The sequence below is a fragment of the Oncorhynchus kisutch genome, linkage group LG27, assembly GCF_002021735.2.
Source record: "Oncorhynchus kisutch isolate 150728-3 linkage group LG27, Okis_V2, whole genome shotgun sequence".
NCBI lineage: Eukaryota > Metazoa > Chordata > Actinopteri > Salmoniformes > Salmonidae > Oncorhynchus > Oncorhynchus kisutch.
In genome coordinates this window covers 11,902,653-12,035,219 of record NC_034200.2, presented here as the reverse complement: position 1 = coordinate 12,035,219, position 132,567 = coordinate 11,902,653, and the positions used below count along the sequence as shown (strand labels likewise).

The 132,567-nt window shown below is 41.9% G+C and overlaps 6 protein-coding genes across 14 annotated transcripts; 1 reads left to right on the top strand and 5 right to left on the bottom strand.

Annotated features, from left to right (window-relative positions):
• The first annotated feature begins 18,494 nt into the window (after positions 1 to 18,494).
• On the top strand, positions 18,495 to 25,912 carry LOC109871776 (peroxiredoxin-1-like). Its single transcript, XM_020462768.1, has 6 exons — positions 18,495 to 18,549; positions 19,303 to 19,419; positions 19,635 to 19,788; positions 23,267 to 23,389; positions 23,623 to 23,753; positions 24,761 to 25,912. The coding sequence occupies exons 2-6, from the start codon at positions 19,314 to 19,316 to the stop codon at positions 24,844 to 24,846; spliced, it is 600 nt and encodes a 199-aa protein (XP_020318357.1). The 5' UTR covers positions 18,495 to 18,549; positions 19,303 to 19,313; the 3' UTR covers positions 24,847 to 25,912.
• A 2,342-nt stretch (positions 25,913 to 28,254) lies between these two features.
• Positions 28,255 to 33,984, bottom strand: LOC109871966 (zinc finger protein 160-like). The gene is made up of 2 exons (XM_020463020.2): positions 33,565 to 33,984; positions 28,255 to 29,682 (listed from the first exon to the last, which is right to left on the bottom strand). The coding sequence occupies exons 1-2, from the start codon at positions 33,839 to 33,841 to the stop codon at positions 28,634 to 28,636; spliced, it is 1,326 nt and encodes a 441-aa protein (XP_020318609.1). The 5' UTR covers positions 33,842 to 33,984; the 3' UTR covers positions 28,255 to 28,633.
• A 170-nt stretch (positions 33,985 to 34,154) lies between these two features.
• On the bottom strand, positions 34,155 to 43,942 carry LOC109871960 (rho GTPase-activating protein 30-like). 5 transcript variants are annotated; one of them, XM_020463009.2, is made up of 14 exons: positions 43,316 to 43,942; positions 42,415 to 42,788; positions 42,194 to 42,296; positions 41,922 to 42,066; positions 41,434 to 41,516; positions 40,575 to 40,682; positions 40,351 to 40,469; positions 39,160 to 39,319; positions 38,850 to 38,947; positions 38,651 to 38,722; positions 37,740 to 38,465; positions 37,363 to 37,547; positions 36,573 to 37,291; positions 34,155 to 36,456 (listed from the first exon to the last, which is right to left on the bottom strand). In XM_020463009.2, exons 2-14 carry the CDS (start codon positions 42,500 to 42,502, stop codon positions 34,866 to 34,868), a joined length of 4,197 nt encoding a protein of 1,398 aa, XP_020318598.1. In that variant the 5' UTR covers positions 42,503 to 42,788; positions 43,316 to 43,942; the 3' UTR covers positions 34,155 to 34,865. The 5 variants fall into 5 exon arrangements, with proteins under 5 accessions (XP_020318598.1, XP_031662336.1, XP_031662335.1 ...); XM_031806476.1 differs by having other exon boundaries at positions 37,363 to 37,538; XM_031806475.1 differs by lacking the exon at positions 43,316 to 43,942 and having other exon boundaries at positions 42,415 to 43,272.
• A 1,505-nt stretch (positions 43,943 to 45,447) lies between these two features.
• On the bottom strand, positions 45,448 to 84,167 carry LOC109871510 (zinc finger protein 263-like). 3 transcript variants are annotated; one of them, XM_031806470.1, is made up of 5 exons: positions 83,793 to 84,154; positions 74,614 to 74,735; positions 74,353 to 74,467; positions 73,374 to 74,151; positions 45,454 to 46,379 (listed from the first exon to the last, which is right to left on the bottom strand). In XM_031806470.1, exons 1-5 carry the CDS (start codon positions 83,986 to 83,988, stop codon positions 46,022 to 46,024), a joined length of 1,569 nt encoding a protein of 522 aa, XP_031662330.1. In that variant the 5' UTR covers positions 83,989 to 84,154; the 3' UTR covers positions 45,454 to 46,021. The 3 variants fall into 3 exon arrangements, with proteins under 3 accessions (XP_031662331.1, XP_031662330.1, XP_020318607.1); XM_031806471.1 differs by lacking the exons at positions 73,374 to 74,151; positions 74,353 to 74,467; positions 74,614 to 74,735; positions 83,793 to 84,154 and adding exons at positions 49,081 to 49,195; positions 49,354 to 49,454; positions 49,540 to 49,888 and having other exon boundaries at positions 45,448 to 47,154; XM_020463018.2 differs by lacking the exon at positions 45,454 to 46,379 and having other exon boundaries at positions 71,435 to 74,151; positions 83,793 to 84,167.
• A 7,589-nt stretch (positions 84,168 to 91,756) lies between these two features.
• On the bottom strand, positions 91,757 to 116,456 carry LOC109871963 (zinc finger protein 782-like). Of its 3 annotated transcripts, XM_020463017.2 has the most exons (5): positions 116,118 to 116,455; positions 115,901 to 116,022; positions 111,295 to 111,409; positions 110,299 to 111,085; positions 91,757 to 92,492 (listed from the first exon to the last, which is right to left on the bottom strand). In XM_020463017.2, the coding sequence occupies exons 1-5, from the start codon at positions 116,329 to 116,331 to the stop codon at positions 92,144 to 92,146; spliced, it is 1,587 nt and encodes a 528-aa protein (XP_020318606.2). In that variant the 5' UTR covers positions 116,332 to 116,455; the 3' UTR covers positions 91,757 to 92,143. The 3 variants fall into 3 exon arrangements, with proteins under 3 accessions (XP_020318606.2, XP_020318605.2, XP_031662324.1); XM_020463016.2 differs by lacking the exons at positions 110,299 to 111,085; positions 111,295 to 111,409; positions 115,901 to 116,022; positions 116,118 to 116,455 and adding exons at positions 94,426 to 94,540; positions 96,673 to 96,773; positions 96,882 to 97,194 and having other exon boundaries at positions 91,864 to 93,270; XM_031806464.1 differs by lacking the exons at positions 110,299 to 111,085; positions 111,295 to 111,409; positions 115,901 to 116,022 and adding exons at positions 94,426 to 94,540; positions 96,673 to 96,773 and having other exon boundaries at positions 91,871 to 93,270; positions 116,118 to 116,456.
• Positions 116,457 to 126,374: 9,918 nt separating this feature from the next.
• LOC116357780 (zinc finger protein 436-like) lies at positions 126,375 to 129,912 on the bottom strand. The gene is made up of 4 exons (XM_031806473.1): positions 129,231 to 129,912; positions 129,019 to 129,140; positions 128,747 to 128,861; positions 126,375 to 128,559 (listed from the first exon to the last, which is right to left on the bottom strand). Exons 1-4 carry the CDS (start codon positions 129,436 to 129,438, stop codon positions 127,496 to 127,498), a joined length of 1,509 nt encoding a protein of 502 aa, XP_031662333.1. The 5' UTR covers positions 129,439 to 129,912; the 3' UTR covers positions 126,375 to 127,495.
• Positions 129,913 to 132,567: the final 2,655 nt, after the last annotated feature.

The window sequence follows — 132,567 nt, the reverse complement described above, 5'->3', positions numbered from 1 at the left end:
GTAACACAGATTTTTTTTCCTACATGATCCGCCTCTGTTCCCTCTCAGCAAAGTGTTTCTCACCAGCCCAGTCATCTGATAATGAGTTAATTCAACTGGGCTGGCCACTGAGCAAGGATATCTATTCCCATAGTAAGTAAGTAACCTTGGCTTGTGCGAATCAGAACGGCTCATATGAGCAGGAGCCTTTCTCCTGCTTCTGTAGCGTGAGGCAGCTCGATGTACAAGTACACCCCCCTGGACAGGACGCTAAGTCTTATTGCAGGGCCTTACCTACAATCTATCTCCTTAATGCTGAGTGCCAAGAGAAGATGCATGTAATTTATAGCCATACATCTATTCCATAGGTATACAAAATTCAATGTGTTCACAGTACACCACTGATCACTGCGAGGAGGAACTGAGGCATTCGTTTAAACTGTTTCAAGAGGTAGATATCTTCCTACCAAATTCCCATTTTACGTTTCTTTACATATTCAAACAGAGATGATTCGTTGATCAATTAGGTACTCTTTATTAATACTAAATATTACAAATATGAAAAACAAAGCACAACCAGGTACACCATAGGAACATGACATATTTACAACTTGATCTGCATTAGAAGGATGTGATGGCATCAGGCAGTCACCAGGGCTTCACTGGCTGCAGGGAGGGAGCATGAGAAAATAATCACAACACTGAATTCACCTCTCACAAAGAGGTACATGCTATTGAATGTGGTGATCTATTTAGTTGCATTTCAAATTGGTCTAGTAGTAGTACATGTAGGTATTCCATGGTATTTACTGGCACTACCTGTGCAGTGGAAAATACAATCAATATATACCTTTCAACCTCCATTTTGTTAACATGAGTCTCCTGTTTCGCCTTTTTAAAGTCACTCCTTTACTGAGCTGTCTTCTGGTTCCCGCTGTTAAACGGTACAAATAGGTGTGTGTGTGTGTGTGTGTGGATGCTAGGAGGAGGACTAGAGGTGTTATCTGGGATATGTTCACGTCACTGACCTTTTTTTCAGACCAGGTGTGAGATGTCGGAGACTGAGGGGCCGTTTCTGTAGGTGGACCTGACTTGAATCTGAGTGAGGCGGTAGGACGCATAGTCATAGAATATGTTGTTTTAAAACACAAACCAACCAATAAACCTGCCTAAAATCCCAAATTTTAGGCTTACCATAGGTGCAAACGTCCCACCGTTTTGAGAACTTCCACTCGGAGCTGGAAACGCTGAACCACCTGCCTGAATAAACAACCAATGAAAGGTGAAATCAAACTTCATGCTAGCCGTATTGCATAAGCTCAAACCTAATTAAGAGAGCCTAAAAAGGTAAGGGGGCTAGAACTAGGTTAATCAATCTGGTTAGATCCCTCACCAGTGTCTCCTGCATCACAGCCTCTGCTGCAGCAGAGGCAGCCATCTTCTGTCCCACTGTGGCGTCTTCCACCTTCTCCTGGATCTCTGTCAGTAGATCCTTCAGCTCCACCGTTTCCTCCCTCTCTTCAACAGCCGCATCGGGCCCCTCTGCTTTTAACACCCCCTGATGCTTGGTTGGGAGACAAACAATGAAAGAGTGTTTGTTACAAGGAAGAAAACTACAATTTTCCAAGAATTGAACCATCTAAACAATTCCTTTTCATTCAAAATGAGAATCACTCATCACATTCACCTCCTCTGCTAGTTTGCTCTTGATGACCCTGGCAGAGTTGTTGAGGTGTTTGATGGCCTGGCTGTACTGGCAGTCAGAGCAGGGGGTGAGACCCAGCTGGCAGTGCATCTCGGCCTGGGCTCCCAGCAGCTGGTCCTCCTTACACTCTTTCCTTCAATAAAACACAAACTCAGTCTCTCAAACTGTCAAGTTGGTTTCGTAAACATCTATCTAACGGGTCAAGGTTATTATAGTAAACTAAAAACTGAAACAAACTAAATCTAATCATGAATAAACAATTTAGTAAACTAATAACATTAAGAAACCTGTTTGAAAACCTACAACTATACTGAAACTATTATATTTGACTAGTAAAGTAAAATCAAATCAAACCATCATGAATTATCTTCAGTTGTATATTTTGGGGGGCATAATTCGAATGTGTGGGGTTCAAGCTTTTTTTCAAAGAGGATATTCAAGCTTCTGAATCTGGCAGGTCACAGGTCATTCAAAGAATATCATGGACACATTACTGACAGTTGTGGCTTCTTTGCGTGAGGTATTGTTGTCTACCTTCTAGACCTTTGTGCTGTTGTCTGTGCCCAATAATGTTTGTACCATGTTTTGTGCTGCTACAATGTTGTGTTGCTCCATGTTTTTATGTTGTGTTGCTACCATGCTGTGTTGTCATGTGTTGCTGCCTTGTTATGTTGTTGTCTTAGGTCTCTCTTTATGTAGTGTTTTGTTGTCTCTCTTGTCGTGATGTGTGTGTTTGGTCCTATATTTATATATATTATTTTTTTATCCCAGCCCCCGTCCCCGCAGGAGGCCTTTTGTCAGGCCGTCATTGTCAATAAGAATTTGTTCTTAACTGACTTGCCGAGATAAAAAATAAAAAATAAAATACAAAAATTGAGATTGACTTTCATCCAGCAGGACCGTAGATATACCGTAGATTGTAGACAGAAAGCCGAGGAGTGAAGTCAAGGGAGTTGCATCTGCAATAGCCAAAAGTCGGACACTAATATGGTTTTCCAACAGCAAGGCTTAGATCAACATGGCAGTATTGCCATTTGTTCATAAAACCTTTTCTTCATAATGTTGAAATAAACATGTATCGTTCCTCCATAAGCACACACTAACAAACTGAAATAAACATGTATCGTTCCTCCATAAGCACACACTAACAAACTGAAATAAACATGTATCGTTCCTCCATAAGCACACACTAACAAACTGAAATAAACATGTATCGTTCCTCCATAATCACACACTAACAAACTGAAATAAACATGTATCGTTCCTCCATAATCACACACTAACAAACTGAAATAAACAGTTGTGTATATTGTACAATCAATTAGTTATAGAGACTCAAATATTTATTTGTATCTATCTACTATATACATAAATTGCAGCAAATTGGTTTCAGTCATGTCTTGGTCGCATTCATTTGGGTCAAACAAAAACACCCTAATGATTGGTTGACAATAGAGCCTCCCACAATGCAGGCCATGGCAGCAGGATGAAGTTTAACCATAACTGCAGAAACTTGCAGTTCACTTGGGCACAAGTCAGACAATCTACCTACCTCATCCCCATACTGTATTTATTTATTTATTTATTTATCTTGCTCTTTTGCACCCCAGTATCTCTACTTGCACATTCATCTTCTGCACATCTACCATTCCAGTGTTTAATTGCTATATTGTAATTACTTCGCCACCATGGCCTATTTATTGCCTTAACTCCCTTATCTTACCTCATTTGCACTCACTGTATATAGATGTTTTGTTTTGTTTTACTGTATTATTGACTATGTTTTGTTTATTCCATGTGTAACTCTGTGTCGTTGTATGTGTCGAACTGCTATACTTTATCTTGGCCAGGTCACAGTTGCAAATGAGAACTTGTTCTCAACTAGCCTACCTGTTTAAATAAAGGTGAAATATACAAATAAATAAAAAAGCTGCTACAACTGGTACCTACAGGACCAAAACAATTGAGAAGTTTAGCCTCATGCTTCAAAGCTTCAGGGGCCTCATTTATCAATCATGCTTAGGTACAAATCGGTACATAAAGCATGCAATGGATCATTTCCACGCAAAGTGTGAAATTTGTCAATAAGAACATTTGCTTGTGAGTGTGCATAAATTTACACACAGCCATGACCATGCGCAGTGCTGTCATTAGGCCAAGCTTGTTTTTGATCCAGTCCCAATCTCTAATATTTTTTTTTATTTTTTTTTACATTTCAGTCTGATATAAGTTTCCATAACCACACATCACTTGCACTATAAAGTATTTAAAAAAGTGTTTAACTAACACATTTTTATGAAAAAAATGAACAATACAAGCCCACCTGCAGAGATTCAAAATTTTATAAAAATATAGGACAAAGCACATCACGACAAGAGAGACACCACACCACTACATAAAGAGAGACCTAAAGACAACAACATAGCATGGTAGCAACACAACATGACAACATCATGATAGCAACACAACATGGAAGCAGCACAACATGGTAGCAGCACAAAACATGGTATGAACATTATTGGGCACAGACAACAGCACAAAGGGCAAGAAGGTAAATACAACAATACATCACGCGAAGCAACCACAACTGTCAGTAAGTATGTCCACGATTGAGTCTTTGAATGAAGAGATGGAGATAAAACTGTCCAGTTTAAGTGTTTGTTGCAGCTCGTTCCAATCGCTAGCTTGCAGCAAACTGAAAAGAGGAGCAACCCAGGGATGTGTGTGCTTTGGGGACTTTTAACAGAATGTGACTGGCAGAATGGGTGTTGTATGTGGAGGATGAAGGCTGCAGTAGGTATCTCAGATAGGGGGGAGTGAGGCCTAAGAGGGTTTTATAAATAAGCAGAGATGACCAATTTACAGAGTAGTATAGAGTGCAATGATGTGTCCTATAAGGAGCATTGGTGGCAAATCTGATGACCGAATGGTAAAGAACATCTAGCCGCTCGAGAGCACCCTCTCCTGCCGATCTATAAATTACATCTCTGTAATCTAACATGGGTAGGATGGTCATCTGAATCAGGGTTAGTTTGGCAGCTGGGATGAAAGAGGAGTGATTACAATAGAGGAAATCAAGTCTTTTCTTCCTACCAAACCACATTAACTTTGATTTGGAAGTGTTCAGAACAAGGTTAAGGGCAGAGAAAGCTTGTTGGACACTAAGAAAGCTTTGTTGTAGAGTGTTTAACATAAAATCTGGGGACTAGATGAGGATAAGACTATCTTCTGCATATAATGGATGAGAGAGCTTCCTACTGCTTGAGCATGTTGATAAGGAACATTTTGAAGAGTGTGGGGCCTAGGATCGAGCCTTGGGGTGCTCCCTTGGTGACAGGCAGTGGCTGCGACAGCAGATGTTCTGACTTTATATACTGCACTCTTTGAGAGAGGTAGTTAGCAAACCAGGCCAAAGACTCCTCGGAGACACCAATACTCCTTAGCCGGCCCACAAGAATGGAATGGTCTACCGTATCAAAAGCTTTGGACAAGTCAATAAAAATAGCAGCATAACATTGCTTAGAGTCAAGTGCAATAGTGACATCATTTAGGACCTTTAAGGTTGCAGTGACACATCCATAACCTGAGCGGAAACTAGATTACATACCCGAGAGAATACTATAGACATCAAGAAAGTCAGTCAGTTGATTATTGACAGGTTTTTCAAACACTTTTGATAAACAGGCCAAAATAAAAATTGGTTATGATCAGCTTGATCTCCCCCTTTAAATAAAGGACGCACAGTGGCTGCCTTCCAAGCAATGGGAACCGCCTCAGAGAGGAGAGACAGGTTACAAAAGTCAGAGATAGGATTGGCGATGATACGGGCTGCAACCTTAAAGAAGAAAGGGTCTAAACAATCTGACCCAGATGTTTTTTGGGGGTCAAGTTTAAGGAGCTCCTTGGACTCAGTGACCGCCTGTAGAGAGAAACTTTGTAGCGGGGCAGGGGAAAAGAGGGAGGAGCATTGGGGATAGACGCATTAGAAGGGGTGGGAGATGATGAAATGTTGGACGGGCAAGGAGGCAGAGTCAAATAGGAATCCTGACTTAATGAAGTGGTGATTAAAGAGCTCAGCCATGTGCTCCTTGTAATGTTTTTTTCTCTGTCTTGGGAGCCTTTTGTGTTTATAGGTTCGGATCATGCTTCCTCAATTCAACTTCTAATTGTTTTTTGTTTTTTGCCATATTGAATAATTAAAACATGTTCCTTGTGGAAAACTGAACCGTTTCAGGAAATGTACAGTGTGACCACATCATCAACATTAAGGGACATCGGGCAGCTGTGAGGAGGAGGGTTTATTCTCCAGGTCTTTAACTGTCTTCCAGAACTTCTTGGGGTTATACCCATAGAGAGAACTTCTCCTTAAAGTAACTAACTATGGCCTTCTGAATAGCCTGAGTGCACTTATTTCTCATTTGCCTGAACAAGAGTCAGTCGGCCTGAGTATGCGTGTGCCAAGCGATTTGCCTAATGGAATTATTGAGGTGGAGTACCTCTGCCAAATAAAATAAAATAAAATGTTGTTGGTCACATGCATATGGTTAGCAGATGTTACTGTGAGTGTAGCGAAATGCTTATGCTTCTACATACGACAGTGCAGCAGTATCTAACAGGTAATATCTCACAATTCCACAACAAAACTGAATATCTGACATAATCCACAACAAAACCGAATACACACAATTTATTTTTATATTTTTTATTTTACCTTTATTTAACTAGGCAAGTCAGTTAAGAACAAATTATTTTTTTCAATGACGGCCTAGGAACAGTGGGTTAACTTCTTGGTGACAGGGGGGCAGTATTGAGTAGCTTGGATGAATAAGATGCCCAGAGTACACTGCCTGCTACTCTGTCCCAGATGCTAATATATGCATATTTTTAGTAGTATTGGATAGAAAACACTCTGAAGTTTCTAAAACTGTTTGAAGGATCTACAGCATAAGCTTCATTATCAGAGAGATAAGCACAACCACTAGGCCAAATTGTATAATTAGGCAAGCGCCAACTACTTGTGTAGTTTAACAATTCAGAATGCTTACCATCATTGTCTGTGCTTTTGATGTTGGTGTCTTTGGGCTTCTCTTCCTCCTCCTCATCTTCTTCAGGAACCCTCATCAGAGCATTCCCCAAGATGCCGTTCTCCATCCTGCTTCACATAGACAAAATTGCATATTCAAAGTCTTAGCTACAACTGTAATGGAGGTGGTTTGATGAGACCCGAAGATGTAATTTATAATAATCATTTATATCACTTAAAATACTGCGAAAGACAATGAAAACCTACCTGGCCAGCTCCAGGAGAGGTTTACTACACATGAAGAAAGCCTCTCCTCACTCATCTGCTGCTGTCACCATACTTTTTGGCTTCCTGGCTGGCTGGCTGGCTGGCTGGCTAACGTTAGCTAGCTAGTTTACATTAAACATTGGCAAACAATATTCAGCTGTCAAAAGTAACATGAAATCCATTGACAATAGTTTATTCACTATGCGGTGCAAAACTGCTAGCTTCTCAATCTCAGTAGTGCATTTTCGTGAGCACTGTTCAGGGATCTTGACCATCACAAATTAAACTAAATTAATGGTAAACATTTACATAATAGTGAATGCACGTATAATAGTTGATCAGAGACAGGCACATCACTCTTGCCAATCTTGCGATCAAGATCAATTCCGGTCAACTTCAGCTTGGGGAAACCGCAGGAGAAAAATGAAAGGTGCTGTGACACATTTTTACATCTGTCGAATGATGGCAAATAATGATGCCATATTCATATTTTCTTGACAATATCACAACAAATAATGGAGGAATAGCTCAACAAAGATTATGGTCAGATGATTAGCAACATGTAAAATAGCACGTATTTTAAAACATACTTGGGAGAAAGTGTGGCAACAAGAGTAGTAGCACAGGAAAATAGTTAGGGTGACAGGTAGCCTAGGTGGTTAGAGTGTTGGGCCACTAACCGAAAGGTTGCTGGATTGAATCCCTGAGCTGACACGGTCAAAATATGTTGCTCTGAACAAGGCAGTTAACCCACTGTTCCCCGGTAGGCTGTCATTGTAACTAATAATTTGTTCTTAACTGACTTGCCTAGATAAATATAACATTAGTGTAATAAGGAAATATGCACTATTTTGCCTACAGGTGGGTCTTTAGAAATCTATCCAGCTCACACCCGTCCCTATCAAAAGAACACTCATTGAGACGGAGCTCTTTGAGCCCTTCGCTATGGCACCTGCCATGCAATCATTTGATTGAACTCCAGTATGCATGAGATGCAAGCCTTTAGTCTACAGGTAAGCTATCTATCGGGAAGGAGACATCAGAGAGGATGAGAGTTGAAAACAACTCAGAGGGGTTCTGTTACCACACACCACACATATCTCTCAAGAGGCTTTTTGTCAGGACTGCCGTTAATACTAATTTGCCTAAGCCCAAAGGGAACCAATAACATTAAATTGAATTAAATCAGAGACATTAGCTCTGTCGGGCCTGTATGCTGCTAGCCAAGATCCATCCAGAGAGAACAGAAAGACAGGTGCAAAGGAGGAACCTGTTGTTCTTGTTCTGTCCAGGGAGCTGAGAGAGCGAGCAGCCCTGCTGTCAGTGCCTTCTGTGAGGGGGGCTCTAAGCACCAACCCCCCCTGAAGAACCCCCGCTGCCTCCCCTGTTTACAGCCCTGTCAGGGCAGGCCTGGACCTGACAACCAATCACAGGGCAGGCCTGGTCATGACAGACCCAATCAGGCTCATACTGAGACCCTTCACACCAATTTGGTCTACATGTTTTCACCAACACAATACATCTATTCTAACACCCTGTGTCCTATGAATTGTATTATGTCAATGTGTATTGTGAATTGTAAAGGTAATTTAAATGTGAGTTGTGTGTGTAGTATGTAAAGTAGGTCTTAGAATGGTGACAATTTTGCTCTATTATGGTGAATGGTAAAAAAGCATCATAACCATCTTCATTCACTAGAGGGGCTGTCGTTGTGAGGAAAATGGTCAGCTGATGGCCTCAATTATATAGGTCTGGATGGCATAGTGCGTAATATCCTGTCTACATGTACACAGTCAGTTTATAAGGAGCTTCGTACTTTCCATAATATAACATACAGTGCATTCGGTAAGTATTCAGACCCCTTCCCCTTTTCCACAATTTGTCATGTTACAGCCTTATTCTAAAATGTATTAAATAATTTTTTCTCTCATCAATCTACACACAATACCCCATAATGATGAAGCGGAAACAGGTTTTTAGAAAATGTTTGTGTTTTTTTAACAACTGAAATACCTTAATTACATAAGTATTCAGTCCCTTTGCTATGAGACTCGAAATTGAGCTCAGGTGTCTCCTGTTTCCAATGATCATCCTTGAGATGTTTCTACAACTTGATTGTAGTCCACCTGTGGTAAATTCGATTTATTGGACATGATTGGGAAAGGCACACACTTGTCTCTACAAGGTCCCACAGTTGACAGTGCATGCCAGAGCAAAAACCAAGCCATGAAGTAAAAGGAATTGTCTGTAGATGTCCGAGACAGGATTGTGGCGAAACACAGATCTGGAGAAGGTTACCAAAACATTTCTGCAGCACTGAAGGTCCCCAAAAACACAGAGGCCTCCGTCATTCTTAAAGGGAAGAAGTTTGGAACCACCAAGACTCTTCCTCGAGCTGGTCGGGCCAGCCAGAGCAATCGTTGGGGTAGGGCCTTGGTCAGAGAGGTGACCAAGAACCCGTTGGTCACTCTGACAGTGCTCTAGGCCACTCCTCAGTAAAAGACACACGACAGCCCGCTTGAAGTTTGCTAAAAGGCACCTAAAGACTCTCAGTCCATGAGAAATAAGATTAAGATTACCGTGTCTGATGAAACCAAGATTGAACTCTTTGGCCATCACGTCTGGAGGAAACCTAGCACCATCCCTATGGTGAAGCATGGTGGTGGTAGCATCATGCTGTTTTTCAGCAGTAGGGACTGAGAGACTAGTCAGGATCAAGGGAAAGATGAATGGAGTAAAGTACAGAGAGATCCTTGATGAAAACCTGCTCCCGAGCACTCAGGACCTCAGACTGGGGCAAAGGTTCACCTTCCAACAGGACAACGACCCTAAGCTCACCACCAAGACAACGCAGGAGTGGCTTTGAGACAAGTCTCTGAATGTCCTTGAGTGGCCCAGCCAGATCCCGGACTTGGACCCGATCGAAAATCTCTGGAGAGACCTGAAAATAGCTGTGCAGCGACGCTCCCCATCCAACTTGACAGAGCTTGAGAAGATCTGCAGAGAAGATTGAGATAAACTCCCCAAATACAGGTGTGTCAAGATTGTAGCAACATACCCAAGAAGAGTAAAGGGTCTGAATACTTACAGTTGTAGTCGGAAGTTTACATACACCTTAGCCAAATACATTTAAACTCAGTTTTTCACAATTCCTGACATTTAATCCTTGTAATAGTTCCCTGTCAGTTAGGATCACCACGTTATTTTAAGAATGTGAAATGTCAGAATAATAGTAGAGAGATTGATTTATTTCAGGCTTTTATTTCTTTCATCACATTTCCAGTGGGTCAGAAGTTTACATACACTTAATTAGTATTTGGTAGCATTGCCTTTGAAATGTTTAACTTGGGTCAAATGTTTCGGGTAGCCTTCCACAAGCTTCCCACAATAAGTTGGGTGAATTTTGGACCATTTCTCCTGACAGAGCTGGTGTAACTGAGTCAGGTTTGTAGGCCTCCTTGCTCACACACGCTTTTTCAGTTCTGCCCACAAATTTTCTATAGGATTGAGGCCGTGACTTTGTTGTCCTTAAGCCATTTTGCCACAACTTTGGAAGTATGTCAATGTCCATTTGGAAGACCCATTTGCGACCAAGCTTTAACTTCCTGACGGATATCTTGAGATGTTGCTTCAATATATCCACATAATTTTCCTTTCTCATGATGCCATCTATTTTGTGAAGTGCACCAGTCCCTCCTGTAGAAAAGCACCACCACAACATAATGTTGCCACCCCGTGCTTCATGGTTGGGATGGTGTTCCTCGGCTTGTAAACCTCCCCCTTTTTCCTCCAAACATAACAATGGTCATTATGGTCAAACAGTTTTATTTTTGTTTCATCAGACCTGAGGACATTTCTACAAAAAGTACAATCTTTTTTCCCATGTGCAGTTGCTAACCGTAGTCTGGCTTTTTTATGGCGGTTTTGGAGCAGTGGCTTCTTCCTTGCTGAGTGGCCTTTCAGGTTATGTCGATATAGGACTCGTTTTACTGTGGATATAGATACTTTTGTACCTGTTTCCTCCAGCATCTTCACAAGGTCCTTTGCTGTGGTTCTGGGATTGATTTGCACTTTTCACACCCAAGTACGTTCATCTCTAGGAGATAGAACGCGTCTCCTTCCTGAGCGGTATGATGACTGCATGGTCCCATGGTGTTTATACTTGCGTACTATTGTTTGTACAGATGAATGTGGTACCTTCAGGTGTTTGGAAATTGCTCCCAAGGATGTACCAGAGTTGCAGATGTCTACCATTTTTTTCTAAGGTTTTGGCTGATTTCTTTAGATTTTCCCATGATGTCAAGCAAAGAGGCACTGAGTTTGAAGGTAGGCCTTGAAATACATCCACAGGGAGACCTCCAATTGACTCAAATTATGTAAATTCGCCAATCAGAAGCTTCTAAAGCCATGACATCATTTTCTGGAAGTGTCCAAGCTGTTTAAAGGCACAGTCAACTTAGTGTAAGTAAACTTCTGACCCACTGGAATTGTGATACAGTGAATTATAAGTGAAATAATCTGTCTGGAAACAATTGTTGGAACAATTACTTGTGTCATGCACAAAGTAGATGTCCTGACCGACTTGCCGAAACTAGTTTTATTGACTCCAACCTAAGGTATGTAATCTTCCGACTTCAATTGTATGTACATGTGATATTTAATTCATTTATTTTTATAAAAATATTTAACAACATTTCTAAGAACCTGTTTTAGCTTTGTCATTATGGGGTATTGTGTGTAGATTGATGAGGGGGGGGAAACGATTTAATCATTTTTAGAATAAGCCTGTAACGTAACAAAATGTGTAAAAAGTCAAGGGATCTGAATACTTTCCCAATGCAATGTAGGTCCTTAGAAACAGGAGAAGGAACACATTTGCATTTCCAGTCGGTATATGAAAACAGAGAGGACGGTCTAGTGCTCTTCAAACAGCAAATTACTCTATAATTAGTGTTTTTGTGATTATTTAGGTATTATTTATGTCCATTTTATTGTGTTTTTGAAAGCTGAACATTGGGCTGTAGGCCTCTGTTTGATCTGTATCCCACCACACGCTGCCTGCGAGTTTCATAAGGGTTTATTGTGTCGGTCCCCTCTTATCTGGCCCTTCATGTGGTGTCCATGGCAACAACATGCAAAGACATCACCCCAGTTACAGCAGCAGCAGGATGAGGTGGAGGAGAGATGAGGAGAGGCACTGGGCCCTTCAGTGTGCACCCAACAATCTCTGTAGCATATATTCATCTGAGGGCAGAAAATGACTAGCCTGGTCCCATTGGCATGACAATGGCCTTAGGAGCTGGAAGCACAAGCATATCTGGGACCAGGCTACATGACCACTGTGCACCGTAAACCCCAATGTGCTGTCATTACTCAAAACTTTTGAGGAAATCCGTTGAACTTCATATGTCTGAGCACTGTTACTTAAAGTGATTTCGTAGTCATTACTCAAACCAATATAGTCACTGTGACCCTGTAGGAGTCCAGATTCGATTAGTATCATCTTAAACATTTTAAGGGACTCCTCCACTATGCCTCCAATATAATTTCCCAGTGTGCCTTGCCTTTTCGAGTGAATTGTAGAGTTACCACCCATGACTGTTTTTGTTAGTGGCAGAGACATACAAGAAGACTTGAGGCTGTAATCGCTGCCACAGGTGCTTCAACAAAGTACTGAGTAAAGAATCTGAATAGTTATGTAAATGGTATTGTTCAGATTTTTATTTCATTTTATACGTTTGCAAAAATATCTAAAAACCTGTTTTTGCTTTGCTATTATGGATTATTGTGTGTAGATTGATTTAAAACAATTTAATCAATTTTAGAATAAGACTGTTACGTAGCAAAATGTGGAAAACTTAAGGGTTCTGAATACTTTCCGAATGCACTGTACAGTATATTTAAGCAGGGGGTGTGGTATATGGCCAATATACCACGGCTAAGTGCTGTTCTTATGTGCGACCCAATGCGGAGGGCCTGGATATAGCCCTTAGCTGTGGTATCTTGGCCATATACCACAAACCCCCGAGGTACCTTATTACTATTATAAACTGGTTACCAAAGTAATTAGAGCAGTAAAAATACATGTTTTGTCATACCCGTGGTATACAGTCTGATATACCCCGGCTGTCAGCCAATCAGCATTCAGGGCTCGAACCACCCAGTTGATAATATTATATAAGCCAGATTCACCAGAGCAAATCGAGTTCTATTCTAGTTACCACTGGAATTCTCAGAGTAAATATTACAGGCATTCTCAGATTAAGTATGCTAAGGGCGCGGCAGGGTAGCCTAGTGGTTAGAGCGTTGGACTAGTAACCGAAAGGTTGCAAGTTCGAATCCCCGAGCTGACAAGGTACAAATCTGTCATTCTGCCCCTGAACAGGCAGTTAACCCACTGTTCCTAGGCCGTCATTGAAAATAAGAATTTGTTCTTCACTGACTTGCCTAGTAAAATAAAAATGTAATGGTCTTACGCTATCACATTTAAAGCTTTGTTAGGGTGATCCGTAGTAGTACAGTGCCTTGCGAAAGTATTCGGCCCCCTTGAACTTTGCGACCTTTTGCCACATTTCAGGCTTCAAACATAAAGATATAAAACTGTATATTTTTGTGAAGAATCAACAACAAGTGGGACACAATCATGAAATGGAACGACATTTATTGGATATTTCAAACTTTTTTAACAAATCAAAAAACGAAAAATTGGGCGTGCAAAATTATTCAGCCCCCTTAAGTTAATACTTTGTAGCGCCACCTTTTGCTGCGATTACAGCTGTAAGTCGCTTGGGGTATGTCTCTATCAGTTTTGCACATCAAGAGACTGACATTTTTTCCCATTCATCCTTGCAAAACAGCTCGAGCTCAGTGAGGTTGGATGGAGAGCATTTGTGAACAGCAGTTTTCAGTTCTTTCACACATTCTCGATTGGATTCAGGTCTGGACTTTGACTTGGCCATTCTAACACCTGGATATGTTTATTTTTGAACCATTCCATTGTAGATTTTGCTTTATGTTTTGGATCATTGTCTTGTTGGAAGACAAATCTCTGTCCCAGTCTCAGGTCTTTTGCAGACTCCATCAGGTTTTCTTCCAGAATGGTCCTGTATTTGGCTCCATCCATCTTCCCATCAATTTTAACCATCTTCCCTGTCCCTGCTGAAGAAAAGCAGGCCCAAACCATGATGCTGCCACCACCATGTTTGACAGTGGGGATGGTGTGTTCAGGGTGATGAGCTGTGTTGCTTTTACGCCAAATATAACGTTTTGCATTGTTGCCAAAAAGTTCAATTTTGGTTTCATCTGACCAGAGCACCTTCTTCCACATGTTTGGTGTGTCTCTCAGGTGGCTTGCGGCAAACTTTAAACAACACTTTTTATGGATATCTTTAAGAAATGGCTTTCTTCTTGCCACTCTTCCATAAAGGCCAGATTTGTGCAATATACGACTGATTGTTGTCCTATGGACAGAGTCTCCCACCTCAGCTGTAGATCTCTGCAGTTCATCCAGAGTGATCATGGGCCTCTTGGCTGCATCTCTAATCAGTCTTCTCCTTGTATGAGCTGAAAGTTTAGAGGGACGGCCAGGTCTTGGTAGATTTGCAGTGGTCTGATACTCCTTCCATTTCAATATTATCGCTTGCACAGTGCTCCTTGGGATGTTTAAAGCTTGGGAAATCTTTTTGTATCCAAATCCGGCTTTAAACTTCTTCACAACAGTATCTCGGACCTGCCTGGTGTGTTCCTTGTTCTTCATGATGCTCTCTGCGCTTTTAATGGACCTCTGAGACTATCACAGTGCAGGTGCATTTATACGGAGACTTGATTACACACAGGTGGATTGTATTTATTATCATTAGTCATTTAGGTCAACATTGGATCATTCAGAGATCCTCACTGAACTTCTGGAGAGAGTTTGCTGCACTGAAAGTAAAGGGGCTGAATAATTTTGCACGCCCAATTTTTCAGTTTTTGATTTGTTAAAAAAGTTTGAAATATCCAATAAATGTCGTTCCACTTCATGATTGTGTCCCACTTGTTGTTGATTCTTCACAAAAAAATACAGTTTTATATCTTTATGTTTGAAGCCTGAAATGTGGCAAAAGGTCGCAAAGTTCAAGGGGGCCGAATACTTTCGCAAGGCACTGTAGGTCAATAGACTAAACAATCAGAGATGGGAAAGGAGTGGATAAAGTGGATGTCGTAAAATGTCATTTCAACGAGGGGTAATAAAGTTGTGTAATAGTTGGAAATCCTCTGCTGTAAAATGTAGATGATATGGTGTCTGTGTTACATGATGGGAGCTTCATGATTGTGTGACCCCAGCATGGCTGTTGACTTGGATTAGAAGAGGCGGGCTCATAGGAGGGGGCTTCTGTGGGCTTTTGCTGCACTCCCTGAAAATATATCTTTAAAGATGACAAAATGAAGTGTTTTGATTGATTGTAAGACTGTCGATATTTTATGCAATAACTGTCACATACGTTATCTAGGCTTACGTCTATAGTTCTGCATGTTGAGAAGAGAATAAAAGAGAAGTGAATGATTAGATGATAAGAGAAGACAAGGGTGGGGGACATGACTACTGTCTTTTCCTTACTCATCTTTACGCATAGGAGTTTTCCACCGCAGGTTATTTGACATGGAATGAGGATGAAATTTGCGTAGTCATGGTGCTGTGAGGCAGTCAAATGTGGTCAGTGCTATCCTGGATCTTTGGGACGTCCCAACCCTAAAACCCTAATCTTAACCCTTACCTTATTAACCATTTTAAATGTTCACTTCAGCGGTATGGACGTCCCAAGGATTCCGGATAGCACCGACTGTAGTCAAACAACTCATGTAGATTAAATGAATTGGCTGTGGCAAGCTAAATCAATGGCCTCAGAGGGTCTTATCTTTAAAAGGAAGAATCTTAATAACCAAGGCTGAAGGTATCTCTAGGCTAATATATGGTGTTCTATCTTTATATCTTGACAGTAAAATAAGCAAGGAGATAGACCAGACGCTTTTCAACTTTCTGTGGAGAAACCGTACCCACTACATTAAGAAAACTGATGTAATGAACACTTATGAGTATGGTGGGCTGAATTTTCTGGACTTTATGGCCTTAAATAATACGTTTAAAGATCAATTGGATAAAAAATGTATATCCTATTGGTGAGCCAACTTGTACAGTTGAAGTCGAAAGTTTACATACACTTAGGTTGGAACAATTAAAAGCGTTTTTTAACCACTCCACAAATTTCTTGTTAACAAACTATAGTTTGACAAGTCGGTTAGGACATCTACTTTGTGCATGACACAAGTCATTGTTCCAACAATTGTTTACAGACAGATTATTTCACTTATGGTTCACTGTATCACAATTCCAGTGGGTCAGAAATGTACACACAATAAGTTAACTGTGCCTTTAAACAGCTTGGAAAATTCCAGAAAATGATTGGATGTATTTCAAGGCCTACCTTCAAACTCAGTGCCTCTTTGCTTGACGTATTGGGAAAATCAAAAGAAATCAGCCAAGACCTCAGAAATAAATTGTAGACCTCCAAAAGTCTGGTTCATCCTTGGGAGCATTTTCCAAACGCCTGAAGGTACCACGTTTATCTGTACAGACAATAGTACGCAAGTATAAACACCATGGGACAACGCAGCCGTCATACCGCTCAGGAAGGAGACGCGTTTTGTCTCCTTTTGTCTAGAGATGAACGTACTTGGGTGTGAAAAGTGCAAATCAATCCCAGAACAACTGCAAAGGACCTTGTGAGATGCTGGAGGAAATGGGTACAAAAGTATCTAATGTATATCCACAGTAAAACGAGTCCTATATCGACATAACCTGAAAGGCCACTCAGCAAGGAAGAAGCCACGGCTCCAAAACCGCCATAAAAAGAGCCAGACTATGGTTTGCAACTGCACATGGGGACAAAGATCGTACTTTTTGTAGAAATGTCCTCTGGTCTGATGAAACAAATATATAACTCTTTGGCCATAATGACCATCGTTATGTTTGGAGGAAAAAGGGGGAGGCTTGCAAGCCAAAGAACACCATCCCAACCATGAAGCACGGGGGTGGCAGCATCATGTTGTGGGGGTGCCTTGACCTCAATCCTATAGAACATTTGTGGGCAGAACTGAAAAAGCGTGTGCGAGCAAGGAGGCCTACAAACCTGACTCAAGTTACACCAGCTCTGTCAGGAGGAAAGGGCCAAAATTCACCCAACTTATTGTGGGAAGCTTGTGGAAGGCTACTCGAAACGTTTGACCCAAGTTAAACAATTCAAAGGCAATGCTACCAAATACTAATTGAGTGTATGTAAACTTCTGACCCACTGGGAATGTGATGAAAGAAATAAAAGCTGAAATAAATCACTCTCTACTATTATTCTGACATTTCACATTCTTAAAATAAAGTGGTGATCTTAACTGACCTAAGACAGGGTGTTTTTACTAGGATTAAATGTCAGGAATTGTGAAAAACTGTGTTTAATGTATTTGGCTAAGGTGTATGTAAACTTCTGACTTCAACTGTAAATGCAGAGTTTTTTAAACTTAGTTATAAGGAATTATTATCTCTTTACAAGATCCGTGTAACACCTAAAGAGTTTGCAATAGTTTTAAATGCCATTCCCTCAGGTGTTGCTTTATTACTCAGGAACGTGTCAAGACCTGACCCTCAGAGCCTACCTTCCATTAACCCTGTTGACTCATAAGTAGGAAGGATTTGTTTCTCTTTTGGTCCATTCAACAACAGAGCGATTACGAACCTTGTTTCAGCAGGATGTTGTATCTATCTATACCTTCGGCAACGCCTTATTGGAAAGTTTTTATTGATAATATTTATTGGAAAAAAGTTTGGGTGTTGCCACACACATACCTACTTGTTCACTAAATTAAGGAAGTTTCCTTTAAAAAATGTCATAAATAATATTCTGCCAACCACTATGTGAAGAAGTTTAAGGAAAACAAACTCAAATGACCACCCAGAAACAGTGTTGCGTCTTTTTTGGCATTGTATTCGTAAGGAAACTGTGGCAAGACATCAGTAGATTTATAATTGAACACATTTATGAAGATTTTACACTATTGTGGAGAAATGTACTGCTTGGATATTTTACCTACAATAGAAATAATTTTGAACAATTTCATGTAATTAATTGTATTATTCTTTTGGCCAAATGTTATATTCACAAATGCAAATTTACAAACAAAACACACATGTTCTTACCTTACAAAAATACATTTAACTATATTTTAAGACCATTAAATTCTCTGCTAACAAAAAACATGTTACACTTATAATTCTTTGTATGTCCCTTAAGGTCCTTGTGTAATGTGATATTGTAACCCCTAGCCCAATTGTCCTTTGTATATTATTTATATATACTTGTGTTCCCACATGTACTTCCTGTATTGAATTGTTGTTAATGAATAAATAAATAAATAAAGAATGGGCTGTGGCCATTGGCAGTGTTCTAACATCGCGAGAATTGAGCTGCTGTATATAGTTCCATGCGATGAATCTCACTCTTCGCACTCCGCATCTCAAGCTGCTGCTGTCAGGATCAAGACAGAGGTATGTGTTTTGTAGGGCTACACTTTCAACATATCATGAAATATATAGGCTAAAGCATGTTTTCGGTCATTCCAAAAAATAAATAAAGTGAAAACTTAGCCATACTATGACTGATAGTTTCTGACCTTTATTACCTTATCATTTCATTTGTGTGCAATCTTACCGGCATTCAACTTGTAGCCTACATTTCCATTGATGACAGAATAAATGCGTTTGTTTATCTTTACAATAGTTTTTTTGGGGGGGGGATGATGTCCAAGTGGCCTACATAATTAATTTGTTCAATGGAATATTGGAATAAAAAAATCAGGTGAGGGGGAAAAATCTATGTCGAGAAAAAAAACGAATGTAGGTTTTACGAAATAGGAATGACTGCGTGTGCAATATAGTAAAAGGTTTTAACACTTGCCAGGCAAGAACAGCCTGTTGAACTGTGATTAATGCTTAAAATAAAGACAGAAATGGCCATTTAGGAAACACCTGTGGATTAGGTGTTGCTCATGAAAGAAGTGAAATCTTCCATAGAATTAGAATTTCCTATTCCTGCCTGTATTGTTTTCAGTTCTTTTCACATCATAGCTTCAATGCTGAAAATGTATAGAAAGAGGATGGAGAGAGCATCCCAGTTCATCTTTTATGTCCAGTTATCTTAGTGCTTTTTGTGTACTACCATGAGTGGTGCATACTGTACATTGACAGCATACATAAAACAGTAAAGGCCTATTTGTTCAATTTATCTTCCTCCCCCTCCAGTGAAACTGAAGATGGCTGCAGGTAAAGCGCGCATCGGGCATCTGGCCCCTGACTTCAAGGCCACAGCAGTCATGCCAGATGGACAGTTTAAAGACCTCAGCATTTCCAACTACAGAGGTAGACCTACTGTTACGCTTCATAGTATTTGGCACTGTCCTTTGTTCTGTATCTGTGTGGTCGGATTTGTGACCGGTTCAGGATTTTAAAGTTCGATAATACAGTAATGACCTATAAGCCTGTCGGATTAAGATTTGAGTTACATTGAATATGTGCTTCCAGGCTCCGCAACTTGCTAGGTTTGTCTAATGGTGTCTTGTGCTGCTTGCCTGCAGGGAAGTATGTGGTGTTCTTCTTCTACCCACTGGACTTCACCTTTGTGTGCCCTACTGAGATCATCGCCTTCAGTGACGCTGCCGAGGAGTTCAGGAAGATCGGCTGTGAGGTCATTGGTGCCTCTGTTGACTCCCACTTCTGCCATCTTGCCTGGTACGAGTCTTTTGCACAATTATTTTGCCTTATGAAGATTTCATCCTAGGTGATGCAAGATAAGTGCACAAGATAAGCTTGTGCAGTGATCTTTTCATTTCATTTTTCAAATGTATTTTTATTCAAGTTTTACAAAATGTACATCAATGTAAGTACAAAGATTTGACCATATCCCAAACAGCCTTCCTTCCTTCCTTCCTCCACATAACACATTCAGAAGAGCGGAGTAGGGCAGGAAGAGAAGCAGAAATACAAGAATGTGCCTCTAGGTATTACCATGGTGTATCTGGAGCATGTAACCAGAATGGCAATTCTGTTGGCTGCCCAGTAATAGTATAATAGTATACAGTAAAATGTTGGCTGCCCAGTAATAGTATAATAGTATACAGTAAAATGTTGGCTGCCCAGTAATAGTATAATAGTATACAGTAACAAGTTGGCTGCCCAGTAAGAGTATACAAAGTTGGATAGTGCATGACCTCCACTAAACCTGCATCTCTGAAGTTAAGATGTACTGACTCTGGGTACCTTTCCTCCCCAGATAAATGTGGTAACAGCCTGATTGATTGACTTTAAAAAATATATATTTTTAAAACATTGGTAAAAACAATGGGATAGATTGAAATGGATAGTTATCTGGGTGAACTGTTCATTTTTACAGCATTAATCCTTCCTATAAGTGATAGTGGTAAGCTACCCCCATCTCTGAAAATCAGATTTCATTTGCGTAAGGAAGGGAGCAAAGTTTGCAGAAAAAAAGAGCATGTAATGAACAAGTTACGTTCAACTCCAAGGTATTTGGAACTGTAGCGCTGCTGGATTGAGTGGGAAGCACTCGCTTCTCTGGAGTTTCAGTTTCAGCTTGTAACCAAGAGAAGGAGCCAAAGTTCTCCAGAATAGAAAGGATAGAAGGTAAACGGGTTACAGGGTTAGTTACATAGAGTAACAAATCATCTGCATATAATGATAACCTATGTTCAACTCCTTCCTGTGTTACACCTTGGAAAGAGGAGGATGCCCGTGAAGCTACTGAAAGTGGCTCAATGGAGACGGCAAATAACACAGGGGACATTGGGGCAGCCTGTCCCACGTTCCAGGACAAAATAGTCAGAACGGTTGACATTGGTACAGACACTGGCCTGGGGAGATGTATACAAGAGATGGATCCATGAGCTAAATTTGTCCCCAAGTCAACAAAAAAAATGTAACAGTAGCCAATAGGTACTCCCATTCAATTATGTCGAATGCCTTTTCTGCATCTAGGGAGATTACCACCTCAGGGGAGTTGGAAAATTGTTTAGAATAAATCATGTTAAACCGCTTCTGAATATTTTTTTAAATTCTGTCCTTTTATAAAGCTGGTTTGTTACTGTGATATGAGTCCTGGTAAGACTACTTCCAGACACCTTGCTATCACCTTCGCCAGCACCTTTACATCCACATTAAGGAGACTTAGGGCCCTAAATGAAGAACAGGAAGTGGGGTCTTTCCCCTTCTTAAGGTGAAGCGCTATTGAAGCCTGTGTTAGGGTAGGTGGCAGCGAGCCACGTTCAAGTGATTCATTATACATAGATACAAGTAAAGGGGCTAACTTGGTATGGAATTTCTTAAAGAACTCAGTTGGAAACCCATCGGGCCCTGGAGGTTTTCTGCTCTGCATTGACTTGATAGACTGAATAACTTTTTCAAGGCTGAGAGGAGAATCAAGGTAATCTACAGTTTCAGCCTCAACTGTGGGAGTCTCCAGTTCACCCGAAAATATTGGCAGTATCTGATGGAAATTCAGACGTATACAGGGAGGAATAGAAGGATTTGAAGGTATCATTGATCCCCGTAGGGTCAGAAATCAAGCTATGAGAGGAATCTTTCATTTGGGGAATCAGACGGCTAGCAGCGCTGCGTTTTAATTGGTGTGCGAGCAGACGACTTGAGTGAGTTAGTGAGTTCTTCTATTTTAGTTTTCCGAGTTTTTTTTAAATGAGAAAAATAAGAAAAGGCCTGAAGTGATTCCCATAAGAGAGAATGAGAGGTTGAGCTTGTCTGATTTGAAAATAATTTATTATCAATAGAAGTGGAGATAACGTTACAGACGTCTGCAACAGACAGGAGAAGATAATTGAATCTCCAACAGAGAGGAGTACGAGTTTGTCCTGATAGGATGTCGAGGGCTAAAGGTCCATGGTCAGAAATGACAATGGGTAAATATTCAGAAGAGGTGACATTTGGAAGTAACTTATGATCAATAAAGAAATAATCAATATGAGAAAAAGAATGGTGTACATGTGAGAAAAAATAGAACACTGCCTGGGGATTCTGACATCTCCAGGGATCTGTACACCCATTCTGAATCATAAAACCTGAGAAGGACTTTGACATAGCAGGAGACATAGTTCTGGGGTTGGAGTGGTCTAAAGCCGGGCTAATAACACAATTCAGATCCACGCCAAATATCAAAAGATGGGTGTTCAGAGAAGGGATTTTCCCTAGCAACCAATTTGGCAAATTCATCATCATCAAAATTGGGAGCATATACATTGACCAATTCTACAGGTGTGTGCCAAATGCTGCCAGTTATGATTAAATATCTCTCGTTACTGTCTGAAATAACATTAGTAGTAGAGAAATATATTATTTTACTAACCAAAATTGCAACCTCTCTGGCTTTGGAGTTAAAGTCTGAATGGGAAAACCTGACTGAACTTGGAGTTTTGTAGCCTTGAGTGATCTTTAATACGTGAATCAGCATTTAGCTTTTCAAAAGGGAGAAGATCCTAGACCTCTTGACAGGATTATTCATTGTTTTAGTATTCCAAGATAAAAACTTTATAGGATTAGGCCTACCTATTACAATTATTAGCTTTGTTAGCCATCTAAAATATTGAAAGGAAAAAGGTGTGAAAACAGACAAGCATTTGCAAAGACAGAGAAATCTGATGAAAAAAGCGAGGAAAAATCAATACATTTGAACAAAAAAGGTCACCCCTCTTTCTCTCCCACCAAAACCCAAAGTCTCCTTCCCCAGCAAATGGAGACAGCAGGTTGACGTTAGCGCAGCTTCGGTGCATATAAACGGACGGAGAACCTTCCTATCCTAACTCAGAGGCTCCATAGCACGAGTAGTGAAATCCATTTGAAAAGGCATGGACCGTTTACACGGTCCAAAGATGCTGAAAGAAATAAATCAGATTTCTCCACTCCTATTTCTGATACTAAATTATCATTTGGTGTATCATTTTACTGCAATACTATTATATTAGGCTACATGTGAGAGTTATAGGCCTACAGTCAGTGTACATATTTCAGTTACTAGAGTAGGCTAAAACTTCAGTGTCCAAATATATATGTTTTTTATTCAGAGGACCGGCATACATAAACCTGTTTACAACTATCCGCGTCAGTCTGTATACCACAGCTGGCAGGGACGCTTGCTCTCAGACACACAAAAAAATACTAAATTCCGTCTCGTGTGTTCTTACAGGACCAACACACCTCGTAAGCAGGGCGGTCTGGGTCCAATGAAGATCCCTCTGGTAGCCGACACACTGCGTTCCATCTCCACGGACTACGGGGTGCTGAAGGAGGACGAGGGCATTGCCTACAGGTGGGTTCACACCAGACAAGTTCAAGGGTCAAAGTTCAGTGTTTCTATGACCGACTGGGCCAAAAGAAGCACAAGCATTTCGCTACACTCGCATTATCTGCTAACCATGTGTATGTGACAAATAACATTTGATTTGATTTGAACCTCGGTAATGTGCCCAACATAAGACTACATGCAAAACAAGACTAACACAAGCATAAATGACTCAATCTATAACCTACTTGTTTTTTCAGGGGCCTATTCATTATTGACGCCAAGGGCCTCTTGAGGCAGATCACCATCAACGACCTTCCAGTGGGACGCTCCATCGACGAGACCCTGCGTCTGGTGCAGGCCTTTCAGTTCACTGACAAACACGGAGAGGGTATATAACTAACCCTGTTTTCTTTTTGTTTTCTAAAAGACGATGCCTCCTTATCCTACACAGAATCAGGCTAACCTTTTGCAGTGCCATATTTTACCATGTACCGTCAGAAGACATACACTATGTCAGGGATCATCAACTAGATTCAGTCACGGGCCAATTTTATTTCTTGAGCAGATGGTCCGGGGACTGGAACATAATTATAAATCATTTGTACGCAAGAAGCCCAAACAGATACTGTATTTGACAAAAACATAATAATGTCAAACCTTGATTACATTGGTACACAATCACATATGTCTCTCTATTTCCATTTAATAATGGAAATTGATGTAAAAATATATCACTAGCCACTTTAAACAATGCTAATTAATATAATGTTTACATACCCTACATTACTCATCTCATATGTATATACTGTACTCTATACCATCTACTCCATCTTGCCTATGCCGTTCTGTACCATCACTCATTCGTATATCTTTATGTACATATTCTTTATCCCTTTACACGTGTGTATAAGGTACTCGTTTTGGAATTGTTAGGTTAGATTACTCGTTGGTTATTTATTACTGCATTGTTGGAACTAGAAGCACAAGCATTTCGCTACACTCGCATTAACATCTGCTAACCATGTGTATGTGACAAATACATTTGATTTGATTTTGATTTGAAATGTTTAGTTATAGATTTCCTAAATTAAAATCATTTTGAGGTGAATTCCTATTGATTTTAGTCTTACATGTCCAAAAAGATTTTTGGGGCTCAGAAAATTTTGGGAGGCCAAGGGCTGCCAGTTAATGATACCTGCACTATGTGAACAGTATTTAGAGCACTATTACCACTCTCTCTCTTTTAAGGTAACATTCTATGTTTGTAACAGCGGAGAATGTTAGGCTGATAGTAGATGTCAGAATGTGTAAAAATGTCAAGCTCAGGTTCAAAGTGTTTTGTTTATCCTACTGCACTGTCCTGACACTCACACTTCTTCTCTGGTGTTTCCTCAGTCTGTCCCGCCGGCTGGAAACCAGGAAGTGACACCATCAAGCCCGATATCCAGAAGAGCAAAGACTTCTTCTCCAAGCAGCACTAAGACGATGAGTGTCTGCAGCCTGTTGTAGGACAACTAGAATTACAGTACATTTCAATAGAATAGGCTACTGCTCTTCACTATCTATGTGCCTGGGAACTGTAGAACAATGTCATCAGCATCCCAGTATCTGTCATGTGTTTAGATAGAAATTATGACCAAAGAATCTAGATTAGATTGTGTTGGAGAGGTTTTAGTGTTATTAACCAGGTTCCATCCAACCTTTTTTTATGCGAGTAAAGTACATGTCGGTTGAAAAATGTCACGACAAATCTGATGGAAACTGTGAATTTGTCGGTAAACTTTCCAAATGACGACAAAACAAAATACGCTAGACAAGGTGGTATCGTTTTTGTTTGTAAAATGTATAATGAGAGAAATGGCAGTGGAAAGGCTTTTATGCGCAAATTTCAATATAATATATATATTTTAATTATTGTCACCATCCTATCAAAGTAAACTTGGGAGTCATGTGATGACATGTGTGGTCCTTCCACCACGACTTGGGGAAGCATGCAGTTTATTAGGCTACAGATTAAATAAGTTATGAACTTCACAGGCTGGTGAATATGCCAGTTGGTGAGCTTGATGCTCCTTTCCAATAAATATTGAGGGTCTTCTTCTGGTGACATGATGATCGATGTTTTGGCTGCCGTTTGACAAATTTAAATAATCTCGCTATTTTGTCCATAATAACCTCATGTGTATGCTATACCAGCACTGTATCTGCAAGCTGTTGGCTGTAGCGCACTGTAGGGCACATTTGCTACATAAGGCAACATTCTTTGTTACAAAACCATCAGTAGAGTTGGAAATGCGATGGAAACACATTTAACTTGTATTTTTTATTTGGTACATGGGAATAGAATTGCTAAAGTAAATTTTATGTGCACTATGTCATCTTGCACAGATTTTTATCCGCGACAAGTCAATGTGATGGAAACACATCTCTGGTGAGAAAAGGTGCATATTTTATTCATGCAGATTTTAGAATATTCACATGAAAATCTGTCGCCAGTTAGATGGAAGCCTAGCTAATGATGTCGCCCTATTGTATTCTGTTGTATCATTTTGGTAACATAGTTTTTGTCTTTAGGCCACAGTCTGAAATGAGGAAAAGCAGCTTTACAGGAAAAAAGTGAGGAGAAAACGTTGTTTTTTTTTTACAGTGAAAAACAAACTACTCAAATGTCCTTTCATCTTCTAAATAAAAACTTACAGAGCAAACTGTTTTTTTTCCTTGACAGATTATCAGAAAAACAAACTTAACATGTTTGTTTATGACTTTTTGTATGACTTACAATGAAATTGAAATCTGGGTTAAATTACCAATTTAGTTTGCAATTCTGTTTTGTTTTATGGTGAATTTAGCTACAATGCAGCTAGACATGATACACTGCATGACCAAAAGTATGTGGACAACTGCTCGTCAAACATCTCATTCCAAAATCATGGGCATTAATATGTAGTTGGTCCACCCTTTGCTTCTATAACAGCCTCCACTCCTATGGGAAGGGTTTCCACTAGATGTTGGAATATTGCTGTGGGGACTTGCTTCCATTCAGCCACGAGCATTAGTGAAGTCGGGCACTGATGTTGGGCGATTATGCCTGGCTCACAGTCAGCGTTCCAATTCATCCCAAAGGTGATTGATGGGGTTGAGGTCAGGTCTCTATGCAGGCCAGTCAAGTTCTTCCACACCAATCTCAACAAACCATTTCTGCACGGACCTCGCTTTGTGCACGAGGGCATTTGTCATGCTGAAACAGGCAAGAGCCTTCCCCAAACGGTTGCCACAGTTGGAAGCACAGAATCTTCTAGAATGCCATTGTATGCTGTAGTGTTAAAGATTTCTCTGCACTGGAACTAAGGGGCCTATCCTGAACCATGAATAACAGCCCAAGACCATTATTCCTCCTCCAAACTTTACAGCTGGCACTATGCATTCGGGCAGGTAGCGTTCTTCTGGCATCCGCAAACCCAGTTTTGTTCGTTGGACTGCCAGATGGTGAAGCTTGATTCATCACTCCAGAGAATTTGTTCCAGAGTCCAATGGCGGCGAGCTTTACACCACTCCAGCCGACGCTCGCGGCTTTGCAGCTGAGCCGTTGTTGCTCCTAGACATTTCCACTTCACAATAATAGCACTTACAGTTGCCCGGGGCAGCTCTAGCAGGGCAGCAATTTGATACACTGACTTGTTGGGAAGGTGGCATCCAATGACGGTGCCATGTTGAAAGTCACTGAGCTCTTCAGTAAGGCCATTCTACTGCCAATGTTTGTCTATGGAGACACATTTTCATTTTTATACACGCAGCAACAGGTGTGGCTGAAAGACAAATCGACTAATTTGAAGAGGTGTCCACATACTTCTGAATATACAGTATATGTAGCTAGGACTTAAACAAACTGGATCATTGAGTGAGGCTGGCCTATCACTCCAAAACTGGTTGACCAATAGAATAGCATCATCTTAGGCTCCCTCTTAAACCAGCTTAAATTAAACGAATGTGCCAAAACTTTGCAACTGCAAAAAAAAGGCAGCAAAAGCAAAGGACAAGGTAACATAACCAAAAATTGCAGGCAAAGATGGAAGCATTTCATCGCAATCACGCGATCATTGAAAACATGTTTCACAAAAAAAAATTGGGGGGCATTCATATATATTTTTTTTGCATACATTTACAATTAATTTGTTCTTGCCTTTCAATATTATTTATTCTGCTCTCAATACTATTGAGTTAATGTTTTGCTTTCAATATCATCATTTTTCGTGTAACACTAACTAATTTGTTCTCGAATTCAAAAGGTTTGCTTGAAATTAAAGGCACAAAAGTAATTCCAAAGAACCCTCTCGCTTTGCCTCTTCTTCTTTGTTTTTTTTCTTCAACAAAATCAATTGATGTGCATTTCTTATGGCCTGCAGAGTATCGCCAGCTACTGTTCAATTGTTGATTAATGAGCGAGGTTAATTGACTGCAGATGGTTGTTATCATATAGTCTACCCCACAAGAGGTTGGTGGCACCTTAATTGGGCAGGACGGGCTTGTGGTAATGGCTGGAGCGGAATGGTGTCAAATGAAGCAAACACATGGTTTGATGACATTCCATTTGCGCCGTTCCAGCCATTATTATGAGCCGTCCTCCCTCAGCAGCCTCCACTGGTCTACCCATATTGGACGCAAAGTCAATATATTCCTTGCAGAAGAGACCAAGTGCTACTGATCTAATTCCACGCACGCAGGTAAAGTCACAGCGCTGACGTCCTGTTCACGGTTTGGGCACATGTAATCCTGGTGCAACTCCTAATTGTCAGCAAATTGATTGACTGAATTAACCTGGTGTATTTTACTATTCTTACTCTCAATAGTAACTAAGTTGAGACCACGACAGTCCCCCCACAACCTGAAAATCCATTCAATTCAATGTAATTTAATATTCATGGTATGACACACAAAATGACAATTATTTGTTCAAATTTGACATCCCCATTTAACAATGCTTACCTTCCTATAAAGCCCTTGAATCATATCAAGTGATTTATGTCATATTGTTGAAATTAGTAAATATTCCAGGCAAATTGCCATTCTAATATGGCATCCCTTTTTTGAGCTCTGTAATTTCCTAAATAAACATCAAGATGAAAAAAAACAAAACAATTGGAAGTTCTTACTTGAGTTGTTAGTAGTAGGGTGAAAAGATTGGGTGAAATAATGGTTAAACATGTTTTTCAAGAAGACACAGTTAGGCTTAACTGTACAACGCCGAGGAAAACACTGAACAACATGTTCTTACATTCTTACATTGGCAAATTTACATTGATGTTTTTGATGTATTTTGAGGTTACCGAGAACCGTGAAACTTTTACCACACTGCACACAACTAAATGGCTTTTGTCCACTGTGAAATCGCTCATGTCTTTGGCAGTTGTCCTGCCTTGCAAACATCTTGCCACAGAGTCTGCAACTGAAAGGTCTCTCACCCGTGTGAACACTCTGATGGGACTTAAGTCTGGTTTTCTGCGTAAAACTTTTCCCACACTCAAGACATCTATATGGTTTGACTCCAGCATGAGAGTGCTGGTGTGCTTCAAGTTGACAGTGGCGGTGGAAGCTCTTTCCACACAATGAGCATATGAACACTTTTTGGTTTGGTACAGCTCTCCAAACGTTGACCATTCTTTTTGTTTTCAATCTGTTCTTATTAAGAATATGCTCATTGCTGTGTGAGTTTGACTCAGATGTGTTCTCAGTTGCTCTCATGAGCCCTTGTGAAGAAGGTCCTGGCTGCTGCAGTCTAGGCTGTAAAATCAAGCCCTCCATCACAACAGGGTGCAGAGTATCTCTGTACTGCCCCTGGTCAGCTTGAAAGCACTCAGACATGGCATCGCCATGATAAAGAGGATGCCACTCGGGCTCCACTTTCACTGGGACAGTGCTGAAAATGTCATTAAGTGGTTTCTCTGCAGAAGACAAAGAGTTGCAGGAAGCAGGATGGGATGGGATGGGAACGGGATATTGATCTGCCTGAGAGGAAAACATCTGTAAGCATCTCTCTGTAGTGTAAGACCCATCTGGGTGAGTGGAATCATTCCCACTTAGTCCTTGTGTAACAGAGAACCACAGCTGACTATCTCTCTCATCCATTCTAAAGTCCAAACTGCCTGTGATTCCTGGGTCCTGTACAGTTCCCTGGGCTACATGTTTCTCCACCTGCTCTGCTTTCACCAGCAACTCCAGTCCACCCCTCGCCTCCACAAGGTGTCCGGAGCTCTGCAGCTCATTGAACTTCTCCGGGTCCTCTACAGGCGTGGCTTTGGATTTCTGGTCCTCTTCATTACCTGGAAGTAGAGTAGACGGTTTATGTAATTGTTAGAAATTTTTCAAATAAGCGATAAAGCAAAACCCTGTACAGTGCAATTAACCTGACTTGAGGGCAGGGCCGTAACTACATATGAGGACACCGGGGTCTGGACTTTGGTAATTTTTTCTAATTTGAAAAATAATAAAAGTATATAAACTCAGCAAAAACAGAAACGTCCTCTCACTGTCAACTGATTATTTTCAGCAAACTTAACATGTGTAAGTATTTGCATGAACATAACAGGATTCAACAACTGAGACATAAACTGAACAAGTACCACAGACGTGACTAACAGGCTGACCACACCACTCGCGTCGTAAAATAAATGTTGAAATCTATGTTATTCAATTATTGCACCCACTGCTCACGCGCGCCAACAAGCATCTGCGTTGCCAAGGGCTAAAATAGAAGTCATCCCTATTTCTGACACAGATCGAGCTGCAAGTCCTGCCTCTCTCATCACCTCATTGGTTTATAGAAGCAGATACCCACGTGCCATTGGTTATACCCACGTGGGTGACTGAAAGACGAACGAGGTCAGTGGCAGTAATGCACATAATTTATGAAAGTTGCCAATCGCAAAATAAAGTCATAAAAGAAAAAGCCTGGAAGGAAGAGAGATGGACTAGAACCGATTCGGTTGACCGTTTTATGTGTGGATTAATTGGCGGAGTAGAGGACCTTGTGCATTTGAGGTAAAATAACTCAATGTTAATATCCCAGGACAAATTAGCTAGCAACAGCAAGCTAGCTAAATAGGACAAATTAGCTAGTAAGTGCAAGCTAACTAGCTAAACCGCCATAAATGTTTAATGCTTTTCGACCTCTCCCCAAATTAATATAATTGGTTCAGAGTTTGTTTGGATATTTTAACCTGTGTGTCGTGATCGCTTTTGGTGTGGGGGGACAAAATACATTTATGCATGATGGTGCACGAGCGCAGCTGGTTTGGGTTCCGTGTAAAATAAATGGAATAATGTGTCCCTGAACAAAGGGGGGGAGGGTCAAAATCAAAAGTAACAGTATCTGGTGTGGCCACCAGCTGCATTAAGTACTGCAGTGCATCTCCTCCTCATATACTGCACCAGATTTGCCAGTTCTTGCTGTTACCCCACTCTTCCACCAAGACACCTGCAGGTTCCCAGACATTTCTGGGGGGAATGGCCCTAGCCCCAAACCTCCGATCCAACAAGTCCCAGACGTGCTCAATGGGATTGAGATCCGGGCTTTTCGCTGGCCATGGCAGAACACTGACATTCCTGTCTTACAGGAAATCATGCACAGAACGAGCAGTATGGCTGGTGGTATTGTCATGCTGGATGGTCATGTCAGGATGAGCCTGCAGGAAGGGTACCACATGAGGGAGGAGCATGACTTCCCTGTAACGCACAGCTTTGAGATTGCCTGCAATGACAACAAGCTCAGTCCGATGATGCTGTGACACACCGCCCCAGACCATTACGGACCCTCCACCTCCAAATCGATCCAGCTCCAGAGTACAGGCCTCGGTGTAACGCTCATTCCTTCAACGATACACGCGAATCTGACCATCACCCTTGGTGAGACAAAAACGCGACTCGTCAGTGAAGAGCACTTTTTGCCCGTCCTGTCTGGTCCAGCGACAATGGGTTTGTGCCCATAGGCAACGTTGTTGCCGGTGATGTCTGGTGAGGACCTGCCTTACAACAGGCCTACAAGCCCTCAGTTCAGCCTCTCTCAGCCTATTGCGGACAGTCTGAGCACTGATGGAGGGATTGTGCATTCATGGTGTAACTCGGGCAGTTGTTGTTGCCATCCTGCACCTGTTCCGCAGGTGTGATGTTCGGATGTACTGTTGGAGTTACACGTGGTCTGCCACGGCGAGGATGATCAGCTGTCCATCCTGTCTCCCCTGTAGCGCTGTCTTAGGCGTCTCACAGTATGGACATTACAATTTATTGCCCTGGCCACATCTGCATTCCTCATGCCTCCTTGCAGCATGCCTAAGGCACGTTCACGCAGATGAACAGGGACCCGTGGCATCTTTCTTTTGGTGTTTTTCAGAGTCAGTAGAAAGGCCTCTTTAGTGTCCTAAGTTTTTATAACTGTGACCTTAATTGCCTACCGTCTGTAAGCTGTTAGTGTCTTAACGACCATTCCACAGGTGCATGTTCATTAAATGTTTATGGTTCATTGAACAAGCATGGGAAACAGTGTTTAAACCCTTTACAATGAAGATCTGTGAAGTTATTTTGATTTTTCGAATTATCTTTGAAAGTCAGGATCCTGAAAAAGGGACCTTTCTTTTTTTGCAGAGTTTATTTTGAACATAATAAAGTAAATCAATTATGGGTCAACATCTAAATATTGCTCCCAGTGTTGACCAAAGCTCTGTGCGCTTATATTCTTGATCTAATTGAGTTCTAATCGCTCCAGCCTCTTTGCGAATGAACAGTGGTTTGTTTATGTTTACCTGCATCCCCCAGATTTGCCTTTTTAGCAGCAACCACTCTCTCAAAGGGCTAACCCTGCTTTCTCTTTCTCGCGGCACATGCCCGAGGGCCTGAGACGTAAAACGACATGGCAGGAGTCACTTTTACTTTCTTCTCCAACACTTTGTTTTTGCATTATTTAAACCAAATTGAACATTTCATTATTTATTTGAGACTAAATTGATTTTATTTATGCATTATATTAAGTTAAAATAAAAGTGTTCATTCAGTATTGTTGTAATTGTCATTATTACAAATATATATATATATATAAAAATCGGCATGGGCTTTTTTTGGGCCTGCAATAATCGGTATCGGCGTTGAAAAATCATAATCGGTCGACCTCTAGTTGTTAGTCTCATCTCGATCGCCCACTGGCGTTTATAGTTACCCATTACCCACCTTTTTCTTACCCCTACATCACTTACCCACCTTTTTCTTACCCCTACATCACTGATATTAATACAGAATCGTAAGTAATATTCTAATAATTCATGTGAATGTGATAGTACAATCATCTGTCTGCTTCATTGATGTCTGTTTATGCGGAGCTTGACTGTTAGTCATTCCAGATAAAAGTGTTTGCTAAATGGCATATATTAGCAGGGGTAAAAGTAAGGTGGTACGATGTCCCGGACCAAAAATTGTAGGAGTATGCTTTACCGATAAAACATTAGCCTATCACAATAATTAAAACAAATGATGACTGGTTGTGTTTATGCCACAATAAAAGGTAATACATTTTAAAAGTTAAATTACAAATCTTAATGGCTAGGCCCACAGAGATCCTAATGAATTAATAGGGATAGATCTATGATTAGGCCCATAAAACATTTGAGCTCCTGCACCATGAAGAAATAAATTCTACTTTCACTCCTGTATATTAGTAATGCCTAGGACTACAAATGCAAAAGCTATGTAATTTGAGAAAAGAGATATCCATGTAAATAACTGATGATTTTATGCAATTCATCATTACAACTGACAGAACAATAACGTTACCTGATGCTACATGTTAGTGTGAATCAGTTCTCATATTTCCCCCCTTTTATGGGTATAACATTACAATTCTATAGCTAATAGTCTGTGTTTGCAGATGACTGAGGTGAATGAACCTACAGCAGCAACGGTGATAATGACCGGGGTCATTTTTGCTGTTCTCCAAATAGCATTTTAATAGCGGTCGGGCGCCTTCCGGTTCTCATTTACAACTCAAATCCTGGTTACACAACTGAAGTACATTGCCCGAGGTATAAGAAGCTAAGTTAATCGTTAGAACCATAGGTATATGATACGATAGACCCATATGATCCTAACGATGAACGTAGCCTTAAAATGCTTTAAACCGGGCCCTGTTTGACAGCACTAAACTAAGGGTGAGCTCTCACCTTTTTGTGAGGTCCCACTCCCAAGCTGAATTCCTTCAGCATGTTGCCTGTCATTTGTCCCTCGTGCTGCTGCTTCCCTTTGAGCTTTCCTCAGTTCTCTTTCCATCAGCTGTAAACTATTTTTAAGGCCTTCTATCTCATTTTCTTTCCGACACATTTCCAGCCGTAGAACGACAGTACCCTCGTCTACAAATTTGGTTATTTCTGCAACAGCTGCCTTTGCTAGCACATCCATGATTGCACCTATTTGTGTACTAAAAGAAACGGTGTTAGACATTGCTCATCAAATAAAATCACTGTTGTTACACAGAAACAAATATGCAGATATGCAAATGTTTATAACATAATCGTTTCTTCTATTGTACAGCTTCTCGAAGCTAGCAAACAGCAACGTTTATGGAAGGGGGAAAAAAAACTTCCGGAAAGATGGATAACGGAAATGACGACAGAAAGTAGCAAACGCTTTCAAATAAATGCACTTATATGGGATATTTATTTGAAATCAGTAATAAACGCCTAGCTACCTGTTTTTATTGTCTGCTAGCTACTAGTGAAATTATTTTTGAAAATACAAATACGCCAGACACTTATCTTTGCAGAAGAAGTTTATTTACAAAAACAAATAAAACAGAAAATTCATTGTTTTATGGCACAAATGATAACACATTGCCCTCATTAACTCCTAAGAAGTTATTACATTTGCTTTCTCACCATTTGCTTGCTCACTCTTAACAATACCCATTGTGGTTATGCATGAGATGTGATACCTGAGATTTCCATACTTGGTGTACATTGACAGCTCTTTGCTGATTGATTAAAACCAAGCAGTTAAAATGGTAAGTTACATTAATAGGTTAAAACCAGCAACAAAAAGGGGGACATTTACAGAGGGAGAGAGAAAGAGTGCGAAGGCTCCGTTTTCGGAGTTGCCCTGAGTCTGAGTGGGCCGGTTCTAGGCCCAGGCTGAATTATACAGGGAGTATTATAAAAATGAAAAATAAATGTTCATGAATTTATATATTGTATATAAATGATCAGTTGTATACTAACCGTCCAGACAGAGTCGATGACTACAACATTTACTGGCGTCTTTGTCCACATCTTTCTCTTTATTGTACTTCATATCCTCAATCTTTCTGTTTCTCCCTCTCACTGCCCTCTTCCTCGCTCCCTCTCTTGATTTCCATTTCAACAGCTTCATCAAAACACATACTTATTTGACTGTTTTTCATCATGTCTCTCATTCCCCCCTCTTCCACATCTATCCTCTTCTCCCCTCCCCACTGTGCCTGCCACTCCCTTTAGCCTCTCCCCTCATCTTCCCCTTTCTCATTCCACTGTTGTTCTGTCTCGCAGACTTTGTCATGCTCTGGCTCTCCTTCCATCTTTCTCTCTTTGTCCTTATCTTGCTGTCCCAAAGCCCTGTGTACCTTTCCCTTCCCCCTGGCTCGGTCTGCCTCTCTCCTCTCCGTCTGCTGCTCTTGTCTGAGGTTCAGTGCAGTTATTCGGCAGTGATGTGGCTTGGGTGGTACCATTGGCACTGATCTTGCTTGAAACACTTTAGGGGGTGTTTTTTGTTTAGACCTGACCAGCACTCTCCCCACCCCTTTTTCAGACCCCACTTTACTACCTCTCCCTTCCTTCTGTCCTTCATTCAATTCTTTGATGTAAATCTGGACCTCTTTCAGTTCTTCCTCGCTTTCCTCTATTATTGTTGGTATCTGTAGTTGGTCTTTTGTCTCTCCTTCATTCTCCCTCTCTTGGTTCTCCTTATTTGGCCCTGTTGATTCACGTTCCTCTGTCTCCTGTTGGACCACATGTATACTATCTCCTTCTTCATCCCTGATTACACCTCCCACTTCCATCTCTTTATCTCCCTCTCCCACAACATCCTTCATCAGATCTATAGCTCTATCTCTTCTCTCTAAAAAATGCTGTGCCTCTAGGTCCTGTTTATGCTCCTCATTATTAATCAACATATTTTCCATCCCCTCTTCAGCTGCCTCTTCCTCAGTCTCTCCCATGGTATCCACTCCTTCCACCTCTCGCTTCGTCTCTTCTTTTGCACTCATCTCTTCACTTGTCCTACTCTCTCCTTCCTTATCTATCTCTTTCTGCTGTACTCTGATACTATCTCCCTCTTTGGTTTCTATCACCTCCTCCATAACTTTACGTTCCTCAGTCTCCCCTTCCCTATCCTTCCTATCTCCACTTTCCATCATGTCATCCCTGGCTAATACGTTCATTATCTCATAAATGTCTTCTTCTCCTACTTCCCCTTCCTCACCTGCTATCCTTTCCACTTCTTCAATCATTCCTTTTTGCTCCCTCGCCCCAAAGTCCTCCCCTTCTGTTTCTTCCAACTCCTTTAATACCTCTCTCTCCTCAGTCTCAATTCTTGTTACCTCTCCTTCTTGTTTGTTAAATTCTCCCCCATTTCTATCTTCTCTTTCCTCCATCTCTTCCTCTACATCTTCCTTCTTTCCCTCGCTATCCCTCTCAGCACTATTTTCAGGCTGCTCCATTGCGCCCCCAGCTGAAACTACCTCCGATCGCTCATTGAGTATGTTCTTTGGCTCTTCAGCACAGGAAACTATACGACAGGCAGTGAGTAAATGCTCTTGTGAATCTTCTTTCTCTGCTTCGCTCACGGTATCACCATTGTAACCCTCTGAAATCACACCTTCACCACAGTGACTCTTCAGGTCCTCCTCGTCTCTGAGCTGCAGGTGAACTCCAGTGTCCACTTCCTCTGCAGTGGTCTGCAGTGAGGCCTCCTCACAGTCAGTTGAAGAGGATGCTGAAGCGAGGCCCCTCTCAATGTCACCTGGTGTTTCCTCTTCCTTCATCATGCTCGTTTCAACCGAGTGACAACATTCTTGTATCTCAGTGCTGTAAAGTGAAGAGTAAGACATCAGCTCTATGATGACAGCTAACATTTATCATGTACATTTATCCTGATATACTGTTCTTGACTTTGATTCGCTTCCTAACCCACCTCGGCTTACCTTTCTGTGCATGTATTCGTCAGTGTGTCTGTCTGGTCTTTCTCCTGGTTGTCTGGATCCTGCCTTGTATCCTCCAACAGGTCTATCGCTTCCAGCCTATTCTCTTCTTTAGCCTTGCTATGCCTCAAGACCTCTTCTGATGGGTTACAGTAATCAGGGGAATCAATGTCCAAGTGCCCAGGAGGCATTCTGGCCTCAGAACTCTGTGATAGACCAATTCCTATGGACCTGTCATCAGAAGCACTGTCCAATTGTTGTGAGGGCTTAGCAAGGAGGGACAAACCATTCTCCATGTCAGTCTGAGGCCCACTCCATGTCAGTCTATTGAACACCAAACTAGATGGTAGACTTTTACAGAACATGTCATCATCGTCCTCCTCATCTTCTCTGTCGTAATCAGCATCTTCGTCGTCATTATCCTCTTCTTCAGAGGAAGAGCAGCGAGCAGGCAGGAAGGGCCTGGATATGTAAGGTAGACTCATTGACATGTTGGCTCGTCCATATTGATCAAAGCTTAGAGGTCTGTGTGTGGGAGTTTGTGTCTGCCTCAGTGTGTGTGTCTCTGTTTGGCAGCCTGTCTGTATTTGTGTCTGTGTGTCTACAGGTGGCTGTGTGACAGAGTCTGGTTTGTCATGTGAGAGTCCAGGGGATGTCTGCTCCACCTCGTCCTCATACTCATCTTCCGCATGAGGAGGCTCTACTGAGAACGCCTGGAACATCTGGGAGAAAAGAGGTTAGGATCATGACTAAATGATGAAAAACACACACACACGTGCACACGCACACACACCTTGGTGGAGGCACTGCTGTCCATGAGGTCCAGGAATCCAAAAGTATCCTGAAAGTCTAGTGGACAGTCCTGGACTTGTGCATTGTCCTCCTCCATCGTCGTAGGGTACGGCACATCTGTGGCAACTGCCTCATTTCTGACACCATTTGGGGCATCCAGGGCAGTCTGCACAGAGTCTTTGATTTCTGACAATTATATGTCGATTTGACAGATTAAAACAAAAGTCCTATCCAACTTAGATTGTTAATTGCCAATTGTCAATAATTCAATTTTCACAAGTGTAAAAAACTCACTCCAAACAGGATCAATCACAGTTTCATTTCCCTTATTGCACAAATGTGTTATGATTGTTAAAATATATGAATGATCAGACATACCCATGTGTTCTCCCTCTTCATCCTCCTCTTCATCGTTTTCATGGTTTACTTTATCCTCTCCTCCACCCTCACCCTCTTCACCCCTCTCCTCTGATGGCTTAGATACACAGTCCCCATTCAGTTCCTCATCCTTTCCTCTGTCTTCTTTTCCTTCAACTTTATCATCCATATCTCTCCTCTCCTCCGATACCTCTTGATCTCTTCTCTTGACTCCGTCAGTCACGTCCTCCCCCACAACTGCCACTCGTATGTGCCTTTCCCCTTCCCCTCCCTCCTGTCTCACACCCTCCCCACCCTCTCCCTTATCTCTGCTCCCCTCTCCTCTGCTATGGTTTCGCCTTTCTGCACCACCCCCCTGCAGCACCCCAAAGGCCAGGCCTGATGTGATGTGAAGGGGGACGGTGACTGAGAAAGGTCCGGAGATGTGTATCCCTGCCCGCCGGTCCGCTTTGCTGGAGATTCCTGGGGATCTGGATGGGGGTTGCAGAGCCTCAGTGCTGTTGCCCCCATTACAGTTACTGCCCAGTCGACTGTATGTGCCCTTGGTTCCCCCGCCCCCGCTCACTACACTCACACTAGCCCCCTGACCCCTCCGGAAGGTCACAGCATACCCGCTGCCCACATCACTAGCATTAGTGGATGCCCCTCCATCCGCACCACCTTGGGGACAGGGAGAGGGCTGAGCCAGGGGGGATATGACAGTGGAAGGGGCTCGTTGTCTGGAACCTGTGAGGTATGGTAAACAGTCACATTAGTCTACAGATGAAACGGTCATAAGTGTAAGCCTATAGTACCACTGAACACAGAAATGTAAGTATGCTTTAGCAGCATGCATGGATTACTCTACAAACATGTTCACCAATATCTATACACTATAGATGAGGAGTGGGTAAACAAGGAAGGATGTGTACCTTCATGCGAATAGGGCATTGAGCTCAGGGAATCCATGCTCTTGGCTGGCCTTAAGACAGTTCTCTCTTTTTCTACAGAGAAATGGAGAGATGATTTTACAACTCAAAATGAATCATTATTACCATTGCAAAGCTATGCATTGTATTGAATGATAACAACATCAGTGTGGCACTGATTCTTATGGGAGAGGGCGCATACCTTTGGTTGAGTTCTTGTTCCTTCCTCTCGGGTCTTGGAGTCTGCCTCCTAAATTGAAGATGGACTTCCACTTCCTGCTCTTGAGAGATCCCTTCCTCCTGTAGAGAATGTTACTACTGTTACTGGGGCCAGGAGTTTTTCTTCACCACGTGAACTGTTCATGGAAGAAGAACTATCCCCTCTAGTACTAGTCTACCTTTTACGATTGCGACCACTAAATCTCTACCCATCTCAACCACTATACTGTTACTCCCTACTACTACATTGTCATAAATTTGACATTTTTGGGTTCTTTGGTTAATTTGCTTACTTGTCTGTGCCGTCGATGATGGCGTGATAGGAGCGCATGGCCGGGGGGCCGTCCCCTGGGTTGATGTTGCCTAACTGGAGTGGAATGGCTGGGAATAAACGTTTCTCTGGATTGTGTATAGAGGGAGATGGGAATGACTTAAGACACTCCAGACCAATACCTTTATAAGGAGATGAACAAGAAAGAGAGGAGATATGAGAGATTATGAGGGAGTGTACAGTGCATTCGGAAAGTGTTCAGACCCATTGACTTTTTCCACATTTTGTTACGTTACAGCCTTATTCTAAAATGGATAAAACAGTTTTTTTTCCCCGCTGATCAATCTACACACCCCATAATGACAAAACAAAAACAGGTTTTTTTTATTATTTTACAAAATTATTTAAAAAATAAGAAACTGAAATATCATATTTATGTAAGTATTCAGAGCCTTTACTCAATACTTTGTTGAAGCACCTTTCGCAGCGATTACAGCCTCAAGCTTTATTGAGTATGACGCTACAAGCTTGGTACACTTGTATTTGGGGAGTTTCTCCCATTCTTCTCTGCATATCCTCTCAAGCTCTGTCAGGTTGGATGGAGAGTGTAGCTGCACGGCTATTTTCAGGTCTCTCCAGAGATGTTTGATCGGGTTCAAGTCTGGGCTCTGGTTGGGCCACTCAAGGGCATTCAGAGATTTGTCCTGAAGCCACTCCTGAGTTGTCTTGGCTGTGTGCTTAGGGTCGTTGTCCTGTTGGAAGGTGAACCTTCGCCCCCAGTTTAAGGTTCTGAGCACTCTGGAGCTGATTTTCATCAAAGACCTCTCTGTACTTTGCTCCATTCATCATTGCTCCAAATCATGTCAAATCAATAGAATGTACCACAGCTGGACTCCAATCAAGTTGTAGAAACATCTCAAGGTTGATCAATGGAAACAGGATGCACCTGAGCTCCATTTCTAATCTCATAGCAAAGGGTACTGAATACTTATGTAAATAAGGTATGGAATTATTTGTTTATATACATTTGCAAAAAAATCTAAAAAACAGTTTTTGCTTTGTCATTATGGGGTATTGTGTGTAGATCGATGAGAAATATGTTTTAATTCATCCATTTTAGCATAAGGCTGTAATGTAAAAAAAAATGTGGAAACAGTACACTGTATATTCTCAGAGAGAGCGAGAGCGAGAGAGCAAGAAAGAGGTGATGTACCTGAACCAGGAAACAGCTGGGGCACGTGGGTGAGGATGAATTCCACTACGATGGACTGGACCCTCACCTCCATGAAGGCTGCAGTACCGTTAAACCCTGACGCCTCAATGTCTTTTGACCTGCAAACAGCCTCAGAGGGTTAAACAACATTGAACAATGCAAACACACTGTTTAAACTATCTCTACCTAGTTCATGTCTTTCTCTCTCATGTAGATACACACACCTGAGAAGGTTTGGAGCCCAAACAATGGCGAGGTTCCGGGCATGCATGTTGGTGTGTGAGGAATAAGAAGCCATCTTTACAAGGTGACGCATCAGGAACTCTAGAGTTCTAAGAAACCAGGGTGCGGGAGAAGGGACAAAAAGAGAGGGAAGTGGTTTAATTCTATAGTTAGTTTGAAAACAGTTGAAACTATTGAAGAAAAACTACACATAGCTAAATGTACAGTCCCCCTAGTTACAAACAGATGGTTGCAGCAATGTTACACATATGTAACAGTATTCCTTCCGTCCCTGTCTTTTCCCCAACTTGGGCTCGAACCAGAGACCCTCTGAACATATTAACAACTGCCTCCCACGAAGCATCATTACTTAATGCTTCCTCAAAAGCCACGGCTCTTGCAGAGCAAGGGAAACAAGTACTTCAAGGTCTCAGAGCGAGTGGCATCACTGATTGAAATGCTACTGTTGCGCACCACTAACTAGCTAGCCATTTCACACCAGTTACTCTCGTCCCCCCTTTTGACCTCCTCCTCCTCTGCAGCAACCCCATCAGCTGGGCAAAGCCCAACTGAGTGATCTGGGTCACGGCACCAATGCAACAGTGCTGCTTCCATCCCTCTCCTTGCCCCAACCTGGGCTCGAACCAGGTACCCTCTGAACACAACAACTGCCTCCCACGAAGCATCGTTACCTATCGCTCCACAAAAGCCTTGCAGAGCAAAGGAAACAACTACTTCAAGGTGACTTCTTCGATTGAAACGCTACTAGCATGCACCGCTAACTAGCCATTTCACGTCGGTTACACACAGCAAGCATTTACTCTTTCTCTATGAAAAACGTCTGAATAGGTAGAGGTTTACCTGTAATGGGGAGCGGGTAATTCCTTCAGCACGTCCTTGATCTTCACCAGCCTCTCGTCCTCCAGCTGAATTGCCACAGCTTCCTGGGGTTAAGTGGTGTGTGAGGTTGATACATAAAGCCATATGCCATCTTAAAGATGCATTATAAAGGTTTTGTATAATGTCAGACAGTAGTTTTAAAAGTAGCGCTCACAAGCCAAACACGGGTCCCAAAAATGTTTCGTATGATATGTTACGTCCTGCAGTGTGACATGAATTCCAATTCATACAATATGGCACGAATTTGTAAGTGAGTCCCGTTCAATCACTTTAATGCTGGGTCCCGTTAACTGGGTATGAAATGGGAGAAAACATTTTGAACATACCTGAACATGTCCAATAGAAACACTTCATTTTCCGTGTCACAATGCTTTCTCCTTTTCGCTCCAACTGAAAGCAACCCTGGTGTCCATGTATCTGAATTACTATCAAGTAAGACAGGTACTCACAGCATATTTGTCATAGAGCTGGTATGTGAGGAGAGGATTGGGCAACTCTCTGAAGTAGGCCTTGCAGAGAGAGCTGACACAGTGAATGTCCTGCAGGTACACATCCTTATTGAGATCTGGGGTTCCCTCACTGTCAAACTCACCCCTGTTTGGAGACAAACACATTACATTTCACTGCTGTACTTGACCACATAGAAACGCACGGACTCACGCAAGCACGCAGGAGCGTTCACACACACACACACACGAGGCACAAACACACACATGCTTACCGAAGTTTCTGCGTGTTGGATGACACCCCAGATAGCCTGTAGATGCCATCTACAACCCCATGCTTCTCAATGAATTCACTGCAGCTTCGCAGCACCTGAGGAACTGAGAGGCAGACAAGATGATAATACTACGGAATTGACAGGGATGAACAACAGGATGCTAATATTTAACTTATTCAGATACAACATATTCGAACAGACTGAGGGAACATGGGACTTACTCTCCTGACAGCTTGTAGCCAGGTGGTCCAACAGGTGACAGCCAAACACCTTCTCATTGTTCCCTCCTTTTCTCCGGAGTCTCCGCATCTCTTCTTTTCTCCTGCCTCAACCTCTCACATTCAGCCCTGTTGTCAACTAGGTGTGTGCGTGATTGTCTAATATATGTATTTTCTGTATGAATTAGTCAATGGTAACGTGGATTTCATATCCATTTACAATGTGCTGTTAATATTATAGGCGGTGTTGTTTTCTTCTTTGGATTCTATTGTGCTTTATGTTTAACTGGGTGAAGTGCATTACTTTACTGTGCTATACTGAGCTGTGTTAAGCTATTCAGCTGGGTCATGCGGTATGTCGTTGTGTTTGTGGCACTCTGTAAAGTAAGAAACCAGCAAAATCATATGTATACACCAACACAACACTTAATGTGGTCACTTAAAATCAAACTGTGCATCGCTCACAATCTACAGCATACATAACTCTTCACTTTCCCCCAATATATTTTGTTCACAAAATAACCAAGCCACACCCTTCACTCCAATACTCCCAGTCACCCTCTCAGTGCTGTGATCTGGGGACACTTCAAATTCAATCAAGCCTCTCTATGCTGATGGGACACCCTGACACCCCAAACCAAGTCTTTGGCTGTTCTGTGACCCTCTCTTCCCGGCCTCTCGTGGCAATTGTGGCCCTCTCACTACAGCTGAAGTCCATTTAACTGTACATTGTGACTGCAGGCCTTGCTGTAGAACATAAAGCCTCTGAGCCTGACCCCACCTCTCCATCCCCCTGACCCCTACCATCCCACATCTAACACACTACTACTCTTGTCCAGTTTCGGGGTGACTTAGAGGTAAAAACAAGAATAAGAAAGAGTAAGAGAGTTAAGACTGTTCCTACCTTCACTCTGCACAGGCACAACCAAGCAGCAGCAAGCAATGACGCAAGAAACCACTAAACTTCCCCTGTTGACTTCCTGAGTCTCTCCTTTTCTCTCACATTCTCTTTCTGTACATCTCCACCGTTATCTCCGCCTCTGTTGACTGGCAAATCAATGAACCAGTAAATCATTCAAACTAACAATCATATCAATTTCTATAATCTATTTAGATATCTACAGTATCTAATGACCTTCAATTCAGATTACCATCTTCATACAGTACTGGTGTAGTGTCAGATTAGACAATGTACACAGTAAAAGTGTAGTTTCCAGATGTAACATGTGAAGCTTATTGAACATGTATAGTCAATTATACTTAAATATTTTATTGACTAGGTTTGAGTTGACAAATAACTTAAAGCTGCAATATGTAACTCTGGGCGACCCGACAAATCTCACATAGAAATGTGAGTTATAGATATGTCATTCTCATTTAACGCAAGTCTAAGAAGCGGTATATCTGTTCTATGTGCGCTACTTCTATGAGTATCGTTCATAAGTTGTGTCTTTTACTTTCGGTTTTGTACACCAGCTTCAAAACTGCTGAAAATACAAGATTTTTGGTTATGGAAAATATATTTCACAGCGGTTTAGATTGTAGTCATGGCCAAAAGTTTTGAGAATGACGCAAATATGAATTTACACAAAGTTTGCTGCTTCAGTGTCTTTAGATATTTTTGTCAAATGTTACTATGGAATACTGAAGTATAATTACAAGCATTTCATAAGTGTCAAAGGCTTTTATTGACAATTACATGAAGTTGATGCAAAGAGTCAATATTTGCAGTGTTGACCCTTCTTTTTCAAGACCTCTGCAATCCACCCTGGCATGCTGTCAATTAACTTCTGGGCCACATCCTGACTGATGGCAGCCTATTCTTGCATAATCAATGTTTGGAGTTTGTCCGAATTTGTGGGGTTTTGTTTGTCCACCCACCTCTTGATGATTGACCACAAGTTCTCAATGGGATTAAGGTCTGGGGAGTTTCCTGGCAATGCACCCAAATTATCGATGTTTTGTTCCCCGAGCCACTTAGTTATCACTTTTGCCTTATGGCAAGGTGCTCCATCATGCTGGAAAAGGCATTGTTCGTCACCAAACTGTTCCTGGAAGGTTGGGAGAAGTTACTCTCGGAGGATGTGTTGGTACCATTCTTTATTCATGGCTGTGTTCTTAGGCAAAATTGTGAGTGAGCCCACTCCCTTGGCTGAGAAGCAAACCCACACATGAATGGTCTCAGGATGCTTTACTGTTGGCATGACACAGGACTGACGGTAGCGCTCACCTTGTCTTCTCCGGACAAGCTTTTTTCCAGATGCCCCAAACAATTGGAAAGGGGATTCATCAGAGAAAATGACTTTACCCCAGTCCTCAGCAGTCCAATCCTTGTACCTTTTGCAGAATATCAGTCTGTCCCTGAGGCTTTTCCTGGAGAGAAGTGGCTTCTTTGCTGCCCTTCTTGACACCAGGCCATCCTCCAAAAGTCTTCACCTCACTGTGCGTGCAGATGCACTCACACCTGCCTGCTGCCATTCCTGAGCAAGCTCTGTACTGGTGGTGCCCCGATCCCGCAGCTGAATCAACTTTAGGAGACGGTCCTGGCGCTTGCTGGACTTTCTTGGGCTCCCTGAAGCCTTCTTCACAACAATTGAACCACTCTCCTTGAAGTTCATGAGGATCCGATAAATGGTTGATTTAGGTACAATCTTACTGGCAGCAATATCCTTGCCTGTGAAGCCCTTTTTGTGCAAAGCAATGATGACCGCACATGTTTCCTTGCAGGTAACCATGGTTGAGAGGAAGAGCAATGATTCCAAGCACCACCCTCCTTCTGAAGCTTCCAGTCTGTTATTCAAACTCAATCAGCATGACAGAGTGATCTCCAGTCTTGTCCTCGTCAACACTCACACCTGTGTTAACGAGAGAATCACTGACATGATGTCAACTGGTCCTTTTGTGGCAGGGCTGAAATGCAGTGGAAATGTTTTCTGGGGATTCAGTTCATTTGCATGGCAAAGAGGGACTTTGCAATTAATTGCAATTCATCTGATGACTCTTCATAACATTCTGGAGTATATGCAAATTGCCATCCATCATACAAACTGAGGCAGCAAACTTCGTGAAAATTAATATTTGTGTCATTCTCAAAACTTTTGGCCACGACTGTACAATGATTCTCTACACTATACCTGCGCTTGTTTTGTCACCAACTGAAATTAGGCACACTATTATAATTTTCGCAACCAGGAAATGGTGGAGCGATTTCTGCATAGTGCACCTTTAACATTTTAAGGCAGCAACAGAGTCAGGTGAAAATATAGCTTGAGAAATCAAGTTGAGTTAACCTGACCTGATATGAGACTGTCCCCTTGTGGCAAGTGACATCCCAGAAAGACAAACACGAACTAGACAATACATCCTAAATGGCTCCTAAATGACTCTAATATATATTATTTTTAATTGAATATAAACATGTTTTTTATGATTTTGTGGTAAAAATACACAATGTTACCAGCTGTAAATAGGTTGTTAAAATGAAAGTGAGGTGCAGTCAACAGTCAAAAAAATATAGAGAGAGAGGAAAAGCTTGTCAAAATGTCTCAAAATAACTTCTGCCTACATTTTCACACAGAAAATGTTACCAAAAAATGATACAATTATGTTACTATTTGTTCCATCTTGTCTGTGACAACATTAAACTTGTGTGTGGATCCCCAGGGTATGCAGGTACCACATTTTGAGACACTGGACTCTCTCCTATGTGAGTTCTCTGATGTGACTTCATACTGGAGCGCCGGGTGAAGCATTTCCCACACTGTGTGCACTCGTAGGGCTTCTCCCCGCTGTGGACCACAGCATGTCTGATCAGGTTGCACTGCTTGGTGAAACTCCTGCCACACTGTTCGCAGGTGTACGGTTTCTCTCCAGTGTGACTCCGGAGGTGTTCTTTGAGCTGGCTGAAACGCTGGAAGCTCTTCCCACAGAAGGTGCAGCTGAAACGCCTCTCAGTGGTGCCGCCCGACCTCCACTGAGTCCTCATTCTCTTCACCATGTTAAAACTACTGCGACTCAGGCTGTATCCAGAGAAGGTGGAGGTGGTGGCCATGTTTGACCCTGTCATGCACTCACTCATTCTCACTGTTGCTTCTGAAGCCCTGTGCTGATGCTGCCTTGGCTGTAGAGCTAAACTATTTCCATCATTATTAGAGTTCAGCATCTCACTGCTCTGTCCTTCTGGCATCTGTTGTCTAGTCTCATCAGCCAATGTCCTGACATGTTTTTTCATGTGTGCTGCTGTACTGAACATGTTATCATGTGATTTCCCTCTAGAGTGAAGCGATGGTCCTACATCATCTGTCATAGTAGGTAGGGATGGGAGCCCACTGTGAGATGGAAAAATTGAGATATTCTGAGAGTACTCTTCTGCACCATGAAAGGAGAAATCTGGGTGGCCATCAGGGTCAGTGTCTCTGCCTGGATCCACAGAGGTCCACAGCTGCCCATCAGTCTCATCCATGACAAACTGGTCAAGTCCTGCCAGGGCCGTGGTCTGATCCAGCTCCTCCTCTTTCTCCTCCTTCACCATCACTAGCTCTAGTGAGTCCTCATCTGGCCCGTGCTGCTCTGTGCTAAACACCTCTGTAGATGTGAGCCGTGGTGTGCCTGGTTCCTTTGGACCATCAGATTTGGGGCAATGTTCCACTGAGTCTTCAGAAGATATGTTGGGTTGTGAAATGAAGTCCTCATCACAGCGCTGTTGCTCAAAGGATTGTGGTTGCCCAGCCTTGGAACTAGAATCTAAATATTTGGGAATAAACAAAAAATAAACATTACAAAAGACCCTTAACGGTTGCAAAACATGACTGCTTTAGAATTGACTGAGTGTGTGCGTGCACTCCATATGCCAGAACATAAAACATTCAACACCAATGTAGCCATTTGGAACGTGCACAGGGGCGTCAGTTGGGTATGGCAGTCACTATGTCCTAGGTCAAGACTAAAATTGTAAAAGTAGGCTACCAAAAAGTAGACTTAATCATTCCAATGGCGATTAAAAAGCAACAGCTGTTTATCACATAGATTGGCTGGCTTTAGGACCATGCGAAGCTTCCCTCAGAGAGAAGCTGCTAGCCTGCCCATCAGCGTGTGCAGCAAATAGCCTACCAAATAGCTGATTGTTATGTTGCAGCGGTCAGTGAAAAGCAGTTTAATAGAAATATGCCTATCACAATATTTCAAAATACAAAATCATAGGAAAAACATAGTTTAGAAAGCAAATGGCTATCGCTGAAAAGAGAAGACAAAGAAAAGAGGCTAACCTGTCTCTAGTTATCAAAATTCTCAACTCCCAATTGAGCGAACAGTCTCTTCTCTTATTGGCACCAGCAGAGGGCATCAGCCCTCAGTACCACTAAAGTTTTTTGGGGGTGAAAAATAGTGTCCTTTTACAGGCTAGATGGACATCATATTGTACAGTTTGTGTCTCCCACTTTCTTCGGCCTAGATTAGATGGTTGCATTCAAGACATGGTCATTTTTAGTGATCCGTTTGTCAGTCAGCAGATTAGGCTATTTTAATTGTATTTTTTTATTTTTTATTGAACCTTTATTTAACTAGGCAAGTCAGTCAAGAATAAATGATTATTTACAATGATTACTAATGTGCCATATTAAAACATGATGTTGCTTATGTCTCCAGTCATGTAAAGTGTAGTAGAATTGCATGAAATGAGTTTATAAAAGACCACATTTTTCCTCTGCAAAGAAACGTCTCTGATTAGACCTACTCTATGTCACTACGTGCTCAGGCATACATTGTTCAGAACGGTCTGATTTGCTAACAGTGATTGAGTTACATAAAATGATGACTGTGCAATCAACTCAAGCTACTATTCCTAATGTGATATCTTACGTTCGTCTGCAAATGCAAAGATAGATGCATGCAATCCTTTATTATAAAAGGTGCAATTTTATGCTGAAAAAATAGCTTTCCAAACTTAAAACTCATGCGCCACCTACGGATGTCAGCATTTGAAGTCGCTATCTGCATTATGCATCTACTTCATGTTGCACTGTGTGCGCTGTTCCACAAGTAAATTAGTAACTTAATGATGAGGTTGAGTTGTGGTTGATATTGTACAGTATATGCCATTTCACAGACCTTTAAACCTAATATTGAGGTGATAATTATTGGCTAGGGTCGTATTTTTCAGAGTTCCCAGTTGTCTTGAAAGCACCATACAACTCATGGTACCCTTCGCCAGCTCATATCTGTGTGAGGCTGGATTCAGCGCTCTCGTCCAGGTTGGATGTGACAGCAGAGACGAGTTGCGCACTGTCGACCACGCACCCTGACTTTGAGAAGCTCTGACACGACATGCATCAAGAATACCCATCTCATTAGTGGTGGTGAGATACACTAATTTGCAATTGACGGTCATAGCCCCACATTAAACATATGTGATGATGAGTTGAGAAGACAATCAGAAATATTGTTAGAATGTTTTTCAATTGACTCCTATAGCCCCAAATAAAAAAGTTAACATTGGCTGTTAATTACATACTTTTTTTCACATGGTTGGGTTCACAAGAGTTTTCAGCGATCAAAAATGTTTGGGAACCCCTGTCCCTGCCCTAGGTTAAGCTGAACTGACGCCAGTGAACACGCATACCACCACACCCACAGTCATCCATAGACAGAGGTACCCCTTATGGTCACACCCACCCTCTCCAGTGATCCTGAGCTCTTCCTGAGGGTCAGTCTTCCACACATCCTCTGCCATCTCCTCATCTTTGATCAGTATGGGTTCAGTCTCTGCTCTCTGCTCCACATCTGTAGGCTGTAACATGGGACTGAGGTTATCATTCTGGACACACCATATCTAACCCTTTTCATACCCATGAATCACACAAAAGCTGTAAATTCTCCTGATATTCCAATAACAGAATTGATCCAAGAGGTCAGGTCTCTGTAATTGTAAAAGGTGATGTATCACACCTGGGGTTGAGAGTCCTCTTCAACAGCCATCTCTCCATCCCTCCACTGTGAGTTACTCCTTTGCTTGTTCAAAACAATACTGACTGGATATGACGATCTCTCTGATGACATGGGTAAAAAAAATTACAATAATTGTATTCAGTCAGATATTCACACACAATATTTAATGAATAACACATCTACTACCTTTTCTCCTGACTCGTGTCTTCTTCAGCTCGCTTTCCATCATTTGACACTTCCTTTTCAGAACATCAATATCTTGCTGGCTTTGGGTCATTTCCAACCGTATAACTGCACAGCTGTCATCAACACGTTTGTTTATTTCTGCTACAGCTGCTTTAGCTAATACCTCCATAATGGATAACAATTGCGACTGAAAATTGCAGCTGGCCATCTTGTCTAGTCCAAATGACAGATTTCTATTCTCTGTGTGAAGTAAATAATCTACAATTTACAAGCTAATGTGCAATATCAATACGTAATGTTGATAAATGGCAATCTCAATACGATCCTCCTCGCGTCCTCTCTTCTGGTCTCCTTCTCAAAACCCATTGAACGAAAAAGCCAGAGGTCCCGCCCCTCTGACATTCTGATCCAATGGATTTTGAGAAGGAGACGAGGAGAGACTACCAGAGGCACCAATTGAGATGTTCCCAATGTTTTAAGGCGGAAGATCCGTGCGCAATAGCAAACTGACTTCGGCTCAAATCGTGACGTAAATATTTATTACCGTAAATATGAGACTGCAACAGCCCTTTGAAATTGGTAGAATTAGCACTGGCAAGACAAATACTATGGTCTGTCTAGTCTGCATGTAGGGTACCCATATATTGCCCAAAAAAAGAAGACGTTTACGTTTTTATTTTATTATTAGTAGAAGGTGGAGTGGAATGCAGTGCAAGTTATTAACATGGATACCATATTAAATTACTATAGTGGGCTATTTCATTAACTCTAAAATAGCAGCCATTTTGGTATGGTAGAAATCCAAACCAGCCTAATTGGAATGAATGGCAGTAGAGGCATAAGCAAAAGTAGCATAAGTAGAGGCTACTTAAGCAATAAGCCCAGAGGAGGTGTGGTATTTGGCCAATATACCATGGCTAAGGGCTGTTCTTATGCACGACGCAACCACAAACCCGAGGTGCCTTATTGCTATTATAAACTGGTTACCAATGTAATTAGAACAGTGAGAACAGTAACCCATGCCAATGGTATACGGTCAGATATACCACAGCTTTCAGCCAATCAGCATTCAGGACTCAAACCACCCAGTTTACAATATCCTGTCATGAACTGATTTCAGCCAGTGTATGGCTGTGGATTGATTGCATTGTTTGAATGGAATGTTGGCATAATTTCAAATTCATTACTTTACACAATATCTTATCACAGCACTGTCAAACCATAGCCTCAGTCGGCATTCACATAATAATAAGAAATTCCCCTCGACCACGCTTACAAATTGGTGAAAACTAACATTCTTTCTTATTGACCCCCATTGTAAAATCTTCGTCGTAGATTTTTTTGTTACACAGAAATAACAAATAATGCCGAAAAGCTGCTTTGTTGTTCAATGTACATGTAGCCAGGTCAAAAATCCTGACCTACGGTTTGCAATGCTACATAGGGAAATAGAGCCTGTGACAAGAGCTCTATGGCTTCAAGCTATTAGGTGTGGGAAAGTGGGAAACTTGTTTAGTACAGACCATTTGTAACTCCATTCACTACATGCGACTGTATAGTCCGTTTGTTTGTTTGTGTTGTTGGTCTTGGCTAGCTTCACGTTCGGGTCGGTAGCTAGCTAGCTAGCTAGCTACTCACTCAAGTGGCTGCTAGCATCATTATCAGTCCTTTATGACTGGAACAAACTACAAAAATCTCTGAAACTGGAAACACTTATCTCCCTCACTAGCTTTAAGCACCAGCTGTCAGAGCAGCTCACAGATTACTGCACCTGTACATAGCCCATCTATAATTTCACCCAAACAACTACCTCTCCCCCTACTGTATTTAGTTATTTATTTTGCTCCTTTGCACCCCATTATTTCTCTCTACTTTGCACATTCTTCCATTGCAAATCTACCATTCCAGTGTTTTACTTGCTATATTGTATTTACTTCGCCACCATGGCCTTCCCCCCCCCCCCCCCCCCCGCCTTTACCTCCCTTATCTCACCTCATTTGCTCACATTGTATATAGACTTATTTTTCTACTGTATTATTGACTGTATGTTTGTTTTACTCCACGTGTAACTCTGTGTTGTTGTATGTGTCGAACTGCTTTGCTTTATCTTGGCCAGGTCGCAATTGTAAATGAGAACTTGTTCTCAACTTGCCTACCTGGTTAAATAAAGAATGAAAAGGGGCATGAAGAAAGCCTTGCAATATAACGTTTTTCTAAGTAGTGAGAATGCTAGGGAGCAGACAATGTTGAAAAGTATTCTTTGGGCATGTTGTACTTTTTTAAAATGTAGTTTTGTAATTGACTATAACAAGCAGACAAGAAAGTAGCGTTTGAAAAAGGTAACGTTTTTGCTGTGTGCCAATGGGGTAACCTAGGTAACCACAGTTTCCCCCCCCCCCCCCCCCCCACAGGCAGGGTCTCGACATCCTGTCTAATACCACTAGGTCTATGATTGGCCAACTCCTTGACCAAAATGGCTGATCTTTATACCATCAAAAGAAGGTGCATGTCCATTCTAATATTCTCATTCCTAATTCTACGTGGTTATTAATACATCAAATGCTATAGATGCATAATGCACGACGCACTGTGGTAAAATGTAAAATACAAAAACACGTTCTTCAACCATTCTTAACAACTCATGGTTTATGATCAAATATCGTCATTAATATTGTAATCTCCATTCTCATCGACACAACCTAATGAAACCATTCTGAAAATGTGGTATGGTATTTATTAAAAGATAGTAAAAGGTATATAACTTGTTTTACACACAGCTGGGGAGCAAAGATGATAAACTGGTTTCATGTAAACTTCAGATAAACTTAATTTCATTATATATTTCAAGTATGGGAGACAGGGGGGGGGGGGCAATTTTAACAGGGGTTAATTGTAACACCTTGAATTTCTACAAACATATACAAGCTTGAGTGATGAAACTCACACAGTACATGCCCATTTAGGTTGTCTCCCTGCTTGAAAAGTTACAGCCAAATATCTCACTAGTTTTTTTTAGCCACTGGCTATATTTTTCATATACTGCCCTGAGTATTAATGTCCAATAGTTCAAACTAGCATCATTTTCATCAGCCATGCAAGCTCCATTGTGCCTTCAAAATAATTCACACCCATTGACCTTTTCTACATTCCGCATTCAGCCTGAATTTCATATTGATTAAATATCATTTTTTGCCACACATAGTACTGCATAATGTCAAAGTGGAATTATGTTTTTATTTTTGTATTTTTTTACAAATGAATTAAAACTGAAAAGCTGAAATGTCAATAAATCAATAAGCATTGTACCCCTTTATCTGTAAGGTCCCTCAGTTGAGCAAGGAATTTCAAACAAAGATTCAACCACAAAGACCACAAAAGTGTTCCAATGCCTCGCAAAGAAGGGCACCTATACATAGTTGGGGGAAAAACATTTGGATTTTGGAATCGCCCTTTGAGCATGGTGAAGTTATTAATTAATATTTGGATGATGTACAGTATGTATTCAAAAGAATATGGACACCTCTTCAAATTAGTGGATTCTGCTATTTCAGCCACACCCATTGCTGAAGAGCTCAGTGACTTTCAACGTGGCACCGTCATAGGATTTCACCTTTCCAACAAGTCAGTTTGTCAAATTTCTGCCCTTCTAAAGCTGCACCGATCAACTGTAAGTGCTGTTATTGTGAAGTGGAAACGTCTAGGAGCAACAATGGCTCAGCCGCGAAGCGGTAGGCCTCACAAGCTCACAGAATGGGACCACTGAGTGCTGATGGGCGTAAAAATTGCCTGTCCTCATTTGCAACACTCACTTCCGAGTTCCAAACTGCCTCTGGAAGCAACATCAGCACAAGAACTGTTCACAGGGAGCTTCTTGAAATGGGTTTCCATGGCCGAGCAGCCGGTTACAAGCCTAAGAACACCAGGCACAATGCTAAGTGTCGGCTAGAGTGGTGTAAAGCTCTTCACCATTGGACTCTGGAGCAGTGAAACTTGTTCTCTGGAGTGATGAATCATGCTTCACCATCTGGCAATCCGACGGACAACTCTGGGTTCGGCGGATGCCAGGAGACCTGCCCCAATGCATAGTAACAACTGTAAAGTTTGGTGGAGGAGGAATAATGGTCTGGGGCTATGGTTTGTGCTAGGCCCCTTAGTTCCAGTGAAGGGAAATCTTAACGCTACAGCAGACAATGACATTCGAGACTATTCTGTGCTTCCAACTTTGTGGCAACAGTTTGGGGGAAGGCCCTTTCCTGTTTCAGCATAACAATGCCCCTGTGCGCAAAGCGAGGTCCATACAGAAATGGTTTGTCGATATCGATGTGGAAGAACTTGACTGGCCTGCACAGAGCCCTGACCTCAACTCCATCAAACACATGGGATGAATTGTAACGCCGACTACGAGCCAGGCCTAATCACCCAACATCAGTGCCGACCTCACGAATGCTTGTGGTTGAATGGAAGCAAGTCCATGCAGAAATGTTTCAACATCAAGTGGAAAGCTTTCTCAAAAGAGTGGAGGCTGTTATTGCAGCAAAGGGGGGACCAACTCCATATTGATGTTTATGATATTGGAATGAGATGTTCGACGAGCAGGTGTCCACTGTTCACATACTTTGGTCTACTTTAGTGTATCAAACCACCTAGTCACTACAAAGATACAGGCATCCTTCCTAACTCAGTTGTTGGAGAGAAAGGAAACTGCTTAAGGATTTCACCATGAGGCCAATGGTGACTTTAAAATAGTTACAGAGTTTAATTGATGTGATAGGAGAAAACTGAGGCTGGATCAACAACATTGTAGTTACTCCACAATATTAACCTAATTGACAGAGTGAAAAGAAGGAAGCATGTATAGAATAAAAATATTCAAAACATTAATCCTGTTTGCATCAAGGCACTAAATTAATACTGCAAAAAATGTGGTGAAGCACATGGGTCAGTCTGCTTTCCACCAGACACTGGAAGATGAATTCACCTTTCAGTGGGACAATAACCTAAAACACAAGGACAAATCTACACTGGAGTTGCTAACCAAGAAGACAGTGAATGTTCCTCAGAGATCAAGTTACAGTTTTGGCTTAAACCTACTTGAAAATCTATGGCAAGACCTGAAAATGGTTGTCTAGCACTGATCAACAACCAATTTCAAGCTTGAAGAAATTAGAAAATAATAAATAGGCAAATGTTGCACAATCCAGGTGTGGAAAGATCTTAGATACTTACCCAGAAATACTCACAGCTTTAATCACTGCCAAAAGTGCTTCGACAAAATATTGACTCAGGGGTGTGAATACTTAGATGAGATATTTCTGTATTTCAATAAAGTATTAAAACATTTCTAAAAATATGTTTTCTCTTTGTTGTTATGGGGAATTGTGTGTATGTAGATGGATGAGGGAAAAACATTGACATGAATGATGTGTCACTTGTTGTCTCTTACTAGGCACATAAGGTTTTGTCATGACTGCTGGGTTGGGTGCAATGGTAATGCAGTGTTAAAATTACCCTGAGCCAAGCAGCCGAATGAAACAAGTGATTTTAACTTTAAGATTGTATGAATTATACATGACTTACACAAATTCAACTTTTTATATAGACTTTGGGTTCTGTAGAGTGCTAAATAAGTTGTAAACAGATATGATCTGGGCACCATAAGACTATTCTGGGCCCGGTTTCCCAAAAGCATTTTAAGGCTAAGTTCATATTTCTAACGTTGAACTTAGCCTTAAGATACTTTTGGAAAACCGGGCACAGATGATGTCGAGAGGAACCGAATGGTCATGCACAAACATGGGTGTTACCGTAATTATTGTCTATCATAATATAATTCAAAAACATGAATATTTTTTAAGTTAAGTGGATTCATTTTTTTTAGGTGTTACGTTTGGCTCCAGCTACTGTTACAATTGCCTCTGGCACAGGGGCAAATGTAACGTCTGGACATTTCTGATTAAAATCAATATTGTGATCCGACCATCTTATGTACAGTACAGACATATAAACGGTATGAATGATTAGGAGACCGGTGTAAGTTAATAAATAAAAAGATTACTGGCCTAGTTAAAGTGATCGCTGAGCAATAGATTAAAAGACAAAACTGTAACAATCGCCCCCAGTCTCCCCTAACTATTGCATAGCACATGCATTATAGCTGATTTACACACAGGTGGCAAAATATCTCTATTTTCATGTCATCCTACCAAAGCACCGGTTCCACTCCAAATGCCAATGCCATTCAGCAAACTCGAGGCATTTACATTTGTTGGATGACATGCAAATAGAATACACAAGCAGAAAATAACACCATACTGTACAATATGGTGATGAATCTTTGAAGTTATGGAGCTATTTTGCTTCCACTGGTCCTGAGGCCCTTGTTAAGGTGCACGGCATCATGAACTTTACCCAGTAAAGGTTGTGAGGACTCTCTGGAGGTAATAATAAAATACAATGAATAATCAAAAAACAAGCATGGAAATTGGAAGATTGTATTTTCTTTGATAATGCAGTATACAGACACAAACTCACCAGACTGTTTGGACCTCAAACACAGCCAGTTATCCAGTCACTATGACAGCGTGGCAGACATAGATAAATGCACACACCTGAGAAGGTTTGGAGCCCAAACTATTTATTTATTTAACTAGGCAAGTCAGTTAAGCACAAATTCTTATTTACAATGACAGCCTATGAACAGTGGGTTAGCCTTGTTCAGGGGCAGAACAACAGATTTTTACCTTGTCAGCTCGGGAATTCGATCTAGCAACCTTTCAGTTACTGGCCCAATGCTCTAACCACTAGGCTACCTGCCGCGAGGTTCCAGGCATGCATATTGATGTTTGAGGAACAAGGTGATGCTTCAGGAGTTCTGAGAAACCATAGGGAGGGGAAAGGAACAGAAAAAGAGGGAAGTAGGTTTTATTCTGTAGAGAGTGTTTGAAAACAGTTGAAACTATTGGAGAAAAACTATAAAGGCAAAATGTACAGACACAAGGCAACAGTAAACATGTCTTCCCCTACGAATGATGCAGGCAAGACGCATCATTTTTTGTCAAAAATGTTTTCTTCAAAATCGAGCCAGTGCTGTCTGAGATATCGTGTGTGACTAATTTACAGACACAGGGTCACAGTCCCCTCCCCGATTTTATTGTGGGGGACAACGATGGGCAGCACCACCTATGGGATATTTTTGGTTGAGATGGAGACGTGAATCCAACATATCAATTATTAATTTGTAAACAACTTGGAATTAAAGCCAGACTAGGTCTGGCAACTATGTGTGTGTTCTCTACACCTGTTCGCTCCTCTCCTTGTAGGCGTTACAGACGCTCCCCACCACTTGGCTGCAACCCTTTTGGGCTCCAGAGTGGCGCAGCAGTCTAAGGCACTGCATCTCAGTGCTAGAGGCATCACTACAGACCCTGGTTCGATCCCAGGCTGTATCACAACCACCCATAATCGGGAGACCCATAGGGCGGCGCACAATTGGCACAGCGTCATCGGGGTTAAGGGAGAGTTTGGCCGGGTAAGGCCGTCCTTGTAAAATAAGAATTTGTTCATAACTGACTTGCCTAATTGAATAAATAAATACAAATGTTTCATTTAGTGTACCTTGTACGCACAACCCATGTGGAATTACCGTTCCCTGGCAGCGTTTGTAACTGTCAATCTGTGGTCAAGAATGACAAGTTCATCTCAGCCTATGCTGCCTTTCAGTCCCGTGACTTTTGGCACTGATAGAGAACGAATCACACCAGAGAACACTGCTATTCCAGCTGCTCTCTCTTCATCTGACTTCGCTTTCTCTCATAATCCGAGGGCATTTGGTCGTCGCAGGGGTGGAACAGGGCTACTCTTTTCACCTCTTTCCTCTCACACTCACACTCACCTGTCCATCTCCTCATTTGAATTCCATGATGTCACTGTCACTTGTCCACTCAAGCTTAATCTTTTTGTCCTCTATCGCTCCTCAAGTGCCCTTAGAGAGTTCCTCAATGAGCTTGACACTTTGATAAGCTAATTTCTTCCTGATGACGGCTCACCGCTCTCCGTACTTGGCGACTTTAACCTCCCGATGTCTGCCTTCAATTTATTTATTTCCAACTCTCTCTTTCCCCTCCTTGCCTCTTTGGACCTCACCCTTTCCCAATCCACTCCCATGGCAGGCAATACACTTGACCTCATCTTTACTAGAGGCTGTTCGCCTACTTATCTCACTACAACCCCCTCCAGGTCTCTGATCACTACTTTTTTTCCTTTTGTGTCTCCCTCTCCTCCAACACTAGCAACTCAGCCCCTACCTAGATGGTCATGTACTGTCGCAATCATCGCTCGCTCTCCCACTAGTCTCCCCTCTTCTACCCTATCATCTCTCCCTTTTGCTAAATCTTTCTCCCTCCTGTCTATTTGACCCTACTCTCCTCCCTTTCCGCATCATTTGACTCGCATTGTCCCCTTTCCTCCCGGCTGGCTCGGCTATTCACTCTTGCTCCGTGGCTGAGTGACTCATTGCGACCTTACAGAACAGGGCTGCAGGCAGCTGAGCGAAAATGGAGGAAAACGAAACTTCCAGAGAACCTTTCATCCTTTTACTCCATCCTCTATCTATGCATCCGCTTCTAAAGCTACTTTCTATCACTAAATTTCAAGCCTCTAACCCTAGAAAACCATTTTGAATCTTCTCCTCCCTCAATCCTCCACCCCATTCCCCCTCCCTCTCTGTGGATGACTTTGTCAACCACTTTGAAAAGAAGGTTGACGACATCCGCTCCTCATTCACTCAGCTAGTCTCACTCATACAGAACTACCCTACGCCTTGAACTCTTTCTCCCTTCTCTCTCCAGCTGAAATACAGTGGCTAGTGAGGTCTGGCCGCCCAACAACCTGCCCACTTGACCCCATACCCTTCTCCAGACCTTCCCCCATTCCTCACTTCCCTCATCCCTGATTATTGGTTGCGTCCCCTCTGACTTCAAAATGGCCCGAGGCGCTCCGCTCATCAAGAAACTAACACTTGTCTCCTGATGTCAAAAATTACAGACCGATATCCCTTCTTTATTTTCTTTCCAAAACACTTGAGCATTCTGTCTCTGACCATCTCTCTCGCTATCTCTCTCAGGATGGTCTTCTTGACCCTAAACAGCCAGGCTTCAAGACGGGTCACTCAACCAAAACTGCTCTTCTCAACACTCCCAAAGCTGACTCTCTCACCTCCTGTATTTGGGTGTGTTGACAACCAAACACAATTCAATATCACTTTTGAAATACAATAAATAGCCTATTAACTTGTTGATAAGTTAACAAATTATATGTTGGATTCACATCTCAAACAAAAATAAAAGTTAAAGAATGGAGTTAAGCCAGTGGCTCAGATGGAACTATCCAAGCAGCTATAGTACATATATATCCTTTAAATGTTTCTATTTGGTTGCCTTGTCAACCAAGCGCAATTCAAATGTTGCTTTTGTAATACAGTAAATAGCCTAAAGTTAAGGCTATCTTACAAACTAATGTAACACTTAACCTTAAAACTTAGAATGTCTCAAAAGTGAGGAAATGTCGTGTAAAATTACATAATTAGTCATGCTATCCCAAGTTTTACTGTTTAAAGAATGTCTCTTGTTATATGCTGCTGTGTTTTCTAACCTGATACAAACTTAACTTTGCGGGACTTAAGACTGGGCATATAGCTAAGGTCCCTTTGGTTGCGACCGCAGCATGTGACATCCCGTGGGTTTACTATCTACAGAAAGTCACATGTATGGAAACTTGCAGAAAGGAGCACATTATAGTGTTTGCTGTTGTGAATGCAGTTTGATGGTTGAGCCCTCGGGCTATCAACCTCATGCCATCTTAAATCTGTAAATACAACAAATTGCCTTTTACACACTATCCTGCTGACTGACACATATACAAAAAGGATGTGCTTCTCAATAAAAGCTGAGAACCGACACTGTTCATTGAGCTTTCAACTATGCATGGTTGATTCTAATTTTTTTGCATATCTTATAAAAGTGGTGTTTAAAATAATCTGCAGTTTCTCTCTTCCTCTAGAATTGCTACCACAATTTGGCGACGAGGGTGGGATGCTAACTCCGCTTGTTGACTGCACCCGAGGAGACCGAAGTTAACTGCACAAGGGAGCTCAGGTGGGACCCTCCTCGGACCTGCCGGGAGTGTCAGTGAGTGGATACGCCATTCCTAACAGACAAAATAAATTCAGGGTGAGACTGATTTTCTTTTAAACATCATAGAAAATCATGTTCTAAGAACAGGTTGTGCACATTATGTCATTGTTGTAGCAAAGGCATATCCAGTTAGAAACTTTGTTGTAGCAGAGTTATTTCTGAATAGGGGAAGTCCAAGAAGTAATTCTAGGGCAAACATCCTGTTGAAGCAGGGTGATTTCCAATTGGAATAATTCTGTTGAAGCAGACCTATCCTGGTTAGAGACAGGGGTTGTGATTCTCTGTTGAAGCAGCTATGGGGATGATATGACACAGTTATGAGTTATGTGATTCCAGGGCACAATCCTGAGATAGAAAAAATGTAATATTCCTGCAGGTAAAAAAAATAATTACATATATATAAAAAATTAAGAAATAAAAGAAACAAACTATTTAAATAAGTAAATATTGTAAAAGAAAATGTATTAGTCAGTGTACTGGTAAAACAGTTGGTTATGACTGGGAAACCAGCTATAAATTTAAACACTACAACATTTTAAATTACATAGAGTAATTAAAAGGTATTTTTACTATTTTCAAATTATGAAAAAATAAGACGTTCCTAACCAGTGTTTGTTTTGTGTGTTTGTTTTTGTTTCCTGAGTGTGTGTATTGACAAGAGATTTATATTGTGGATGGGCAATGGACCCTATCAGCCCAACTGGCTGCACTGTGTGATTGAATAAATTAACACATTCTCCAGGGGCATCATTTATAAAATGGACTTATGATCAATTTTGATCTTAAGTATGACTTACGCAGAAAAACACGTATAAGAAGTTATTTATAAAACCTTACTTTGACGTGTATGGCTATTCTTTTTTCCCTTGCAGTTTAAGGTCAGACCATTTCTTTTTCACATCAGCCACAGTTCTGTCTTGCTGCCCCACCTTGTTCACTGCAGCGGCAACACACTCCCAAGCTACCTGTTTGGCTTTGTTTGTCAACCCACTATTTAGTCCACTGAATAATATGTGTTGCCTGTCTTCAATCTCCTCTACCATTGCCGTGACCTCGTCTTCCAAAAAGTTAGCTTTTCTCTTTTGGTCCATGGCTATTCCTGACTGAACCCGCATTCTATAAAGGGAAATCACTGATTGTAAAGGCACGTTCAGGTACCGTCAATTTTAATTTAATTTGAGATTTATAGATCAGTTGCGTAAGTTACAAATGGGCTTCTTAGAACCTGCGTAATAAAGTTTTTTTTATGCTCAGTATCTTTTATGAATCAAATGTAAGCACACCGTCAGAAATTATCTTACAACTAAGTTAAAGTATAAATCTAAGACATTTTTTATAAATGAGGCCCCAGTAATATATTCAGACGTTGCAGTATTGGTTCAAAACCGTTACCAATTAAAAGGCACAAATACCATAGCTACTCAGGTATCACTACCTTAAAAAATTGTTAAATTGGCAAATATTAGTGCCGTGAGTGAGTAAATCTAAACACTAAGGCCACGGCCAGGAAGATGTAAACTATAGCAAAACCACATAGGCATTAAAAGAAGCGCTAGAGTATTCTACGATTTCGGCTCGAATATGAAAAAATCCCATCGCGGAGAACTTTGTGGGCTATACTCGGCCTCGTCTCAGGATGGTAAGTTGGTGGTTGAAGTTATCCCTCTAGTGGTGTGGGGGCTGTGCTTTGGCAAAGTGGGTAGGGTTATATCCTTCCTGTTTGGCCCTGTCCGGGGGTATCATCGGATGGGGCCACAGTGTCTCCTGACCCCTCCTGTCTCAGCCTCCAGTATTTATGCTGCAGTAGTTTATGTGTCGGGGGGCTAGGGTCAATTTGTTATATCTGGAGTACTTCTCCTGTCTTATCCGGTGTCCTGTGTGAATTTAAGTATGCTCTCTCTAATTCTCTCTTTCTTTCTCTCGGAGGACCTGAGCCCTAGGACCATGCCTCAGGACTACCTGGCATGATGACTCCTTGCTGTCCCCAGTCCTCCTGGCCGTGCTGCTGCTCCAGTTTCAACTGTTCTGCCTGCGGCTATGGAATCCTGACTTCTTCACCGGACGTGCTACCTGTCCCAGACCTGCTGTTTTCAACTCTCTAGGGACAGCAGGAGTGGTAGAGATACTCTTCATGATAGGCTATGAAAAGCCAACTGACATTTACTCCTGAGGTGCTGATTTGCTGCACCCTCGAGAACTACTGTGATTATTATTATTTGACCATGCTGGTCATTTATGAACATTTGAACATCTTGGCCATGTTCTGTTATAATCTCCACCCGGCACAGCCAGAAGAGGACTGGCCACCCCTCATAGCCTGGTTCCTTTCTTAGGTTTCTTCCTAGGTTTTGGCCTTTCTAGGGAGTTTTTCCTAGCCACCGTGCTTCTACACCTGCATTGCTTGCTGTTTGTGGTTTTAGGCTGGGTTTCTGTACAGCACTTTGAGATATCAGCTGATGTCCGAAGGGCTATATAAATAAATTTGATTCATAGAAAATTACTTACAAGCATTTTCATTAAACTAGCATTAACATGAGGAAAAAGAGGGTAGAGGAAAGACTCTTTCACATATTACATTACAATTGTAAGCGACCTCTGTTTTAACTAGAGATCGACCAATTAATCGGAATGGCCGATTAATTAGGGCCGATTTCAAGTTTTCATAACAATCGGAAATCTGTATTTTTGAACACCGATTTGGCCGAACGTATTTATTTCATTTTTGTACACCTTTATTTATCCTTTATTTAACGAGGCAGAAGTCAGTTAAGAACACATTCTTATTTTCAATGACGGCCTAGGAACGGTGGGTTAACTGCCTTGTTCAGGGGCAGAATGACAGATTTGTATCTTGTCAGCACGGGGATTCAATCTTGCAACCTTAGGGTTAACTAGTCCAACGCTCTAACCACCTGATTACATTGCACTCCACGAGGAGACTGCCTGTTACACAAATGCAGTAAGAAGCCAAGGTAAGTTGCTAGCTAGCATTAAACGTATCTTATAAAAACAATCAATTAATCATAATCATTAGTTAACTACACATGGTTGATGATATTACTAGTTTATCTAGCGTGTCCTGCGTTGCATATAATCGATGCGGTGCGTATTCGCGAAAAAGGACTGTCTTACTCAAATGTGTACCTAACCATACACATCAATGCCTTTCTTAAAATCAATACACAGAAGTATATATTTTTAAACCTGCATATTTTGCCGAAAGAAATCCAGGTTAGCAGGCAATAATAACCAGGTGAAATTGTGTCACTTCTCTTGCGATTATTGCACGCAGAGTCAGTGTATATGCAACAATTTGGGTTGCCTAATTTCCAGAATTTTACGTAATTATGACATAACATTGAAGTTTGTGCAATGTAACAGGAATATTTAGACTTATGGATGCCACCCGTTAGATAAAATACGCAACAGTTCCGTATTTCACTGAAAGAATAAACATCTTGTTTTCGAGATGATGGTTTCCGGATTCAACCATATTAATGACCTAATGCTCGTATTTATGTGTGTTATTATGTTATAATTAAGTCTATGATTTGATAAAGCAGTCTGACTGAGCGATGGTAGGCACCAGCAGGCTCGTAAGCATTCATTCAAACAGCACTTTTGTGCGTTTTGCCAGCAGCTTGTCGCTGTGCTTCAAGCATTGAGCTGTTTATGACTTCAAGCCTATCAACTCCTGAGATAAGGCTGGTGTAACCGATGTGAAATGGCTAGCTAGTTAGCGGGGTGCACGCTAATAGCGTTTCAAACGTCACTCGCTCTGAGACTTGGAGTGGTTGTTCCCCTTGCTCTGCAAGGGCCGCGGCTTTCGTGGAGCGATGGGTAACGCTGCTTCGAGGGTGGCTGTTTTCGATGTGGTCTTGGTTCGAGCCCAGGTAGGGGCGAGGAGAGGTACGGAAGCTATACTGTTACACTGGCAATACTAAAGTGCCTATAAGAACATCCAATAGTCAAAGGTATATGAAATACAAATCATATAGAGAAAAATTGTCCTATATATCCTATCATAACTACAACCTAAAACATCTTCCTGTTAAAAAGGAACCACCAGCTTTCATATGTTCTCATGTTCTGCAAGGAACTTAAACATTAGCTTTTTTACATGGCACATATTGCACTTTTACTTCCTTCTCCAACACTTTGTTTTTGCATTATTTAAACCAAATTGAACATGTTTAATTTTATTTGAGGCTAAATAGATTTTATTGATGTATTATATTAAGTTAAAATAAGTGTTCGTTCAGTATTGTTGTAATTGTCATAATTACACACAAAAAAATTATAATAATTTAAAGAAAATTGGCCGATTATCATCTTTTTTGGTCCTCCAATAATCGGTATCAGCGTTGAAAAATCATAATCGGTCGACCTGCACGATATATCGGTGAACATATCGGAATCAACCGATATTAGCTAAAAATGCCAAAATCAGTATTGGCCCGATGTCTAGTTTACCACCGATGTCAAAAACCGATGTCAGCTACCGTGCATACCTATATAATGTAGGTACATGACGTAATAACGCCACGTAAAATGTTGCGCTACACGTGCAACACAGCATTCCTAACCTAGCCCACACAATGTCTGCTGTGTAGATCGAACAGTCAACAAGTCATTCGGACAGTCATTTGAAAGGTTAAGACAATTTGAGCGACACAACTCAAAGGTGAAATCCATTAAAGCTAAAATAAAGGAATTCATTGCCCTTGACAATCAACTGCTCTCTGTCGTGGGTGATGTTGGCTTTTGCCGACTGGTCGGGCACCGGTACATACTACCAAGTGCGCTATTTTTCAGATGTTGCTCCCTGTTACACAGTAATAGCGTCACTGCTATTTGCTTCACGACATACATACTATGGAATGTCGTTTGGGTCTTTGTGTGTCAAAGATACAGTAGCACTGTCAAAGCTGTACAAAATAGTCTGCAAACAAGCAAACACCGCCACGAACGATGTGTTTACAATACCACGTTGGTAATAAAGCTCCATTGTTCGACCACAACTCCTGGGGTAGCTAGCTTTAGGTTGGTACCTAGCTAGCACCAATACAACCTGCCTGAACATAATGATAAATAAATAATTTCATTATTCTTAGAAATTATTTAGGAATCCTTGTGAGTAAGTATTACCTAGGTTGCCACTTGTTGTTCGCCTATTGAAATTGAACTTCAGTTCATGAAAAAAAATAGCTAGCCAGCTACTTAACCCTGTTGCCCAAAGCAAACAATCAGCCAGCCAGCTTCATCTGGCTAGTGATACTCGACCGGACATGGTTATGTGTTCTGAAGCTTGCCACAATAAGGATTAGGCACAACAGTGGAATTTGCGGTTTCTTTCAAAATAAGTGTCATTGACAGTGATGTAAATGAATACAAATAGTAGAATTATGCCATACTTTATTTTGAAGGCTAACCGCAAAGTCCACTATTGTGGCTAATCCTTATTGTGGCTAGCTTCACATAGATGGGTGCGACCACCATTAATCAAATAAGAACTGTCTTATAAATTAGTTATTTTAGATGACACCTAGCTATATAGATAGCTAGCCAACTATAGCTACTGAAACAGATTGTCGTGTTATTTGACATGTATCTTTTTTGACATGCAAAGGTCCAAACGGCGTTCCATAGAAATCCTGGTTGAGAATGCAACGACTGAACAATGAAACAGCACAGCAAGTAAGTGAAAGAAAGAGGTTTTGATTATGTTTTGCTGGTAATGGGGACATACGTAAATGCCAACAAAATTACTTTTTGGTCAGTGTGGTGTGTATGTAACCTTTATTTAACTAGGCATGTCAGTTAAGAACAAATTCTTATTTACAATGGCGGCCCGGATGACGCTAGGCAAATTGTGAGCCGCCCTATGGTATTCCCAATCACTGCCAGATGAGATACAGCCTGGATTTGAACCAGGGACTGTAGTGACGCCTCTTGCACTGAGATGCGGTACCATAGGCCGCTGCGTCCGTGTGTGTGTTAACTATTTAACTGTACTAGAATGCTTAAGGCCGCTAAAATTTTAAACAACGGGTATCGGTATTAAGTCTTGTCCATGTTCCTACCAGTACAACAGCAGCATGAAATACGTTTTGACCGGATCTCTCTCCATGCTCACTCCATGTGGCATTCCTGAGAGACAAAGCATGAGAGAAAAGGCAGTTGATAGCTTCGACTGGATGCTGTGTACAGGTTGCTCGGAAGCACAAGGTCGGAAGTGAACGCCATTTCTTCAGCCGGTTAGGGTGGTTAAGGTTCACACTTGACTATCAATTTATCCCTTCCATGCATCTAAACACCATATGTGGTCAACTTCACCATGACCTCTAAAGAGGACAAACTAAAACAAAAGTTAAGCCATTTTTTATTCAGAAAACTACCGTATGACAAATTATAACCTTCCCAATTTTCTTAATACAACATTCCTAAAACAAATGTCAAAGAGAATAAGAATACAGTCTAAACCATTTTCCCCAAATTGGCTAATACTAACCTTATCATCTTGGCGATCTCACTGAAAGTTACAGGGTCAGGGAGTCAGAGGGACAATCCTTAGGGAGACATTCTGACAATACAGCAGACGCAATCTGATGAGATTTGCTATGGAAGCAAGGCAACAGCAATACACTTCTTCATATTAAACTAGAGGTGGGAAAAAATGTTCTTCCTTTCATAGGCAGACATGTGAAGAAATACATTTGCATATTTACCAAAGGCTACCTGTTATATCAAAAATTCACAAATTAGAATAACAAATCAAATGTGAATTTTAACTCTTCATAACTCCATAAGGAAATAATTGTATCCTATAAGGTAATGGTAAAATAGACTTTTATAGACTCCCTTTCAAAGGGAGAGAAAATTAAAATTTCGTTAGTTTTCACTTAGCTCAATCTCAATCAGTCCAAATAATTACATTTTGAAATTCTTACTTTCCAATTAACTTCCCATTTCCTTTTGTTACCTTCACTAGTCTACATCTGTTTCCTTTAACTCAGAAGCCCTCTCAATCACCATCATACTCTACCTCTGTCTTTCCGTCTAACGTTTACTTTACCAGGTGAATAAAACGTTTTAAATTAGTCAAAACAAACATGATAACTTCTGTTCACAGGAAGGCCACTTTACTTACTCGTGACCCATCATCCCTTTCGTCAATTCTATGAACCTATTTTAGAATAAAACGGAATAAAGTGTCTCACGAGATTAAAACCCCTAGGGTTTTCCTGAGTCTACGAGGAGTGTTTGGTCGTGCCAAAGAATGCATTGTTCCTACTCAATCACGTGTAATGTTCTTTGTGACATCAAAACCACCAAGTATGTTATCTCTTGTTTCACTGGTTGTACCATATGATGCCTTGTGACCCTGCTCTATCAAATAGTGATGTCTGGCATATGAGTTTCTTTGTCTTTTTACACCAATAACAAGTCACTACATACTGTATCAACACAGAACCCTCAAATGTACACCCTTTAGTGATTGTAACTTCTTCGGGATCGGTGGGTCCTCCAAGTGACGGTTGAGCTAACGTAGGCTAATGCGATTAGCATGAGGTTGTAAGTAACAAGAATATTTCCCAGGACATAGACATATCTGATATCAGCAGAAAGCTTAAATGCTTGTTAAAGAAATGTCTCGTTATATGCTAGGGTTTTTTCTAACCTGATACAAACTTGTCTTTGTGGGACTTAAGACCAAAGGTCCGTTTGGTTGCGACTGCAGCATGTGGGTTTACTATCTACAGAAAGTCACATGTATGGAAACTCGCAGAAAGGAGCACATTATAGTGTTTGCTGTTGTGAATGCAGTTAGCACAAGGTTGATAGCCGGATGGCTCAACCGTCTATCTTAAAGCTGCACAGACAACTAATGGCCTTTTACACACTATCTGCTGACTGCCATGCATACAAGTACTTCTCTATAAAAGCTGAGAACCGACACTGTTCATTGAGCTTTCAACTATGTACTGTTGAGTGGATGGTTGATTCTCATTTTTTGCAAATCTTATAATAAAGTGTTGTTTCAAAGAATCTGCAGTTTCTCTCTTCCTATAGAATTGCTACCACAACATCCATGGCCACATTTTAAGGTTACAGATACTTCCGGCGCCGACAGAGATGGCCGCCTCGCTTCGCGTTCCTAGGAAACTATGCAGTTTTTTGTTTTTTTACGTGTTATTTCTTACATTAGTACCCCAGGTCATCTTAGGTTTCATTACATACAGTCGAGAAGAACTACTGAATATAAGATCAGCGTCAACTCACCATCAGTACGACCAAGAATATGTTTTTCGCGACGCGGATCCTGTGTTCTGCCTTACAAACAGTACAACGGAGCGGATCCTATGCAGCGACCCAAAAAAACGACTCCGAAAGAGAGGGAAACGAGGCGGTCTTCTGGTCAGACTCCGGAGATGGGCACACCGTGCACCACTCCCTAGCATTCTTCTTGCCAATGTCCAGTCTCTTGACAACAAGGTTGATGAAATCCGAGCAAGGGTAGCATTCCAGAGGGACATCAGAGACTGTAACGTTCTTTGCTTCACGGAAACGTGGCTCACCGGAGAGACGCTATCCGAAGTGGTGCAGCCAACGGGTTTCTCCACGCATCGCGCCGACAGAAACAAACATCTTTCTGGTAAGAAGAGGGGTGGGGGCGTATGCCTTACGGACAACGTGACATGGTGTGATGAAAGAAACATACAGGAACTCAAATCCTTCTGTTCACCGGATTTAGAATTCCTCACAATCAAATGTAGACCGCATTATCTACCAAGAGAATTCTCTTCGATTATAATCACAGCCGTATATATCCCCCCCCCAAGCAGACACATCGATGGCTCTGAACGAACTTTATTTAACTCTCTGCAAACGATTTATCCGGAGGCTGCATTCATTGTAGCTGGGGATTTTAACAAGGCTAATCTGAAAACAAGACTCCCTAAATTTTATCAGCATATCGATTGCGCAACCAGGGGTGGAAAGACCTTGGATCATTGTTACTCTAACTTCCGCGACGCATATAAGGCCCTGCCCTGCCCCCCTTTCGGAAAAGCTGACCACGACTCCATTTTGTTGATCCCTGCATACAGACAGAAACTAAAACAAGAGGCTCCCACGCTGAGGTCTGTCCAATGCTGGTCCGACCAAGCTGACTCCACACTCCAAGACTGCTTCCATCACGTGGACTGGGAGATGTTTCGTATTGCGTCAGATAACAACATTGACGAATACGCTGATTCGGTGTGCGAGTTCATTAGAACGTGCGTTGAAGATGTCGTTCCCATAGCAACGATTAAAACATTCCCTAACCAGAAACCGTGGATTGATGGCAGGTTTTGTGTGAAACTGAAAGCGCGAACCACTGCTTTTAATCAGGGCAAGGTGTCTGGTAACATGACCGAATACAAACAGTGCAGCTATTCCCTCCGCAAGGCTATCAAACAAGCTAAGCGCCAGTACAGAGACAAAGTAGAATCTCAATTCAACGGCTCAGACACAAGAGGCATGTGGCAGGGTCTACAGTCAATCACGGACTACAGGAAGAAATCCAGCCCAGTCACGGACCAGGATGTCTTGCTCCCAGGCAGACTAAATAACTTTTTTGCCCGCTTTGAGGACAATACTGTGCCACTGACACGGCCTGCAACGAAAACATGCGGTCTCTCCTTCACTGCAGCCGAGGTGAGTAAGACATTTAAACGTGTTAACCCTCGCAGGGCTGCAGGCCCAGACGGCATCCCCAGCCGCGCCCTCAGAGCATGCGCAGACCAGCTGGCCGGTGTGTTTACGGACATATTCAATCAATCCCTATACCAGTCTGCTGTTCCCACATGCTTCAAGAGGGCCACCATTGTTCCTGTTCCCAAGAAAGCTAAGGTAACTGAGCTAAACGACTACCGCCCCGTAGCACTCACTTCCGTCATCATGAAGTGCTTTGAGAGACTAGTCAAGGACCATATCACCTCCACCCTACCTGACACCCTAGACCCACTCCAATTTGCTTACTGCCCAAATAGGTCCACAGACAATGCAATCTCAACCACACTGCACACTGCCCTAACCCATCTGGACAAGAGGAATACCTATGTGAGAATGCTGTTCATCGACTACAGCTCGGCATTCAACACCATAGTACCCTCCAAGCTCGTCATCAAGCTCGAGACCCTGGGTCTCGACCCCACCCTGTGCAACTGGGTACTGGACTTCCTGACGGGCCGCCCCCAGGTGGTGAGGGTAGGCAACAACATCTCCTCCCCGCTGATCCTCAACACTGGGGCCCCACAAGGGTGCGTTCTGAGCCCTCTCCTGTACTCCCTGTTTACCCACGACTGCGTGGCCACGCACGCCTCCAACTCAATCATCAAGTTTGCGGACGACACAACAGTGGTAGGCTTGATTACCAACAACGACGAGACGGCCTACAGGGAGGAGGTGAGGGCCCTCGGAGTGTGGTGTCAGGAAAATAACCTCACACTCAACGTCAACAAAACTAAGGAGATGATTGTGGACTTCAGGAAACAGCAGAGGGAACACCCCCCTATCCACATCGTTGGAACAGTAGTGGAGAGGGTAGCAAGTTTTAAGTTCCTTGGCATACACATCACAGACAAACTGAATTGGTCCACTCACACAGACAGCATCGTGAAGAAGGCGCAGCAGCGCCTATTCAACCTCAGGAGGCTGAAGAAATTCGGCTTGTCACCAAAAGCACTCACAAACTTCTACAGATGCACAATCGAGAGCATCCTGGCGGGCTGTATCACCGCCTGGTATGGCAACTGCACCGCCCTCAACAGTAAGGCTCTCCAGAGGGTAGTGAGGTCTGCACAACGCATCACCGGGGGCAAACTACCTGCCCTCCAGGACACCTACACCACCCGATGCTACAGGAAGGCCATAAAGATCATCAAGGACATCAACCACCCGAGCCACTGCCTGTTCACCCCGCTGTCATCCAGAAGGCGAGGTCAGTACAGGTGCATCAAAGCTGGGACCGAGAGACTGAAAAACAGCTTCTATCTCAAGGCCATCAGACTGTTAAACAGCCACCACTAACATTGAGTGGCTGCTGCCAACACACTGTCAATGACACTGACTCAACTCCAGCCACTTTAATAATGGGAATTGATGGGAAATGATGTAAATATATCACTAGCCACTTTAAACAATGCTACCTTATGTAATGTTACTTACCCTACATTATTCATCTCATATGCATACGTATATACTGCACTCTATATCATCGACTGCATCCTTATGTAATACATGTATCACTAGCCACTTTAACTATGCCACTTTGTTTACATACTCATCTCATATGTTATACTGTACTCGATATCATCTACTGGATCTTGCCTATGCTGCTCTGTACCATCACTCATTCATATATCCTTATGTACATATTCTTTATCCCCTTACACTGTGTATAAGACAGTAGTTTTTTTGGAATTGTTAGTTAGATTACTTGTTCGTTATTACTGCATTGTCGGAACTAGAAGCACAAGCATTTCGCTACACTCGCATTAACATCTGCTAACCATGTGTATGTGACAAATAAAATTTGATTTGATTCTAATGTAATCACAAAGCATGCATGTTCAAGATAGCATGCATATGTCATAGTAGGTCTGTGGAGAACTTCAACATTGCTGTAATAATCTGTACAGAATCTCAAACAGCATTGATCACTTGCATCATGTACTTTTAATGTAATCCAGGTCATTTAGTTCTGCTATTAATGAAGCACCATGATAACACATTACTCTGTTGTATAAATAAACAATATCTGATGTCGTGTTCCAATTTGAACATTGCTGTGCTTTTAAAATGGTTGAAAGCGCATTGATAGACATTTGGGTAAGAACTAAACCAAAAATCAGACATAGTTTTCCATTGGAATTTGGATGTGCTTTTAGATGTGTCATCACTATGCTTTCAACCAACACTTTTTTGAGTGGGTGAATATAGGTTGTAATCTCATTGATCAATGTCTCTATCCACACCTGGATTCTGCACATTACAGAATTATGAAAATAATAAACTGTCAAATTGGTTGTTGATTATTGCTAGACAACCATTTTCAGGTCTTGGTATTGATTTTCATGTACATTTTAGTCAAAACTATAACTTGGCCACTCAGGAACATTCATTGGCTTCTTAGTTAGCACTTTAGTGCCTTGTTACAAACAGGATTCATGTTTTGGAACATTGTTCATCTGTACAGGTTCCTTGTTATCCCACTGTCAATTAGGTTAGTATTGTGGAGTAACTACAATGTTGTTGATCCATCCTCAGTTCTCTCTTATCACAGCCATTTTAAAGTCACCATTGGCCTCATGGTGAAATCCCAGAGCAGTTTCCTTCCTCTGCGGCAACTAAGTCAGGAAGGACGCCTGTATCTTTGTTGTGACTCGGGTGTATTGGTACACCATCCAAAGTGTAATTTAATAACTTCACCATGCTCAAAATTATATTCAATGTCTGCTTTGTTTTACCCATCTACCAATAGGTGCCCTTCTCTGCAAGGCATTAGAAAACATCCCTGGTCTGTTGTTCAATCTGTGTTTGAAATTCACTGATTGACTGTACCCCACACAAAACTACCTGTGGGGTACAGAGATGAAAGTCATTAAAAATAATGTTAAACACTTATTGCACACAGTGAGTCCATGCAACTTGTTAAGAAAATGTTTACTCAAACTTATTTAGGCTTGCCCTAACAAAGGGGTTGAATACTTACTGACTCAAGACATTTCAGCTTTTCATTTTTAATTAATTTGTATACATTTCTAAATATAAGATTCCACTTTGACATTAAGGGGTATTATGTGAAAAGCAAGTGGCAACAAATATTAGTTTAATCCGTTTTAAATTCAAGCTGTAAAAAGTCAAGGGGTATGAATACTTCCTGAAGGCACTGTACATTAACATGTAAACTGTTGCACTGAAACATTTTATTGCCTTGCAATATAACTTTCAAAAAATATAATTCAAGAAATAAAGTTGAGTTATTTACCTGACTTGATACGAGACTGTCCCTTGTAGCAAGAAATTGTTCAACATAGTGTTTGTTTAAGTAGACTACACATACTAAAATGGCTACTATACGTTTTCTTTATCTAAATGCGCAGGGTTGACTATTTCTTTCTACATTTGATTAAATAACATTTATGACTGATTAAGTTGTAAATAGGTTGTTCAAATGAAACTGTGGAGCTGTCAACAGTCAAACATGAAAACCATTTCACAAATCAATTAGGAGGAAAAGCATGTCAAAATGTCTCAAAACACCTTCTGTACCCCATTTTCACATAGAAAGTGTTATAGAAACATCATGCAATTATGTTTTATTTGTTCCATCTGGTCTGAGACAACATTAAACTTGTGTGTGGATCCCCAGGGTATGGGGGTACCACATGTTGAGACACTGGACTCTCTCCTATGTGAGTTCTCTGATGTGACTTCATACTGGAGCGCTGGGTGAAGCATTTCCCACACTGTGAGCACTTGTAGGGCTTCTCCCCGCTGTGGACCACAGCATGTCTGATCAGGTTGTACTGCTTGGGGAAACTCCTGCCACACTGTTCGCAGGTGTACGGTTTCTCTCCTGTGGTGCCGCCCGACCTCCACTGAGTCCTCATTCTCTTCACCATGTTAAAACTACTGCGACTCAGGCTGTATCCAGAGAAGGTGGAGGTGGTGGCCATGTTTGACCCTGTCGTGCACTCACTCATTCTCACTGTTGCTTCTGAAGCCCTGTGCTGATGCTGCCTTGGCTGTAGAGCTAAACTATTTCCATCATTATTAGAGTTCAGCATCTCACTGCTCTGTCCTTCTGGCATCTGTTGTCTAGTCTCATCAGCCAATGTCCTGACATGTTTTTTCATGTGTGCTGCTGCACTGAACATGTTAGCATGTGGTTTCCCTATAGAGTGAAGGGATGACCCTCCATCATCTATCATAGTAGGTAGGGATGGCAGCCCACTATGAGATGGGAAAATTGAGATATTCTGAGAGTACTCCTCTATGGCATGAAAGGAGAAATCTGGGTGGCCATCAGGGTCAGTGTCTCTATCTGGATCCACAGAGGTCCACAGCTGCCCATCAGTCTCATCCATGACAAACTGGTCAGGTCCTTCCAGGGCCGTGGTCTGATCCAGCTCCCTTTTCTCATCCTTCACCATCACTTGCTCTAGCGAGTCCTCATCCTCGGCTGGCTGGTGCTGCTCTGTGCTAAACACCTCTGTAGATGTGAGCCGGGGTGTGCCTGGTTCCTTTGGACCATCAGAATTGGGATAATGTTCCACTGAGTCTTCAGGAGATATGTTGGGTTGTGTGATGAAGTCCTCATCAAAGTGCCGTTGCTCAAAGGATGGTGGTTGCCCAGGCTTGGAACCAGACTCTATAAAGATTTGGGACAAACATAATAAACATTACAAAAGACCCTTAACAGTTGCCAAACATGGATGCTTTAGAATTGACTGAGTATGTACGTGCACTCCATATGCCAGAACATAAAACACCAATGTAGCAACTTGGAATGAGCATACCACCATATCCACACTTTCACAGACAGAGCAGTATCACTTATGGTCGCACCCACCCTCTCCAGTGATCATGAGCTCTTCCTGAGGGTCAGTCTTCCACACATCCTCTGCTGTCTCTTCATCTTTGATCAGTATGGGTTCAGTCTCTGCTCTCTGCTCTACATCTGTAGGCTGTAACAAGGGACTGAGGTTATCATTCTGGACACACCATATTTAACACTTCTCATTCCCATGAATCACACAAAAGCTGATATTCCAATAACAGAATTGATCCAAGAGGTCAGGTCTCTGTAATTGTAAAAGGTGATGCGTCACACCTGGGGTTGAGAGTCCTCTTCAACAGCCATCTCTCCATCTCTCCACTGTGATTTACTCTTCTGCTTGTTCAAAACAATCTTGACTGGATATGAAGATCCCTCTGATGCCATGGGGTAAAGAACTGCGAAATAATTGTATTCAGTCAAATATTATGGCTATTCACACACACACACACACACACACACACACTTGGGTTTTGCATGTGCAACGAATTTATCATTAATTAATTGCCAGAAGATTCCGACCCTACGTTACGCTTGTTTACACCGAGCTGCACTGGGGTCAGACAGCATAACTGTGTAGATCAAGACACTGCGGGGCCAGTATGAGACATGGCTCAGAAAACTTAACTCAATCCAGGAATGAGAAATTAGTTTAGGGCTGACCCCATTCATAAAACTGGTCGATTGTTTGGTCGACAGGCTGCTGTTAGACCAAGCCTTCTTTAGTCGAACAGTAGCAAAAAATATATAAATAATCATGGTTTACAAGACACCGGTCTGATTTGTGCCTGTCTGAGTGGACTGATCCATTGTGGAGGCCATGGGTTGGCACAGTCCATCACCCTAAGACATGCTACTGAAATTGTATATGGTTATATTACATAAGAAAAATAGTGCAACACTAAAATAATAATATTGGTTTATAACAAACACACTTTCTCCCACGTTGGATAGGAGGTCCCTGTCCGCGGTTCTGAATCAGCGCGCTGTTTAATTGGCGCCTTTCCCTAGACCATGTTGCTATGTGTATAATAGCAAAGTTAGTCAACATATTGGTGTTGAGAACAATGTGGCGGAGGCAGCAGTGGAGTTATGAGATGAGAAAACAGCCCTGGACTTAATAGTCTAAGAAAAGTGAGGAGAGGAAACCCCAACTAAATTTATGGTTTGGCGATGTGGCCAAAATATCATAACACAGCATTTTATTTTTTATTAGGCAAATGTATCATATCATTTTTACGGTATGATGGTATATATTTTTTTTAAATAAAAGTAAAAAATGTGCTTCATGAGTTGGTGTGTGACCGACCCTAGAATGGAAAGACATACATTCTAAGTGATTTCAATTGGTTTTTCAAATCAGCTTCAACCCAAAATATTTTTTCAGCATTTTCATACATTTCTGCACTCATTTGAGATCATTTCCGCACTGCCACATAGGGCTGCATGATATGGTCAAACAATCTAGACCTTATTTTTAACCAAATGTTGCAACTGCCATTTAGAGAAAAACACTTGGGTGAAACTGTTGGGAGTCATGGAAATATAATGATTATTCAAATTCTATAGTTAGAATAGAATAGTGGGCACTTTGAATACAGTGTTTGACATGACAAATGAAAATGCTAGGGAGGAGTTATTGTGAAGTGCTAAAAAAGTATTTCCTAGGGGACCCTATAATCTTTGGCTACATTGAATGTTTTCTCTTAGCTACTTCTTGTAGCTAACATTCTTGCTTCGCGTATTCATGTTTGATTTAGAAGATACTGTTGCACAAAAGAAAAAGAACATGCAGATGTACAGAACCGGTCAAAAGTGTGGACACCGACTCATTCAAGGGTTTCTTTATTTGTACTATTTTCTACATGGTAGAATAATAGTGAAGACATCAAAATGATGAAATAACACATATGGAATCATGTAGCAGCGAAAAGTGTTAAATTAAAATATATTTCATATGAGATTCTTCAAAGTAGCCACTCTGCCAAGATGACAGCTTTGCACACTCTTGGAATTCTCTCAACTACCTTCATGAGGTAGTCGCCTGGAATGCTTTTCCAACAGTCTTGAAGGAGTTCCCATATGCTGAGCACTCGTTGGCTCCTTTCTCTTCACTCTGCGGTACAACTCATCCTAAAACCTCTCAATTGCGTTGAGGTCGGGTGAATGGAGTTAAGGTAATCTGATGCAGCACCTCCATCCTTCTTGGTCAATTAGCCCTTACACAGCCTGTGTTGCTTCACTGTCCTGTCATTGTCCCGTTTGCGCATAGTGGGACAGGCTTATCGCTACAGAATGCTGTGGTAGCCATGCTGGTTAAGTGTGCCTTGGATTCTAAATAAATAACTGACATTGTCACCAGCAAAACACCCCCACACCACCTCCATGCTTCACGGTGGGAACCACACATGCAGAGATCAGCCCGTTCACCTACTCTGCGTCTCACAAAGACACGGCGGTTGTAACCAAAAATCAAAAATTTGGACTCATCAGGCCAAAAGACAGATTTCCACAGGGTCTAACGTCCATTGCTCATGTTTCTTGGCCCAAGCAAGTCTCTTCTTCTTATTGGTGTCCTGTTGAGATGTGTATGTTACTTGAACTCTGAGGCATTTATTTGGCCTGCAATCTGAGGTGCAGACAATTGCCCATTTCTGAGGCTGGAAACTCAGATGAACTTTTCCCCTGCAGCAGATGTAACTATGGGTCTTCCATTCTTGTGGCATGGGTGCCTCGTCGACTGTGCTTCGCGTGGATTCTGGTGGGCGGACCGAAGAGGTGCCGTCGATGCGGCGGGATGAGGAATCTGGGGCTCAGGATGTAAACAAACATGGCCCAGTTCCCAGCTGCGTCCGTATCTGTTAAGACCCAGAAGTATTCCGGTAAGGCGGATTTTCAGGCTCAGTTTGAACTGTTAGCTCATTTTAGGGGGTGGTCGAATAAGGATAGGGCACTGCAGTCGGCTTTATGCCTCACTGATGATGCTCTGGACCGTTTGATATTGATTAGCCCTGAGGACAGATGTGATTATGGTGCTTTAGTGGGAGCACTGAGGAGGCGCTATGAACAGTGTGTACAGCCCGGGCTACTGCGCTCCGAACTGAGTAATAGACGCAGGAGGAGCCCACCGGCACAGACGGGGAAGCAAGGCTCCACTTCCCCCAGAAGCAGACGGAGCCCGTTGTTGTGCTGGGCCGGACCTGTGGTGGGTACTTTTATCATGTTCCTGTCACTGTGGAGGGGGTGCCCTGCTCCGCCCTGGTGGACACTGGGTCCACAGTAACCCTGGTGAGGCCAGATATTTGTGCCAGGTTGGACTCAGTGTGAGCCCACAACTGTGCAGCTCTGCATAGTCACAGGTGAGCTGGCACCCATGAAAGGGAAGGGAATAATGACTGACAGTAGGGGGCAGGACTGTGCGTCATCCTGTGTGGGTGGCGGCTGTGCAGGACCCTGGGGTTGGACTTTCTTAGGAGCACAGGCTGCCAATTAGACTTAAATGGGGGCACACTGAGCTTCCAGGGAGTGCCGGCAGTCACCATGCCCCCCCCCCCCTAATGTCACATTCACATAACCCAACAAACCCTTTACTCCAACAGTTAAAGCAGCAGAGACTCATGGCTGCCCCCCCTCCCCCACATCTGTATGTGACATTTGCCCAGCCCCCCTGTCACATTCCCCCAACTACCTCCACGACACAGCCCTCTGTGAGCCTGGGCCGCGCCCCCCCAGCCCAGCTACCTCAGATGGGAGAGGAGAGGTCACTGTCTGCAGTGAGGGAGATATGGGGGAGGAACTGTGTTGGTCTTGACCCCGAGCAGCAGGAATGGTTGTGGCAGTTGCTGTTTGAATTCAGAGACAGTGTTACGCTGAGTGAAGAAGAGGTGGGTCAGACTCATCTGGTGCAGCATGAGATCGACCCATCCCCGCCGTATCCCGCTGGCACGCCAGGAGGCAGCAGACAAGGCTGTGTTGGACATGCAGCGGGCAGACTTCATCGAGCCCTCAGACAGCCCCTGGGCGGCATTCTTAAATGGAAGAAGTTTGGAACCACCAAGACTTCCTAGAGCTGACTGCCCGGCCAAACTGAGCAATCGTGGGACATGAGCCTTGGTCAGAGAGGTGACCAAGAACCCGATGGTCACTCAGCCAGCTCCAGAGTTATTCTGTGGAGATGGGAGAACCTTCCAGAAGGACAACCATATGTGCCGTGCTCCACCAATCAGGCCTTTAATTAAGGTAGTGGCCAGACGGAAGCCATTCTTCAGTTAAATGCATGACCGCCTGCTTGGAGTTTGCCAAAAGGCACCTAAAGACTCTCAGACCATGAGAAACTGCATTATCTGGTTTGATGAAACCAAGAATGAACTCTTTGGCCTGAATGCCAAGCGTCACATCTGAGGGACACCTGGCACCATCTCTACAGTGAAGCATGGTGGTGGCAGCACCTTGCTGTGGGGATGTTTTTCCAGTGGCAGGGACTGAGGGAAAGATGAACGGAGGAAAGTAGAGGGGGATCCTTGACAAAAACCTGATCCAGGGCGCTCAGGACTTCAGACTGGGGCGACGGTTCACCTTCCAACAGGACAAGAACCTTAAGCACACAAGTCTCAATGTCCTTCAGTGGCCCAGCCAGAGCCCAGACTTGAACCCAATCGAAAATCTCTGGAGAGACATTAAAATAGCTGTGCAGCAACACTCCCCATCCAACCTGATAGAGCTTGAGAAGATCTGCGAGAAACTCCCCAAAATACAGGTGTGCCAAGCTTGTAGCGTCATACCCAAGACTCGAGGCTGTAATCGCTTCAAGGTGCTGAGTAAAGGGTTTGAATACATATGTAAATGTGATTTTTATTTCTAATACATTTGCAAAATTCCTAAACCTGTTTTTGCTTTGCCATTATTATGGGGTATTGTGTAGATTGAGGGGGGAAAAACTAATTCATTTTGGAATAAGGCTGTAATATCTACAGAAATAAGACTGCGCATGCTTGTGTTGCCTGTGAGTTTGTTTAATAGCCTACTGATTCCGTGAGCACCAAGCCTCACACAACCACGTCAGAAACAATTTCACAAATTCGGCTGTTTGTTAATATTTGCTATGCTGTAAAGGCGGTAGAATTTTTCATTAGAACAGCCTCTGGTATTACTTACTTAGTGTTTACACTGTTCCAACTGGTCAGAAATGTGTATTTATAATAAACCCTCTTTCTTTACCTCATTGTTTATTACTACTACCATTAAGTAGTGCCATTGGTAGGCTTAGTATGTAAATAAACCTTGTATAACCACGAAGATGTAGGCCTAAGAGCACATCCCGTTTAGTCCTAATACTAACTTACTTAGGCCTATCAATACTTATATAGGCTACAGTATCAATCAATAATTTGTTCATGTCATTCCTTTGTTGAAATGCAAATCAACCATTTCAGTTTTAAAATAAAGCAACCCTTGAATAATAAACCGTTCCATGTCTACAATTGCATGTCGACTGTTTTAGTCTTTACTGTAACAAAGGGCCAAAAATGGTTACTCTGGTACGCTTAATTTATATAGTATTGTTCCAAATGGTCAGAAATATATTTTAATCTAACAGCACCCGTTTGGCACACATAATACGCACGCGGAGCTTGCTCCTTACCTTTTTCTTGATCTCCAGTATTTTCCACAACTAGTCATTTATTTCACACATGACTTAGCTACACTTTACCTCCCGAGCAACCAAACATTCCCCAATTGGAGTTTATCACACCATCTGCATCCATTTTGCTGTTAAGTATCAGTGTCGGAGTTATAACCAATTTACTGATAATTATGATATGCTGCAGGTGAGGCCCTATTGGTCAAGTGCATGTGATACATACCTGTGTCACGTAAAGAGAACAAGAGTTGGGGGAATAGGGGTTGTTTCTCCAAAACAAATCCCAGATGTTTTTTTAACACAGCACCCAGCATAATCAAATCAATTATGGTCAGACCCCATCTAGTCTTTTGTCTTAAATATTTCGTCAAACAGTGCGCTTAAAGCATCACAAGTTCAGTCTGAGGTTTACATACACTTAGCCAAATACATTTAAACTCGGTTTTTCACAATTCCTGACATTTAATCCTAGTAAAAGGGTCCATGTTTAGGTCAGTTAGGATAACTACTTTATTTTAAGAATGTGAAATGTCAGAATTAGTAGAGAATTATTTATTTCAGCTTTTATTTTTCATCACATTCCCAGTGGGTCAGAAGTTTACATACACTCAATTAGTATTTGGTAGCATTGCCTTTACATTTTTTAACTTGTGTCAAATGTTTTGGGTAGCCTTCCACAAGCTTCCCACAATAAGTTTGGTGAGTTTTGGCCCATTCCTCCTGACAGAGCTGGTGTAACTGAGTCAGGTTTGTAGGCCTCCTTGCTCACACACTCCTTTTCAGTTCTGCCCACAGATTTTCTATGAGATTGAGGTCAGGGCATTGTGATGGCCACTCCAATACCTTGACTTTGTCCTTTTTTGAAAGTATGCTTGGGGTCATTGTCCATTTGGAAGACCCATTTGCGACCAAGCTTTAACTTCCTGACTGATGTCTTGAGATGCTGCTTCAATATATCCACATCATTTTCCTACCTCATGATTCCATCTATTTTGTGAAGAGCACCAGTCCCTTCTGCAGCAAAGCACCCCCACAACATGATGCTGCCACCCCTGTGCTTCACGGTTGGGATGGTGTTCTTCGGCTTGCAAGCCTCCCCCTTTTTCCTCCAAACATAATGATGGTCATTATAGCCAAACAGTTATATTTTTGTTTCATCAGACCAGAGGACATTTCTACAAAAAGTACAATCTTTGTCCCCACGTGAAGTTGCAAACCGTAGTCTCTTTTTATGGTGGTTTTGGAGCAGTGGCTTCTTCCTTGCTGAGCGGCCTTTCAGGTTATGTCGATATAGGACTCGTTTTACTATGGATATAGATACTTTGTACCAGTTTCCTGCAGCATCTTCACAAAGTTCTTTGCTGTTCTGGGATTCATTTGCACTTTTTGCACCAAAATACCTTCAACTCTAGACAAAAGGAGACAAAACGCGTCTCCTTCCTGAGCGGTATGACGGCTGCGTGGTCCCATGGTGTTTATACTTGCGTACTATTGTTTGTACAGATGAACGTGGTACCTTCAGGCATTTTGAAATTGCTCCCAAGGATGAACCAGACTTGTGGAGGTCTACAATTTTTTTTCTGAGGTCTTGGCTGATTTCCCCATGATGTCAAGCAAAGAGGCATTGAGTTTGAAGGTAGGTCTTGAAATACATCCACAGGTACACCTCCAATTGACTCAGGCTAATTGACATAATTTATCAGAAGCTTCAAATGGCATGACATTTTCTGGAATTTTCCAAGCTATTTAAAGGCACAGTCAACCAAGTGTATGTAAACTTCTGACCCACTGGAATTGTGACAGTGAAATCATGTCTGTAAATTTAAAAAAATACAAATTACTTGTGTCATACTTTGTGCATATGTCCTAACCGACTTGTCAAAACTATAGTTTGTTAACAAGAAATTTGTGGAGTGGTTAAAAAATGAGTTAATGACTCCAACCTATGTCAAGTCAACAAAACATAGGATGTCTAAATAGGGTAAAATACACATTTAAAATGAAAATTAATTATGGTACTTCAGAGGAGCATGCATAGTTTTTGGATTGTTTGATTAAGTGATAATGCACGAGAAGCCGGTCTTTGGAGGAGGAATTGGTATGGGTGTTAGGCCAGAGATGAAGTCTATGGCCACCAATAATCTAACAAACACAGACACCATTTGGAGTACAACACATTTCTCATCCCTGGATTTACATGATTTCCAAGCTGTATCTTGTGCTGGCCCCAAAGTGTCTTGCTCTACACAAACATGCTGTCCAACCCCAAGTGCAGCTCAGTGTAAACAAGGGTAATGTTAGGGTTGCAATTTTCTGTCAACACGAATAAAGGTATAGGCTTGCTTCCCAACCAAAACAGTTCGGTAGAGTTCGTACATCTTATGACATTGACTTTGTTTGTTTTGCACATCGATTAAGGTTTTTTCGGCTGTTCGTGCGCACATTTTTTTCCGGGGGCAAGCTGAAGTTCGGAGCCGACGTCTACGCCCCTTCGTCGTTGATTGGTCAACTGTAGGGATTCGTCAAAGTATGTCATTCAACGACAGACGACTCGATTTCATGCCTTTTCAGGGTCTTTTACTCAGTTATAAGGAATTCTTATCACTTTACAAGGTCCATGTAACACCTAAAATTTTGCAATTATCTTAAATGCCATTCCCTCAGGTGTTGCTTTATTACTCAGGAACGTGTCAAGACCTGGCCCTCAGAGCCTACCTTCCATTAACACTGTTGACTCATAAGTAGGAAAGATTTGTTTCTCTTTTGGTCCATTCAACAACAGAGCGATTACGAACCTTGTTTCAGCAGGATGTTGTATCTATACCTTATGCAACGCCTTATTGGAACGTTTTTATTGATAATATTTGTTGGAAAAAAGTGTGGATGTTGCCACACACATTCCTACTTGTTCACTAAATTAAGGAAGTTTCCTTTAAAACATTTCATGAATAATATCCTGCCAACCACTATGTGAAGAAGTTTAAGGAAAACAAACTCAAATGACCACCCAGAAACAGTGTTGCATCTTTTTTGGCATGGTGTTCGTAAGGAAACTGTGGCAAGACATCAGTAGATTTATAATTGAACACATTTATGAAGATTTTACACTATTGTGGAGAGATGTACTGCTTGGATATTTGACCAACAATATAAATAAGTTGAAACAATTTTACGTAACTGATTTAATTATTATTTTGGCCAAATTTTATATTCACAAACGCAAATTTACAAAAACCACATTCTTACCTTTCAAAAAGAAAAGTAACTGTATTTTAAGACAATTAAATACTAACAAAAAAGCTTAAAAAAAACAACAAAAAAATGTATAAGTGTATGTATGTCCCTAAGGTCCTTGTGCAATGTGATATTGTAACCCCTAGTCCAATTGTCCTTTGTGTGTGTGTGTGTGTGTGTGTGTGTGTGTGTATATATATATATATATATATATATATATATATATACACACACACACACACACACACACATACGTGTTTCCACATGTACTTCCTGTATTGATTTGTTAATTTAAAAAACTCATGTACATTTTTTTTTTAAGCGAAAAATACTGACAACATCTTAGATGTAAAATTGCGCGACAGAACTTTGGCAAAACCGTCGATATTGATTACATTTCTTCTTAGATTCATTCGGACTATTTTGAGGAAGTGTATACTGACTACGGCGTCCAAAATGGACAAACGGTACTATTGCCACTTCTTGTTTTTCAAGCGAAGGTCTTATGGGAAAACGTGAGCGCACTCGTTCGACTAGCCGAGTTTTCGAACTGAAGCATAAAATTATCATACACATCTACCTTTTTTCCTGAATTGTCCTCGTGTCTTCTTCAGCTCGCTCTCCATCATTTGACACTTCCTTTTCAGTACATCAATATCTCGCTGGCTTTGGGTAATTTCCAAACGTATAACTGCACAGCTATCATCAACACGTTTGTTAATTTCTGCTACAGCTGCTTTAGCTAAAACCTCCATAATGGATACCAACTGCGCCATGTTGTCCAGCCCAAATTACAGTTTTGTATTCTCTGTGTGACGAAAAGTATACAATTTCGATGCGAATGTGCACTAAATCCGTAGATATTTATGACTGGCAACAACGTAAGTGGTAACGCTATGTGCGTCCTCAACTGCACTTCCTTTCAACGCCTGACGTACTTCTTCGATGGGGTTTAACAGCGGTTGGCATTCAATGTTAATGTTGCATTACCGCCACCAGGTGGACGGGGTATTGAATAAGATACTAAAAAAACATTGCGGTGAAGTTGGAAAACTACATCATACAAAATACAAAATGAACTAGTTCACACAGATTCCGGATGTTTTAATGTTAAAAGGCCAAAACTAGTTCACACAGATCCTAGATATTTAACGCTAAATTACCAAACCCAGGGCATACCTGGCTAGCACATTTAAAATAATTATAATTGGAATTCACATGTTAATGTGGCACACACGAGACTGGCGTTTTCTATCAGGAGTTTGAAGCACATAATCAGTTTCACTTAATTTCTTTTCAATGAATTAAGGACAAGAGAAACGAGCTGACAGTGAAGATCCTGGAACAGGCAATAACACCAATACTTGGTCACCTGGCTGTAGTGGACGAGAAAAAGCATGTTTATCATAGTGTCTTTTCATACTCCTCTGTGAGGAAGACAGAGCTTCCTTTGCGAGAGCACAGGCTTGATGTAGGCGCTCACGAAAACAACTAAAGTAATCCAACACATTATCATCTCCCGCACACAACTCTTGGGACAAAAACGGTTCTTTAAGGACTTTCATTGGTCCTCTCACTGTGTGACCAACACTAGTTCAGCCGGGCAGAACCCTAGAGTCTCCTGTACAGTTTCACGAGCAGCAAACAAAACTAGAAGAACTCCCTCATCCCAATCTTTCTCAGATTCCAAACAATATTTACGTAGCATAGACTTCGGTGTATGATGCCAATGTTCAAGCGCACCCTGAGACTCTGGGTGCAGCCCAGCCTCACATTCAATTCGCGCAAACATTTCTGTATATTCATAACGTTGAATTAGCCATTAAGAAGACAAAAATGAAATATAAACTATCGCTTCTAAATTGTTGTTGCAAAGGCTTGTGTGTAGCCTACTGGTTAAATGTGTCTTTTCGCACGAATTAAGAAAAACGCACGAAATTTGCTGAAATGCATTTTGTACATACATGCACGAATTGATTGTTTGCAGCTGGAGAATCTCACCGGAGAAACGCTTGGACCTTTAATTAAGGCTATTTTCTGGGAATTGTGTCGTTATTATGTGCCTGATTTTACGACTACAAACAATTGTAAATTGGGTTATTTGCGGGGTTTCTTCGTCATTTCAATAGCATTTGGTCTATGGTATTGACTAAAGTCGGGGTTTCTGATTGTAATTCAACTATAGGTATGTTTTGCCTGGACAGATACGGCCTCCAGTGTTTGCTTCAGATATAAACATTTTAACAGCTTGCTTAGTTCAAATTGAAAGACTAATTTATTCAACATAAATAGTGAGGCGATTTCAGCTTTTATTTCTTTCATCACATTCCCAGTGGGTCAGAAGTTTACATCAACTCAATTGGTATTTGGTGGCATACCCTTTAAATTGTTTAACTTGGTGAATTTTGGCCCATTCCTCCTGACAGAGCTGGTGTAACTGAGTCAGGTTTGTAGGCCGCCTTGCTCGCACACGATTTTTCAGTTCTGCCCACACATTTTCTATAGGATTGAGGTCAGGGCTTTGTGATGGCCACTCCAATAAATTGACTTTGTTGTCCTTATTAAGCCATTTTGCCACAACTTTGGAAGTATGCTTGGGGTCATTGTCCATTTGGAAGACCCATTTGCGACCAAGCTTTAACTTCCTAACTGATGTCTTGAGATGTTGCTTCAATATATCCACGTAATTTTCCTCCATCATGAAGCCATCTATTTTGTTAAGTGCAGCCAAGCACCCCCACAACATGATGCTGTCACGGTTGGGATGGTGTTCCTCGGCTTGCAAGCCTCCCCCTTTTTCCTCCAAACCATAACAATGGTCATTATGGCCAAACAGTTCTATTGTTGTTTTATCAGACCAGAAGACATTTCTCCAAAAAGTACAATCTTTGTCCCCATGTGCAGTTGCAAACCATAGTCTGCCTTTTTTTATGGCGGTTTTGGAGCAGTGGCCTCTTCCTTGCTGAGCGGCCTTTCAGGTTATGTCGATATAGGACTCGTTTTACTGTGGATATAGATACTATTGTACCGGTTTCCTCCAGCATCTTCACAAAGGTCCTTTGTTGTTGTTCTGGGATTGATTTGCACTTTTCGCACCGAAGTACGTTCATCTCTAGGAGACAGAACGAATCTCCTTCCTGAGCGGTATGACGTGGTCCCATGTTGTTTATACTTGCATACTATTGTTTGTACAGATGAATGTGGTACTTTCAGGCATTTGGAAATTGCTCCCAAGGATGAACCAGACTTCTGGAAGTCTACAATTATTTTCTGAAGCCTTGACTGATTTCTTTTGATTTTCCAATGATGTCAAGCAAAGAGGCACTGAGTTTGAAGGTAGGCCTTGAAATACATCCGCAGGTACACCTCCAATTGACTCAAATTATGTCAATTAGCTTATCAGAAGCTTCTAAAGCCATGACATTTTCTGGAATTTTCCAAGCTGTTTAAAGGCACAGTCAACTTAGTGTATGTGAACTTCTGACTAGAGGTCGCCCATTAATCGGAATGGCCAATTAATTAGGGCCGATTTCCGATTGTTATGAAAACTTGGGTCTTTTTTTTTTTTACACCTTTATTTGACTAGGCAAGTCAGTTAAGAACACATTCTTATTTTCAATGACGGCCTAGGAACGGTGGGTTAACTGCCTTGTTCAGGGGCAGAACGACAGATTTTTACCTCGTCAGCTCAGGGATTCAATCTTGCAATTTTACAGTTAACTAGTCCAACGCTCTAACCACCTGTTTTACATTGCACTCCATGAGGAGCCTGCCTGTTACGCGAATGCAGTAAGAAGCCAAGGTAAGTTGCTAGCTAGCTTAAACTTATCTTATAAAAAACAATCATCACTTGTTAACTACACATGGTTGATGATATTACTAGTTTATCTAGCGTGTCCTGCGTTGCATTTAATCAATGTGGTGCGCATTGCTCCAACGTGTACCTAACCATAAACATCAATGCCTTTCTCAAAATCAATACACAAGTATATATTTTTAAACCTGCATATTTAGTTTATTGCCTGCTAACATAAATGTATTTTAACTAGTCTCTTGCAACAGAGTCAGGGTATATGCAGCAGTTTGGGCCGCCTGGCTCATTGCGAACTGTGTGAAGACTATTTCTTCCTTACAAAGACAGCCAACTTCGCCAAACGGGGGATAATTTAATAAAAGCGCATTTGCGAAAAAAGCACCATTGTTGCACAGCTGTACCTAACCATAAACATCAATGCCTTTCTTAAAATCAATACACAGAAGTATATATTTTTAAACCTGCATATTTAGCTAAAAGAAATCCAGGATAGCAGGCAATATTAACCAGGTGAAATTGTCACTTCTCTTGCGTTCATTGCACGCAGAGTCAGGGTATATGCAACAATTTGGGCTGCCTGGCTCGTTGCGAACTAATTTGCCAGAATTTTACGTAATTATGACATAACATTGAAGGTTGTACAATGTAACAGCAATATTTAGATTTAGGGATGCCACCCGTTAGATAAAATACGGAACGGTTCGAAATGATAGTTTCCGGATTCGACCATATTAGTGACCAAAGGCTCGTATTTGTGTGTTTTTATGTTAGAATTAAGTCTGTGATTTGATAGAGCAGTCTGACTGAGCGATGGTAGGCAGCAGTATTGCTAATGTAACAGTATAGCTTCCGTCCCTCTCCTCGAACCAGGAACACATCGACAACAGCCACCCTCGAAGCATCGTTACCCATCGCCCCACAAAAGCCGCAGCTCTTGCAGAGCAAGGGGAAAACTACTCCAAGTCTCAGAGTGAGTGACGTAACCGATTGAAACGCTATTAGCGCGCACCCCGCTAGCCATTTCACATTGGTTACACCAGCCTAGCTAGCTAGCCATTTCACATTGGTTACACCAGCCCAGCTAGCTAGCCATTTCACATCGGTTACACCAGCCTAATCTCGGGAGTTGATAGGCTTGAAGTAATAAACAGCTTGAGCTGTATCAACTCCCGAGATTAGGCTGGTGTAACCGATGTGAAATGGCTAGCTAGCTAGCGGGGTGCACACTAATAGCGTTTCAAACGGTGACGTCACTCACTCTGAGACTTGTTTTTGCATTATTTAAACCAAATTGAACATGTTTCATTCAACTTGAAGGAGCTGGACCAGTTTTGCCAAAAACGGGGCAAAAATCCCAGTGGCTAAATGTGCCAAATTTATAGAGACATACCCCAAGAGACTTGCAGCTGTAATTGCTGCAAAGGGTGGCTCGACAAAATATTGACTTTGGGGGGTGAATAGTTCTGTTTTTTTCTTATTTCTTGTTTGTTTCACAATAAAAAATATTTTGCATCTTCAAAGTGGTAGGCATGTTTTGTAAATGAAATTATACAAACCCCCCCAAAATCGACTTTAATTCCAGGTTGTAAGGCAACAAAATAGTAAAAATGCCAAGGGGGGTGAATACTTTTTTAGGCCTGAATCACTTACCATACATTTATATGGATACATGATACATCCGTTTTTAATGTCTATGGATACAGCCAATGGGCTAATAATGCGCAATTTCGCCTGGCATTGAAAATGCACTCTCTCGTTGGGACACTGCTCAGAGGAGCTAGCCAACTACACAGCTAACACAATCACTTAAACTGAAGCTGGAAAGACGGCAAACTAGATGCATTTCGTTTGACCGGTTTTTCTATTGACATTTCTTTGTATATAATCCTTAAAAATGATGCAGATTGTGTCTGAGAAACCTGTCGCCACGTTCAGAACATCTGGGGAAAAAACGAGCTTCAACTGGGATTTTTTTCCTTGTTGAACGGTCATCCAACTCAGAATTATAGGCATCTTCCTAGAGCTCTGACTTTCTGACATAAAGATCACCGAAGTCATGATTTGACCCAGTTGTCTTGAAAGCGCCATCTTTCGTCCTGACACGTTAATCCTCAATGGGACATTGGGAGATTTTTTTAAATTAAAACAATGTTGCAAAGGCCAGAGAGATGGACAGCAAGGTTTATACAAATCTCCGCCATTGAAAACCAAATGCTAGTCTAAAAGAAAGGGGAGAAAAAGTTTTTTTTACAGTGAGGATCAAGTTTATAAATTGCTTGGTTGGGCAGATGAGACAGTGGATTGCAGTGAGTAGGAACAGTAAATAGGTATTTCAAACTCATAGCCGTAGTGGGTGGTAATTTGTGGATTATACAATGGGTGTGTCTAATCCTGAATGCCGATTGGTTAAAACCGCATTCCAGCCAGTGTCTATTCCACAAGTTACCCCCGGCTAAATCTATGACGTTAAAATACATATTTACTCTGTTCCATCTAACTGCGCAACCCAGTCGAAATCATGAATCAACATCCTATTTAAGGATATATTCAAAGAACTATCAATAGATGACAAGCAAGGGATAACAATGTTCCCAGCCAGTATGGCAATGGAACATTTACAATGACTGGGTCGCGTCCATAGACACAGAACAAAAAGACTGAACAACTGGGTCGAGTCTCTGGTAACCAAACCAATAGAACTTGCTTGAGTAGCATCCCAAGATTTGTGTCGGGACTATATCTTGCGGAGGGATGAAATAGTATGAATATATTAATCAAAATAACATTTAATGAAAATGTCAATCATTATTTGAATATGTTGCTAACCCGTTGTATTAAAGTGATGCCAGAGAAGCCGGTGTTTGGAGGATATATTGGCACAATTTCAAACACCGGCTTCTTGGTCACTTACCCATCAGCATCCAGGATTGGACCCGCTGTTTGTATAATTCTGTATATCTCCCATATTATCTCTGCCTCTGTTTATTGGCAAATCAATGAACCAGTACATTATTCAAACTACTAATCATATCAATCCACTTCTTATCTACAGTAGCTAATGATCTTTGATTCAGATAACCAGTTTTACACAGTTCTAGTGTAGTGTCAGTTTAGACAAATTACACAGGAAAAGTGTAGTTTCCCAAATGTCAAATGTAAAGTTGTATGAACATACAGTACCAATCAAAAGTGGACACACCTACTCATTCAAGGGTTTATAAAATATGTTTTACGTTGTAGAATAATAGTGAAGACATGGAATCATGTAGCAACCAAAGAAAAGTGTTGAATCAAAATATACATTTTAGATTCTTCAAAGTAGCCACCCTTTGCTAAGATGACAGATTTGCACATTCTCTCAACCAGCTTCTTGAAATAGTCACCTGAAATGCTTTTCAATTAACAGGTGTGCCTTGTTAAAGTTAATTTGTGGAATTTCTTTCCTTAATGTGTTTGAGCCAATCAGTTGTGTTGTGACAAGGTATGGGTGGTATACAGAAGATAGCCATATTTGGTAAAAAAACAAGTCTATTTCTCTTTGCTCAAATAAGCAAAGAGAAATGACAGTCCATCATTACTTTAAAGACATGAAGGTCAGTCAATACGGAAAATTAAGAACTTTGAAAGTTTCTTCAAGTGCAGTTGCAAAATCCATCAAGCGCTATGATCAAACTAGCTCTCATGAGGACCGTCACAAGAAAGGAAGACCCAGAGTTACCTCTGATGTAGAGGATAAGTTCTTTAGAGTTACCAGCTTCAGAAATTGCAGCCCAAATAAATGCTTCACAGAGTTCAAGTAACAGACACATCACAACATCAACTGTTCAGAGGAGACAGGCCTTCATGGTTGAATTGCTGCAAAGAAATCACTACTAAAGGACACCAATAAGAAGTCTTGCTTGGGCCAAGAAACACGAGCAATGGACATTAGACCGGTGGAAATCTGGATTTTGGTCTGATGAGTCCAAATTTGAGATTTTTTTGTTCCAACCTCTGTGTCTTTGTGAGAGGCAGAGTAGGTGAACAAATGATCTACACATGTGGTTCCCACTGTGAAGCATGGAGGAGGAGGTGAGATGGTGCTTTGCTGATGACACTGTCAGTGATTTATTTAGAATTCAAGGAACACTTAACCAGCATGGCTACCACAACATTCTGCAGTGATACGCCATCCCATCTGGTTTGCGCTTAGTGGGACTATCATTTGTTTTTCAACAGGACATTGACCCAAAACACACCTCCAGGCTGTGTAAGGGCTATTTTACCCAGAAGGAGAGTGATGGCGTGCTGCATCAGATGACCTGACCTCCACAATCACCCGACCTCAACCCAATTGAGATGGTTAGTGATGAGTTGGACCGCAGAGTGGAGGAAAAGCAGCCAACAAGTGCTCTGCATGTGGGAACTCCTTCAAGACTGTTGGAAAAGCAGTCCAGGTGAAGCTGGTTGAGAGAATGCCAAGCGTGTGCAAAGCTGTCATCAAGGCAAAATATATTTGGATTCAACACTTTTTTGGTTACTACATGATTTCATAGTTTTGATTACTATTATTCTACAATGTAGTAAAAGTAAATAAAAACCCTTGAAATGAGCAGGTGTCCAAAATATTGACTGGTACTGTACATGTAAGACGTAAGCTATTACACTGAAACATATTTGATTGCCTAGCTGAGTTGATATAATGTAAGATTTTAAGGCAGCAGAGTAACTTCAAACTATAACTTAGGAAATCAAGTTAAGGTATTAACCTGACTTTATATGAGACTGTCCCATGTGGCAAGAAATTACATCCCAGATAGACAAACACTAACAAGTCAACACATACGAAAATGGCTCCTATATACAGTATGTTCTTTATCTAAAAGCGCAGATTGACCGTCTTTAAATACATTCCATATAACATGTTTATGATATATTTCAATGTTTTTTATGATTTATGTTACCAGTAGTAAATCAATTGTTTGTTAAAATGAAAGTGACGAGCAGTCAACAGTCAAACATGAAAACCAGTTCACAAATCAGTTTGGAGGAAAAGCGTGTAAAAATGTCTCAACTTCTTCCCACATTATCACATAGAAAATGTTACCAAAAAACTATACAATTATGTTTTATTTGCTCTATTTCGTCTGAGACAACATTAAACTTGTGTGTGGATCCCCAGGGTATGCAGGTACCACATGTTGAGACAGTGGACTCTCTCCTATGTGTGTTCTCTGATGTGACTTCATACTGGAGCGCTGGGTGAAGCATTTCCCACACTGTGTGCACTCGTAGGGCTTCTCCCCGCTGTGGACAACAGCATGTCTGATCAGGTTGCACTGCTTGGTGAAACTCCTGCCACACTGTTCGCAGGTGTACGGTTTCTCTCCGGTGTGACTCCGGAGGTGTACTTTGAGCTGGCTGAAACGCTGGAAGCTCTTCCCACAGAAGGTGCAGCTGAAACGCCTCTCAGTGGTGCCGCCCGACCTCCACTGAGTCCTCATTCTCTTCACCATGTTAAAACTACTGCGACTCAGGCTGTATCCAGAGAAGGTGGAGGTGGTGGCCATGTTTGACCCTGTCATGCACTCACTCATTCTCACTGTTGCTTCTGAAGCCCTGTGCTGATGCTGCCTTGGCTGTAGAGCTAAACTATTTCCATCATTATTAGAGTTCAGCATCTCACTGCTCTGTCCTTCTGGCATCTGTTGTCTAGTCTCATCAGCCAATGTCCTGACATGTCTTTTCATGTGTGCTGCTGCACTGAGCATGTCAGCATGTGGTTTCCCTATAGAAGAGGGAAGCAATGGCCATACATCATCTGTCATAGTAGGAACAGATGGCAGCACACTTTGAGATGGGAAAATTGATATATTCTGAGAGTACTCCTCTGTGGCATGAAAGGAGAAATCTGGGTGGCCATCAGTGTGTCTGCCTGGATCCACAGAGGTCCACAGCTGCCCATCAGTCTCATCCATGACAAACTGGTCAAGTCCTGCCAGGGCCGTGGTCTGACCCAGCTCCTCCTTTTTCTCCTCCTTCACCATCACTAGCTCTAGTGAGTCCTCGTCCTCGGCTGGCCGGTGCTGCTCTGTGCTAAACACCTCTGTAGACGTGAGCCGGGATGTGCCTGGTTCCTCTGGACCATCAGAATTTGGGTAATGTTCCACTGAGTCTTCGGGAGATATGTTGGGTTGTGTGATGAAGTCCTCATCACAGCGCCGTTGCTCAAAGGATGGTGGTTTCCCAGGCTTGGAACCAGACTCTAAAGATTTGGGATAAACATAAAAGAAACATTACAGAAGACCTGTAGCCCTTTCCACTCAGCCCCTATATGGGTTGAAAATGGCAGATTTTGTCATTGATAAGCAACTAAATTGGAATGCAGTGGCTGTAAAGTAACATGCTATACATGACGTCAGAGTTCCGATTCTCCACTTCACAGTGAGGCATGGTTTTTGATCAGGGGTTGGAACCGAAATAATTTTCCAATCTTTTCGTTCTGAACAGAACCATTATTTTTTTCGTTCCGTTTCACTATTGCAACTTGCAAAATAAAAGTTCTGAACCGGTTCAAACTCCCAAAAAGTACCGGTTTATATCGTTCTTTTCTAAAACATCTGAAATCTACATCTTTTACATTAGCTCAACATTAAATTACTTCACCAATCAGAGCAGCTAGAGTCACTTGCTATGGAGTGGGCAAACTATTGTTTACATCTGCAATGGACAGACAAGTGTAGGGCATGAGGGCATGAGATGCGACTGAAATTATGCAGGTAGGAAGAGCGCGAGAGAGGGTGGAGGAGGAGGCTTGGCTTGAAGCGTGGGCCTAATTGGAGTAAACTAATGTACAATACTTAGGCTTCTACATACAAAGTTGACCTAATGTAAATGTTTGTTTGTTTTTAGTCCCATCCTTCAGCTACCCTCAACCCCTCCCATCTATCTCTGAAGATCATTTTTTACTTCTAATTGCCATATCTTTCAACTGTGCTGTGATGTTTCACAAAAGTTCTGAACCTTTGTTCTCATAGTTTATACAGATTGTAAATTAAAAATATATATTTTTTGCCATGAGTATTATATTATTTTTCAATTGACTATGACTTTTCAAATCACCTAGCAGTGCTATTTGCATAGTTAGCCCCAGGTAAATATTGCAGTTTTTCAGCCATTCCTGAACCTGCTACATATGTGCAATGCCAAAACAAGTGAGCTAATGCAAAATCCGCAGAGCTGGGACGGTCAAGGGGTCTGAATACTTTCCGAAGGCACTGTGTGCATGTCAAACGTTTGGACACACCTACTCATTCAAGTTTTTTTTTATAAAAAAAAAAAACTTTTCTACATTGTAGAATATTTTATATTTGAGATTCTTGAAAGTAGACAGAGCAGTACGCCTTATGGCCGCACCCACCCTCTCCAGTGATCCTGAGCTCTTCCTGAGGGTCAGTCTTCCACACATCCTCTGCTGTCTCCTCATCTTTGATCAGTATGGGTTCAGTCTCTGCTCTCTGCTCCACATCTGTAGGCTGTAACAGGGGACTGAGGTTATCACTCTGGACACACCATATCTAACACTTTCATACTCATGAATCACACAAAAGCTGTAAATTCTCCTGATATTCTAATAACCATAGTCCCTGTGCCCAAGAACGCCAAGGTAACCTGTCTAAATGACTATCGCCCTGTAGCACTCACATCTGTAGCCATGAAATGCTTTGAAAGGCTGGTCATGGGTCACATCAACACCATCCAAGACACCTTGGACCGACTCCAATTAGCATACCACCCCAACAGATCCCTAGATGATGCAATCTCTATTGTACTCCACACTGCGTTTTCCCACTTGGACAAAAGGAAACCTATGCAAGAATGCTGTTCAATTAACTACAGCTCAGCGTTCAACATCATAGTGCACGCCAAGCTCATCAGTAAGCTAAGGACCCTGGGACTGAACACCTCGTATCCCTTTTTCCCATTGCAACTGGATCCTGGACTTCCTGACGGACGCCCCAAGTGGTGAAGGTAGGCAACACCACATCCGCCACGCTGACCCTCAACAATGGGGCCCCTCAGGGGTGCGAGCTTAGTCCGCCCCCCCCCCCCCCCCCGTACTCTGTTCACCCATAATTGCATGGCTGTGCACAACTCCAATATTAAGTTTGCCCGACGACACGATGGTGGTAGGCCTGATCACTATGACGAGAGCCTATAGGGACGAGGTCAGAAACCTGGCAGTGTGGTGACAGGATAACAATCTATCCCTCAAGGTCAGCAAGACAAAGGACCTGATTGTGGACTACAGGAAATGGAGGGCTGAGCACTCCCCTACTCTGATCGATGGGGCTTAAGTGGAGCAGATCAAGAGCTTCAAGTTCCACGGTGCCCACATCACTAAGGATCTATCATGATCCAAACACACCAACAGTTGTGAAGAAGGCACGACAACGCCTCTTTCCCATCAAATCCTTTCCCATCAAACAGCATCTTGACTGGCTGCATCACCACTTGGTATAGAAACGGCTTGGCAACGGGCTACAGAGGGTAGCGCATACGGCCCAGTAAATCACTGGGGCCGAGCTTCCTGCCATCCAGGACCTCTATACCAGGCGGTGTCAGAGGAAGGCCCTAAAAATTGTCTAACACTCCAGCCACCCTAGTCATAGACTGTTCTCTCTGCTACCACACGGCAAGCGGTACCGGAGCACCAAGTCTAGGTCCTAGAGGCTTCAGATTAAACCCCCAAGCCATAATACTCCTGAACATCTAGTCAAATGGCTACCCAGACTATTTGCATGAACAGGAGGGCTTCTTAAAGAAACAGGTCTGTGAGAGCTGGAATTCTTACTGGTTGGTAGGTGATCAAATACTTATGTCATGCAATAAAATGCAAATTAATTACTTAAATCATACAATGTGATTTTCTAGATTCCATCTCTCACAGTTGAAGTGTACCTATGATACAAATTACAGACCTCTACATGCTTTGTAAGTAGGGAAACCTGTGAAATCGGCAGTGTATCAAATACTTGTTCTCCCCACTGTAGGGGCTAACCTTTTGCGACAGCATGCCTTTTCATTTTGGACACAACGTATAAGAATATTCAGAGTTATGAAAACTGGTTGTTTTACAAATGTTGAACTTATAATTTAGCTACTAATACTTGGAAAGCTATATCGAAGTCCAGGTATACAGATTTGACGGTATTCTTGGAAGAAAAATGGAATATGAATGCAAATGTCGCATTCATGATTTGGCTAAATGTACCTGGGGACTTGACACTAAAAGTCTTGTTGTTCACTCATTCTTCAAGTTATCCTTACTGCTGCTCTTTAATTACTTGTTACTTTTATCAGTATTTTTTTTTAAACTGCACAGTTGGTTAGGGGGTCCTAAGTAAGCCTTTCACTGTAAGGTCGACTACACCTGTTGTATTTGGCACATGTGACTAATAACATTTGATTCATTGTTACTATGATTTTACATTGTTACTCATTGTGTATCTATTATTACATGTAAAAAAAATATATATATATATATATATATATTTCATTTCTGTGTTAGTCCACGCCTATTTACAAAGCATGACGAATACAATTTGATTTGAATTTAACTGATCCCAGAAGCCAGGTCTAATTGTGAAAGGTGATGTAATCACACCTGTGGTTGAGAGTCCTCTTCAACAGCAATCTCTTCGTCGCTCCACTGTGAGCTATTCCTCTGCTTGTTCAAAACAATCTTGACTGGATATGAAGATCTCTCTGATGCCATGGGTAAAAAAAATAATAATAATCATTCTGTCAAATATTAGGGCTAGTTACACATTTGGGTTTTGCATATGCAATCAATTTACATGAATAACACATTACCTTTTCTCCTGACTCTTGTCTTCTTCAGCTCGCCCTCCATCATTTGACACTTCCTTTTCAGTACATCAATATCTCGCTGGCTTTGGGTCACTTCCAAACGTATAACTGCACAGCTATCATCAACCCGTTTGTTTATTTCTGCTACAGCTGCTTTAGCTAATATCTCCATAATGGATACCAACTGCGCCTGAAAATTGCAGCTGGCCATCTTGTCAGATTTGTATTCTCTGTGTGAAGTAAAAAGTCTACAATCTCCCAACTAATGTGCAAGAAACAATCCGTAGATATTGATAAATGGCAACAATTTTCAAGTGGGAGATGCGTGCGCAACTGCAGTCGCACTTCCGTTCAACTCGTGACGCAATTATTTATTACCGTAGAGACCGAATGCAACAGCCCTTCCAAGATTGGTAGAAATAGTATGTAGTCGTCATGTAGCCATATCTATTGGCAAAAAACGACGTTTTTTTAACGTATTCTGGCTCACATGGTTATGAATGCATAAAAGACATGAAGCACTTTAGTAAAACGTAAATTAAACCATTCTTAAAAACTCATGGTTTATATATGACCAAATGTTGTCATTAATATTGTCATCTCCATTCTCATCAACACAACCTAATAAACCATTCTGAAAATGTGGTATAGTATTTATTAAATGATAGCACTTGTTTGACATGGGGAACAAAGACTATAAACTAGTTTCATGTAAACTTTTTAAATGTAATTTCATTATATATATATATATATATATTTATTTTTTTATTTTTTTCTTTCTAGTAACTTGCATACTAGGCTACATGCATTATACCTGATTTACATTGAGGTTCTTCGCTTAGGGTTTTTAAGGCACATACATAGGCTGGAGCTATAGGAGGACGGGCTCATTGTAATGGCTGGAATGCAATACATGGAACTGAGTCAAACATGTGGTTTCCATATGTTTGATACCATTCCATTTATTCCATCCAGCCATTACAATGAGCCAGTCCTCCTATATCCACTGACAAGGCTACATAAGTAGAGGTCTTATATATAAAGTGTATCCATATCAGATAGTGTGCAGAAGATATTGAGTAGTGTTGACTGAGCTACATGAGAGAATATACATGAACGTACAGTAGTACTAATATACTGTATCTGTGGGAGAGTACGTTAATTATGATTGCATGGATGTGTATACAATGACTGTGTACACTGAGACCGTTATTCTCACCAGGAGAGGAAGTAGAGCTGGCTCAGTTCATCGCCATACACCAGTTCACTGGAGCAGTGCGGGTTGACCTTCAAGACTAGAACAGGACCCACACACGCAAACACACCCACCTGTAGAGAGATCGAGAGATAGCATGTAAGCATAAATACCTACACAAACAGTGCATTGCGGTGACTACTCATCCATTATTGATCAAATTATTTAAATGTGTGGAAACTGAAGAGTTAGAATTACAATGCACCCGTTTCTTGGTGTTTGTCCCACATTTTGACAGTTCTGTCATGGGACACTGAGATGACCATGCTGGTTGGTGAGCCGCAGGACACTGATCCTATCACTGTGTGCCTAGAGAATATCCATCAAAACCATCACTGTTGGAAAAAAGACACCAGTTTCAAAAGGGAGACATCTTACAGGTTTCCTGCCGCTCTAGAAGTTGACATTTGGTGGCTGGTCGAACCACATTTTCCCCTTGGAATCTCCCACACCGCTAACTCTAGAGACAGGACACAGAATAACAGTCCAGTTAATCAATTATTCATATAACAACTTGTTATGTGAGTGTCATTATACTGCAGTGCAGCTATGGTATCTCTCTCCACAGTCACTGCAGTTATCCAGCCACCTCTTCCACCACTAGACGGGTCCATTTCTAGCTCAATGTCACCACATTTTTTAAATGTAACCTTTATTTAACTAGGCAAGTCAGTTAAGAACAAATTCTTGTTTACATTGACGGCCTACGCAGGCCAAACCCGGAAGACGCTGGGCCAATTGAGCGCCGCCCTATGGGACTCCAAATCACAGCCGGATGTGATACAGCCTGGATTCAAACCAAGGTCTGTAGGGACACCTCTTGCACTAAGATGAAGTGCCTTAGATCGCTGCGCCACTTGGGAGCCCTGTCACATGATATACTAAAGAAGGCAGATAGGACCATATTATCATCCACCAATATAACTTCTATCAAAACAATAATCCAAACAGCAGCAGTGAGATCATTGAAAATGATGAATGTGTCGGTGATGGTGGTAAACTCACCAAGGCGCCAAGCACAACCTGTCCTTTCTTCTCATCTACCAACCAAGTTATTTTTTCAGCGTTGGCCACATTCCAAGAATTCACATGTCATCCTTCCAACTGCAATTTAATCAGTTATGTACATTTCAAGTCAGTATTTATCAGTCTGGATCTGGTGTACCACATAATATTGTGTGTGTGTGTGTGTGTCTTGATCATTGTGCTTGATCATGTGCTTTACTTGATAATTTCTCTATCAGCATCAGGGTCAATGAGGACACTGATGATATTTCCATCCTCACAGGTTCCCAGCAGGATAGGGCAGTAGTACAGGTGCGTCACTGGGGAAGGCACTGAGTATGTGGACACCAACAGACTAGGGGCAAAAGGATGAGTTTACCAGCAGGCATTGCAGGAGTACTAGAACACATTATGACTAAAATGTAATCTACTGTACGGCGCATTCGGAAAGTCTTCAGACCCTTCGACTTTTGCCACATTTTGTTACGTTAGGTAGCCTAGTGGTTAGAGCGTTGGGCCAGTAACCGAAAGGTTGCTGGAGCGAATCCCAGAGCTGACAAGGTAAACACTGACTTGCCTGGTAAAAATAAAATACAGCCTTATTGAATAAATTGTTTTTTTCCTCTTCAATTAAAAAAAAAAACAGAAAAATGACATTTACATAAGTATTCAGACCCTTTACACAGTATATTGTTGAAGCAATTACAGCCTCTAGTCTTCTTGGGTATGACACTACAAGCTTGGCACACCTGTATTTGGGGAGTTTCTCCCATTCTTCTCTGCAGATCCTCTCAAGCTCTGTCAGGTTGGATGGGGAGCGTCGCTGCACAGTTATATTCAGGTCTCTGTTCGATAGTGTTCAAGTCCGAACTTTGGCTGGGCCCCTCAAGGACATTCAGAGACTTGTCCCAAAGCCACTCCTGCCTTGTGTTGTCTGTGTGCTTAGTGTCATTGTCCTGTTGCAAGGTGAATTGTTGCCCCAGTCTGAAGTCCTGAGTGCTCTGGTGCAGGTTTTCTTCAAGGATCTATTTCTGTACTTTGCTCCGATCCTGCCTAGTCTCCCAGTCCCTGCCACTGAAAAACATCCCCACAGCATGATGATGCTGCCACCACCATGTTTCACCGTAGGGATGGTGCTAGGTGTCCTCCAGATGTGACGCTTGGCATTCAGACCACAGAGTTCCATCTTGGTTTCATCAGACTAGAGAATCTTGATTCTCATTGTCTGAGAGTCTTTAAGTGCCTTTTGGCAAACTCCAAGCGGGTTGTCATGTGCCATGTGGCTTCCGTCTGGCCACTCTACCATAAAGGCCTGATTGGTGGAGTACTACAGTGATGGCTGTCCTTCTGGAAGGTTCTCTCATCTCCACACAGGAACTCTGAAGCTCTGTCAGAGTGACCATCGTGTTCTTGGTAACCTCCCTGACCAAGGCCCTTCTCCCCCGATTGCTCAGTTTGGCTGGACAGCCAGCTCTTGGAAGAGTCTTGGTGGTTCCAAATGTCTTCCATTTAATAATGATGGAGGCCACTGTTTTTTTCTCTGACATATACTGTCAACTGTAGGACTTTATATAGACCGGTGCGTGCCAATCCAAATCATGTCCAATCAATTTAATTTACCACAGGTTGACTCTAATCAAGTTATATAAACATGTCAAGGATCAATGGAAATAGGATACACCTGAGCTCAATTTCTAGTCTCAGAGCAAAAGGTCTGAATACTTATGTAAATAAGTATTTGTGTATTTTATTTTAAATACATTTGCCCACATTTCTAAAAACCTGTTTTCGCTTCTTCATTATGGGGTACTGTGTGTAGATTGAGGATTTTTAATATTTTTTATGTTTAGAATAAGGCTGTAACGTAACAAAATGTAGAACATGTAAAGAGGTCTGAGTACACTGTATATACTACTGAACATTTCCACATTTTCAACCAGCAAATGTAATCAATTTCTTACAAATGCCAAATTGTGCCAATATCAAGAGCTGACCTTGCAGCATTGTGCTAAAGATTCCACTCCAACCTCCTGCGGACCACAGATAACTAACCATCAGGCATGGAGCAGATCACTTTTACACCACTGTCAGACACCTGAGAGACAAGCAAATCACAGATAAACCAACTTTGTTTTATTCATCACAATGTGGCTCAGTTGGTAGAGCATGGTGCTTGCAATGCCAGGGTTGTGGGTTTGATTCCAATGGGGGACCAGTATGAAATGTATCCACTGACTACTGTAAGTTGCTCTGGATAAGCGAGACTGCTAAATTACTAAAATGTGATAAACACACCAACAAAACAAGGTCCTGAATGGACGTTACTGTATGGAGATAGCTTTTTGTGGCCAACTGAAGTGTTGTGTTTCCATATATCCACTCTGCCAGACTCACAGCCAGATAGCAGCAGATCGCCACTCTGAGAGCAGCACAGAGCAGTAACAGTGCCCCTCTGGTTGGAAGGACTCTCTGGAGGAAATAGTAAAGATGGGAAATTAATTTTAAAAATAAGCAAAAAAACATCAAGCATGGAAATTGGACGATTAATTTAGGTTGATAAATGTGTTACCCGTTGCCATAGCAATGCTCCAAGACCTCAGCGACTGATCTTCAGACACAGTGAGGAATGCCTGGACTCCTTCCTGCTTTGACACTGCTCCAATCAAATCCTAAATCCTGATCAAATGGCATTCATCTCACCTGGAAGGGGTGCCACAGCTTCACATTGCCATCAGATTCCGTAGCACCTACCATGTGCTCCTGCTTAGTCTCCTTGGTCTTGTCTGAATATAAAATATATAGAAACGATCTACAACATCACAACATGGTATGCGACTACCATAGCATTTTTGAAAAGCGAATTCATATTATTAGTAAAGATCCACTACCAGCAGTGGTGTGTGTGTGTGTGTGTGTGTGTGTGTGTGTGTGTGTGTGTGTGTGTGTGTGATTTGTGAGCTAAAATCCTGCTGATTTCCATCCCTGAATCCCATTTCCTACACCTGCAGCTCCCGCTCCACACAATCTGCTATCAAACTCCCCCTGCAGACCCCTGAAGACAACATAAACATCAGAAATTACTGTCATACTGTATATAACATGAAGAGATCACAAAGTCACCCTGAAGGCAGATGTTTTTCCCCCTCTTAACACTTACAATTTCACACTATCCATCTGGTTAGTACCGTTAGAGCTCACACTGCCTCCCGCTGTTAGACTAATCAATCAGCGGACTGCACTCAGGGAGGATCTCCCCAGCATCTCACACGGACTATTCTGAAGGTCCAAAACAAAGATCTTGCAGTCACTGGAACCGCTCACCTGAGAGACAGAAGCACAGTCAGACTGTTCCTCTGGTTTAATTTAGTAAAGTCTTACTGGTTGAAATTGGAATTATCATCAGATAAAAACAGGCAACAAAAGGACCGTCATAGAAACAAAGAAAGTACAGCCTACAGACACACTCACCACACTGTTTGGGCCTCAGACATAGCCAGTTATCCAGTATCCATGACAGTGTGGCAGATGTAGATAAACACACACACACACCTGAGAAGGTTTGGAGCCAAAACAATGGTGAGGTTCCAGGCATGCTTGTTGATGTTTGAGGAATAAGAAGCTATCTTGACAAGGTGAGCATCAGGAATTCTTGAGTTCTGAGAAACCAGGCAGAGGGAGAAGCGGCAGACAGAGAGAGAACTGGGTTTAATTCTGTAGAGTTAGTTTGAAAACAGTTGAAACTATTGGAGAAAAACTACAAATGGCTAAATGTACAGTTCCCCTAGTTACAAAGATATGGTTCCAGCCATGTACAATGCCTTCAGAAAGTATTCACACCACTTGATGTTTTCTTCACTTTGTTGTATTACAGCCTGAATATATAAAAAAAAATCTCACTGGCCTAGTCACAATACCACATAATGTCAAAGTGGAATTATGATTATAGAAATATGTCCAAATTAATAAAAAATGAAAACCTGAAATGTATTGATTCAATAAGTATTCTACCCATTTGTTATGGCAAGCCTAAATAAGTTCAGGAGTAAAAATGCTTAACAAGTCACATAATAAGTTGCATGGACTCACTGTGTGCATTTGTGCTTAACATGATTTTTTTAATGACTAACTCCTCTCTGTACCCCACACATAATAGTTTTTTTTGCAGTGAATTTCCAACACAGATTCAACCACAAAGAGCAGGGAGGTTTTCAAATGCATCACAAAGGGCACATATCATATTGGTAGACGGGTATCACTACAAAGATACATGCGTCCTTCCTAACTCAGTTGCCGGAGAGGAAGGAAACCCCTCAGGGATTTCACCATGAGGCCAATGGTGACTTTAAAAAAGTTACAGAGTTTAATGGCTGTGTAGGGGAAAACTGAGGATGGATCAACATTGTAGTTACTCCACAATACTAACCTAATACACAGAGTGAAAAGGAGGAAACATGTACATTATTAAAGTATTCCAAAACATGCATCCTTTTTGCAACAAGGCACTCAATTAATACCGCAAAAAATGGGGCAAAGCAATTACATTTTGTCTTGAATACAAAGTGTTATGTTTGGGGCAAATCCAATACAACACATTACTGAGTACCACTCTCCATATTTTCAAGCATAGTGGTGGCTGCATCATGTTATGAGTATGCTTGGAGAGCTGGGGAGTTTTTCCAGGAGCTAAGCACAGGCAAAATCCTAGAACAAAACCTGGTTGTCTGCTTTCCACCAGACACTGGGAGAATAATTGACTTTTCAGCAGGACAATAACCTAACGCAAAAGGCCAAATCTACACTGGAGTTGCTTACCAAGAAGACGCTGAATGTTCATGAATGGACGAGTTACAGTTGTCTTAAATCTGCTTGAAAATCTATGGAAAGTCTTGGAAAGGATTGTCTAGCAATGATCAACAATCAATTTGACAGAGTTTGAAGAATTTTGAAACAAATAATGAGCAAATATTGTACAATCCAAAGCTCTTAGACACTTACCCAGAAAGACTCACAGCTGTATGTCACGACTTCCACCGAAGTCGGCTCCTCTCCTTGTTCGGGCGGCGTTCTGCGGTCGACGTCACCGGTCTTCTAGCCATCGCCGCTCCACTTGTCATTGTTCCATTTGTTTTGTCTTGTTTCCCCGCACACCTGGTTTACATTCCCTAATCAAACTACATATTTCCTCTGTTTCCCCCATGTCTTTGTGTGGAATTGTTTTGTTACATGTTTCATGTTACGCGCCAGGCTGGTTTTTCCCCGGGTATCGTGTTGAACCCGAGTGTGTTTATTGTTAAACTTATGCATTATTGTGACTGTTGTCGCGCTTTGCACTTTTGCCATTTGGCTGGAGGTTTTGACGCAGTTGCGTCCGTCTGTTGTTACTTCTGCCTCTCAAAGTGTACGCATGATCTCTCCGCTCTCCTGCACCTGACTTCTTACCAGTAGCGCACAACCTGACAGTCATTTCTGCCACAGGTGATTCTAACATGTTTTGAGTCAGGGGTGTGAATACTCATGCAAATGAGATATTTCTGTATTTAATTTGCAAAACATTCTAAAAACATATTTTCACTTTGTCATCATGGGTTATTCTGTGTAGATCGTTGATATTTTTATTTTATGTAATCCATTTTGAATTCAGGCTGTAGCATGAAATGTGGAATAAATCCAGGGGTATAAATGGTGTCACCACAGTCTCGCACTGGCAGGAAAGTTGATTGAATAATCTGCTTTCTGCTGTTCAGGGTGAGGCATGATCTATTTCTAAAGAAGCCCATTTTTATTCTCAACTCCATGACTAACTCATCAATATGCTTTTAAAAGATAACGTTTCATCCATCCAAATGCCCAGATATTTATAAGCGGGGACGTGATCAATGTGGGCACAATATGCATAAATCATCAGATCAATTTTTAAGTGATTTAGAAAACATTATGTACTTTGTTTTACCTGCATTAAGTACCAATTTCCATGCTCCTCAATGAATTCACTGGAGCTTCGCAGCACCTAGGGAACTGAGATGGAGACAAGAAGAAAATACTACGGAACTGACAGGGATGAACAACAGGATGCTAATATTTAACTTATTCACATACAACATATTCTATTGTTTTTGTTTCAAAAACCTTTCACTTGGGAATAAATGACATTTTAAAAAGTGGGGAAAAGATTGTGTTGGGAGAGAGTTGAGGTATGGACTAGACTGATGGGGGTCGGCGTGCAGGCGGCTCGGGCTGGCTGGGCGGACTGGCTGACATTTGATATAGAGTATGCCTTAATAAAGACAATCAAAAGTCTTTGTACTTGAGTTAAAGGTGCACCACAATATTGATTATTGAATTAGCTTTGATCTAGTTCCATCTTATCAATCACTTAAACACATTTGGCAGGGTCTACAGTCAATCACGGACTACAGGAAGAAATCCAGCCCAGTCACGGACCAGGATGTCTTGCTCCCAGGCAGACTAAATAACTTTTTTGCCCGCTTTGAGGACAATACAGTGCCACTGACACGGCCTGCAACGAAAACATGCGGTCTCTCCTTCACTGCAGCCGAGGTGAGTAAGACATTTAAACGTGTTAACCCTCGCAAGGCTGCAGGCCCAGACGGCATCCCCAGCCGCGCCCTCAGAGCATGCGCAGACCAGCTGGCCGGTGTGTTTACGGACATATTCAATCAATCCCTATACCAGTCTGCTGTTCCCACATGCTTCAAGAGGGCCACCATTGTTCCTGTTCCCAAGAAAGCTAAGGTAACTGAGCTAAACGACTACCGCCCCGTAGCACTCACTTCCGTCATCATGAAGTGCTTTGAGAGACTAGTCAAGGACCATATCACCTCCACCCTACCTGACACTTTCCAATTTGCTTACCGCCCAAATAGGTCCACAGACAATGCAATCTCAACCACACTGCACACTGCCCTAACCCATCTGGACAAGAGGAATACCTATGTGAGAATGCTGTTCATCGACTACAGCTCGGCATTCAACACCATAGTACCCTCCAAGCTCGTCATCAAGGGTCTCGACCCCACCCTGTGCAACTGGGTACTGGACTTCCTGACGGGCCGCCCCCAGGTGGTGAGGGTAGGCAACAACATCTCCTCCCCGCTGATCCTCAACACTGGGGCCCCACAAGGGTGCGTTCTGAGCCCTCTCCTGTACTCCCTGTTCACCCACGACTGCGTGGCCACGCACGCCTCCAACTCAATCATCAAGTTTGCGGACGACACAACAGTGGTAGGCTTGATTACCAACAACGACGAGACGGCCTACAGGGAGGAGGTGAGGGCCCTCGGAGTGTGGTGTCAGGAAAATAACCTCACACTCAACGTCAACAAAACTAAGGAGATGATTGTGGACTTCAGGAAACAGCAGAGGGAACACCCCCCTATCCACATCGATGCAACAGTAGTGGAGAGGGTAGCAAGTTTTAAGTTCCTCGGCATACACATCACAGACAAACTGAATTGGTCCACTCACACAGACAGCATCGTGAAGAAGGCGCAGCAGCGCCTCTTCAACCTCAGGAGGCTGAAGAAATTTGGCTTGTCACCAAAAGCACTCACAAACTTCTACAGATGCACAATCGAGAGCATCCTGGCGGGCTGTATCACCGCCTGGTACGGCAACTGCTCCGCCCTCAACCGTAAGGCTCTCCAGAGGGTAGTGAGGTCTGCACAACGCATCACCGGGGGCAAACTACCTGCCCTCCAGGACACCTACACCACCCTTTGTTACAGGAAGGCCATAAAGATCATCAAGGACATCAACCACCCGAGCCACTGCCTGTTCACCCCGCTATCATCCAGAAGGCGAGGTCAGTACAGGTGCATCAAAGCTGGGACCGAGAGACTGAAAAACAGCTTCTATCTCAAGGCCATCAGACTGTTAAACAGCCACCACTAACATTGAGTGGCTGCTGCCAACACACTGACACTGACACTGACTCAACTCCAGCCACTTTAATAATGGGAATTGATGGGAAATGATGTAAATATATCACTAGCCACTTTAAACAATGCTACCTTCTATAATGTTACTTACCCTACATTATTAATCTCATATGCATACGTATATACTGTACTCTATATCATCGACTGCATCCTTATGTAATACATGTATCACTAGCCACTTTACATACTCATCTCATATGTATATACTGTACTCGATACCATCTACTGTATCTTGCCTATGCTGCTCCGTACCATCACTCATTCATATATCCTTATGTACATATTCTTTATCCCCTTACACTGTGTATAAGACAGTAGTTTTTTGGGGAATTGTTAGTTAGATTACTTGTTGGTTATTACTGCATTGTCGGAACTAGAAGCACAAGCATTTCGCTACACTCGCATTAACATCTGCTAACCATGTGTATGTGACAAATAAAATTCGATTTGATTTGACATTTAGCAATGATCTCTTACCTAGCTTGATGACTGGGGCATGCTTGCATTTTGTTGTTCTAAATAGAGACGGCCACTTATAAAACCAAAGTTGCGCCCCCTGAGAATGGTGTATGGCAGCCGACGACCTTGCAAAGTTCCACTTCATTCAGCAAAAAACAAGAAAACTGCGGTTAAGGAAAGAAAACGCTAGATACTTTAAAATTGGAAAAACATTGCCTGTCTGATTAATCCGGGTTCCTGATGTTTCACGCTGATGGGAGGACTAGAGTATGGGGGGAAAAAACACTTGGGTCCATCATGCTGCGTTTCAACATTGCAGGCTGGTGGTGTGAGGTGTGTTTTCATGGCACACATTAGGCCCATTGATAAAAGTGGAGCAACGTTCGAATGCCACAGGATACCTGGAAATCAGGTGTATCCCTTCAAGGCAGCAGTGTATCCATCTGCAAATGCATTTTTCAGCAGGATAATGCCCCATGCCACAAGTCTAGAATTGTCCAGGAATGGTTCCATAAACATGACAGTAAATTCGGCTTACTGCAGTAGCCTGCCCAGCAACAAGATCTCAATCCAATTGAGCATCTGTGGGAGGAGATGGAACAAGCTACTTGGAGAAGAGATCCACTACCAGCCAACTTGACACAACTGTGGGAAGCATTGGAGTCAACATGGGCAAGCATCCTTGTGGAATGCTTTTAACACCTTGTAGTGTCCATGCCCCAGAAAACTGAGGCTGTTTAGGGAAAAAGGCGGTGCAACTCAATATTAGGAAGGTGTTCTTAATGTTCTGTAGGAATTGGTCAATGGTAACGTGATCATGAGCATTTCATATACAATTCAAATGTGCTGTTAATATTCTACACTTATTTTCTTCAATTGCAATTTGTGGTTTATTGATTCACTCCGTGAAGTGCTTCGCTTTACTGTGCTATACTGAGCTGTGTTTTGCACCATTCTGCTGGGTCATTCTGTCTTGTGTTGTGCTTGTGGCCCTCTGTAAATACATTTTTAAAAACGGACAAATCATCTTCTCAATGTGCATACACCAACACAACACTTAATGTGATCACTTCTAATCAAACTGTGCAGTGCTCACAAACTACAGCAATCATTACGCTCTTCACTTCCCCCTATCTTTTTTTCACAAAATAAACAGGCCACACCCTTCACCCCAACTCTCCCAGTCTCCCTCTGTGCCATGGTCTGGGGACACTTCAAATTCAATCACACCTAGTCTTCCTATGCTGAAGGACACCCTGCCACCCCAAACCCTGGCTCTGGCTGTTCTCTGTGATCGATAGATGCCCTCTCCTCCCTGCCTCTCCTGGCCATTGTGGCCCTCTCACTGCAGCGGAATTCAATTTAACTGTACATTGTGACTGCAGGCCTGTCGTAGAACATGAAACCTCTGCGCCTGACCCCACCTCTCCATCCCCCTGACCACTACTATCCCACCCCTACCTAACACACTGTCACTATTATTCATCTTGAGTTTCGGGTTTACTTAAGAGATATAAACAAGAATAAGAAAAAGTAAGAAAGAGTCACGATTGTTCCTACCTTCACTCTGCACCGGCATAACCAAGCATCAGCAAGTGATGACGCAAGAAATCACTAAACTTCCCGTGTTGGCGTCCTGAGTCCCTCCTTTTCTCTCTCTGTACATCTCTACTGTTATCTCTGCCTCTGACTGGCAAATCAATGAACCAGTAAATCTTTCAAAATACATATTTATTTTTCTTGTCGATTTAGCCATCTACGGAATATAATGATCTTTGATTCAGATGACCACTTTTATACAGTGCCAGTGGTGTCAGTTTAGACAACGTACAGTAAAAGAGTCATTTTCAGATGTCAAATGTAAAGTTGTATGAACATACATGTAAGATGTAAGCTAATACACTGAAACACATATTTGATTGCCTAGTTGAGTTAAAATAACATAACAGTTTAAGGCTGCAGAGTAACTTCAAAATAAGTTATTAACCTGATTTGATATGATTACTGTCCTTTTTGTGGCAAGAAGTGACATCCCAAATAGACAAACACTAACTAGACAACACATACTAAATGGTTCCTATATACACAGTGTATAAAACATTAAGAATAGCTGCTCTTTCCATTACATAGACTGACCCGGTGAAAGCTTATGATACATTATTAATGTCAGTTGTTTAATCCACTTCAGTGTAAATGTGGGGGTTGGGTGCAACAACATTTTAGGAAGGGGGGTACAACTCAATTCTATGAAGGTGTTATTCACTTTTTCTAAAAGTGCAGATAGGTTTTCATTATATAATTTTTTTTACCAGTTGTAAATCTATAGGCTGGTAAGATTTGTGAGGAGCCGTCAACAGTCAAACATGAAAGACATTTCACAAATCAGAAAAGTATGTCAAAATGTCTCAAAATACCTTTTGTACCACATTTTCACAGACAGTGGTACAGAAAACTATGCAATTATGTTTATTTGTTCCATCTGGTCTGAGACAACATTAAACTTGTGTGTGGATCCCCAGGGTATGGGGGTACCACATGTTGAGACACTGGACTCTCTCCTATGTGAGTTCTCTGATGTGACTTCATACTGGAGCGCTGGGTGAAGCATTTCCCACACTGTGTGCACTCGTAGGGCTTCTCCCCACTGTGGACCACAGCATGTCTGATCAGGTTGTACTGCTTGGTGAAACTCCTGCCACACTGTTCGCAGGTGTACGGTTTCTCTCCGGTGGTGCCGCCCGACCTCCACTGAGTCCTCATTCTCTTCACCATGTTAAAACTACTGCGACTCAGGCTGTATCCAGAGAAGGTGGAGGTGGTGGCCATGTTTGACCCTGTCATGCACTCACTCATTCTCACTGTTGCTTCTGAAGCCCTGTGCTGATGCTGCCTTGGCTGTAGAGCTAAACTATTTCCATCATTATTAGAGTTCAGCATCTCACTGCTCTGTCCTTCTGGCATCTGTTGTCTAGTCTCATCAGCCAATGTCCTGACATGTTTTTTCATGTGTGCTGCTGCACTGAACATGTTAGCATGTGGTTTCCCTCTAGAAGAGTGAACCGATGGCCCTACAGCATCTGTCATAGTAGGAAGGGATGGCAGCCCACTTTGAGATGGAAAAATTGATATATTCTGAGAGTACTCCTCTGTGGAATGAAAGGAGAAATCTGGGTGGCCATCAGTGTGTCTGCCTGGATCCACAGAGGTCCACAGCTGCCCATCAGTCTCATCCATGACAAACTGGTCAGGTCCTGCCAGGGCCGTGGTCTGATCCAGCTCCTCCTCTTTCTCATCCTTCACCATCACTAGCTCTTGCGAGTTCTCATCCTCGGCTGGCCGGTGCTGCTCTGTGCTAAACACCTTTGATTTCTCTACAGACGTACACCGTGGTGTGCCTGGTTCCTCTGGACCATCAGAATTGGGGTAATGTTCCATTGAGTCTTCAGGAGATATGTTGGGTTGTGTGATGAAGTCCTCATCAAATTGCCGTTGCTCAAAGGATGATGGTTGCCCAGACTTGGAACTAGACTCTAAAGATTTGGGATAAACAAAAAAGAAACATTACAAAAGATCCTTAACAGTTGCAAAACATGACTGATTTCGAATTGACTGTGTGTACGCGCACTCTATATGCCAACCCAGAACAAAAAACACCAACTAGCAATTTGCAACGTGCATACCACTACACCCACAGTCTTCCATAGACAGACAGAGCAGTATCACTTATGGTCGCACCCACCCTCTCCAGTGATCCTGAGCTCATCCTGAGTGTCAGTCTTCCACACATCCTCTGTTGTCTCCTCATCTTTGATCAGTATTGGTTCAGTCTCTGCTCTCTGCTCCACATCTGTAGGCTGTAACAGGGGACTGTGATTATTACTCTGGACTAGAGGTCGACCGATTATGATTTTTTTCAACGCCGATACCGATTATTGGAGGGCCAAAAAAATCCAATACCGATACTGATAATGACTATTACAACAATACTGAATGAACACTTATTTTAACTTAATATAATTAATCAATAAAATCAATTTCGCCTCATAAATAATGAATCATGTTCAATTTGGTTTAAATAATGCAAAAACAAAGTGTTGGAGAAGAAAGTAAAAGTGCAATGAAAAGATATGAAAGCTGGTGGTTCCTTTTAACATGAGTCTTCAATATTCCTAGGTAAGAAGTTTTAGGTTGTAGTTATTATAGGAATTATAGGACTATTTCTCTCTATACCATTTATATTTAATTAACCTTTGACTATTGGATGTTCTTATAGGCACTTTAGTATTGCCAGTGTAACAGTATAGCTTCCGTGCCTCTCCTCGCTCCTCCCTGGGCTCGAACCAGGAACACAACGACAACAGCCACCCAACAGCCACCCTCAAAGCAGCGTTACCCATGCAAAGCAAGGGGAACAACCACTCCAAGTCTCAGAGCGAGAGACGTTTGAAACGCTATTAGTGCGCACCCCGCTAACTAGCTAGCCATTTCACATCAGTTACACGAGCCTAATCTCGGGAGTTGATAGGCTTAAAGTCATAAACAGCGCAATGCTTGATGCACAACAAAGATCTGCTGGCAAAACGCACGAAAGTGCTGTTTGAATGAATGCTTACGAGCCTGCTGCTGCCTACCACCGCTCAGTCAGACTGCTCTATCTAATCATAGACTTAGTTATAACATAATAACACACAGAAATACGAGCTTTAGGTCATTAATATGGTCAAATCCGGAAACTATAATCTCGAAAACAAGATGTTTATTATTTCAGTGAAATACGGAACCGTTCCGTATTTTATCTAAGGGGTGGCATCCATTAGTCTAAATATTCCTGTTACATTGCACAACCTTCAATGTTATGTCATAATTACGTACAATTCTGGCAAATTAGGCAGCCCAAACTGTTGCATATACACTGACTGCGTGCAATGAACGCAAGAGAAGTGACACAATTTCACCTGGTTAATATTGCCTGCTAATCTGGATTTCTTTTAGCTAAATATGCAGGTTCAAAAATATATACTTCTGTGTATTGATTTTAAGAAAGGCATTGATGTTCATGGTTAGGTACACATTGGAGCAACGATACGCACCGCATCAATTATATGCAACGCCGGACACGCTAGATAAACTAGTAATATCATCAGCCATGTGTAGTTAACTAGCGATTATGATTGATTGATTGTTTTTTATAAGATAAGTTTAATGCTAGCTAGCATCTTACCTTGGCTTCTTACTACATTCGCGTAACAGGCAGTCTCCTCGTGGAGTGCAATGAGAGGCAGGTGGTTAGAGCGTTGGACTAGTTAACTGTAAGGTTGCAAGATTGACTCCCCCGAACTGACAAGGTGTAAATCTGTCGTTCTGCCCCTGAACCCACCGTTCCAAGGCAGTCATTGAAAATAAGAATGTGTTCTTAACGGACTTGCCTAGTTAAATAAAGATTAGATAAAGGTGTAAAAAAAAAGGGTTTAAATTTGTTTTAAATCGGCCAAATCAGTGTCCAAAAAATACCAATTTCCAATTGTTATGAAAACCTGAAATCGGCCCTAATTAATCGGCCATTCCGATTAATCGGTCGACCTCTACTCTGGACCCACCATATCTAACCCTTTTCATATTGCAGTGACCTTGGTTTGTAAATAGGCTCTTTTCCTGTCCAGAAAGTGAGTTGGATAGCTACCTGTTATTCTTATCTGATTTATTTGGCATGGGCTACAGCCAGAAACTAGCTTGTATAATTTCTGGGTCAATAAACCATTCAATTTGAGAACAGTTGTGAACATTCTCTCATTTATAATCTATCAAGGTCATTACATTGGTGTAAATTACACCATGGCATTCGGGGGGTCTCTATTGAGTGTAAAAAAAAAAGATTATGGGAGTAATAATATTTTCTTTATGGCACTAATAATAACGACATCATTTAAAACTGTAAATATGGGCCTCCTGAGTGGTGCAGCAGTCTAAGACACTGCATCGCAGTGCTTGAGGCATCACTACAGACCCGGGTTTGATCGTAGGCTGTGTCACAGCCGACCGGGAGAACCATGAGGCGGAGCACAATTGGCCCAGCGTCGTCTGGGGAAGGTTAGCAACTCCTTGTGGCAGGCCCGGGCGCCTGCAAGCTGACTTCGGTAGCCAGTTGGACGGTGTTTCCTCCGACACATTGGCGCGGCTGGCTTCTGAGTTAAGCGCGCAGTGTGTCAAGAAGCAGTGCAGCTTGGCGGGGTCGTGTTTCGGAGGACGCATGGCTCTCGACCTTCGCCTCTCCCGAGTCTGTAGGGGAGTTGCAACGATGGGACAAGACTAACTACCAATTGGATATCCCGAAAAAGAGATTTAAAAAAGCAATATTAATTACCTTTGAATGTGGCATGAACATAACCAGTCATTCTATTTTTCACCTGATTGTCAAACAAATCACTTAAAAAAGTAGTCTACCTGTGCATGTTCATCCACTCCAAAATAATCCCAGCAGCTAAACATCATGTATACTTGCGCCATTTGATGATAGGAAATAGATGTGTTACAAAACACCAAAACCTAATGTGCGCCTAATGTATTATATTGAATGTACCTGTACCTGTTCTGCGTGTGTTCATGTGCGTAAAATTGCCTTGGCTGGGAGGGTAGGCTACCGGCAGTGGTGCAGGCCTAGTGGAGGGTAGATGCAAGTAAAGGCGTGTACCCACCTTTTTCAGAAAAATACTTTGAAAGTATAGGGATCATTATTAAAACCTTTACCACGACCGACAATCAGCGTTTACCCACCAATTATTTTGCCACTAGGCTTATTTGAAGTTCATGGTAATGCACATTGTAGCCGTGTGTGTTAGAGTAAAGGACTTCACGCTGCTTGCTTAGAGAGTAACGTTACCACTTCCCCACGAACGATTCAGCCCATAACTGGCGCGAACTCGGGACCGACCTCTCCCTCACAAACACACGTCTGTCCTCCCTCAAACGTCTTAGACGATCGCGCCACCTCAAAAGCTAGCTAATGAAGCGACGGAAGCGGGACACTTCAGGCTGAGGAATAGGTTTCACACATCCCCCATGTGCTACATGAGCGTGATCAACACATTTTTCCCGTGACAGATTCAGCCTAATTTCAGCTGTGTCATGACTTTTCAGGCTACAAAAAAAGTTACATTTGTCAGCAGGACGCGTCAATTAATGTAGGCCTAATCAATGGCAATCAAGTAATGAGTTGAATCAAAACATGTTTTACACACTAGTTCATGAGTTGTCCATAATTTGTGCTTGGAGTCTTCACAGATCTTGTGACATAAAACACTACATTTCCTTCCTTACATTAATGACAGTGTTATTTGTCATTATTAAGCATTTAGGCTAACAATTGAAATAGAATATTGAACTTAAACCCTGTAGCTATCATGGATCTTGGAGATCTGGGAAAATGCACTGTAAGTGTACCTATGCCAATGTAACATTTCATTATGTTTCACCATGAAAACAGTTCCCAATGGGGACACAAATCCAAAATAATGTAGGCCTATGCCATTGGAAAATGTAACGCTTCTAACCCAACGTTAACCTCTTCTAACCAAAAGAGTCACCTCATAGGCCTACTGTCATTAACGTATTGATTACTTTTTGGGATGGATTAGATGTACGTTGGGGTGTAGCTGTAGGCCAGTTGTCTAGTGCTATAGTCGACCATCATCAGCTGATCCAGGAAAGAAAACAAATATTGATAGAAAATAAAGCTATATAAATGGTCTACTACTTCGGGCCACGGATGGCACGGAGAACACCCACACACACCTGAAAAACAAAACAATGCGCGCTCTAAATAGCTGACTATCAAAAGCAAACCATGACAAATCAACAGATAAATCTAAAGCATTGGAATAAAGGCTATCTATCAAGGACACATGGCAAACAAATGGCGAAAAATGAGTAAGTACAAAGGAAAATCTATACATAAATGAGCTCATATGTACCACTACATTTTAAACAAATAGGAGAATGGTTCAATTAGCATTATTTAGAGACCCTCACAAAGTTTGACTTCTGTTGCATTTATGGGAGCCAACATCTTATTCAGGGGAGCTGAGCACTCCCTGGCTCCCCCCTAATTCGCACCTTGGTAGTTAGCCTGGTTTATAAAAGTGGATCTCAACTCTGCCGATGGAGCATACTTTTGTGGCAGTCGATTGGTTCGCAGGGATTCTGGCCAGAAGGTGGAAGGTTCGAGCTATACTCCCTGCCTGTTTCATTGCAATACTAATGAATCACACAAACACTTTAAATATTCCAATAACAGAATTGATCCAAGAGATCATCAGGTCTTTGTAATTGTAAAAGGTGATGCATCACACCTGGGGTTGAGAGTCCTCTTCAACAGCCATCTCTTCGTCTCTCCACTGTGAGCTATTCCTCTGCTTGTTCAAAACAATCTTGACTGGATATGAAGATTTCTCAGATGCCATTGGGTAAAAAGCTGGAAAATAATTGTATTCAGTCAAATATTAGGGTTATTCACACATTTGGGCTTTGAATATGCAATCAATTTATCATGAATAACACATCTACTACCTTTTCTCCTGACTCGTCCTCGCGTCTTCTTCAGCTCGCCCTCCATCATTTGACACTTCCTTTTCAGTCCATCAATATCTCGCTGGCTTTGGGTAATTTCCAAACGTATGACTGCACAGCTATCATCAACCCGTTTGTTTATTTCTGCTACAGCTGCTTTAGCTAATATCTCCATAATGGATACCAACTGCGACTGAAAATTGCAGTTTGCCATCTCGTCCAGCCCAAATTACAGATTTGTATTCTCTGTGTGAAGTAAAACGTGCAATAAACAGTCCGTAGATTATGATAAATGGCAACGTTTCAAGTGAGAGATGCGTGCGCAATTGCAATCCTACTTCCGTTCAACTCGTGACGTAGGGAACTATTACCGTAAATATGAGAACGCAACAGCCCTACAACATTTGGTAGAATTAGCACCTTCCAGGCAAATACCAGTGTATTTTCCAGGATCTATTGTAGTCTGCCTGTAGTGTAGCCATATCTACTGACAAAAAAACTAGTTTTACGATCTGAATAAAGCATGTCTCTTTTTAGTCAATATATATGGGGGGAAGAGTGCAGTACAATGCAGTGGCTCACATCTGCCAAAATTGTTTCAACCCCTATTACTTGCCTGTTCAACCGTACCTTCTCCGCTATGCAATCTGGTTTCAGAGCTCAAGGTCCTAAACAACATCATAACCGCCGATGATAAGAGACATTACTGTGCAGCCGTATTCATCGACCTGGCCAAGGCTTTCGACTCTGTCAATCACCACATCCTTATTGTCAGACTCGACAGCCTTGGTTTCTCAAATGATTGCCTCGTCTGGTTTACCAACTGCTTCTCTTTTTATTTGATAAAAATTTTTACCCCTTTTTTTCTCCCCAATTTCGTGGTATCCAATTGTTAGTAGCTACTATCTTGTCTCATCGCTACAACGTACAGGCTCGGGAGAGACAAAGTTTGAAAGTCATGCGTCCTCCGATACACAACCCAACCAAGCCGCACTGCTTCTTAACACAACGCGCATCCAACCCGGAAGCCAGCCGCATCAATGTGTCGGAGGAAACACCGTGCACCTGGCCACCTTGGTTAGCGCGCACTGCGCCCGGCCCGCCACAGGAGTCGCTGGTGCGCGATGAGACACGGACACCCCTACCGACCAAGCCCTCCCTAACCCTGACGACGCTTTGCCAATTGTGCGTCGCCCCACGGACCTCCTGGTCACGGTTACGACAGAGCCTGGGCGCGAACCCAGGGACTCTGATGGCACAGCTGGCGCTGCAATACAGCTCCCTTAACCACTGCGCCAGCCGGGAGGCCTACCAACTACTTCTCTGACAGAGTTCAGTGTGTCAAATTGGAAGGCCTGTTGTCCGGACCTCTGGCTGTCTCTATGGGGTTGCCACAGGGTTCAATCCTCGGGTCGACTCTCTTCTCTGTATACATCAATGATGTTGCTCTTGCTGCTGGTGAATCTCTGGTACACCTCTACGCAGACGACACCATTCTGTATACTTCTGGCCCCTCTTTGGACACTGTGTTAACAAACCTCCAGATGAGCTTCAATGCCATACAACTCTCCTTCCGTGGCCTCCAACTGCTCTTAAACGCAGGGGAAACTAAATGCATGCTATTCAACCGATCACTGCCCGCACCACGGCTCTGACTTAGAATATGTGGACAACTACACATACCTAGGTGTCTGGTTAGACTGTAAACTCTCCTTCCAGACTCACATTAAGCATCTCCAATCCAAAATTAAATCTAGAATTGGCTTCCTATATCGCAACAAAGCATCCTTCACTCAAAGCTGCCAAACATATCCTCGTAAAACTGACCATCCTACCGATCCTCGACTTCGGTGATGTCATCTATAAAATAGCCTCCAACACTCTACTCAACAAACTGGATGCAGTCTATCACAGTGCCATCCGTTTTGTCACCAAAGCCCCATACACTACCCACCAATGCGACCTGTATGCTCTCATTGGTTGGCCCTTGCTTCATACGCGTCGCAAAACCCACTGGCTACAGGTTATCCCATTGCACTCTAGCAACTCCTGTGGCGGGCCAGGCGCGTGCATGCTGACACGGTCGCCAGGTGTAGTGTTTCCTCCGATACATTGGTGCGGCTTGGTTCTGGGTTAAGTGGGCAGTGTGGCTTGGCTGGGTCGTGCTTCGGAGGATGCATGGCTCTCGACCTTCACCTCTCCCGAGTCCATGTGGGACAAGACTAACTACCAATTGGAGAGAAAAAGGGGTAAAAAAATAAATAATAATAATAATAATAATAATTTTTTAAAATCATCATATATTGAAATATCTGACAGGTTTCCTGCTGCCCCAGGACGTTTGGTGGCTGGTTGAACCACATGTTTCTCCCACACCACCAACTCTAATAACAGTCCAGTTAATAAGTTATTCATATAACAACTTGTTATGTGAGTGTCATTGTACTGCACTGCAGTTATCCAGCCACCTTTTCCTCCACTAGACTGGTCCATTTCTAGCTCAATGATGAAGACAGATCAGTATTTGGGCCCATGACATACTAGGGAAGGCAGATATGACCATATTATCATTCACTAGGGAAGGCAGATATGACCATATTATCATTCACATATTTTTGCTACAGTGTGCACTAATGAACATGAACCTTGTCTTTGACAGACATAGTCTAGGGAGGAAAATACCATGCATCTGAATCAGGAAACAGCTGGGGCACGTGGGTGAGGATGAAAAGAGAGAGGAAAATGGGTTTAACTTTGTTGATGTAGCTTGAAAACAGTTGAAACTATTGGAGAAAAAGAAAAAAATGTAAATCTCAATTTACAAACAGATGGTTCCATCCATGTAATATATGGAAACATTGCAAACATGTACTCTTTCTATATAAAAGTAGGAGAAATTATTGAATAGGTGAAGGTTTACCTGCAATGGGGAACTGGTAACACCTTCAGCACATACTTGATCTTCACTAGCTTCTCCTCCAGCTGAATCACCACAGCTTCCTAGTGGGAAAGATGTTGATACAAAAAGCAATATGCCATATTCATGCTGGGTCCCGTTCAGTAGTCTGCAAAGGAAGAAAGAAACCACATGGAAAAAGTGGTAATCAAGTTAGGTCCAAAAAACGGATTATCACCAAGTCAAATGAATGTATTGTGTTATAGGTTTCATGAGGCTTGTATCTAAATCAAAGCAGATCATTTTTGTGTTCTATACATCAGTTGGGCTCTCTAAGCTTCAATATAAGGCCCTAAACCTACCACAAAAGTGCATCCTTGTAGCTGTATGGGCTAATATAGTCAAAATGTTTGCCTTGGGGTAAGAAGCCAATGGTAGAGCCAATGGCAAGTTGAGGAAAGTGTTATCTTCTTAACATAGGCTAGGCCCTATGTTAAAAGTGTACAAAGTGTTAAGTCTGTGTTAACAGATGCTTAAAATGATTAAAAGTCAAAAAAGCTATTGTGATTGTGTTGAATTGTGTTAATAGTGGTAATATTTAATTCAGTAAAGACATTTGAAGGCGGCTTAATTTACCTTGTCCCGCCGCTCAACTTACCCCATAAGTAAGTTGGCCAGGAGACCGCTTTTTTTGGACAAGCTTTTGATTATTTCCAGGGATACATAACATTCAGAAATATACAGTGAGTGTACAAAACATTAGGAGCACCTACCTAATATTGAGTTGCACCTCCTTTCGCCCTCAGGACAGCCTCAATTCATTGGGGCATGGACTACGCGGTGTCGAAAGCATTCCACAGGGACAGATTCCACAGGTTTTGTCAAGTTAGCTGGAAACTGTTGAGTGTGAAAAACCCAGCAGCGTTGCAGTTCTTGACACACTCAAACAGGTGCACCTGGTGTAACAGGGTTATATTGGTGATTCCCCTTGCCACTTTATTGTTAAGCCAATGGGTTTTTGGTTTAGTTTTAGTTTTGTCTTTAGTTTTGTCTTGTCACCTACTCAACATGGCATCTTATTGGCTGGTTTGCGTAGCTTGCTTACGAGGGAGGATGTTTCAGTTAGAATCCTCCCAGTGAACAAGCACCAAACCAACGGGAAGTTGTTGGTTGCAAAGCACTGTACGTCAAAAGTTATTTTTATACTCCCAAGTGATGATTTAAATGTACAATTTATATCAATTTGTTTGTAAATGTTATTCGAACATCACACATAAGATGCAGTGGTTTTTGGAGAATATTTGTTGTGCATTTTGTTGTAAAGAATTCCCGCCAGTACTAGCTAGCAACTTACTGTGTCTGGTGGGGGAGGTTCATATATTTTGTACAGTGCGTGAGTGCAGAGTTGGATGGTGAGCCGTGCATTGCATGACGTGCAATTTTGTGCTGTTCCTATCAGAATAAATGTCCATGACTGGTGCTACACGTTGGAGTTTGTGTCGATGATTGATTGTACACAACGCAAGCAGAGTACTGTTACACTGGCACCTACTACCATACCCCGTTCAAAGGCACTTAAATATTTTGTCTTGCCCATTCACCCTCTAAATGGTACACAATCCATGTCTCAATTGTCTCAAGGCTTAACAATCATTATTCTCCTCCCCTTCATCTACACTGATTGAAGTTCATTTAACAGGTGACATCAACAAGGGATCATAGCTTTTACCTGGTCAGATGATGTCATGGGAAAAGAAGATGTTCATAATGTTTTGTACACTCAGTGCATGGACATATCTTTGACAGAAAGAATACTATATTTCCCTTGATGGAGTGATGCTGAATGTAAAACATTGCTCAACTTACCCGACTCTCCCCTACTCACAGCATATTTGTCATAGAGCTGGTATGAGAGGAGAAGATTGGGCAACTGAAGTAGGCTTTGCAGAGAGAGCTGACAGGGTGACTGTATGCAGATCTGCGGTCCCCTCACTGTCAAACTCACCCGTTTGGAAACAAACACATTACACTGCTGTACTTGACCACACACACACTCACGCTCGCACACACACATACGAGACACAAACACACACACACTTACCTTAGTTTCTGTGTGTTGGATGACATCCCAGATAGCCTGTAGATCCCATCTACAACCCCATGCTTCTCAATGAATTCACTGCTGCTTCGCAGCACCTGAGGAACTGAGAGGCAGACCAGATGATAATACTACGGAACTGACAGGGATGAACAACAGTAGGCTGATATTTAACTTATTCAGATACAACATATTCTAACAGACTGAGGGAACTTGGGACTAACTCCCTGACAGCTTGTAGCCAGGTGGTCCAAAAGATCCCGTCTTTTCACCTTCTCACATTCAGCCCTGTTGTCAACTATGTGTGTATGTGTGTGTTTAATATTAGTATTTTCTGTATGAATTGGTCAATTGTAACCCGTTGCGATTTTAGCATGTACATCTTGGTGGTGCAAAAAAATAATATTTGGGGAACGCATGCCAGCAAAGCAAATACACAACACAACACTAAACAATACATGAATTACACTATAACGGTGAACCCTTACCACTGCTACACAAGACACCGGCTGTCTGGCAGCGAAACACTTAATTCAGCCTCATTTACTGCCTTTTAAAAACACATGGCTGACTTGATTAAACAAATGTGGTTTCTACATTACTATGGCATAAGGAGACAACGAGCGGATAAGAGGCAATCTGTAATTTCGACAATGAGCGAACTAGGACAGACGTAGTCAATATAACTATTTATTCAGCACCTTTGAAATGTACAGCAACAGAATTCAGAACATGGGCCTTTCTTACAGTATTCTCCCTGTACACCAAGTCAGACCCGTAGGATAAATAAAGGGGGCATATAAGCATACAATGAAAGCGCTTGCAATATTTGATTATGACATTTCTCTAAAACAGGCTATATGCTACATGTGCACCACCAATTCAGAACAGTAGGCTAAGTTACACGGGGGAAAGGGACCACATTGTTAGGGTGAGGCACATGGGCTACTAACAGCTTACTACACAATGTAAACTTAGTGTACATTTTTTTAGCTACAGTATACACAGCGCTGAGGGGTCTTTAGCCTGGTTTGCTAACTATTTCTCTCAAAGAGTGAGTGTATAAAGTCAGAACATCTGCTGTTTCAGCCACTGCCTGTCACTAAGGGTGTACCCCAAGGCTCGATCTTAGGCCCCACACTCTTCTTAATTTACTTCAACAACATAGCTCAAGCAGTAGGAAGCTCTCCCTCCATTTATATGCAGATGACACAGTCTTGTACTCAGCTGGCCCCTCCCCGGATTTTGTGCTAAAAGCTCTACAACAAAGCTTTCTTAGTGTCCAACAAGCTTTCTCTGCTCTTAACCTTGTTCTGAACACCTCCAAAACAAATGTCATATGTTTTGGAAAGACCAGTTCGTAGCTGGATTCTTCACTGATCTTTTATACCTCTTCCGGAACGTAAACGTTGTTCGGACCTCAAGTTCTGTGAGGTGGAAGAAATTCCTTTGTTCTCTATGAAACTTATGAAACAGGAATTTACGACCTCTCTCTGACCACAGCAGCCTAGCTGAAGGAGGCAAGCGGGAGGCAGGGAGAGGGGGATGGGGCTTGCGGTACCCAAAGAGGGCAAAGCCATGACAGTGCTCTCGAGTGACTAGATGTTCTTAACCATTCGGCCATCAGATTTGACACCAAGGCTCCTTATAGGACACATCACTGCACTCTATATTCTTCTGTAAACTGTTAATCTCTGTAAAGCTGTTGCAAGACCCAATGGTTGATGCATATTTATGAAACCCTCTTAGGCCTCACTCCCCCCATCTGAGATATATACTGCAGCCCTCATCCTCCACATTCAACACCCATTCTGCCAGTCACATTCTGTTGAAGGTCCCCAAAGCACACACATCCCTGGGTCGCTCGTCTTTTCAGTTCACTTTGCCAGCGACTGGAACAAGCTGCAACAAAGTGTTTGGACAGTCTAACTGGACAGTTTGGACAGTCAAACTGGACAGTCTTATCTCAATCTCTTCATTCAAAGACTCAATCATGGACACTCTTACTGATAGTTGTGGCTGCTTTGTGTGATGTATTGTTGTCTCTACCTTCTTGCCTTTGTGCTGTTGTCTGTGCCAAATAATGTTTGTACCTGTTTTGTGCTGCTACCATGTTGTGCTGCTGATGTGTTGTGTTGCTAGCATGTTGTTGTCATGTTGTGTTGCAACCATGCTGTGTTGTCATGTGTTGCTGCCATGCTATGTTGTTGTCTTAGGTCTCTCTTTATGTAGTGGTGTCTCTCTTGTCGTGATGTGTGTTTTGTCCTATATTTTTATCTCGTTCCCGCCAGAGGGCTTTTACCTTTTGGTAGGCCGTCATTGTAAATAAGAATTTGTTCTTAACTGACTTGCCTAGTTAAATAAAAGTCAAATAAAAATGTAAATCAATCTTGCTGGCATATTACATAATTTATGCAGTAGAGTTTAGCATTTTCTGGATTTATGGTTCTTTCAAGACAACTGGGAACTCTAAAAAGAAGGTTGAATCATGACGTCCGTGATCTTCAGGTCAGAGCTCTAGAAAGACGCCTGAGTTCCTGACTTGGAATTCTGAGTTGGATGACAGTTCAAAACCTATTTTCCCAGTCGGAGATCGTTTTTTTCCAGAGTTCCCAGGTGTCTTGAACTCACTGAAGTCCGAGATTTCCCAGTTCCGAGTTTTCAGTTATTTTGAACACAGCAGATGTAATGCTGGATTGACAGCATGGCCAAGGTATTCAACCATTTCTAGCCCATTTTGTTGAATGATTATTATTATTATTAGCTTGGAAAAGAGACCCTTAAACCCAGACTTTGACCACACACCCACTTCACTGAAATACATGTTAGTGATTGCTTTGCAACGCTTGCAGTTAGCCACTGATTCCTTCCAAACCACTCATTGTTGAATATGCGATTTCCAATTTGTGTGTAATGTTTATGTCCAATAGCCGATGAGCACCGATACGTTTTATCTATAATTTCTCTTCATCATTTCTCTTCATATGACAAGGATTTGCTGACTTGATTAATGATGATAACTGCAAGCTTGCTAGCTAAGATTTTTAAAGTATGATGTTGACATCAGTCCAATCAAAGCTATGGTAGATATGTGATTTGACGTCATTTTTATTTGTGGCCAATGACCTTGAGAATTTTTGGATGGGCACTTCTAATGTAACTCTATGGCAACACCCAAGGGGCTTGAATTTTCTAGCTCTACCCATAGACTTTGCGGTGACGTAGTGTCCCCATGAGTGACGGAACACTGAGCCAATCACGGCACAACTAGAGAACATTACCAAACCCTACGCTCCGTATTTTCCATTGGCTGCCCCACCGTCACAAAAAGCACTGAGCTAGGCTGAAACACCTTCATTTTGGAGCTGCCTTACTCAAGAAAGCATAAAAGAGACCATGTTTGTATGCTGCTTTACTAACTCAATGAATTATACAGTTGAAGTCGGAAGTTTACATAACACTTAGGTTGGAGTCATTAAAACTCATTTTTCAACCACTCCACAAATTTCTTGTTAACAAACTATAGTTTTGAGTTTTGGCAAGTCGGTTAGGACATCTACTTTGTGCATGACACAAGTAATCTTTCCAACAATTGTTCACAGACAGATTATTTCATTTAAAATTCATTGTATCACAATTCCAGTGGGTCAGAAGTTTACCTACACTAAGTTGACTGTGCCTTTTAAACAGCTTGGAAAATTCCAGAAAATGATGTCATGGCTTTAGAAGCTTCTGATAGGCTAATTGACATAATTTGAGTCAATTGGAAGTGTACCTGTGGATGTATTTCAAGGCCCGACCTTCAAAATCAGTGCCTCTTTGCTTGACATCATGGAAAAATCAAAAGAAATCAGCCAAGACTTCAGAAAAATTGTAGACCTCCACAAGTCTGGTTCATCCTTGGGAGCAATTTCCAAATGCCTGAAGGTACCACGTTCATCTGTACAAACAATAGTACACAAGTATAAACACCATAGGACCACGCAGCCATCATACCGCTCAGGAAGGAGACGCGTTCTGTCTCCTAGAGATGAATGTACTTCGGTGTGAAAAGTGCAAATCAGTCCCAGAACAACAGCAAAGGCCCTGTGAAGATGCTGGAGGAAAGTATCTATATCCACAGTAAAAACAAGTCCTATATCGACATAACCTGAAAGGCCGCTCAGCGAGGAAGAAGCCACTGCTCCAAAACCGCCATGAAAACGCCAGACGGTTTGCAACTGCACATTTGGACAAAGATCGTACTTTTTTGAGAAATATCATCTGGTCTGATGAAACAAAAATAGAACTGTTTGGCCCTAATGACCATTGTTATGTTTGGAGGGAAAAGGGGGAGGGTTGCTTTGCTGCAGAAGGGACTGGTGCACTTCACAAAATAGATGGCATCATGATGGAGGAAAATTATGTGTATATATTGAAGCAGCATCTCAAGACATCAGTCAGGAAGTTAAAGCTTGGTCGCAAATGGGTTTTCCAAATGGACAATGACCCCAAGCACAATTCCAAAGTTGTGGCAAAATGGTTTAAGGACAACAAAATCTTGTATTGGAGTGGCCATCACAAAGCTCTGACCTCAATCCTATAGAAAATTTGTCGGCAGAACTGAAAAAGTGTGTGTGAGCAAGAAGGCCTACAAACCTGACTCAGTTACACCTGCTCTGTCAGGGCCAAAAATGGGCCAAATTCCCCAAACTTATCGTGGGAAGCTTGTGGAAAGTTAAACAATTTAAAGGCAATGATACCAATTACTAATTGAGTGTATGTAAACTTCTGACCCACTGGGAATGTGATGAAAGAAATAAAAGCTGAAATAAATCACTCTCTACTATTATTCTGACATTTCATATTCTTAAAATAAAGTGGTGGTCCTAACTGACTTAGGACAGGGGCTTTTTACTCTGATTAAATGTTAGGAATTGTGACAAACTGAGTTTAAATGTATTTGGCTAAGGTGTATGTAAACTTCCGACTTCATATATATTTTCTTTGCATATTTTGCAAACTAATATGTGACATGTATTAATGCCAAAATAAAATGCAAAACAGGCAACAACAACGGTAACGTGACCATGAGGATTTCATAAACATTTACACAGCCCCATTAATATTATACGCTGTTATGTTTTCTTCATTGCATTTAATTGTGCTTTATTGTTTCACTCTTTGAAGTGTATTGCTTTACTGTGTTATACTGAGCTGTTTTTTGAGCCATTCTGCTGGATCTGTAATGATCGTCATTGGAATGAGACCAAAGCGCAGGGTGGAAATTGTTCATATTTAATGTTCACAAAAAAATACTCAAACAAAATGACAAACGGCGAAAACAAATGCGCACAGTTCTGTCAGGTAAACAACCTAAACAGAAAATAATCATCCACAAAACACAGGTGGGAAAAGGCTACCTAAGTATGATTCTCAATTAGAGACAATGAACGACACGACACCTGCCTCTGATTGAGAACCATACTAGGTCAAACACATAAACACAACATAGAAAAAAGAACAGACTACCCACCCCAACCAAACTAAAACAAAGACATAACAAAGGAACTAAGGTCAGAACGTGACAAGATCAAACTGTCACAGTAACTCCTCTTGAATTTCAGGGTGACAGAGGTAAAAACAAGAATAAGAAAGAGTAAGAGGTAAGAGTATTCCTATCTTCACTTTGCACCGCCACATCCAAGAAGCAATAACCTACCGACTCTGTTGATTAGCAAATCAGTAAATCACTCAAACTAATCACATCAATCTATTTAGCTATCTACAGCAGCGATGGGCAACTGGCGGCTCGCCTTTTGTCGGCCCACAGATTAATTTCCAAAAACGGAAGAAAAATATGCACCTAAGGTCCCAAAAAGGCTAGAGCTGGCACTGATTGCGTGTGTGGGTATGTAGACACGTGAGCCATTGCGGATCCTCATAAATTCACATTTTTTGTGGCCCCCATCAAACTTGCCCATCCTTGATCTATACTAATGTTTTTTGATTCAGATTACCAGTTTGATCCAGTACCGGTGTCAGTTTAGACAACGTACACAGTAAAAGCATAGATTGCAGATGTAAAATGTAAAGCTGTATGAGCATGTATAGCCTATTACACTATTAACGATACAAAACACATACTAAAAGGATCCTATAAATTATTTATCTAAAAGCACAGACTGACTCTTTCATGAAATAATTTTTAATGAATATAACATGTTTATGATTTTGTTGGGCAAAAACACATTACCAGTTGTAGATAGGTTGTTAAAATGAAAGTCAGGAGCCATCAACAGACAAAGTATTTCACAAATCAATTGGGAGAAAAATATTGTAAAATGTCTCTGTACCTTCTAAATACCGACCACATTTTCACATAGAAAGTATGCAATTATGTCCCTATTTATTCCACCTGGCCTGAGACATCATAAGACTTGTATGTGGATCCAAGGGGTATCGGGGTACAACATTTTGAGACACTGGACTCTCTCCTATGTGAGTTCTCTGATGTGACTTCATACTGGAGCGCCGGGTGAAGCATTTCCCACACTGTGTGCACTCGTAGGGCTTCTCCCCACTGTGGACCACAGCATGTCTGATCAGGTTCCACTGCTTGGTGAAACTCCTGCCACACTGTTCGCAGGTGTGCGGTTTCTCTCTGAAACGCCTCTCAGTGGTGCCGCCCGACCTCCACTGAGTCCTCATTCTCTTCACCATGTTAAAACTACTGCGACTCAGGCTGTATCCAGAGAAGGTGGAGGTGGTGGCCATGTTTGACCCTGTCATGCACTCACTCATTCTCACTGTTGCTTCTGAAGCCCTGTGCTGATGCTGCCTTGGCTGTAGAGCTAAACTATTTCCATCATTATTAGAGTTCAGCATCTCACTGCTCTGTCCTTCTGGCATCTGTTGTCTAGTCTCATCAGCCAATGTCCTGACATGTCTTTTCATGTGTGCTGCTGTACTGAACATGTTAGCATGTGGTTTCCCTCTAGAATGCACCGATGGCCCTACATCATCTGTCATAGTAGGAACGGATGGCAGCCCACAATGAGATGGGAAAAAAGAGATATTCTGAGAGTACTCTTCTGAGGCATGAAATGAGAAAATTTGGTGGCCATCAGGGTCAGTGTCTCTGCCTGGATCCACAGAGGTCCACAGCTGCCCATCAGTCTCATCCATGACAAACTGGTCAGGACCTGTGAGGGCCGTGGTCTGATCCAGCTCCTCCTCTTTCTCATCCTTCACCATCACTAGCTCTTGTGAGTCCTCATCTGGCCGGTGCTGCTCTGTGCTGAAAACGTCTGTAGATGTGAGCTGGGGTGTGCCTGGTTCCTCTGGACCATCAGAATTGGGGTAATGTTCCACTGAGTCTTCAGGAGATATGTTGGGTTGTGTGATGAAGTCCACATCACAATGCCGTTGCTCAAAGGATGGTGGTTGCCCAGGCTTGGAACCAGACTCTAAAGATTTAAGATAAAATAAACATTACAAAAGACCTTTAATAGTTGTAAAACACAACTGCTTTAGAACGGACTGAGTGTACGTGCCCTAGGTTTAGTTGAAATGACGCCAATGAACACACATACCACCACACCCACACAGTCTTCCATAGACAGACAGAGCAGTACCCCTTATGGTCGCACCCACCCTCTCCAGTGATCCTGAGCTCTTCCTGAGGGTCAGTCTTCCACACATCCTCTGCTGTCTCCTCATCTTTGATCAGTATGGGTTCAGTCTCTGCTCTCTGCTCCACATCTGTAGGCTGTAACAGGGGACTGAGGTTATCACTCTGGACACACCATATCTAACACTTTCATACTCATGAATCACACAAAAGCTGTAAATTCTCCTGAAAATCCAATAACAGAATTGATGCTAGAGGTCAGGTCTCTGTAATTGTAAAAGGTGATGTATCACACCTGGTGTTGAGAGTCCTCTTCAACAGCCATCTCTCCATCTCTCCACTGTGAGTTACTCCTTTGCTTGTTCAAAACAATCTTGACTGGATATGAAGATCTTGCTGATGCCATGGGGTAAAACACTGAAAAATAATTGTATTGAGTCGTATTAAAACATAGTAAAACATTTGGGTTCTGTACATGCAATCAATTTATCATGAATAAAACATTACCTTTTCTCCTGACTCGTGTCTTCTTCAGCTCCCCCTCCATCATTTGACACTTCCTTTTCAGAACATCAATATCTCGCTGGCTTTGGGTCACTTCCAAACGTATAACTGCACAGCTATCATCAACACGTTTGTTTATTTCTGCTACAGCTGCTTTAGCTAATACCTCCATAATGGATAACAACTGCGACTGAAAATTGCAACTGGCCATCTTGTCCAGTCCAAATGACAGAATTAGTATTCTCTGTGCTAAGTAAAGTCTCCAATTTCCGAGCTAATGTGCAACAAACAATCAGTAGATGTTGACAAATTGCAACAATATTGCTTGTGAGATGCGTGCGCAATTGCAATCGCGCTTCCCTTCAACACGTGACATAAATATGTACTACCGTAAATATAAGACTGCAACAGCCCTTCAAAATTGGTATAATTATCACCGGCCTTGCCTGGCCAGGTAAAAACGAGGTTCTGTTCTAGTCTGCATGTAGAGAGTGCAACTAGATTAATGTAAACTTAAAATAAACGTAATTGAATTATATATTTCAAGTAACTATTGCTTACTACATTAACTATAGCTGATTAACATTAAGAGGTTATTCTCTTAGGGTTTTTAAGGCACACATATATATATATATATATACACACTGAGTGCACGAAACATTAGGATGCCTGCTCTTTCCATGTAATAGCTTTCATCTGGATAGTCTAAGACCCTTTATTGATGCCACCTGTTTAATCCACTTCAATCAATGTAGATGAAGGGGAGAAGACTAGTTAAAGAATGATTTTTAAGCCTTGAGACATGGATTATGTATGTGTGCCATTCAGAGGGTGAATGGGCAAGACAAAATATTTAAGTGCCTTTGAACAAGGTATGGTTGTAGGTGCCAGGTGCGCTGGTTTTGAGTGTGTAAAGAACTGCAAAGCTGCTGGGTTTTTCACGCTCAACCGTTTCCCGTGTGTATCACGAATGAGCCACCACCCAAAGGATATCCAGCCAACTTGACACAACTGTGGCAAGCATTGGAGTCAACATGGGCCAGCATCCCTGTGGAATGCTTTTGACACCTTGTAGAGTCCACGCCCCGACGAATTGAGGCTGTTCTGAGGGCAAAAGGGGGGGGGGGTACACTCAATGTAGTGGTATTAGATATAAAGTGAATGCATATCAGATAGTGTATAAGAAGATAGCGAGTAGTTGATTTAGCAACATGAGAGACTATGCATAAAAGTACAGTAGTACTGATTTGTCTGTGAGAGTAAGTGAATTATGATTGTATGTGTGTGTGTATGGAGCTATGTTCATACAATGACTGGGTGGTTGTTCTCTACAGGAGAGGAAGTAGAGCTGACTTCATCACCCACACCAGTTCACCTCCAAGACTAGAACAGGACCCATACAAACACACCTCTAGAGCGAGATACGGAGAGATAAAGTGTAAGCATGCATGCATTGTTGTGACGACTCATCCATTCTTGATTAAATGATTTGTATATGTGGAAGTTGAAGAGTTAGAATGACATGCACCTTGATTTTTGCCCCACATTTTGACAGTTCCGTCATGGGGCGCCACGATGATTGTGCCGTTTGTGAATTGCAGTACACGGATCCTGTTACTGTGTGCCGAGGGAGAATCCATCCAGATCGTCATCATTGACAAAAAGAAAATCAGTTTCATCAGAGGAAAAGAGAGACATGCTCCAGGAGTTGACATTGGGTGGCTGGTTGAATCACATGTTTCCCTTGGAATCTCCACACACACCCAACTCTGGAGACACGACACAGATTAACAATGCAGTTAATACATTATTCATATAACAACTTGTTTACAGATGATTCACAAGATGTATCAAAATGTGTATGTGAGTGTCATTGTACTGCAGTGCAGCTACCTCCCTCCACAGTCAATGCAGATATCCAGCCACCTTTTCCCTCACTAGTCCCGTCCATTTCTATCTCAATGTCACCACATGATGACATGTCACTCTTTGGGCCCATGGCATTCTAGGGAAGGCAGATATGACCATCCATCCATGGCTGAAATGCCAGAGGGGCTGGTCCATTTTTTGTGCAGTGGGCATATAAGGGATCCCTAAGAGGCTAGCCTTTTAAGGATCTGCCACTATTTTTCAATTTTCGCCTAAAATGACATAACCAAATCCAACTGCCTGCTGCTCCTGAAGCAAGGATATGCATATTCTTGGTACCAGTTGAAAGGAAACACTTTGAAGTTGTGGAAATGTGAAAGGAATGTAAGAGAATATAACAGAAAAGAAAAAAACGTTATTTTGTATTTTTTTGTACCATCATTTAGAAATGCAAGAGAAAGGCCATAATGTATTATTCCAGCCCAGGTGCAATTTAGATTTTGGCCAACTGATGGCAGCAGTGTATGTGCACATTTTTAGACTGATCCAATGAACGATTTCATTTCTGTTCAAAATGTTGTATCAAGACTGCCCAAATGTGCCTAATTTGTTTATTAATAACTTTTCATGTTCAAAATTGTGCACTCTCCTCAAACAATAGCATGGTATTATTTCACTGTAATAGCTACTGTAAATTGGGCAGTGCAGTTACATTAACAAGAATTTAAGCTTTCTGCCAATATCAGATATGTCTATGTCCTGGGAAATGTTCTTGTTACTTACAACCTCATGCTAATTGCATTAGACTGCGTTAGCTCAACAGTCCTGTGGAAGGACGCTGATCCCGAAGAGGTTTTAACATGCCAGTGCAATTTTTAGGTTAGGCTATTTGATCTGAGAAACTTGCATGATTTAAAAAGTGTCCATCTCATTACATTGGCATTAATTTTCTCTCCAGCCTGGAGGTAACATAAAAGTTCACATACTCTTTAAGCTATATCTCCTACGCCGCAGCATTGCGTCTCTCCAACAGCACTCTGGAGACACATGCTGTGAATAGACAACACAAATATTTTGCTCCCCTGCCTTTGACAAAGTGGGCACTGCTTATCAAAGGAATGCATTAGCACTCACCTGAAAAGCCCATATGCCACTGGTTGAAAGAACTTGTCATTGTTTTTGGGCAGAGTTATGTGAGGTTTTACGTGTTGTTGGAGATGCGTCTTGATCAGTTTAGCTCGGAAAATGCTGCCCTCGTCAATCTGCCTCCAAAGGCGGCCGCCTAATCCTGCCTAATGGGCGGGCCGGCCCTGGACAAACAACACATGGTACACACACATTATTACTTGGTACACCAGATCTAGACTAATAAATACTGACTTGAAATGTACATAACTGATTAAATTGCAGTTCGAAGGATGACACAAAAAAAGTATTGGGATGTTGGCCAATGATGAAAAAAGCACTTGAC

Excerpts from the sequence above, each read along its gene's own strand:
- LOC109871510 (XM_031806470.1), bottom strand. The coding sequence starts at position 83,988 with ATGGCGCAGTTGGTATCCATTATGGAGGTTTTAGCTAAAGCAGCTGTA. Across the intron at positions 74,736-83,792 it reads AGGACAATTCAGGAAAAAAG|TTCTTTACCCCATGGCATCA; the intron begins GTAGATGTGTAT and ends ATTATTTCGCAG. Across the intron at positions 74,152-74,352 it reads GCTCATGATCACTGGAGAGG|AGTCTGGTTCCAAGCCTGGG; the intron begins GTGGGTGCGACC and ends AAATCTTTATAG.
- LOC116357780 (XM_031806473.1), bottom strand. The coding sequence starts at position 129,438 with ATGGCCAGTTGCAATTTTCAGTCGCAGTTGTTATCCATTATGGAGGTA. Across the intron at positions 129,141-129,230 it reads GACACGAGTCAGGAGAAAAG|TGTTTTACCCCATGGCATCA; the intron begins GTAATGTTTTAT and ends ATTATTTTTCAG. Across the intron at positions 128,560-128,746 it reads GCTCAGGATCACTGGAGAGG|AGTCTGGTTCCAAGCCTGGG; the intron begins GTGGGTGCGACC and ends TTAAATCTTTAG.
- LOC109871966 (XM_020463020.2), bottom strand. The coding sequence starts at position 33,841 with ATGTCTAACACCGTTTCTTTTAGTACACAAATAGGTGCAATCATGGAT. Across the intron at positions 29,683-33,564 it reads GAGTGGGACCTCACAAAAAG|GTAATGAAGAGGACCAGAAA; the intron begins GTGAGAGCTCAC and ends CTCTACTTCCAG.
- LOC109871776 (XM_020462768.1), top strand. The coding sequence starts at position 19,314 with ATGGCTGCAGGTAAAGCGCGCATCGGGCATCTGGCCCCTGACTTCAAG. Across the intron at positions 19,789-23,266 it reads CACTTCTGCCATCTTGCCTG|GACCAACACACCTCGTAAGC; the intron begins GTACGAGTCTTT and ends GTGTTCTTACAG. Across the intron at positions 23,754-24,760 it reads CACTGACAAACACGGAGAGG|TCTGTCCCGCCGGCTGGAAA; the intron begins GTATATAACTAA and ends GTGTTTCCTCAG.
- LOC109871963 (XM_020463017.2), bottom strand. The coding sequence starts at position 116,331 with ATGGCAAACTGCAATTTTCAGTCGCAGTTGGTATCCATTATGGAGATA. Across the intron at positions 111,410-115,900 it reads AAGAGGACTCTCAACCCCAG|CCTACAGATGTGGAGCAGAG; the intron begins GTGTGATGCATC and ends CCCCTGTTACAG. Across the intron at positions 111,086-111,294 it reads GCTCAGGATCACTGGAGAGG|AGTCTAGTTCCAAGTCTGGG; the intron begins GTGGGTGCGACC and ends CCAAATCTTTAG.
- LOC109871960 (XM_020463009.2), bottom strand. The coding sequence starts at position 42,502 with ATGCGGAGACTCCGGAGAAAAGGAGGGAACAATGAGAAGGTGTTTGGC. Across the intron at positions 40,470-40,574 it reads TGGGCTCCAAACCTTCTCAG|GTCAAAAGACATTGAGGCGT; the intron begins GTGTGTGTATCT and ends GGCTGTTTGCAG. Across the intron at positions 39,320-40,350 it reads CCAGCTGTTTCCTGGTTCAG|GTATTGGTCTGGAGTGTCTT; the intron begins GTACATCACCTC and ends CTCCTTATAAAG.